The sequence below is a fragment of the Zootoca vivipara genome, chromosome 9 (genome assembly GCF_965207765.1).
Source record: "Zootoca vivipara chromosome 9, rZooViv2.hap1.1, whole genome shotgun sequence".
Classification (NCBI taxonomy): Eukaryota; Metazoa; Chordata; class Lepidosauria; order Squamata; family Lacertidae; genus Zootoca; species Zootoca vivipara.
The window spans coordinates 57,488,374-57,632,552 of NC_142592.1; the positions used below are offsets into that span (position 1 = coordinate 57,488,374).

At 45.4% G+C, this 144,179-nt stretch overlaps 2 protein-coding genes and 1 non-coding gene across 4 annotated transcripts; 2 read left to right on the forward strand and 1 right to left on the reverse strand.

Annotated features, from left to right (window-relative positions):
* Window positions 1–27,687: 27,687 nt before the first annotated feature.
* SLC15A5 (solute carrier family 15 member 5) lies at window positions 27,688–71,077 on the reverse strand. The gene is made up of 9 exons (XM_035127308.3): window positions 70,470–71,077; window positions 68,835–69,057; window positions 56,787–56,956; window positions 52,427–52,647; window positions 51,120–51,306; window positions 46,249–46,437; window positions 44,278–44,409; window positions 29,927–30,035; window positions 27,688–28,199 (listed from the first exon to the last, which is right to left on the reverse strand). The coding sequence occupies exons 1-9, from the start codon at window positions 70,840–70,842 to the stop codon at window positions 28,052–28,054; spliced, it is 1,752 nt and encodes a 583-aa protein (XP_034983199.1). The 5' UTR covers window positions 70,843–71,077; the 3' UTR covers window positions 27,688–28,051.
* Window positions 34,822–34,897, forward strand: TRNAK-CUU (transfer RNA lysine (anticodon CUU)). The gene has a single exon. It is a non-coding gene; the product is annotated as a tRNA-Lys (tRNA).
* On the forward strand, window positions 44,254–114,944 carry MGST1 (microsomal glutathione S-transferase 1). 2 transcript variants are annotated; one of them, XM_035127312.3, is made up of 4 exons: window positions 44,254–44,435; window positions 112,354–112,502; window positions 113,174–113,268; window positions 113,975–114,944. In XM_035127312.3, the coding sequence occupies exons 2-4, from the start codon at window positions 112,377–112,379 to the stop codon at window positions 114,222–114,224; spliced, it is 471 nt and encodes a 156-aa protein (XP_034983203.2). In that variant the 5' UTR covers window positions 44,254–44,435; window positions 112,354–112,376; the 3' UTR covers window positions 114,225–114,944. The 2 variants fall into 2 exon arrangements, with proteins under 2 accessions (XP_034983203.2, XP_034983202.2); XM_035127311.3 differs by lacking the exon at window positions 44,254–44,435 and adding an exon at window positions 107,372–107,581.
* The last annotated feature ends 29,235 nt before the right edge of the window (window positions 114,945–144,179 follow it).

Consider the following 144,179-nt stretch of genomic DNA (forward strand, 5'->3'; position numbering starts at 1 on the left):
CACTTTAACAGCGATGGAGAATCCTGGGAACTGTAGTTTGTCGAGGGTGCTAACCTCACAGATCTACACCTCCCAGCACCCTTAGCAAACTACAGTTCCCAGGATTCCCCTCGACTGCATATCAGTGCTTTTTGATGTATTGTGTGGCTCAATGTGACTTGAGTCTCTAATACAGGCTTCCTCAAACTCAGCCCTCCACACACAGCACAAACCAGCATTTGGGTGGAGGAGATGAGAGCTAACAAGCTGGTTTGTGCTGTGTGCGTTGCTCCCGCCTCCCCAATAGCCAGTGGCTAAGCAGGAGAAATGAGCACAGAGTTCACCCAATAGAATGGACCGGGATGTGCATGTGCAGCCCCTAGACCAAAGCACAGAAGAAGGGAATATTCTCAGATCCTTCCTCCCCATGAGTAAGCTGTGATAAATATTGCATTCCTTTACACAGGAGAAAGAGCAGGGCTGTTTGATCCTTTCTACCCAGCGTAGGTGCCTGTCCGGTCTGCCTATTTATTTATCTAGATTTCTATCTACACTGGAAGGAGAGAGAGAGAGAGAGAGAGAGAGAGAGAGAGAGAGAGAGAGAGAGAGAGAGAGAGAGATGCTTATCAAAGGACAGCAAGACCACCCAGAAGAGAGAAATCAGCTCACTTAAAACACCATATTTCACTCATTTCAGCAGGGTGGAGTGGGGGAGTTCTCAAATAAAAGTGAAAATAAAACAGCATACAACAACAAACCTAAAAGATGCTGGGAGGGAAAGATGAAAAGAAGAAAGAGAAGGAGAGAAACAGATGAAAACACATCTAGAAATTGGAGGTGATTATCTGCTATTGTGGGAATGGCAAGTCTTATGATTATCCTTTGTAAAGTGTTTATTGCTTTTGAGGTGGAGTCTTCCAGGGGGTTAAAGGAGAGAGAGAGAGAGAGAGAGAGAGAGAGAGAGAGAGAGAGAGAGAGAGAAGGAGAGAAGGAGCTTCTGAAGGAATTTAGTAGCATGTGGTTCAGGCCACCGTGGAAATTTGAAAAAGTGGGTCTTTTGGTTGAATTAGGAGGGTTTTCAGCCTACTTGAGCAAATAATAATAATAATAATAATAATAATAATAATAATAATAATAATATATTTATACCTCGCCCATCTGGCCGGGTCCCCCCCAACACTCTGGGCGGCTTCCAATACACATTAAAATACATTAAAATATCACAGATTAAACGCTTCCCTAAACAGGGCTGCCTTTAGATATTTTCTAAATGTCAGGTAGTTGTTTATCTCTCTGACCTCTGATGGGAGGGCGTTCCACAGGGCGGGTGCCACTACCGAGAAGGCCCTCTGCTTGGTTCCCTGTAGCTTTGCTTCTCGCAGTGAGGGAACCGCCAGAAGGCCCTCGGCGCTGGATCTCAGGCTGGCTATCTAAAGAACTTTTGACTGAGTTAAGATTTAAAAGGGATATGTACAAAAAATGGAAAAGGGGGGAAATCTCCAGAGAGGAATTCAAACATATAGCCAGCACGTGTAGAGACAAAGTCAGAAAAGCTAAAGCACAGAATGAACTCAGGCTCGCCAGAGAGGTTAAAAGCAACAAAAAGGGCTTTTATGGGTATGTCCGTAGCAAAAGGAAAAACAAGGAAACAGTGGGGTCACTCAGAGGAGAAGATGGTGAAATGCAAACAGGGGACAGAGAAAGGGCAGAACTCCTCAATGCCTTCTTTGCCTCTGTCTTCTCCAAGAAAGAAAACAACGCCCGACCTGAAGAATATGGAGCAGATGATTCAGCAGGGGAAACACAGCCCAGAATAAGTAAGGAGGTAGTACAAGAATACTTGGCTAGTTTAGATGTATTCAAGTCTCCAGGGCCAGATGAACTACATCCAAGAGTATTAAAAGAACTGGCAGAGGTGATTTCAGAACCACTGGCAATAATCTTTGAAAATTCCTGGAGAACAGGCGAAGTTCCAGCAGACTGGAGGAGGGCAAATGTTGTCCCTATTTTCAAAAAGGGGAAAAGAGAGGACCCAAACAATTACCGCCCAGTCAGCCTGACATCAATACCAGGAAAGATTCTAGAGCAGATCATTAAGCAAACAGTCTGTGAGCACCTAGAAAGAAACTCTGTGATCACTAAAAGTCAGCATGGGTTCCTGAAAAATAAGTCATGTCAGACTAATCTGATCTCATTTTTTGACAGAATTACAAGCCTGGTAGATGAAGGGAACGCTGTGGATGTAGCCTATCTTGATTTCAGCAAGGCCTTTGACAAGGTGCCCCATGATATTCTTGTAAAGAAGCTGGTAAAATGTGGGCTAGACAATGCTACCATTCAGTGGATTTGTAGCTGGATTACTGACCGAACCCAAAGGGTGCTCATCAATGGCTCCTCCTCATCCTGGAGAGTAGTGACTAGTGGGGTGCCACAGGGTTCTGTCTTGGGCCCAGTCTTGTTCAACATCTTTATCAATGACTTGGATGATGGGCTTGAGGGAATCCTGAGCAAGTTTGCAGATGACACCAAGTTGGGAGGGGTGGCTAACACCCCAGAGGACAGGATCACACTTCAGAATGACCTTAACAGATTAGACAACTGGGCCAAAGCAAACAAGATGAATTTTAACAAGGAGAAATGTAAAGTACTACATTTGGGCAAAAAAAATGAAAGGCACAAATACAGGATGGGAGACACCTGGCTTGAGAGCAGTACATGTGAAAAGGATCTAGGAGTTTTGGTTGACCACAAACTTGACATGAGTCAGCAGTGTGATGCAGCAGCTAAAAAAGCCAATGCAATTCTGGGCTGCATCAATAGGAGTATAGCATCTAGATCAAGGGAAGTAATAGTACCACTGTATTCTGCTCTGGTCAGACCTCACCTGGAGTATTGTGTCCAGTTCTGGGCACCACAGTTCAAGAAGGATACTGATAAGCTGGAACGTGTCCAGAAGAGGGCAACCAAAATGGTCAAAGGCCTGGAAACGATGCCTTATGAGGAACGGCTTAGGGAGCTGGGTATGTTTAGCCTGGAGAAGAGAAGGTTAAGGGGTGATATGATAACCATGTTCAAATATATAAAAGGATGTCATATAAAGGAGGGAGAAAGGTTGTTTTCTGCTGCTCCAGAGAAGCGGACACGGAGCAACGGATTCAAACTACAAGAAAGAAGATTCCACCTAAACATTAGGAAGAACTTCCTGACAGTAAGAGCTGTTCGGCAGTGGAATTTGCTGCCAAGGAGTGTGGTGGAGTCTCCTTCTTTGGAGGTCTTTAAGCAGAAGCTTGACAGCCATCTGTCAGGAATGCTTTGATGGTGTTTCCTGCTTGGCAGGGGGTTGGACTGGATGGCCCTTGTGGTCTCTTCCAACTCTATGATTCTATGATTCTATGATTCTATGATTCTATGATGGGGGTGGAGACGCTCCTTCAGGTATACAGGACCGAGGCCGTAAAGTAATAAAATTACTTCATTGACTCATCCCAGTTTATAGCTCTCTGTCCTTCAGAGGAGTTTGGAGTCATTTACATCTTTAAATTTACATCAGTTTATCATCTTTGCATCCCACAGTCTCTCCAAGGGGATTAATAAAGCGCACATGGTCCTTTACTCTCATTTAACCCTCACACCAACCCTGTGAGGTAGATTAGGCTGAGAGTGAGTGGTCCGAGGTCACTCACTACATGGATTTGAATCCAGCTGTTACTGGGCTTAGCTCCAGCCCTCTAACCACTATACCATACTGCTTCTCTCTCTTGTTTATGGCACCTAGGCAGTCTCTTAACCAGGCTGTTACCAGGGATCAGCTGGAGAACAGCCTCTTTTGCCTTCAGATCACTGTCTGGACAAAAAGATCCCATCGGTAGAACTGGCTCCTACTGTCTGTAGGATCAATGTCCATGGTTATTATGATGCTTTAAACCCCCCAGCCTTCCTGGCTGTGCACAGAGAACTTTGGGCACATAGGGAAACATATGCGTCATAATTTCCCTTAGGACAGTTTAAATAAAGTATTTCTTTATGCAGCATATTGTTGAACTATGGAACTCACTCCCACAGGAGGCAGTGATGCCCACCAGCCTAGATGGCATTAGAAGAGGTCTAACAAGTTCATGGAAGGAGCGTCTCCACCCCCATCGTTCTGCCCGGACACTGAGGTCCAGCGTCGAGGGCCTTCTGGCAGTTCCCTCGTTGCGAGAAGCCAAGTTACAGGGAACTAGGCAGAGGGCCTTCTCGGTAGTGGCGCCCACCCTGTGGAATGCCCTCCCACCAGATGTCAAAGAGAAAAACAACTACCAGACATTAGAAGACATCTGAAGGCAGCCCTGTTTAGGGAAACTTTTAATGTTTAATAGATTATTGTATTTTAATATTCTGTGGAAGCTGCCCAGAGTGGCTGGGGTATAAATAATAATAACAAATTATTATTATTATTATTATTATTGAGGAAAGGGCTATTATTGGCAACTCGTGTCAGGCGGCAGAGGAACCAACCCCATGGCAGGTTCCAGGAATGGACAAGACAAGGAAAAGACCTTACCATCCGCTTTTATTCAATATTCACAGAGACAGGCTTGGGAATGTGGCCTCTCAGAATAATGGCGTTGCTCCGAGTGAATCTCCACCAGCTCGGTCTCTCCCACTTCCACATGTGTCATCAATATGGGTGCTGGAAAGTGTCTTCTGCCTTTGAGCTCTTTGCTCTCCTACTTTCAAGGCCCGCCGTGTTCTGGGAGAGAGGGGTGGGTCTTGAATGCTTTCTAAAAACATTGGTGCTTATTCTTCCTCCCCCCCTCCCATTATTTCCCAGCTTTCCCCCTCATCTGCCTCTGAGCTGTGACCTCCCTCAAACCCCTGTCGTAATTCTGAACTGTCTCCTTCTCTGGAAGGGTCAGGCTGGGGAGGCGGTCTCCACCATTCATCCTCTGCCCGGCCCCTGCAATTAGCCAATGTGGCTCTGTTTTGCCTCCACAGTCGGAGGCAGCAATGCTTCTGAATACCACTTGTTGGAAACCTCAGGAAGGGAGAGTTGCTCTTGTGCTCAGATTCTGTTTGTGGGTTTCCCACATGCATCTGGTTGGCTACTGCGATGCTGGGCTAAGTGGGCCATTGGTCTGATCCAGCAGCTTTCTTCTTGTGTCCTTATGTTTTAAAACAACAAGTCCTAGTTTAACAGTACAAGCGCTGTGTTCTAGAAAGGGCCTGTTTGGAACATTTCATGTAGTACTGTACTCTGATGCAGCTATTGATCGGCTCCAGCAAATCTCACAAGTTGTGGACAGCTAGGTACAGTCCCTGATCCAGGGACACTGTAGCAGGACTTTCCTGAGGCCACATGCCTTTGTGGCTCCATCCACTGTTGCTTCTAACCCTACTCACCACTGATCATGTGATGCGTCTGGAAAGGTGCTGGGAGGGAGGCCAACAGTAGGTGGCATCAGAGCCAGTGAAAAACAGTTCCCCCCTCCTTCTCCTTGCTGAGGTCTACAAGGTAATACTGAGACAAAGGAGGAGGAAACAGACAAGTAGGGCTGCTCCTTGGACTGGGTGGAAGTAAGAAGTGGGGCTAGTTGAGGGGCAGGCAGAGGTTGGGGGGCACTGAGCCATTCGTCCTAGAAGACCCACATCCACTGACTGCTCTACCTGTATAACAACAGCTGGAAAAGTCTTGTAGGTAAGGTCAAAGAATGGGAATGAATTTCCCTCTCAGCTCAAGGGCAACAGAGTACTTCTTTAAGGCCCTGCTTTTGTTTGCTGGCATGAAGGGAACTATTTCCCTTTCTTCTTCTTCTTCTTCTTCTTCTTCTTCTTCTTCTTCTTCTTCTTCTTCTTCTTCTTCTTCTTCTTCTTCTTCTTCTTCTTCCCCCTTTTCATTTTTTTTCTCAAGCTTTTTAAAAAAAGAACTCTGGCAAAATTCTTAAAATAAAATATGATAGGTGCCCAAAATGTGTGCATTAGTCAAAGCAATGCTGCAAAATTGATCAACCTTCTTCTTCAAAAGTATCTCTTTTCTCTCTCTTCCTTTTGGCTTTTCTCACCCCCTTCTTCTGTTGAGTAAGGAAGGATCCTTTAGGAATCTTGATCTCAGCATGAAACTGAGTAACGCGATTTATGTTGACACCACCAACTCTTCCCTTTTCCCTTTTCTGACCGAAAAATATATATATAAAATGGCTTCATCTCATCAGGTAACACTGTCACGAAATGCTACAGTGGAAATGCCATCTCTCCAATGGGCTTGTGGAGACAGTTAGCTATATATTTATATAATCCTACAGCCTGTTTCAAAGATTATGCCGTCCGTAGAGCAAGGGAAATTAAAATAACAAAGCAACTCTAAGCATAGAATTGTGGGTTGGGAGAGAAGTGTCTCTCTGTGTGTCTGTGCATCTCCATATGTTTGTGAAGGCTGGAGCAACTCTCCTATGAGGAAAAGTTACAATGTTTGGTGGGCTTTTTTTTTAAAAAAATTATTATTTAGAAAACAGACTGTCTCACCAGAGTGGTGCATGCCCTGGTTATCTCCCGCTTGGACTACTGCAATGCGCTCTACGTGGGGCTACCTTTGAAGGTGACCCGGAAACTGCAATTAATCCAGAATGTGGCAGCCAGACTGGTGACTGGGAGTGGCCGCCGGGACCACATAACACCGGTCCTGAGAGATCTACACTGGCTCCCAGTACGTTTCCGAACACAATTCAAAGTGTTGGTACTGACCTTTAAAGCCCTAAACGGCCTCGGTCCTATGTACCTGAAGTAGCGTCTCCACCCCCACCATTTAGCCCGGACACTGAGATCCAGCACCTGGGACCTGCTAGCGGTTCCCTCATTGCGAGAAGTGAGGTTACAGGGAACCAGACAGAGGGCCTTCTCGGTAGTGGCACCCACCCTGTGGAACGCCCTCCCAGCAGATGTCAAGGCAAGAAGCAACTATTTTACTTTTAGAAGACAACTGAAGGCGGCCCTGTTTAGGGAAGTTTTTAATGTTTGATGCTGTACTGTTTTTAATATTCGGTTGGAAGCTGCCCAGAGTGGCTGGGGAAACCCAGCCAGATGGGCAGGGTATAAATAATAAATTATTATTATTATTATTATTATTATTATTATTATTATTATTATTATTATTTAAGTGGAAGACATGGGGTGGTATTCAATTAAATCTGACTCGGAGTAGACCCATTGAAATTTTTTAGGCCCAACTTCATTCATTTCAGTGAGTAGACCCACTGAAATGAAAGAATATGGCTAAGTTGGGCCTGTAAACTTCAATGGGTCTGCTCTGGATCAAGCTTAGTTGGATACAGATCCATGCAAAAACAAGGTGCAAGGGACTTCTGCCCTTCTCTGCACTACAGGGGCGGTACGTCCCATTTTGCCACTCGAGGCGAAACGAGAAATGCCACCCTGCCCTGCCGCTGCTGCCTGTGTTCTTCACCCACCGTGTCTGCTGCCAGCGGTGCAGTGGCACTGGAATTGGCACTGATTTCTAGCCAGCCCCCTCATGATCTTGCATGATCTTGCAAGATGTCAGTGTTGCTTCTCTGCCAGTGATGGGAGACAGTGAGTGGGTGGGTGGGGAGTCAGCCCATGGGGACCATAGCTGCCAAGTCTCCCGTTTTCCCCGGGAAACCCCCGTTTTTCCAGCTGTCCCCAGCCGAAAAAATGGATTTTTTTTGTTTTTCCCCGGTTTATTCTGGCGCGGCGGCCATTTTGGAACTGGGCGGAGCATGCTCAGAAGCGACTTTTGATGCTGCTCTGCCCAGTTCCAACATGGCTGCAGCGCGACTTCTGGTGCGGCGGCCATTTTGGAACTGGGTACAGCAGCATCAAAAGTCACTTCTGAGCATGCTCCGCCCAGTTCCAAAATGGCTGACACGCTACTTCCGGTATGCTACTTCCGGTCCGGTCCCTTATTTTTCAGAGAGGAACTTGGCAGGTATGATGGGGACACCGCCAAAGGGGTGTGTGCCACCTGAGGTAGCGTCTCCTCCCACACACACTTAATGACCGACACGCCCGGCTGTACTACAGGCTACCCCCACCCCCATTTACTCGGGGGTTACGTTCTGAGGCACCACAGATATAAATGAAATTGTGTGCATTCGAAACACCATTGAAAAAAGCAGGCCACCCCCACCCCATTCTGCCCCTTTTTGCGACATTTTTGGGTCACCTCTGGGTTTGGCATGAGGTGTGCATGCGCAGACATGCGCATAGCCGACGCGCCCAAAATGGTTGCTACCTGTATACATTTAAAGGAGTGTCATGCCGATTTAGACAGTCATGGCTTCTTCTGCAGAATTCACAGAGACGGTGAGGCAGGCCTGGTGAGGGCGCATGTTCTAGAGTAGAGTCCCAAAAGCCAGATAGAGAAGTTTGGAGGCACACATTTGATCCCCAGACTTGAGGTTCCCTCTACCCGTGAAATAAACAGTAGCAGAGAAGCTCAAAGGCGATTTAAGATGCTTGTAAACCCTCTGACCCTGTAAAAGTAAGGGATTGAAAACCCTGTAGCTCCAACTCTGTGATTCTGGTAGGTCTGTTGCTTACACACAGGAGGGCCAGGCCCTACATCACCAGCCAGCACTTACCTGCCGAATGCCCCGGAAAATAGTCACATTCCATTTTTTCCGCATGAGATCTCAGCAGCCATTTTGGGTGCCGCCATCTTGTGTGCTGTTGCCCTGCACTCTCGCCCTGAAAAAAGCACTCTTTCTGGGCCGCAATCTCACGTGGCACCCCAAAATGCATGGTTTTTTGGGGACACCATGCAAGATATTGCCCCAATAAAGCACTTTTCCAGGGCTAGAGCGAGGCGCAGGTCACATGACTCGCAGTGGAGCACATCCAGGAAGATAAGTGCCCTGGCTTTGGGTCTGGGGAAAATGATGATATGCAGGCCTCCTCAGGCAGTTGCCAGCACCCCCTGAAAATATCATCCTGCCATGGTCCCTCTCATCCTTGGGATCAGCTGTGAGGACTATCCCAATCTTTTATCAATAAGATACGCAAAATCGTTCACTGCTTGCCTTTCATCTCCTTCCGGAGACACTCTCTCTCTCTCTGCCCCAGTTTGAGAAACACGCTTCTTGCCTCACAAAAATACAAGTGCATTTTTCAATGAATATAAGCAATGCTGGCATCTCCGGTTCTTTTATACAGTTGTTTGTTGCTGTTCTTTCCTTTGTATTTCAACATTCATGAATACATCTAATCATCCTAAGCCACATGAACACATAAATTCATGAAGCAGTCCACCCGACTCCTTTTATTTTTAGGAGAGAACGTGTGAAATATTTATCACCTTCTATGCCCTTCTGATCCATGTCTCTTCTTCTTCTTTTCTGATCCAAAACATAGATGAGAAGTGATGAAAAATTTACCGTGCTACAAAACAATACAGTTAACTTATACATCACCACCTACCCCCTTTGTGTAGCGTGTTCCTCATGACATCAGTTACACAAGTTGTAACTCCCAGGAGTTCAATGCGGTTTTACTCTTGCCACCTGGGCCAAAATGGTATTATGATATATTAGGAGAGCTAGTGGACTTTTTGCCCTTTTAAAAACCTACATGAAGCATGGGGTGAGGGATAAGTTGACTGGGGAAGCAGCACAGCATCGGAGAAACCTTCCCTAAATTGCTCCCTTCAAGATGCTATTTGCTGTAGGTTGTTTGGCACCACTGACCCATGACAGGGCCTTTCCAGTGGTGGCTCCTCATTTCTGGAATGTCTCCTCTAGTTTTAACGTAGGTTGTAAAATGCTTTGAATCCCCCTCAAAAACACACATAAAGTGGTATGGAAATGAAATAAATATTGTTGGCATCCGTCCATTTTGAAAGGCAATTATTATTACAATGGAGTGTGCCTCCGGGGGTGAACTCAAACTGCTGAAGAAATACACTTGCTGTGAAATCAAACTGCTGAAGAAATACACTTGCTGTGGCTGCAGAAACTGATATACTGCTGCCTGTTGCCTCCTGTAGCACCAAAGCGACTTCCCTGGGTCACAGGCCTAGGCATTGTGTGCCGTGTTTCTCCGAAAATAAGACACCGTCTTATATTTATTTTTCCTCAAAAAACAAACAAACACTATGGCTTATTTTCAGGGGGTGTCTTATTTTTTTTATTAAGTATGGTAGAGTTATCACTATGGTTTATTTTTGGGGCATGGCTTATATTCCTGGAATGCTAAAAAATCCTGCTATGGCTTATTTTATGGCTACGTCTTATTTTTGGAGAAACAGGGTATGGAAGTCCTGGGCTGCCCAGATGACAAGAACTCCTTCTTAGCTTCGCTGATGTGGTCCAAAGGAAAGCAGAGCAAGATGTTTGACACCAGCTTGACGCCACTCCTTATTTGTGTCAGGTTCACTTCTTAGCTGTTTCGTCTCCCAAAGATGTCCTGCAAGCCAGCAGGAGTAATTAAAAATTGTTCCTGTTTGCCCCTGGCATATGATGGCTGAAATATACTGTGTTTGGCATCCTTGAAATTATTAGCTGCAAGGAAATGTGCCTGTTCTTTAATGTTTCCTGAAATGATAGATAGATGATAGATAGATAGATAGATAGATAGATAGATAGATAGATGATAGATAATATAGGATAAGATAGATAGATGATAGATAGATAGATAGATAGATAGATAGTGTTGTGTAATAAAGTAATAGCACAGCCAAGTATGTATTGTAATATAGAGTTTATTGTATTGTATTACAGAGTTTATTTGAATGTACAAGTTCCAGCGGGAACGTCTATCATTTGCTGGTTCAGGGTGCAGAATTTGGATCCTCTCCCGGATTGGTTTCTGTGGGAGGGAATCTGTGCCATTGGTTCCCGCCAAAATGTATCTTTTCCCTGCTAGGTAAAGGTAAAGGGACCCCTGACCATTTTAGGTCCAGTCGTGACCGACTCTGGGGTTGCGCGCTCATCTCACATTATTGGCCGAGGGAGCCGGCGTACAGCTTCCAGGTCATGTGGCCAGCATGACAAAGCCGCTTCTGGCAAACCAAAGCAGCACATGGAAACGCCGTTTACCTTCCCGCTATAGCGGTTCCTATTTATCTACTTGCATTTTGATGTGCTTTCGAACTGCTAGGTTGGCAGGAGCTGGGACCGAACAATGGGAGCTCACCCCGTCACAGGGATTCGAACCGCCGACCTTCTGATCAGCAAGCCCTAGGCTCTGTGGTTTAGCCCACAGCGCCACCTGGGTCCCATGCTAGTCCTCTGTTATTATATAAGCCCCAGTTTTCCCCATTCCTGTGTTCTGGCTCTTACCTGTTCTTTGAAGTAAAGAGATGTTGTACCAGATCCTCGCCTCCAGCATCTTATCTGCACCGGGCTGAAATCACTGAATAGATAGATAGATAGATTATGCATACATATGTACATACATACATACATACATACATACATACATACATACATACAAACATACAGTAGATAGAGAGATAGATTTTATATGTGCTTAATGTTTTATTGAAATTTGCCCAGTCAAACCTCGGTTTTCGGACGCCTCGGCTGCTGAACGTTTTGGAAGCCAAAAACCCGGAAGTGAATGCTTCCCTTTTCGAACGCGCCTCAGAAATCGAACGGCTTCTGTGGCGCGTTTCTCAATTTCCCCCGTTGAATTTGCTGACGTCTCTTTGATCCTCAGTTTTCGAATGTTTCGGAAGTCAAACGGACTTCCAGAACGGATTACGTTTGAAATCCGAGGTTCCGCTGTATTTATTTTGTTGTTTGCTGTCCTGGACTCCTTTTGGGGGAAGGGAGGATAGAAAAAAACCCACAATTCTTAACATGCATGTGATGAGATCTTTTTGTTTAAGGTTCAACACTGCAGATGGTGCTATCCAGCATGTATGATATGGATAGGTATCATAGCTGTGTGATAAGCCTGCAAAAGGTCCCAACATCTCCACATAGGGCTGGGAGAAACCCATGTCTGAAACGCTGGAGAACTGCTACCAGCCAGTGTAGAACATATTGGGCTAGATGGGCCAGTGGATTAGCTCTATATAAGGCAGATTCTTATATTCTGTATTGGGTGAGGAGCCAGGAATGGCTGGACATGCTTCCAATGGAGCCCACTTTTCCTTGAGTAATATGCAAAGGGTTTAGTGGCTCTTGAATCCATGCATTAATTTTGATCCTGTTTCCATTGTCACACACCCGCCTGCTGTGCATTCTCAGAAGGAGGTAATTGAGGGCCTGAATTTGAAAAATGACGAGGGTCCTCACAAACTAAATCAGGGCTTGTAGGAACAGAATAGCGCTTTTGCAGGGACTGTTTGAACTAATGACTGCTTTCAAACAAACAATTTAACATCAGCACTTGAAATGATTCCACCAATATTTCCCCTCCAACCCATTTACAATTAAAATTCAAATAGGTTCAGGAATCATTAGCTGCTTACGGAAAAGAAATAATCTTAAATTAAATATTTTTTTGCTTTGTCAACAAGCCAGGTAACCAAAGAGACCCTCAATTTCTTTTAATTGCAGGGAGGGGGGGGGAGAGAATAAAAAAGTTTTAATACTCCAGGTGGATAAAATAATGAAACAACCACTATGCATTTGGGTGCCATTATTACACACAAAAACAAGGTGCTCTCTCCATTCCCCAAGATATTTCTTTCTAATCCCATAAAAGCATCTGTCTTTGATTTCAAGTGGAATACCTGCTGTGGAGGTTGCAATGCAAATCCAATTTGTGTGTAACAAAACCAAATGGGTTGAAATGAACTCTGCATTCTAAAGATGTTTTTGTTTAATCATTCCCTTCCCTTGTCTTTATAATGAATGCATAATCAAGTTATACTTCAAGGGAGGAAAATAAGGGAAGCGAAAGGGAGGAAATGGAATAATGAGGTGGGGATGAAAACAATACCTTAGTGAGTATCTGCTACTGGTGATTGTTGTTACTCTCTTGGAAGGAAGGAAGGAAGGAAGGAAGGAAGGAAGGAAGGAAGGAAGGAAGGAAGGAAGGAAGGAAATGGAACACCAGAGCACAGAGTTATGTGTCATTTGGAAAGATCTATGGTGCTGGAGGAGACTCTCGAGAGTCCCATGGACTGCAAGAAGATCAAACATATCCATTCTTAAGGAAATCAGCCCCGAGTGCTCACTGGAAGAACAGATCGTGAAGCTGAGGCTCCAATACTTTGGCCACCTCATGAGAAGAGAAGACTCCCTGGAAAAGACCCTGATGTTGGGAAAGATTGAGGGCACTAGGAGAAGGGGACGGCAGAAGACGAGATGGTTGGACAGTGTTCTCGAAGCCACCAACATGAGTCTGACCAAACTGCGGGAGGCAGTGGAAGACAGGAGTGCCTGGCGTGCTCTGGTCCATGGGGTCATGAAGAGTCGGACACGACTAAATGACTAACAACAATAAGAACAGCAGCTTCTTTGAAACATGGTACAATTTTGGGGAGAGGAGGAGTAAGGTGCAAGAATAAGTAGCCATATCACTGATGGTGTTATTGAAGGATGCTTGCCTGGACCTCAGGGCTTTGTTCATCAGCTCTTCAGCATCCCATAGCTTGAGACTCAAGAGATGGGCGGTGTCATGTGGCAGCAGGGAGGCCAGAAAACAGAAGCATGCAGGGTTCCTGTGTCTCTTGGCTCCCACCCTCAGACAAAGCACAAGGACTCTCAGCTCAAGGAAACCCAATAGCTGTGTTCAGGAAATCAGTGCTTGGTCTTGGAATATTCACAATCTCGACAAGGACAAAAATTGATAGGGTTGTCCATCCCTAGAACTTTCTCAAATAAGAGATGGGACCCAGGAAGCTGTCTTATCTGGAACAAGATTCGCACAATTTCATTTCATTTCACTTTTAATTTGTATACCTCTGTTCTCAATTACTATACGCAAGGCAGTTTACAGCAACAAAATATACAACACAGAACACACATCTTATAATAATCGGACCCAATACATAAAGTCATAATAAAACATAACTTTAACATGGAACGACTTAAATAAAGTAATATTCAATAATACAATAGTACACAATAAAATTAACTCTCAAAGCACCAGCAAATAATAATTAAACAGAAATTCACTCTTAACAGTTAGAATAAATAACTACTAAACTAGGATCGATAAAAATAACTGCAAGTCACAATGCATGAAACACCACAATGCATGCAAAACCACATAAAAGGATCAAATTGAGAAACAAAGATTCACAACTTATAAATGGTTGTGGGTCATGGCCCAACACTATTAATCTCTGGGACCCTGTTTGGGCAGTGAATTCTTGTTCCCTGTCTAGGCTGGTTGACTTATTTCTGCTGTTTCTGGACCCAGAAAGGCAGAGAAGATTCTCACCAAATATGTCTTGCCTTGTGCTTCAGTCATCGAGACTTACATGGCACTAATTCTCTTTTGCCCCCCACCTTGGGGTGCAAAGAACCTCAACAGAGTCAACCAAACGGGTTAGCTTCCAAAGATTGTCATTTGATCAGACAGATGACAGCATGTGCCAATTTGGAAGATGATTTTTAGCACCACAAACTCATTCTAAACAAGCTGCCACATAGCCAGCAGGCAGAAACTTGTACCTACCAAATGTCCCTATTTTTTTTTTTTAAAAAAAGCATATCTCACACACCGGCGGAGGGTGGAGGGGTGGGGGCAGGGGTAGAAGGCTATTGTTTTCTCCACAGTCTGTCTCTCTGTCTGTCTGTCTCTCCCAGTTCCCAGCATTTACATCGAAAATACAAATTGAGAGGAAATACAAAGTTTCATTTAGTGGTTGCAAGTATGTCTAGGCAAACAGACACACCGAAAAGCCCAGCAACGCTTCACGGCACGGAGTGACTGGATAAAAGAGACACCCCTTGGGAAACAATGTATTGTGACACTGAGGAACTCCGCTGTAATTAATTAAACCATGTGACCACTGGATGTCCCCACGGTTCCTCCAATGCAGTTTAGCGCTCCTTGTAGTCTTGGCAGATGGAAACCGAACGGGTTCTTTCAAAATCTGGGGAGAGGCAGATGACTGAATATCCCTGGATTTTCAGTAATCTGTAGATGCCGGTGCTGATATCATAGAATCATAGAGTTGGAAGAGACCACAAGGGCCATCCAGTCCAACCCCCTGCCAAGCAGGAAACACCACCAAAGCATTCTTGACATATGGCTGTCAAGCCTCTGCTTAAAGACCGCCAAAGAAGGAGACTCCACCACACTCCTTGGCAGCAAATTCCACTGTCGAACAGCTCTTACTGTCAGGAAGTTCTTCCTAATGTTTAGGTGGAATCTTCTTTCTTGTAGTTTGAATCCATTGCTCCGTGTCCGCTTCTCTGGAGCAGCAGAAAACAATATTTCACCCTCCTCTATATGACATCCTTTTATATATTTGAACATGGCTATCATATCACCCCTTAACCTTCTCCTCTCCAGGCTAAACATACCCAGCTCCCTAAGCCATTTCTCATAAGGCATTGTTTCCAGGCCTTTGACCATTTTGCTTGCCCTCCTCTGGACACGTTCCAGCTTGTCAGTATCCTTCTTGAACTGTGGTGCCCAGAACTGGGCACAGTACTCCAGGTGAGGTCTGACCAGAGCGGAATACAGTGGTACTATTACTTCCCTTGGTCTAGACACTATACTCCTATTGATGCAGCCCAGAATTGCATTGGCTTTTTTGCTTTAGCTTTAGGAAGCTCCATCCTTCCTTCCATCCTTCCTTCCCCCCCTCTTCCTTCCTTCCTTTTTTTCTCTCCCTCTCTCCCCCCTCCCTCCCTCCCTCCCTCCCTTCCTTCCTCCCTCCCATGATCCCTAGCTAACAGGACCAGTAGTTGAAGAAGATGGGAATTGTAGTCCAAAACATCTGGAGGGCCAAAGTTTGGGGATGCCTGATCTAAACTCTCTTCCCCACCTCTAGGTTAAAGGTAAAGGACCCCTGGATGGTTAAGTTCATTCAAAGGCGACTACGGGATGCAGCGCCCATCTCGCTTTCAAGCCAAGGGAGCTGGCGTCTGTCCACAGACAGTGTCAGGAGTATGGGCAGGAGTCAGGCTCTGGGGCCTGTAGTGCCTTGCAGGACTGGGGCCTGCCTCAGCTTGTGCTGGGGAAGCAAGGCGTGGCCACACAGGTGAAGACATCAGCTTGTGCTGGAGAGGCAAGGAGTAGTCACCCAGGTGAGGCCACTTGAGATCTCACTGCACCTGGTGGCAGGAGCTGGGAGGGATAAGAGCCCAGCATTTCCCTTCAGCTCTTGGCCACAGCAACGCTATCCGTGCCTGGTTGCCTCTGGCCTCTTGCTCCTTGGACCCATGCCTTGCCAACGCCTTGATTCTTGCTCCTTGGACCCATGCCTTGCCAACGCCTTGATTCTTGCTCCGTGGACCCTTGCCGACGTCTTGATCCTTGCTCCATGGACCCTTGCCTTGCCGACGTCTTGATCCTTGCTCCGTGGACCCTTGCCTTGCCAACGTCTTGCTCCTTGCTCCTTGGACCCTTGCCTTGCTTCTTGTTCCTTGAACCTTCGTCTTGCTTCTTGTTCCTTGGACCTTCGCCTTGCCGACACCTTGCTCCTTGACTCCCAGACCTTCGCCTCTGCCTTGCTCCTTGACCCTGTGACTGCCTGCTGCACCTGTTCCTGCTTCTATACCACCATCTTGCCTCTGGTCCTGACGCCCGCTGACCGGACCGTGACAGACAGCTTTCCGGGTCATGTGGCCAGCATGACTAAACCGCTTCTGGCGCAACAGGACACCGTGATGGAAACCAGAGCACACGGAAATGCTGTTTGCCTTCCCGCCACAGCGGTACCTATTGATCTACTTGCACTCGTGTGCTTTTGAACTGCAAGGTTGGCAGAAGCTGTGACAGAGCAATGGGAGTTCACCCCGTTGTGTGGATTCAAACTGCCAAGTTTCCTATTGGCAAGTCCAAGAGGTTCGGTGGTGTACACCACAGCGCCACCCTCTAATGACTAACCGAGGGAAGGCTGATTCTAGCTGCCTACCCCTTATAATGTGCCATTCTCCTTCGTGGTTGTTCTACTGCCCAGTTAGGTCTTTCAGGATCTGCCCAGCCTATGACATTCGGCACCATCTTGGACCAGGAAGTTCCACTACTGGTGTCAGAGAGAAGAAAGAGGTTCCAGGGAATGGGCTGAGGACTGGTAGCAGCAAAGTATGGCTTCATCTGTGTCATCATTGCATCTATTTGCACTGTCAAAAATCTTTTAAGTGTAGCTCACTTTGGGAATTCAATAGGGTTGAAAAGTAGGCTAAAATTAACCTGAATTGATAAGTGCATTTTTGTTAATTTCATTATATTTATAGCTTACCTTTCTTCTACCATGTACCGCAAGGGACATATATATTTATATGGCTGTCAGGCAGTCACTGGTGTGATCCAGACCTGCAGAGTTTCAGCAGGGTGGTGGCCCAGAGATAGGAACTTATGGCCCTCCAGGTATTACTGGACTAAAAAACCCATCAGTCTCCGCCTGCATGGCCAGTGGTCAAGGATGTTGAGAGTTATAGTCCGGCAACATCTGGAGCGCCGCAGGTTTCTAATTCCTGCTTCAGATAATGGTCTCGTGCCAACTGAAACTAGAGATGGGGGAGAAATTTGAATTTCATTTCACATCTAAAAGTGAACCTACTCAATATATATACATTCCAAAACAGTATGTGGACTGAGACACAGCTGTTCTTTGAAGTGTGCCCTGCCCTGAATTTTGCAACACAGTTCTGAAGCTGTGTAATGTGTACAAAAATGAATATACTAAGGTAATGGGTGCATAAACATGCATATATTAGTGAAATCAACATACAGGAATGAATTATATTAGAGGAAACCAGTTTACAAAAAAAATGTATATCTTGGCAACATATTTAAAAAAGTGTGCATTAGAAGGAACTTGCACTAAAATGCTGACACATTTTTATGAGAATTCTGACGATCTTTCAAAAGCAAAGCTTTTGAGTTCAATGGCTTGGCATCTAGAATAATATTTGGAACCAAGTCCTTCTGCTGTCCCACATCAGCTGCTTTGATTTACCCATCTGATAGCTATTAAATTCAACCAAGTTAAGTCAACAGGGAATTTGGTGCTAAAAATTTACGGAAGATTAGATTAGCGATCTACAGGAAATAGATTGCCTGCTTTGTGGAAGAAAAAAAAGAAGAAGAGAGCTCTCTGTACCTGAAATGTATCGATAGAGCCATTTTTACCTAATAAACTCAATCGGGCAGTGGAAAACATTTGGTTGCAAATTCAGCCCAGCCTCGGCATAAACAGATTGCATGTTGGGTTGTGTTATTATTAGTGCAGGCTGGACAGCTTGAATGTGAGGATAATTTATTCCCTGTACACTTCTAATTACAGCAAAGGAGGTTCGATCAGTGACACACTTGTCCATCTCGTTCTTTCTCGTCTTTCAGGCATGGCTGGGTGCAGTTAAGGAGACAGACCAGCGCAAAGCATACGAGAAACACAACTCTGTCAGGAAAGGACTGAAGTGTTACCGTTAATTATTCTGGACCATGTGCTCGTTTACAACCCATCTAACATGAGAAATTGTCTCTGAGGTGTCAAACAGCATCACTTACGTAAGTGCAGGGGAAGCGATCACAAAATGTTTGAGTGACTGGATTTGGGTGACCTGCCAGAGACCCTCACCAGAAGCTTTGAGATTTAGCTCCCAATTTGTGTGTCTTCAAGTTCGACGCAGAATTTAAATTGGGACTCACTCTTGAAGTGTCTCTTTAAAAACACGCATGCACACACACATGCCCAATTCACTGTTGGGAGAGAAGGGAAAGGGGAGAGATTTGATTCCATTACGATTTAAAGGCAAACCTACCTAATTTCCAAAATAACGCATGGGCCGATTTCTTTTTATGCAGCCATCCTTCAAAATCGGCAGCACAGTTCTCCAGTCAAGTAGCTTGCACATAAATGCATATACTAGGTTAAAGGGTGTATAAAAATGTAGATATTAGTGTAAATAACAAAAAATATATAGGGGGAAATTGCTTTGCAAAATGTACATATGAGGCAAAATTGCATACAAGCACATGTACATGAGGAGAAATCCACTAACGAATTTTCCTGAGGATTTTAAAATATCATAAACTGTGGAAACACAACCTGGCTGCTTGTCTCCAGGCATGGCAGTCGTCCACAAGGGATTCTCATGTGGTGGGGTTGATGTTGCCAGCCTTCAAGTCATGTTTGCAGACATCTTTGTAAGGCAGAGTTGACCTGTCCATGGGTCTGGTACCTGAAGCTAGCTCCCCATAGAACCCATCCTTGGGGATCCTGCTACCTTTGATTCTGTGAACATGGCCAAACCAGCATGGGTGTCACTGAGACAGGAGTGCTGGCAACAGGGGCTTGGGAGAGCACATCATCATCATCATCATCATCATCATCATCATCATCATCATCATTTTATTTGTATGCCGCCTTTCCATCGTTAAAACAATGCTCAAGGCAGCTTACAACATGACAAGATTTACATAATCACCAACATCACAAAATAAATACCGGTAATACACATCAAAAAGTGCACAACCAAATGGAAAACAATTTCCACATAAATCATAAAATCTAAAAACTAAGAATATAGCATTAATATCAATCACAATATAAAATGACATAGATAAAAAAATAAAAGCAATTAAAAAAACAAAAACAAAAACGGAGCTCTCTCTGCACAGCAGCAGCAGCAGTCCTTTATGGAGCCTGCCAGGCCCTGCCCCAGGCCAGGTGGAGAGAAGAAGGGCAGGGCCCTTCAGGCTCCCAGCAGGTCAGTCCTGGGCCCATCTTTGATTGGAAATCTATCCTGCCATGTGACAGACTATTGGCCCATCCAATTGTCAGCATGGTCAAGCAGTGGCTCTCCTGGATTCCAGGCAGGGACGTAATGTGGAGATGCCGGGGTTTGAACCAGGAACCTTCTGCATGCAAAGCAACTGCTCTGCCAATGAGCAACAACCCTGCTCTGAACTACCCAGGTATTCTAGGTATGAGCTTTTGTGTGCATGCACGCTTCTTCAGATGCTCTGAAACAGAATTCACCAGATCCTTATATATAGTGGGAAGGTGGGGTGGGGTTTTTTCTCAGAAGGGTAGTAGGAGATGGGTGATTAATTCAGTGAGTATGGTAAACCTGTTGATGACTGTTAACAACTGCAATTAGTCCTACAGGAAAAAGCAAGGGATAGTATGCAATGACCAAAAATAGCTTTAGCATGGGTAATGAGACAAGAATCCAACATCTCTATTCAGACCAGGTCAATCAATCTTGCATGCAAACCAAAGCTCATACCTAGAACAAACTTAGTTGGTCTCTAAGGTGCTACTAGACTTTTTTTTTTAAAATTATTTCGCCTGAGCTACCCAGTCATTGCCCTTCCATTGTTAGCTACAAAAGGACTTGTAATTTACCACCCATGCTATCAGGAGCTTTGCCATTTCTTCCTGTGTACATTCTGCAATGTTCTGTTCACACCAATGGGCACGACATAACTTCCAACTATTATCCTTGTGATGACTGATCATATTATGACCCCTTTATTTTATATAATATAAGGAATGAACTTTTTAATTATTTCTAAAACAGTTTTCCATCTTTTTTAAAAAAATTAAAGAGATGCACTGCTACGCTGTAACACTATGCTGCAGTGCTTTAATGTCTCTGCATTATGGCACCACATTGCTACGACACCACCCTGCAATAATGCTGTGGCGCTATGTTGTTATAATGCTGAACCTCTCTTTCATTAAAGAAAATTATAACTGGGGAATTAAAGGATTGATAATTAATTCAATGCCAGATTAAAAACAATTAATTAAAAGATAATGAGCAGATTGGTTAAGGAACAGTAATGGGGTCATAAAATGGTGCTAACCCCAAATTATAATGAACGTGTGCTCGGTTGCTGTAGATTCGTCACTGCCGACACGACAGGCGCATAGAAATTTGCCTTATATCGTCTCAATATTGTCTGCAGTGGCAATGGCTCTCCAGGATTTCAGGAAGAGATCTCTCCCAGTTCTACTTACAGATGCTCTCTCGCTGAGCTATGGCCCTCAGCTATGGAACTATGGGGCTCTGAGCTCTGAATGATAGGGCTACCAGTGGCTACCAGCCATGACAGCTATGTTCTTCCTCCACCGTTGGAGGCCGTTACCCTCAGGTCTTGACTTTGGGCTTCCTGGAGACATTTGATTGGACACTGTGAGAACAGGATGTTGGGCTAGATGGGCCTTTGGTCTAATCCAGCAGGGCTCTTCATACGTCCCTCATATCAAGACCTTGCCATTTTACGAAGATGGATAATAATAATAATAATAATAATAATATATTATTTATACCCCACCCATCTGGCCAGGCCCCCAAGCCACTCTGGCCGGCTTCCAACAGAAAAATTGTTGTTTAGTCGTTTACTCGTGTCCGACTCTTCGTCACCCCATGGACCAGAGCACACCAGGCACTCCTGTCTTCCACTGCCTCCCGCAGTTTGGTCAGACTCATGTTGGTAGCTTCGAGAACACTGTCCAACCATCTCGTCCTCTGTCGTCCCCTTCTCCTAGTGCCCTCAATCTTTCCCAACATCAGGGTCTTTCCCAAGGATTCTTCTCTTCTCATGAGGTGGCCAAAGTATTGGAGCCTCAGCTTCACGATCTGTCCTTCCGGTGAGCACCCAGGGCTGATTTCCTTAAGAATGGATAGGTTTGATCTTCTTGCAGTCCATGGGACTCTCAAGAGTCTCCTCCAACACCATAATTCAAAAGCATCAATTATTTGGCAAAAATAAAACACAGTAATCTATTAAACATTAAAAGCCTCCCTGAACAGGGCTGCCTTCAGATGTCTTCTAAAAGTCTGGTAGTTGTTTTCCTCTTTGACATCTGTTGGGAGGGCGTTCCACAGGGCAGGTGCCACCACCGAGAGCTTTGGAGGCATACACAGCTATGGAGATTGCGCTGCTCTTACATTCTCCTGAAAAGCTTTTTGGTCTAAGAAAAGGCCAAAATACTTAGTCTCCAAAGCACCCTAGGTACAGAATAGAAGCCACATCAGGTAATACTACACAACAACATTGTTCTCAGTGGTATCATGCTACTGTCATTCTCCAGAGCCAGTGTGGCGTAGTGGTTAAGAGCAGTAGACTCGTAATCTGGGGAACCGGGTTCGTGTCTCCGCTCCTCCGCATGCAGTGTGACCTTGGGCTAGTCACACTTCTCTGAAGTCTCTCAGCCCCACTTACCTCACAGAGTGTGTCACAGATGGGGTGTTGGCTACTCCCGAGTAAGCACTCCACACATCCTCTGGATTTTCATATTTTTATTGTGCATGCTATATACAGTGGTGAGATGTCTCAAATCATGTCTGCTCTGCATGGGGCAGAAGCCCACAATGGCGTCTCGTGGGCTCTGACCCCCCTTTTAAGACTCCAAACGCCCCTCCTCCTTGCTCTATGGGTCCTCCGTGGTCCCAAACCAGGCTCCTGAGGTGCCGTTCCCTCTCCTCCCTCCTTTCCAGCCCCTGCTGAAGCTAGCTCCTCCCCTGCTTCCCTGCTACCAACCTGGAGCTGAGCCACCAGGACTCTGCAGAGCCCTGGACCCGTCTTAACCCTTCCTGTTCCTGATTTGAACTCCCAGACTTGCTGCTGCTCTCCCATCTGATGGAAGTAAGCAGAGTGGGCTGCTCTCTGCAAGCCCTCTCTCTTACATCCACCCCCCCTCCAGGCTCCCCCCCCTTTCTGAGGCCTGGTTTGCCTGGTCTGATGTCTGTAAAGAGGGCTGGAAGCCTGACAGGTCTTCCTCCTCTGTAGTGTGTGTAAAATCCTGTTCCCAGTCGGTGCTGGGTGGCTGGTCCGTGTAGTTCCTTCCGTTGTCATCCTCCTCCTCCCTCTGGAAAATTGCTTCCGATTCCCGGAGGGCTCCTTGGGTCTGCGTCTCCCCTGCTCCCCACCTGGGATCGCCCTCCCCCTCTGTGTTCCCTGTGCTACTGACGTGTGGTGGTTTGGGTCTGTGGGAGAAAGGAGCGTGCAGTTCCAGTGTGCGGTCCTCCCCTTGCATGGTGTGCGTGGTTGCCTCCGCGTTTTGGGAAGCAGGAGTGCCCTGCCTGGCCATCAGACATTTTAACCCCCCCCTCCCCCCACCGGGAGCCCGGGCTCGCTGTGGCACTGTAGACCTCCTCCTCTTCCTTTCTTTCTGGAACCTCTTGGCTGCCTTCTCCCTCCACCCTTCTGTCTAGTGTCTTTTGTGTGATTTCCTCCCCCTCCCTCCTGTCAGCGTCTTGTGTTGGATGTGTGTCACGTCCTCTGAACCTTGGGCTTTCCCTAAAGTGTGAGAGCAAAGACCTGTGACCCACGGGATGGACCTTTCTCGCTGTAGGTACTTCCCCCCTGAAGGTGACAGGGTTGATCTGTGTCAGAACCTTGAAGGGCCCCAGCCTTCTGGGTGCCAGCTTCTTCCCCCTTCCCCCCATGGGAAGGCCTTCTGACCACAGCCAGACCCTGTCCCCTCCGTGGAAGACCTTCTCCAGTCCCCCGTGATGGTCTGCCCCCTCCTTGTAAGCCTCATTGCTCCTTGCCACGTCTCCATCCAGTTGTTGGTGTACTGTCTCCCTCCTCTCACCCCATGCCTCAATAGGTGGTCCCCCAATCTCCCCCTCCCCCTGCTCTGGGAAGGCTCTGGGGTTTCGCCCAAGACTGGCCTTACTGGGTGTGAGCCTCGTGAAGACATGTACTGCATGCCCCTCCGTGGGGTTGTCATGATATTGCCTGAGAATCTTCCCTCTGAGGGAGTCCTGGGGCATATACCGGGCATCATTGCTAAAGAGTAACCCCTCTTTCTCTGCAAGCCCTTCCCCTGCCCCTTCTCCCTCCCTCAAGTCCCTCCGTATGTTCTGGGTAAAAGTGTCCTCTTTGGTGAGTTGGCTCAGTTTCTCTTCCTGCATCCCCGCCTCGGCGTCGTTCCATCCGCCTGGGGAGCTGATGTGGTGCGATCCTGAGGATTCTCCTTCTTTCCTGCAGTGCTCCTTGCCGTCTGCATCTCCAAAGGTGAGATCTCCCCGGCGCTGGCTGCCCACAGGGTCATTGTCCATTAAGTCCAAAGCTAGCACTTCTGCGTGCTTGTTCACTGTCATCTTTCGAGAGGGGGTCTGTTGCGTGACCTCACCCTCCTGCAATTCCCTGCCGTCTATGGCCGAGACGCTCATGGGAAGCTTCCTTGGGAAAAGGGGAATCTGATTCTGCCTACCTAGCAAAGTCCACCGATAGGAAATCATTGCTGCTGCCCCTGCAGAGAAGCCCGACTGTCTCCTGGGTCTGGCCTCTTGGCAGCTGCAGACTTACTTCCATCTCTTTGTCGTGCTGTGGGGTGTTACAGGAGGGCTCAGTTGTTGGTGCTCTGCCTGGCCCCTCCCCTCCTGATCTGGCATCCAGGCTTGTGTCTGTGCCTGCCTGCTCTCGCCATTCCTTCCTCTGGGGGCAGTGTTCCACCCAGTGGCTGGGTGCATTGTAAAGGCATCTCCCGCCTTTCTCTTCCCTCTGTTTTCCCGCGTCAGCGTTTGAAAGTACCCGCGCGCGGGCTTTGTCCCTCTGCATCACATCTGGCTGGAGGGGTCTGTGCTGAGCTGTAGCTGCCTTCCAGGGACTGTATGGGAGCTTGTGGCCGCTGCCTTTCCCCTCCGTCTGTCCCCTCTGCCCGGACTCGCCTCTCAGCCTCCTGCACTTCCATGCCACCATGCCTCTCAGCCTTAGAGCCAGCTTGTGCTGAGGGTCGCCCTACAAAGTGCTGGCCCGTCCCGAGTGTCCTCTCTGCTTGTCCAGCCTCCACTCCTCCGGCTTGGCTGTGTTCAGAGCTGCTCGGTTCACTAAGCCTGGCTTCCCCTGTGCCCGGGTGCCTACCTGGTGCTTGAGCCGTTCCATAGTTGCAGGGTGCTGGCTGCAGCTTGCTCTCTGCTACACCCCTCACGCATGCCAATCCTCCCTTGGCATCTCTCTCTTCTGCTTTAGATGCTGCCAACTTCATGCCGGCTGCTACATTTGCAGCCCTCTTCCCTCGGGGTAGCCATCAAAAGATTGTGGGCTTGCTGTCACAGATGGGGTGTTGGCTACTCCCGAGTAAGCACTCCACACATCCTCTGGATTTTCATAGTTTTATTGTGCATGCTATATACAGTGGTGAGATGTCTCAAATCATGTCTGCTCTGCATGGGGCAGAAGCCCACAATGGCGTCTCGTGGGCTCTGACCCCCCTTTTAAGACTCCAAACGCCCCTCCTCCTTGCTCTATGGGTCCTCCGTGGTCCCAAACCAGGCTCCTGAGGTGCCGTTCCCTCTCCTCCCTCCTTTCCAGCCCCTGCTGAAGCTAGCTCCTCCCCTGCTTCCCTGCTACCAACCTGGAGCTGAGCCACCAGGACTCTGCAGAGCCCTGGACCCGTCTTAACCCTTCCTGTTCCTGATTTGAACTCCCAGACTTGCTGCTGCTCTCCCATCTGATGGAAGTAAGCAGAGTGGGCTGCTCTCTGCAAGCCCTCTCTCTTACAGAGTGTTTGTTGTGGGGGAGGAAGGGAAAGGAGAATGTTAGCAGCTTTGAGACTCCTTCGGGTAGTGATAAAGCAGGATATCAAATCCAAACTCCTCCTCCTCCTCCAGTTGCCATCCAGTGGTGAAGCATGGGATGCCAATGCTCTGGGCCGAGCTGAGGGTGGTGGGTGGGTGGGAGGGAAATAGACAAGATTATGCATGGACATTCAACTGCCTAACAGCATCTGTGTCACCCAGCAGAACACAGTCACAGAGATCAGAGAAGTCGCTCTAACATTTGAAACTGGCATTGCATAACCTCTGCAGAAATTTTGTGCGAATGAATTGGGACGAACGCTCATGAAGCAGAGAGACTTTGCTGAATGGAGCCATAGCGTTGGTGGAGGGAGACAAAGGATCCTCTCCTTTTTGGCCTAAGGTCATTCAGGAAGCCTCAGGTCACCCCTCCGAGCTTCCTTGGCAAACTTTCAGCAACACTAGGCGCTGCCCGCGAGCAATCCTTTCAATAAAGAGACTCATCTACCCTCTCCAAAAACAGCAGGCATCAAGAAAGCATTCCTTTCTGCTAATTGGTATGACGACGAGACTACCCTGTTCTTATTTACAAAACTACAGATTTATGTCAAGCAAAGCCAATTATGCTTAATGCTTAAACTATTGCAGGTGCTGAATGACTTTGTTGCTAGGCAGTGGAAATGAAAAATGCTCTTTTAACGCATCTCATTGCAATGGAGAGCATGTGCTCCATCATCAGTGCAAACTCAACAGATGGATAGCTTAATCCCTGCCACTGATCTCTCTGCATCTCTCCCCCCCCCCCATTCTACCTGAAACAATGTCCCACATGCTTTGTCTTGCCCGTAGTACCTGGGAAATGGTTCGAATTCTTTTTTTGAAGAGCACTTCTTAATGTTATCCAGCAGATACATTTAACTCATTCAGAGTAGGCTTGGTAATTTACAGGTTGGGTTTTTTTTTTAATGAAGTTTGCTTTGATGTGCAGGCTGAAGGGGTTTAGCATCTGGTTTGTGGGTTTGGGTTGTGGTCGCTGAATAATGGCTATAACTACACTGGATTAGGGTGGGGCCCTAGCTCAGCAGTACAGCACCTGCCTGTGGATGTAGAAGCTCCCAGGTTCATTCCCCGGCATCCTCAGGTAGGGCTGGAAGAGGCACCTGGAACCTTGCTATCCTCTTGGTGCAGTCCAGTACAGAGCCTATTCCCTACTTCTGTTTCCATTGCTTTCAATGTTCTAAATCTCTCTGAGTGGCTCTGGGCATTACATAATGCCTTGAAATGACAGGGGAGAGGAAGCATGAGACCCTCGGTGTCAGGCTTCAGGGTATCGGCTTCCTCCCCCATGGCAGTAGATAAGCAGAACAAAGGAAAAGGAGTTTTATTACCAGTTAGAAACTTTAATAATCACAGCGAGAGAACAAAGAACCCATCTCCTAGAAATGGCAGTGCTCCCAATTAAGGCTCACTCCCCCCTCTGTCCCAATTGATATATGTCACTTCTTCTTGTAATCTGAGCTTGGAGCTGCTGTGTTTCCTGTTCTGCCACTTTCTGAGCTCTCCAGGACTTTGGGGGAGGGGGTGGTGGTGGATACTATCCAGAGACTGTGAATCTGTTAACTCTCCCTCTTCTAGTGTTTCTTCTGCTAGCTGTTCCCCATCCAGTATTTCCCAGCTTCTGCCTTCTGAAATATGCCCCTCTGCAAACCACCGTTCCAAATCTATACTGTCCTCCTGCTCCTGGGAAGATTCAGGATCAGGAGGAAGGGGTGGCTCCCACCATTTCCCCTCAGTCCAACCCTCCTCAGCACAGTCCCTGACACTTGGCTACAGCCTTCTCTAACCTAGTGTTCTCCAGGTATTTTCAACCCCATCTCCCATCAGCCCCAGCTATGTTTCTGCTGCTTCTCATGTGCAAGTGGACATCTTCCTCTTGCTGCTTTGCATACCATCAGCAAACACAGGTTGGAGTGGTTGCTGAGAAACATATCAGCCACTCTAATGCTTTATTAGTATTATTACCACTACTTCGTGCTTCCTACCCCTTACTGCTGACTGCACTGCCTCAATCGCCTGAACTTTTTGCTCAACAGACACAGATTCCCAACCTTCTGGAACAGGAAACTTACACAGCATTGAGTCGCAAGAGACTTTATTATATGCAAATGTCATTTTCAGAGTGAACTCTTGCACACTCGCACACACATGGAACACGAAGTTGTAAGTATTCCTCTTGCCCACTTACAAGGCACCTGTTGGGGTGTCTCAGTAAAGGGAGCTAGGCCGATGGAAAGCTAAGGATTGGAGCCAAAGTCTGAATGCTCTCGCTGAGATTTCAAACGTTATCTATCTTGTAAGGACATGAAAAGGAGAAACAACAATCCATTTATTGTTAAGTCAGTTCATAAACACAGACAGGAATGTATCATTAAAATCTGACAGACAATACTCTGGTGACTGACTGCGCCGTGTGACCAACCAGTCATTTTCAGAGCAAGATTTCACAGGAGAGTCTCCACGGGAGACAAAGGAGAGGGGCAATCCAGGATGCTGTCATAAAATATAAGCGATTTCTCATGCTGTAAAAGTTGCTCTTGAAGAAGACTCCCTCTGAATCCTTTGTCATAGTCCTGCTGCAGATTAGTGTACCTGCAAAGCAAAAATAAATTAAATCTCCTTTGATGATGATTGATTATTTGTACCCTGCCCATCTGACTGGGTTGCCCCAGCCGCTCTGGGCGGCTTCTAGAGTATAAAGACATTTGAAGCGCAATGCCAGTTTGGATATGCCAGCCATGTTTAATGCCTTCAAGAGCCCAAAAGGGAAAGAACGATGACTATGACTATGACTATTATTAAATTTGTATACCACCCTTCATCCGAAGATATCAGAGTAGTTCATAGCATAAAAAGACAAGATAAAAATACCAAATACACATTAAAAACAAGAATAAGAACAAAGCAATATTCCTCCCTCCCACAACACATTTAAAAGGGCATTGGATGTCAATTAGCGCGAGGCCTAGAATAATAGAATCGGAAGAGACCACAAGGGCCATCCAGTCCAACCCCCTGCCAAACAGGAAACACCATCAAAGCATTCCTGACATATGTCTGTCGAGCCTCTGCTTAAAGACCTCCAAAGAAGGAGACTCCACCACACTTCTTGGCAGCAAATTCCACTGTCGAACAGCTCTTACTGTCAGGAAGTTCTTCCTAATGTTTAGGTGGAATCTTCTTTCTTGTAGTTTGAATCTATTGCATTGGCCCAGAATTGCATTGGCCTGGTTGAAGAGGAACATTTTCATCTGGCACCTAAAGGTGTACAGTGGTACCTCGGTTTCAGTACACAATTGGTTCCGGTAGTCTGTACTTAACCTGAAGCGAACTTTCCCACTGAAAGTAATGGGAAGTGGATTAATCTGTTCCAGACGGTCCGTGGAGTACTCAACCTGACACATACTTAACCCGAAGTATGAGTGTAATTGGTTCTGGAAGTCCGTACTTAACCTGAAGCATACTTAACCTGAAGTGAGCTTTCCCACTGAAAGTAATGGAAAGTGGATTAATCCGTTCCAGACAGGTCCGCGGAGTACTTAAACTGAAAGTACTCAAACTGAAGCTTACTTAAACCGAGGTATGACTGTACAGTATAATGAAGGCGGCAGGTGAGCCTCCCTGGGGAGAGCATTCCACAAACAAGGAGCCACTGCAGAAAAGGCCCGTTCTCATTTTGCCATCCTCCGGACCTCTTGTGGAAAAGGGCCTCTAATTTGTTGAACTGCCTCATGCAGAGTCAAGCCAAAGGTGTAAGCATCCCAGAATTGTGACTGACAGCTGCTCACCTTTTACCTAAGATCAGGGACCTTATGCAAAGAAAGTCCCTATTTCTGTTTGTGTTAAGCCTATTTTGAAAGGTGTTGTTTAAGCCCATCTGACACAGCTATGGTATTCAGGGTCATTCGGCTCTGTTTCCCATCCCTGTTCACTGTAGCACAAGAATGTGAAAGCCCCAAATCAACATAGAACACAGCAGCTAAAACCAGCATCCTTTGCAGCAAAGGCAATGTTTGGTGTATGAAGCACTCAATAGATTGTAACTGAAATTACCTAAAAGCATCTAAAAGACTGGGATTGTATGCCCCAGGCCAGCATCTCTGCAGAGGGCATTCCATCAGGAAGGGCCACCACTGAAAGGGCCCTCTTTCTAGTGGCTTCTCACTTGGGAACTTGGAGAAGGCCCTGTCTGAAAATGCAGCATCATATGTGAATATTCATTCCGTTCAGGCTGGTCAGACAATGCGTCAAGATTTAATATGCTTAATATGCAAGGACAATGCGTCAAGATTTAATATGCTTAATATGCAAGGATTTACCTGTGTGAGATGGCCCAGAAGCCTAAAGTGTTAATCATCATTAGTGAGGCCAAAAAGAAGTAAAACCGCTCCAGTTTACCCTCATTTAGAATATTTGGAAACCAGTCACCTGTTGGGGGAAAGAAAAAGAAAAAACTGTATTTAGATGAGCTCCAAGAAACCCATCAGAAAAATAGAGTGTAGAGTGCCACACCCCTTATAAAATCTTTGAGTTGGAAGGGACCCGAGGGTCATCTAGTCCAACCCCCTGCAATGCAGGAATCTCAGCTAAAGCATCCATGACAGATGACCAACCAACCTCTTCCCTCTTCCATGTGATAGCCCTTAAGATATTTGAAGATGGCTATCATATCTCCTCTCAGTCTCCTCTTTTCCAGGCTAAACATATCCAGCTCCTTCAAGCACTCCTCATAAGGCTCATTTTCCAGACCCTTGGTCCAGACATCTGAAGGCAGCCCTGTTTAGGGAGGCTTTTTAAATGTTTAATAGATTATTTTATTTCATTTTTCTGTTTAATAGATTATTTTATTTCATTTTTCTGTTTAATAGATTATTTTATTTCATTTTTCTGTTGGAAGACGCCCAGAGTGGCTGGGGAAACCCAGCCAGATGGGCGGAGTATAAATAAATTATCATCATCATCATCATCATCATCATCATCTTGGTTGTCCTCCTCAGCACACATTCCAGCTTGTCAACATCCTTCTTAAATTGTGGTGCCCAGAATTGGACACATTAATCCAGGTGTGGTTTGGCCAAGGCAGAATAGAGCGATAGAGCGATACCCTCAAACCTCAGAAGGGTCCCTTGACACAAAGCATGAGATTGTCAAATGACTTGCGTGTTTAATCACAAGTAGGGATGAGGCTGGAATCTGTGTGGTCTGCTTCTTACAGTAGATTAACCTGACCCACTGCTTCCCAACTTTCTTGCATGTAAGAAGGTAACTCCCAGTAAGATTATGGATTCACCGGGGGGGGGGGCGCTTCGGACCAGATGCTCCTTAAGGTCCCTTCCAACTCTATGATTCTATGACCTCATCAGATACAGCGATGCATTTTTGGTGCCCCAAATGTGTGCACAGATTTACATACGTTCCTCACACACAAAATATTTCCCATTAAAAAAATCATATTGTATTGGAGAATGTGTTGGAAAGTGTGTTAAAAGTGCATATACATAAATGGTGCGCACAAAATTTGCACAGTGGGACACAAAGGAACAGCATGAAATGGGACAGGAATAGGAGGGAGGCAGGTAAACAAATCCATGTCTAACTGGAAGCAAGACCTAAATGGGGCAGAGCAACCCGTTCAACCCCAGCCCTAGTCACAAAGCCCCCAGGGCTAACCTATGATATTTTGTTACCAGAGTTGGAGCCGTAAAAGTTGCCCCCAGGTCTGCATATGCAGTACCTAAGTCCAGTATGTGGAGCAGAAAATTCCACAAGCGCCTCTCCTCTGGCAGTAAAAATACACTGATAAAAAATAGCTATTTGCTTCCTGTGAAGTGCTTTTATGCACATACCAAAGAGGACACAAAAAGATCCTCTCTCACCCAGAGATGGAAAGAAGACACGGCCAGAGAGGAATGGCAAACCAAGCAGATGGACTACACCGAAATGGCAAAGCTGACTGGAAAACTCAGGAACCAAGAGGATAAAAACTTTACAAAAAGATGGGAAACATTTATAAGTTATCTAAGAGACCACTGTAAACAGATGGAAACACTGGCAGGATTTTCATTTCACTTGTAGCGTAACAAATATAATGGACTATATGGAGTGATTTAAAAGTTAAGAGTATGGAAGAATATGTAAAATAAAAAAATTCCTTCAGTAGCACCTTAAAGACCAACTAAGTTTTTATTTTGGTATGAGCTTTCGTGTGCATGCACACTTCTTCAAGTGTGCATGCACACGAAAGCTCATACCAAAATAAAAACTTAGTTGGTCTTTAAGGTGCTACTGAAGGAATTTTTTTATTTTACTTCGATCCAGACCAACACGGCTACCTACCTGTAACCAGAAGAATATGTAGTTTTAAATGTTTAAAATGGGACCCCATGGAAGGTGGGGTGGGGTGGGGAAGTCGTGAGATTTGGAGGAGTCTCTGTATATGGACTTATATTTGGATTTTTATAACCTTGTATTTGTAAAATCAAATAAAAATTATTTCAAAAAGATCCTCTCTCTGGCACCGCTAAGCATGCATGGGGGTCTTAGCAGGTGCCAAGGGACATGTCCCAAGGGCAGCATGGTGCTCACGGGCACCATGTTGGAGAATCAAATGACATCTTCGATATACAGGAACATTTGCTGTGCTAAGCACAGTAAAGGTAGGAAGGATGACCGAGTTTCCACTCCACGACTTGTGGTAGACACAGTGCATCATTGTAGGTTTGGAGGGGCATGCCTCTGCTTCCTCTTTTATAACGTGTACAATCTTTGTATACATACAACCCCACTTGTCACGCGAGGCGTGGAGTGACTTCAGAGCCGGGAGAGACTCTGGAGGGTCCCCTCTTGCTGGAAAACACGTGCAAACCAGTTTTGTATACCAGTTCGTGTTGAAGGCCAAACTGGGAGTTATGCTGCAAGAGCAGCTGGGCCTGTGGAGTGAGGGGTGAGATCTTTCTGCCCTTCTCTTGGACGACTGCAAACACAACTTTGTTAAGCAATTTCCTCCACTGGATCAACAAGAATAAGCTGTCAGTTGCCAGTCGGGTGCCAGCCGAGTTTGCTCCCGCTCAGTTCCTCAGACAAAAACTGCCTTCATTTGTCAGGGTGCAGAGCGGCAGCCCCTCCTCCTCCACTCCCCTTGTCTCACTCCTCAAAGATGCAACAGACTGAGCCGAACTCCCCGAGCTAGGTTTAAAACATATCATTTAACACTGCCAGCTGACTGAGCACCTAGGAACTATATACTTCCCCCTTTAGTAGCTTATAAACTTTTAGAGTCATCATTCATAATCAAGCAGCTTTTCATTTTACACATCCCAGAGGCTGCAAGGACTCGAGGAGAGAATAAGTGTGTCTGACGGGATGGCAGGATTTTATACGGGTCCCTGTGCTTACAGCTTATGGGTGGGAGGGAAATCTATTTTTGTTTGCATATTAATGAGAAACGACTTAAGTTGCACTTCTCAAACCGATATGCAAAGCGAAGCACAGCTAGCCTTTGAAATCCGCACACTTCTGAATTTTGCGACGCAGTTCTACAGCAACAGCAAAAGGCATATATTCAGGAAACAAGAAACAAAAAACACATTGTGTTGGGGGAAGATGCTTGCAGAAAAATACATGCGTTAGGCAATACTGCATACAAAAATGTGATCGTTAGGAGGAATTTGCACTGATGAATGTTCAAAAGGTTTTTCTTTTTTAAAAAAGATTGCTGCAGAAATGCGGAGAGCTGAATTTAAGACTGCGAAAAAGAGAAGCAGAGAGGAATTGAAATGGACAGATTTGCCCATCCTTAGACACAGTTCATTTTGTTGAGTTCAACAGAAAATGGCTAGAATTAGGGAACAGGGAGGAAACAGTTTGATCCACTCTTTGCTGTGGACTGACTGGATCTGACATTCTCAAAACTACTACCGTAGTGGATCAGAAGGCAATTTCCAGTCAGATCACACGTTCCTCCAGATTTTGCAATGCATTTTTCATGCGTCAAAGTCATGCTCAAAAATACATATTTTATGTTAATGTACATGGAAGTATGATTTTTTTTGAAAAGTGTGTATATTTTATGTTAAACATGGATATCTTATGTAAAAAGTGCACACAAAATAAGATCCAACGAACAGATCCAATGCACTGGAAGAAATAAGACCCAACAAATTAAGCTCCAATAAGATGAAAATAGGATGGAATTAGATGCCCAGTCCATCCCAAGCTCCCAAGTTTAGGAATGGGAACTAGAAGCTTGGCATGCCAGGGCTTGGCATGTGTGGAGCAAAGTGGTAGAATCTTCACACCAAGTTGTGAAGCCTGTTTGTTACAGACTCACTTTGAGCTCAAAAAAGTATTTGAAGTATTCTCGAAATGCTTACAGGAATAGGCAGTTCTAGGAGCGGAAGTGACATGCATATGCTTGGAAGTGTGTATCAGAAACAGACCCCAGGCTCAAGTTTTGAAGGGTTCCTAAAGTCAACTAGAGGCCAAAAATTATTTTTCATATTGACAGAATCCTCGATATTTGAGGATGTTCACATACTCCTAAATCATAGCCCTGCGATGTGGGGACTAAGAGACGGACAACGAAATTGGATCCTCTTTGCCCTCATGGTGGCAAAGAAACATATACTGCGAAGCTGGAATGACAAATAACCACCCATACACTACTCAGTTGTCCGAAGACCAAACTGCCCTTTCTACATTTGAATACAAGGCTTATAATTGCCAATCTGATTTAGACATGTTTGGACATATTGACTTCCTATATTAATCTATGCATTTAAGTTAGGATTGATGGAATATTCCTCCCGTTAATGTCAGATGGCAATGTTTTAAATCTGGCTTTCTCCCCTATTTCCTTATGTTATATTTTCAAAATAACAACAACAACAACAACAACAACAACAACAATCTTTTAAAATATTGATTTCATTTTTAATCAATCTGGCTTTTCAGCAACCGTGTAATTACACTTTAGGAAAATGCTGGTAGCAAGGATCAATCGGAGGCTGAATGAGAGGATCACCATCACACATAGGTATATTTTTATTTCAGAATTTACCTGTCATTGTAAATCCTATCAATTGTAGCTCACACCCAAATGGAACATAAAAACAATGTTCATATTCCCATTTTTAAAAACCCTCCACACATTATAAAGATTTTGAATAGTAGCAGCTAACACAATACACAGCACTACACCTATTATTTAGGTGTAGCCCAGAGGATGGCTCAGTTGGTAGAGCATGAGACTCTTAATCTCAGGGTTGTGGGTTCGAGCCCCACGTTGGGTGAAGGAGTCCTGCATCGCAGCGGGTTGGACTAGATGACCCTTGTGGTCCCTTCCAACTCTATGACTCTATGAAAAGCAATGGGGAGCTGCTTTAAACCCAGTAAAATAGAGACCACATATACCTCCTTAGGGAAGGAATTCTACCGATATGGGGCCATCACTGAAAGGGCATTGTCTATAATTTGATGGTTCTTTTTTGGTACACCCATGCAAAGTGCTTCTGAGATTGATCTTAATGCCTGGGCAGGTACATATGGGTGTAGCTGACCCTTCAAATAACCGGGTCCCAAACTGTCTAGGGCAGGGGTTCCCAACAAAAAATTTTCAGGGACCCCTCATCGAGCCACTCTTGTGACAAGGACCCCCATTAATTCCTAATCCTAAAATTAAAAAGTGAGAGCCAAATTAAGAGTCTTTTTATATTTATATGTTTTTTACAGTTGCTTGAACATCAAATGTATTATCTTCCTCTTCATCTGTAGGCCTTTGTCGTTTTAACGAACCACTTTTTAACCAACGGTCCATTTTTAACTACGCGAACTGTAGCTTCCACGAAAAACGACACTTTGTTTACAAACACTACTGTTTTGCAAAGAGGCAGCGTGCGCCAGGGAGGAGGGAGGGGAATGGAGAAGACAGGGTACCTGCGTAGTAGTGCACAAATGAAGCCGACGCGCGCAAAGCATCTTGGGGAGGTGAGCGTTAGTAGAATGCGTGCGCTGCCTCTTTGCAAAACAGTAGTGTTTGTAAAGCGCCACCTAATGGCACACAGCAGAACTACTGCCTCTATCTAATTCTAGTTTTGCGCTAGACTCTGCTCATGCAGGAAACGGCCAAAGCAAAAAATCTGTTTTCATACGAAATATATTTAATATATTCTAATAGCATCTTGCGGACCCCTCTGGCATAGCTCGCGGACCCCTGGGGGTCCGCAGACCACCTGTTGGGAACCACTGGTCTAGGGCATTAAAGGTTACCAGCAGCACCGGAACATAGTAAGCTGCCTTATACTGACTCAGACCATTGGTCCATCTAGCTCAGTGGCTCTGCAGGTTTCAGAGGGCACATTCCCAGTCCTACCTGGAGAAGCTAGGGATTGAAGCTGGGACCTTCTGTTTGCAAGGCAGATTCCCTACCATGGAGTTGCACCCTTTCCCTGAAATTTAAACTGGACCCAGAAACAAGCAGGGGCCAATGTATGTCCAGGGGCTGCCATACGTCCAGATTTCCCCGGACATTACTGAGATTTCAAAGGCGGAATTGATGCCTGGAGGGAAATTCCGAAAGGCGGTGCTTTGTCCTGGATCTTAGGGAAGTCAAACAAAAAAAAATGGGTTTGGGGTCTTCCTAAAAAATCTTAACAACTTTCGTAAATATGGCAACCCTAAACGTACCTGGTAGTTTCACAGCAGTCTTTAAAGGCTGCCCCATGTACAGTGCATCCCAACAGCCTAACATGGATGTAATGGGGCTCTTATAACCGAGGCGAGATGGAGTCAAAAGGAACCGGTTCTGGGCAGTCTCCTCCACTCTTAACCTCCAACCCAACCCGAGTGTACATATTTGCACTGCAACTTTTTAGAAAAAACTTCTCTCCATAACAAGTAGCACAGGGGGATAGGTTTTGTCATGTGTCTCATTAAAATGTCAAGGGAGGTAGAAAGAGCCTCAAGAAATCCACTTCCCCAGCTTGTACTGAAAATATCACTGTCACCCGTCATCTGTTTGCACTCATCAAATTCCCAAGAAGTCTTATTTTATCATATTCACACCACCCTTCATAGATACATTTTAAAAAATGATTAACGCCACTTAAAGCGCCGGGTGACTATCTCACCCACTTTGCCAGCAAAAATGCAACTCTAGACTAACAAGATGCTACGGGATGCAAATGAGGCTCAAATATCCTCGTCTGAAAGTTCCTCGAAATTCTGCGCCATTGCGGATCTGGGAAATTTGGGTTCCAATCCCCAGGCTAGAGTGCCAGACCTGTCGGATGGACTTGGAGACTTGGCAATATGATAGCATCCCTTCTGTAGCAGAACAACCAACATAGAGTTAACTGGAAGTCTTACTGTAATGCATGGATGCCCAAATTAATCTTTGATATTGGCGGCTTGTGACCATTTGTACTGGCAGGGTGGAAGGTAGGGAGGTGAACAGTAGGTGGAGCCAGAGCCAATGACATTGTAATTCTAGTTTCCCCCTCATCGTTTCCCCTGCTGAATTCTACAAGATCAAAAGTGAGACTAAGGAAGAGGAAGCTTATAGGCAGTGCTACCCTCTGGACTGGTTGCAAGAAGGCAGGCAGGTGGGGGTGGTTGGAGGTTGGTGGTGCTCCAAAAGATCAGTCTCAATTGGCCTTCGGTTTATCACTCAGCCCTGTCCTCTCCCACCAACAACAAGAGTAATGTATTTATGTTCACAGATGTAATATATAATATATAATATATAACCTGATTGGCTGTGTAGTTTTGTGAGAGTTTTCCCTGTGAAGGTCCGTATAGTTAAAGCTATAGTTTTCCCAGTAGTGATGTATGGAAGTGAGAGCTGGACCATAAAGAAGGCTGATCGCCGAAGAATTGATGCTTTTTAATTCTAGTGCTGGAGGAGACTCTTGAGAGTCCCATGGACTGCAAGAAGATCAAACCTATCCATTCTGAAGGAAATCAGCCCTGAGTGCTCACTGGAAGGACAGATCGTGAAGCTGAGGCTCCAATACTTTGGCCACCTCATGAGAAGAGAAGACTCCCTGGAAAAGACCCCGATGTTGGGAAAGATGGAGGGCATAAGGAGAAGGGGACGACAGAGGACGAGATGATGAGTTTGACCAAGCTGTGGGAGGCAGTGGAAGACAGGAGTGCCTGGCGTGCTCTGGTCCATGAGGTCATGAAGAGTTGGACACGACTAAATGACTAAACAACAACAACAACAACAACAACAACAACAACAACAACAACAACGGTTCAGGTATAAACAAAGTTAGCTGCACTGAAGATCCACTTAAATTAATGGGACTTTGCTCTAGGCAGGAAAACCAAATGTTAGAGTATTCCCCAACAGATGGGTCTCCAGCCTCTGCCTGAAGACCTCCAATGTGAGAGAACCTACAGTTCCACAAGATACAGTCATACCTTGGTTTAAGTAGGCCTTGGTTTGAGTACTTTCAGTTTAAGTACCCTGCGGATCCGTCTGGAACAGATTAATCCACTTTCCACTACTTTCAATGGGAAAGTTCACTTCACATTAAGTACACTTCACGTTAAGTACGGACTTCCAGAACCAATTACACTCATACTTTCGGTTAAGTACGCTCCAGGTTGAGTACTCCGTGGACCCGTCTGGAACGGATTAATCCACTTTCCATTACTTTCAATGGGAAAATTCGCTTCAGGTTAAGTACACTTCAGGTTAAGTACAGACTTCTGGAACCAATTGTGTACTTAAACCGAAGTACCACTGTAATTGGTCTCAGAAGTGCAACAGCAGAGATATTACATGTGCAGCTCAAGGGTTAATTCTTTTAGTGTTAAAGTCAACAAGGTAGGAGGCTGGAAGATGGAGGTGTTGGTTAGAAACCAGCAGTGAAATAATATTGACAGATGTAACATATAACCTGATTGGCTGTGTAGTTTTGTGAGAGTTTTCCCTCTGTATGTTTGGTTGAATGTCTCCTTGACATGTACAAGGTGTGAAGTAAGAAAGTGGGCTGCATTCCTTTCTGGGCAACCTTCCAGGTTCCGCATGCCAGTGGTGGGTGAGGACAGAGGCAAAAGTGGGCAGAGCAATGTATGTAAATTTTGTACACAGGCGTTCAGCACACTCCTGTCTTTCCTCCACCCAGGCAAGCAAAAGGCATGATCAGAGTTCAAGGACTCATTCAAGCTGGAAGAAAAACACTCTAGGAAGGTTGCAATGTTATCCTTCCAATAACAAAGCGAAGTAGGTTAAGCTAAGAGATGGTGACTGGCCCCAGAACGCTTCATGAGCTTCATGGCCGAGCGAGAATTTGAACCCAGTTCTTCTGGGTCCATGCCCAACATTTGAACAATTACACTGTAACGGCATAGGTGCACATACTGCAATACCGGAAAGCACAAATGGCTCCTCTGTCTCAAATTTATTTTCTCTCTGAAGTGATTATAGGTGTTAAGAATCCTTAATTGCATCAAAGAAAGAAAGAAAGAATGAATGAGAAAGATCTTGTGACTCGACACATTTGCAGAGCAGCAAAATGGCACCACATTAACATTACTTAACATGTAACATTTGCAACACACACCCGCTCCCGCTACGCCCACCTCAGCTGGCAGAGGATGCATTACAATTTCTTGGCACCTTGGGGAGATTTTTGACCTTAACATTTAGCAAAGAGGAGAGCAGTAAAAATGATAAATTAATTTAAAGGTAGAGGGGGAGAAGAGGGGTGAAAACAGTTGGGAGTGATCAGGTATCGGAAAGAAAAGAAGGTGAAAAGTGAGTGGGGAGTTGGACATAAATTCTCAGATATTTAAAAAGCCTGCCATAAAGTAGATTCAAAGACAACACTTCCCCACAGTTACTGATCCTTCTTGCCCCAAATCAAAATAAATAATAATTTCCTCTGTTTGGGGAGGGCCATAGCTCAGTGGTAGAGCATCTGCTCTGCATGCAGAAGTTCCCAGGTTCAATCCCTGGCTTCCCGGCAACTCTAGAATTGTAGCTCTTGAAGGAGAATAGGGGCCTCTCAGCACACTTAACAAACTACAGTTCCCATAATTCCTTGGGGGAAGCCATGACTGTTTAACAGAGTGATGGCCAAACTTGGCCCTCCAGCTGTTTTGGGACTACAATTCCCATCATCCCTGACCACTGGTCCTGTTATCTAGGGATGATGGGAGTTGTAGTCCCAAAACAGCTGGAGGGCCAAGTTTGGCCACCACTGCTTTAACGTATCACAGTGCTTTAAATGGACGGTGCAGAAGCAGCTCTTAGGACAACTAGCTGCTAGCCATGTACATAGGCCTGGTCTGATTTGGGACACTTCCCTGGCACAACTCTTACACCAGAGACAGTGCTGTTCAGTGGTCGGTCACACTGTCACACCAGCATACCCTCCAACATCCTGCTGATGAAAATCGGAGCACGGCTGGGCCACTCAACACTCTTTAAATGACCCCCCCCTCTGCCAACGCCTCTCTGCTTCCTCCTAAATTTCATCCAGTCCCCACACTGACCCTACCTTCCCACTGGACAGCTCAACAGAGGCCCACCCCTTCTCACTTGGGTCCCCTGTCACTCAGCTCCCTCCTCCCTTGGGGCTCACTACTCCCCCAGCCTGCCCCATCCTGCACCTGTGCTCGCTGTCACCACTCAGGTTGTTTTGTCCTAACAACTGCTCGCTGGCCCTCTCTCCCACTCCACCCACATGAAGGCTGCAGGGTTTGTTTTGCTTCCAGGTGACGTTTCACCGGGGGGGGGGGGAGGGGGGACTTCCGGAAGTGGGCGCCACTCGGGCCACGTGGCACAGAGGAGGAGAAAGAGAAGGGGGCAATGCACAGACCCAAGGAGAGAGCATGGCACCCAAAACGCATGTCTTGTGGTCCCACGCTCTGGCCAGGAGCCAACAGACTTGTGTCAGAGTGCAGGAGCCAAAATGGGACACCCCGGGAAAGAATCAGAAGCTGGAGTGTACAAATATCTGTTGGAAATATAAAGAAAAGGAAGGCACTTTCTATCATATGTGGTGGAAGTGCAAGGTAATAAAAGCATTCTAGGAAACCAGAGGCATATCCACTGGGCACAATAGGGAGTGATATCCCACAGAATAAGAAAAGATTTTTTTTTAATATGCCACAGCAGCAGCGAGAATAGTTTTAGCCAGCCAATGGAAAAGCGAGGCAATACCCTCTAAAGAAGAATGGATTTATAAGCTAAGTGAATACACCGAGTTGGCAAAACAAAACTAACAGCAGCCATGAGACCCCAAACATATCAAAATTTAAAACTTTCCATGTTATCTTTTGAAGAATACATGGAAAAATACTGTTCTTAAAAATATGTTAATATGCATAGATTAAATATGTAAAGTAGATGTGAGAATATGGATATATGCCCAGTAAGTATAGATTAAGTAGGTAAAGCAAAGATGAAAATGAAATCAGGAATGGTTGTAAGAGATGAAGATCCTTAGAAATGCAATGAAATAATCAAATTAAAATTTAAGGAAGTTGAGCTGTGGTGGAGGGAGGTCACCGGGCAAGGTCTCTTGTTTGAGTTTGTAGGGACTATATGTATTACGTATATGTATATTTGTGTTATTTGTATGCATTATTTTTTCCCTCAATAAGATTATTAATTCTAGGGGGAGGAAGCATTCTGGGAAATGATATATAATTATCTGAAACAAACAAACAAACAAACCAGAAGCTTTTTTATTAGGAATTTAGGTGCCAAAATCCAAGGGAACAGAAAAGACTGTCTATGTATGCAACGACAGCTGTGGATGCTGCTAGCCCAGAGGTGGAAAGAAGACAAAGTTCCTACCAGAGAAGAATGGCAGATAAAGTTGCTGGACTATGCTGAATTGGCAAAAATGACCAGAAAAATCAGGAAGACCAAAATTTTAATAAGGAATGTATATATTGCAGCAGCCTTTGGCTATAAGCAATAAACTTGATACCATAATAAGGAATGGGGAAAATTTATAATTTACCTTGGAGACCACTGTAAACAGTTAAAGTCGTTAGCGGGATTGCAATAACACTTGTAATGTAACGAGAACTATGGATACAATGGAGATTTATATATATATATATATATATATATATTGGATTATTATCAAAGATTTGACAATGGGACCCACAGAGGGGGAGGAGGGAATTCCAGAGATTCGTGGGAATCTTGTACTTATGGAAGATGTTGTGGCATGGTTGTAAATTTTAACATGTAAAATCAAATAAACAAATGGGGGGGGAATCAGAAGCTGGAATTAATTCTGGGGTGCCCTGTTTAAATTAGGACAGTTGAGTGGTATGCACTACAATTAGGAAGACCCAGGTTCAAATCCTTACTCAGAGACACAAAGCTCACTGGGTGACTGTGCCAGACTCCCTCTCCTCCCCCCTTTCTCTCTCAGCCTAACCTACCCTAGTCTGAGAAAAGGCCATAGCTCAGGAGTAGCGAATACACTTTGCAAACTCAAGGTCCCAGGTTCAATCCCTGGTGTCTCCTGGTAGGGCCTGGAAATCTCGAAGAGTCCCTGCCAGTGTAGACAGTTCTGTCCTAGATTGGCCCATGGTGTGGATTCAGTATAAGGCAGATCCCTCTGTTGCTACCTCACAGGGGGTTGGTAAGATACAAGAGAACCATAAGTGTGTTGCCCGGGGGGGGGGGGGAGTTTAACAGTTTTCCTCCTAAATTTGTGGATGGCCAGTTTGTGGGGCTTGTTAGAGAAGCAGGTCAAATGGGTGATTCAAGAGGCAAATGCTGGCAGCGGTTTCACAAAATTGCTTCACATTTCAAAAATAATAGTGTACAACAGATATTTGATACAAACAGTACCTGGTACTCTCAGAGCATCACCTCCTCTAACATTCCACCATGTGAATAATATGTAAACTCTGGGTTGCCTCCTTTGTTAGTGCAACCCAACTCCCTGGAACCACTCCAGCATCTCAAGATGATGTCGAAGTGCAGCATCCAGAGAGTTTAAGAGACAGTGCTCCTCTGAAAGCTATGCAACTTTAAAAAGCTGTTAGTGCGCACTACGTAGCGGTTTGCCAGCGACGCTGCTCCAGCGTCATACGGATGGTGCCAGGATCCCGGCACCATCCGTACGGCTCTGGAGCGCCGCCACCGCCAAACTGCTGCTTGTGCCGCCGCGGTGGGGTGCCGCCTTGTCACCCCTAGAGATGTGGCACAGGGAGCGCACCGCCCCTACGTTGCAATGCCACTGGCTCCGCCCCCTCCCCCCTCGGTCTTTCCCTGCATCTAGTGCAGGCTTCCTCAACCTTGGCCCTCCATATGTTTTTGGCCTACAACTCCCACGATCCCTAGCTAGCAGGACCAGTGGTCAGGGATGATGGGAATTGTAGTCTCAAAACATCTGGAGGGCCGAGGTTGAGGAAGCCTGGTCTAGTGTGAGTTCCTTTGTTGTCTGCTGTAGCGCTGCGTACGTCTGTTAGCAGCTGTGTTCTTGGTGACCCCCCAAAAAAACCTCAACAACTTTGACCTGCTCCCCTAAAAAAAGCTCAACCCCCCCCCAAAATGGTTAGATCACTGGCACTCCCCCCCCCCCGGGAGTAGATCGCTGTCTCTTGGCAGTTGGACGTCCCTGCTATAAACCAAGAGTGAATATGAAAGAGATGTGCAAGGATATGCTCAAGTTGCTAAACCGCAATGCGATGGACACTTTCAAAGTTGGCAGGTGATGGGTGGAAATCTCCTATGGCAGTGATATGGCTACTTTAAATGTAATTACATTTCTTGAAATGTATGAACCCTCCAGGCCTCTCTATCTAGCTGCCAGGACTCCCATCAGAGATGATACTCTCAGGGTATCATTCAAACTGACCCCACCCCTTGCCAACTTCATAATATTACTGACTTTAACATAAGCCAAGTTGAAACAGTGATCCAGCGAGCTCTTCTTAAGTTCTTAACACCACCCATCCTCCTATACCATGGCGAGGCTTAATCAATGCTCATCTTTTTTAGTAAAGATCTCCACTCCACTTTTAGAGCTTGTGTTTCTACATTAAGCTGCATTTTCTTGTTGTTAAAAAAAACCCACCTCTCAAAATACATACATACATGCTGGAAAAGTTTGCTGACTCCTGGTCTACAATAAATGAATCTAAAAAAATGTAAGAGTGGTAAAATTAATGCACCCCTCCAGACTGACTAAACGTTCGGGGTAGTTTTAGGTTTCCTAAGAAGCAGCGAGAAAAGAACGTGATTTCTGCTATTTTGCTCATCCTTAGCTCAACCCCCGTTTAAACAATTCTTTGGCAAATAAATATCCTTTGTATACATATGTGAGGGGGGAAACCTGCTCTGGTGTTCTAGTGTAACCTGAGAATCCCTAGCTCATTTTCCAAGTGGAAGAGAAGGAAGCCCTGTGTAATATATAAATAAATGCCACCCACACTAATTATACTACCTATCAAAATAGGAATGATTCATTACATTTTGATGAATCCGGCTGCAACTTAGTGACCTACCTTAATCACGAAAAAGAGATCAATACACTGCTGGCAGCTAGATTTTGTCATGTGCGTCTAATGGAAGTCAATAGCCAATAGGGAGAGGGCAAAAATCCCTACTGAGAGAGCAGTGCTGGGTGGGGTGGGAGAGAGGGAGAGAGGCACCCATCTTCACTCGGCGTAAAGGCTGTTTTACCTTGTGAGGCAGTGTAAGCTGCTTGAACAAGTAAAGCCTCCATGATGCAGCCAGCTCCATTGAAGAAAGTCAAGGCTTGAAAGGCAACTCCACGAATTCGGCCCGGCACAAACTTGTACGAAATGAAGGAACCTTTCAAGAAGCATGAAAAGAAAGAGGTAGGAAGTGAATCTCTGGTTGGGGTGCAATGGCGCATTATCACAACTGCCTGCTGGGAGTGATATTTTATGTTTTGGATTTAGATCCCGCCCGTCCTCCGGAAGGGGCCCAGGGCAGCAGAGAAACCCCCCATTTGAGAACAAATGCCCAATGCACAAATATTGCTTAAGGTAAATTAAGCTCCATGTACTCGGGAGGGGACAGAGGCAAAATTGCAATGCAGGGACCGTTCTGGGTGGGGCCCTTTGTTTGCTCTTGACAGGGCTGGAGTCAGAAGCAGGTCAGCCGAAAAAGCAGAGCTAGCGAAGTTAACTTTTTATTTAAGGCAACAACCATGCACTCAGCAACAGTCTCAATGGGTCTTGCCCTGTGGAGCAGTTGCCAGGACTGACAGTTCCTGCCTTCTACCCCCTCTAAGTCTCCTCCTCTGCCAGATGTTTTCAAAGCAGTCTCAAACTGTGTCTGGGCTCCATCCTACGCATCACTCTGCAAATCCTTGGAGACAAGGGGGGAGGGGAGCTTGCTCCCCATACTCTTCAGCAGCCTTGTGTCTCCTCCTCTGCTTCAGCCTCTGAGTCAGAACTGCTTTCTGTCACAGACTCTCCCTGCTCTCTAAATCCTGTTGCCCCTTCAGTATCCAACAACCACTCCCACTCTTCTCCCCTCTGACTTCTCCCTAGTGTCCCATCACCAATCCCCAGGCTCTGAGCCTTTCTTAGGGTTGCCATACATCCAGAATTTCCTGGACATACCTGGGATTCGGGCATTGGGAACTGCGTCCGGGTGAAAATCCCTGAAATGTCTGGGGAAACCTGGTTGTATGGCAACCCAGATTGGAAGTAGTTTTTTGAAAGAAAGAAAGAAAGAAAGAAAGAAAGAAAGAAAGAAAGAAAGAAAGAAAGAAAGAAAGAAAGAAAGAAAGCTCTAAAAACCAACAGCTTTTCTGTCCGGATTTTCACTTTCTGAAATATGGCAACCCTACCTTTGTCCCCATGGCTTTCCCTTGGGGGTTCCCTGGCTGGTGCCTCCCACCACTTCTCGTCATCCAGCCAGTCTCTGACAGCTCTTAACTTGGAACCTGTCCCACCATTGGCCCTTAGAAAGATCAGGAATGAGGAGCCTGAAGCCCTTTGCATGCTATCGGACTCCAACTCCCATCAACCTCATTCAGCATGGCCAGTTGTCAGGGATACAGAAGCTGTAGTCTAGCTTTGAGGGCCTTCTGGCAGTTCCTTCACTGTGAGAAGTGAAGTTACAGGGAACCAGGCAGAGGACCTTCTTGGTAGTGGCACCCACCCTGTGGAGCGCCTTCCCATCCGATGTCAAGGAAATAAACATCTGACTTTTAGAAAGCGTCTGAAGGCAGCCCTGTATAGGGAAGCTTTCTAATGTGTGATGTCTTACTGTGTTTTAATTTGTTGGAAGCTGCCCAGAGAGGCTACTACTACAGGGAAGGACATCTTCTTGGTCACTGAGCCCCGTGGGGTGGCATCTCTGAACTTGCTTTACACTCTAGCATGGGAGGTCCTGCCTTTCTCTAAATGGATGGAAAGTCCCACTGGGGGTAGTAAATGAAGAATTTTCTCATGGCCGCAAAGAACTCTTGTTCGGCGATCAGCAACCACAAGAATGACAAATTAAACTCTTTCCATGCCAGTGATGAATGAGACTGCTCAGAGAGGCTGTGGAACAGTGCCAGGGGTGAATATTGTGACGGAAGGTGCTTTGGCTGTTCCTGTTCAAGCAGATGCCATTCTGTGCTGAAGCCGGTTGCTTTTTAGGCTAGGAAACGAAACAAAAGAGTCCCCTTACAGGTGGGAGTCGCCAGAGCTTCTGCCAAGCCGAGGAAGATGTATTGTGGGGCCAGATGGATGCACGGCATGGAGGAGACGAGGAGGACTTTGCCTGAAAGAGTCTGTTCCACCAAAGGGAAATGCTTCCTGTGTACCTCTAAAAACCCAGCAACCATCACAGAGAAGGTGGCAGATGCGTAACCTACAACTGGGTACAAAAAGGCACAAAGGAGGCACAGAATCATTTATAAAACTATACCTTGCTTTTGGAATTGCAACTGATATACTGGAAGACAATGAAGACACTCCATTTTGTACTCTGATAAATATTAGAAACTCAGAACTGAATTTCTGCAATCCTTGATTTTCAGCCTGCAAAAGGAGGTCATTTCTCACCAAACAGGGCAACTCTAGTCACATGTCTACTTGCATGTCGGCCACCCATGGCTAGCAGGAGTGGGGCCTCACTTCTGGCTTTGTTCCCAAACATCACATCTCCACGGCTAAACACCCTCTGACCTTCACCTGCCTATCTAGCTACCTATCTATGACTTTTTTTCATCCAGAACTCACAGGAACTGAGTTCCGGCACCGCTTTGATGCATTGCGGAACGGTGGCATGGCACTTGGGGCTGTGCAACAGAGGCTGCGGGTGGCACGATTGGTGTGGCTCAGTGGAGGCATAAGGAGAGAAGGTTTTTTAGGGTTCCCCCCGTAAACAAAGGTCAACTAGTTCTGGCACCTTTTTTCTAGAAAGAAAGCCCTGTATCTATCTGTCTAACAATTGATAACAAATACAAAACAATACAGCTTGTAGGTAATAATAATAATAATAATAATAATAATAATAATAATAATAATAATAATAATACAGTAGTACCTTGGGTTACGAACACGATCTGTTCCGGATCGCGGTTCGTAACCCGGAAAAGTCGCAAACCGAGCGCCATTTCTGCACATGCGCAAAGCGCGCGCGCCGCTTCTGTGCACGCGCGGGCCGAAAACACTTCCGGGTTTGCGGAGTTCGTAACCCGAACTGTTCGCAACCCGAGCGGGTCGTAAACCGAGGTACGACTGTACTCATCTGCATACCCAGGCACTATGGGCAGCCACAAACATATATAAGGTAAAGGTAAAGAGACCCCTGACCTTTAGGTCCAGTCGTGACCGACTCTGGGGTTGCGGCGCTCATCTCGCTCTATAGGCTGTGGGAGCCAGCGTTTGTCCGCAGACATGTGGCCAGCATGACAAAGCTGCTTCTGGTGAACCAGAGCTGTTTAATGTTTTATTATGTTTTATATATGTTTGTATGAAAAATATAAAAACATAATTAAACATTAAACATCTCATATAGGGCTGCCTTTAGATGTCTTCTAAAGGTTGTAAAGTTACATATTTCCTTGGCTCAGGGGTCAATTCCATACCCTCCAACATAAGGAAAAGTGGGACATTCTAGACTCAAATCAGAAACCAGGACGGCGTCTGGGACTGTCCCTGGAAAATAGGGACACTTGGAGTGTCTGGAAGCTTAAGTTTCATTAGTTTCATAGTAGATCTACCCCCGACCCTCTGTGGGGGCTTTTGCCTGACTGGAAGGTAGAGACAGAGGTGTGTGCAAGTATGTGTACACACATACTTGCCTATTGTACACATCCATTGCCCCACCCACATTCTCCTCTGGCTCCATCCACCACATGTATGGGGTTCCCCAATAAGGACTGTGGCCCTTGAAGGGAAAAAGGTTCCTCACTCCTGCAGTAACCTAACCCAGATAGGGTGGTAGGACCAGATTCCTGAGCCATGACAACTTGACATAGCATCACATCTTTTCTTGAAGGTCCACAACTTGCTCCAGATTCTTCCACTTACACACCAAAGGAAGCATTCCAGGGATAGCTTCTCTTCTTATGCCCATTAACTATAACCTCCCAGACATTCTTTTATAAAAAGCTTTCGCAGTGCCACGCCAGATACCTTTTGAAATGTTTAACCTTTCAAACTTGTGCAGCAGCATTAGACTTCAGAACTTCCAAGCCACAACTTGGAGAACCACCATCATTGCTATCTGAACGTTCTTTCCTACGATTCAGTGGAGGAACTGTTTTATTTTAAAATCCCAAGTAATTGCCACCTTCTGTTTCATGCGCTTCTACTCTGCAGCTTTACAACAAACTTAATTAGGCTAATTCTAGTCAGATTAATACTTCCTGTCTTTTGGCACTGGCTGCACCACATGCAATTTGGGTCCTGAATTAAATACTAGGAGAACAGGAAACATCAATTCCTAAGTGTGCACGTCTGTTTTCAACTGCGAGGCAGGATGGGAAGAGTTTCAAATTGGACGAGCAGCTCAGTTGTTAAATCCAGGCAGAAATGAGGAAATTCGCATCTATTCCCTTTGTTCACTGAATCTTAGCACTGAAGTCGGAAGGGGCCAAAAGGAATCCCTGTGTTGGAAACCTCAATCCATTATAGAGATAGGTCAGACAATGCAAGGATGCGAGTTCACGGTCAAAACCAGTGCTTGGAAGGCTCATCTTATTTGATAGGTATGGTTTTATTTCTTAAATTTCTGTCTCACGCTTCCTTCCAAAGGAGACCAGGGGGGCAAACACACAAATGATGAGGCATCTTAAAAACAATTGCAGCACAGGTGCAGACTGGTGAAGATCTCTAGTTAAAAGCTTGTTGGAAGAGGAAGGTCTTCACAGTAGGTGGTCGAAAACTCAACAGAGATGGTGCCTATCTAATATTCAAGGGGAGGGAATTCCACTGTGAGCCCAATTCCTACATTGTGCACAGTGGACCCTCCGGCATTGCAGGAGGGTCTCACCTGCAGAATGCAGTGATCAGCTGGGTATATAAGGGGTGAGATGATCTTTCAGGTATGCAGGCTCCAGGTTGTATAGGGATTTATACACCAGAATCAGCACCTTGATTCTAGCCTAAGGGCTCATCTACACCTCTGCAAGTCGCACACATAGGAAGCATGGGTCCTTGAGGTTTACCGCTTGTCCAGTGCTCTCCATGCATAGTCCAAGCGTTTTCCTGTTTGCCCTGCCACTTCCCTTACTCTTTACCACTGGATCGGAGCAAATGTCAACCCATGTAAAAAATGATTGATGTCCGCTCATCAGGGTTGCTCAGAGTGGCTGGGGCAACACAGTCAGATGAGTAGGGTACAATTAATAAATTGTTGCTGTTGCTGGGCAATGTTTTCAGAAGTCAGAGTTAGCTAAGTTCCTATTAAAACTCAAAGTGAATTTATCTCCCATCCCTACCTGTAAGTCAGGTCACGGTTATCCTCAAATTGCAGACAGAGCTGGTGGAAGCTGAAACAGTCTTTGTCCCAAGTCCCAAAGCAGGATCAGGATTTGAACCAGGGACTTTGGTGCCTTTGCCACTACCCTATACTATGCATAGGTGTTTGATTGCATCTGTATTGGAGGCATTCTCCCCACCTCCAGTTCACCAGACCATTGCTTGGATTGAAGTTTGCTGGATTATCACTTTCCCCTCCATACTTCTCCTTCATAACTCAACAGAATGGGATGAGGATTCTTTCGTGTAACAACCTTGGTCAACAGCGCAGTTGAAGACTAGGAAGCAGGCCACAAATAGAATCCTATTCTCACTCCCAAAACACACAGCTGCGCCTAAATATTCAGAAGGTTCCAAATTGGAGCAAATATATTCGGTGCTTTAGGCAAGGTCTAAATGTGAAAATTACATGCAAGGGACTGTCATGCCCTTTGGAGTAGGATCAATTGTCTTTCAGTAGATGACATGGTAGTGCTCGGAAGACAGTACAAGCATATTTTTTTGAGAACATTTCCCCACTCCCATCCATTGTTTCCAATCCAAAAAAACACATTTGCTCCCTGGTGGAACAGCTGGCTGTGAGAAGAAGAGCTCAACAAATGGTTTGGTGAATCATCAGATTCAAAGAATCACAGAGTTGGAAGGGACCCCAAAGTCATCTAGTCCAACCCTCTGCAATGCAGGAATCAATCCCAGACAGATGGCGACCTTCCATGAAGGAGAGTCCACCATCTTCAAAGGGAGCCCATTTCACTATTGGGCAGCTCTTATCAGAAATGATGGAGAGGTATGGAGTGGCAATCACCTCCTCCCCCATTTTGTCTACACGACGCTTGAATGGCATTGTTGACTGGTGGGCCCATTGGGACTGATAGGATGGAAGATAGGGTTGCCAACATATTTTATGAAGGTCTGACCTCTGACACCAATTCTGCTTTCCTGAAATGTGTTAATAGTTCCCTTTTCAGATGATGTGTGTCTCCCCCCTCCGTACTTCTTAACTCAGTGCAAGGTGGTGTTTAATGAAGCTGGTGCGAAATGGTTGGCAAAACATTGGGCTAAGTTGCAGAAAGACCGGGTTTAGTTTTATTTATTTACAGTACTGATATTGGCGACCCAGCAACAAAATTCCCCATGTAGCTCGCAGAAAATGCCAGATCTCTGCACAGCCATGAGTTTGCTGGATGGCTTGGGGCATACCATTATCTCTCAGCCTAGCCTACCTTACAAGGATGTTGTGAAGGTACAAGGTGTTTATGATCTCCTTAGAGGAAAGGAAAGCTGCAAAATGCAAGGAACAAAATAATTGTACTGTTTTCCCAGCGTAAAACCACACATTGCTCAGGTACTGAAGACGTGCTTAATAATGAAGGTGCCCCTTTACAGATATACTGTCAAGGAAAGGTAAGAATCAATGAAGCCACAATCAATTATACCCAAGCGTTTTAGTTAACAGATCCTCCGCATCACCTCAAAACAATTCATTAAATTTACAAATACTGTTTGGCTGCCAAGAAACACAAAACCAATAGCTCTTGCACATGAAAATTAGTGTATATTAGTACTCACCAATACAGACTGCCGGGAATCGTCCCCTTGTTTCAGGACTAAAGAGACAAGTGTTGAGACACTCCAGCACAGGAGCCAGAATTAAGAATGGCAGGATGCTTATCACATTCATGGCTGCTACTGGCAAGAGAAACCCATTCAGATTCAAATTTGAATTCATTGCCTGCAGATAATATCCTGATGGTATCTACATCAAAAGGGGGAAAGACCATAACATTTGCTTGTTGGCATAATCGGCTTCTGTTTATAGGGGGAACAATTCTCCCACTTTTGTCCATGCCCATTTTAAAGGTGAATGCTTTATTCTAGGTTGATATATAGGAGAAATGAGAAGGCTGTGGTTGAAGCAGGCACAATTTGTTTAATTTTTTGTAAGGATCGCCAAAGCAAGGGGCTGTTTCCTCCTTCCATGAAAGTGAATTCTATAAATTCAGGTTATGCATTGTGTGAAGAACATCCTTTTCTCAGTTCTGAAGTCATTGCCAGGCTGCCTCAGTGTAGGACCCCAAATTCTAGAATTATGGTAGGAATAGAGGACCCTTTCTCTATCGCCGGCCATAAACAAAAAAGCATCTCAGTATTTGCTTTTGTTTTTCTGTACTAAAAACTTGCAAACATTTTTGCCTTTCCTCACCGGGAAGATGCGCTCCAACCTCTTGATTATTTCATTCCCTCTTTTTTTCTATAACCATATTGCCCGGCAGAGGGCACTTAACAATTCAGTTCCAAGCTACTTCCAAGTACTTCAGAATCTGCTGCTGCAAAGCCCCAGCCGCATCTCCAAAGAGCTTGCAAGGATAGTTCCTGGTTTCAAAATTACAAGGCTGTGAGTGGTCACCTTTCAAATTTATGAGCTCATGAGTGAAACAGTATTTTTAGATTGAACCAGATGCAGCGTTGAAGTACGACAGGATCCTGTAGTACAATGACCTATAGTGGCCGTTACGCCCTTCAACTGCCCTGGAAAAACAGAGAAATCTAGTTTTTTCCCCACAAGAGCATGGTGGTCATTTGGGGTATCACAATTCCATGCCATGATCTCACCCCAGAAAAAAATGCGTTTTCCGGGCCGCAATCTCGTGGCACCTCAAAACCCATGTTTTTGGGTGCCATGCCGAAAAAAATGTTTTTCCGGGGTTGCGATCTCATGTGGGTCATGTGACTCACACAGAAGTGAGGCCCTAGAAGATGGCATTCCCATTTTTCACTGCGACGTGTTGGAGGGTATGCATTTTATTATAAATCTGCTTGCTCTTGGATTGTATTTTAAAAAATGGATTTAGAACTACGAGGAGTCACACCCTTACCTGTACAACACATATCCTATAGAGGATTTGGAAGGCAATGAAAGGGAAGAGACGGACAAGCAATTTTGTGCTTTCCACTTGAGTTTCACTGTACTGGCCACCGTAGTTCTCCTTGGCATGGTCTAGCCAGTTTGTGACATCCCCACCAAAGTAGCGGCATTTTACACAGCATACTCTCAGTGCATTAGCAACGACGCCACAGACTGTCAACAGGCCATTACCTATGGAAAAGTGAGAGGAGGCAAAGAACCACAACAGAGTCATTGAATCATCAAATTGTAGAGTTGGAAGGGACCCTGAGGGTCATCTAGCCCAACCCCCTGGGGAAATTATCATGGCATTTTCTGAGATTACAGCTCTGGGAAGGAACTGAGGTCTCCTAATAACACCAAGAACCCTTAACAAACCATTGCATAGAGCTGTACGAATAGTGGCACTGTGGTCTAAGCCATACCCTCCAACTCCCGGATTGAAAAATCCAGGATCAGCGGCGGCGTGGCACCGGAAATCGTTTCTACGCATGTCCAGACATGCGTAGAAGTGACTTCTGGTGCTGGCGCAGCCTGATTTCCGGTGCCCAGACATGGGCAGAGCGGCACCTGAAGTCGTTTCTATGCATGTCCAGACATGCGTAGAAGCGACTTCCGGTGCCAGGCTGCCCGTGTCTGCAGACATGTGCAGACAGCCGGGAGCCGGGACATGGCTGCCGGCAGGAGCTTTATGGGATATAATCAATTCAGGATAACAGCGGGAAACGGTAACAAAATACGGGGGGTTTCCCGTGAAAAACGTGAGACTTGGCAGCTATGGTCTAAGCCACTGAGCCTCTTGGGCTTGCCGATTGGAAGGTTGGTGGTTTGAATCTGTGCAGCGGGTTGGGCTCCCATTGCTCTGTCTCAGCTCCCGCCAACCTAGCAGTTTGAAAGCATGCCAGTGCAAGTAGATAAATAGGTACCACTGTGGTGGGAAGGTAAACAGTGTTTCCGTGTGCACTCTGATTTCCGTCATGGTGTCCCGTTGTGCCAGAAGCGGTTTAGTCATGCTGACCACATGACCCGGAAAGCTGTCTGTGGACAAATGCCAGCTCCCTCGGCCTGAAAGCGAGATGAGCACCGCTACCCCATAGTGGCCTTTGACTGGACTTAACCGTCCAGGGGTCATTTACCTTTACCTTTAAAGCTCCATATAGAAATTGGAGTTGGCTCTGCAGTAGCAAGTATATATGTGTAATACATACCCACCCAAATATACACACAGTTGTTGGACTTTGGTGGCTACACTAGAGGAGCAGATTAAAATGTTTTGCAAGAGATAGTCCTCTCTTCTCACTCTTTCTCCTGGAAAATCTTGGCTCCAGTATTCTATTCTTCTGACCTTGAACTAATCTATATTACTTAATTACGGTTCTTAAAAAGTCTACATGGCTCTCTAGATGATTCCCCTCCCCTTCTCCCAATCTTTGGTCAACTGCCAATTGTCAAAATTATAGCTAGGCGAAGAAATGCAAATGAAATCCCTGCTTGACATATGCATGGCCCACATTTGGAAAGGGAGAGAAAAGCTACCTTAAAATAAAATGCAATCATTTCTTTAAGGTCACCTATGGACTTGAATTATTGACTTGGGGGAAGAATTCCAGACGACTCATCTGATTGGAAGAAGCCAAAATAAGGTTATAAACTCAGCTATTAAGAAGGGGGGGGGGGAGCTAGCCATGCAACACTCAAGCTGCCTCCTAAAAGGGAAACAGTGAAGCAGGAGAACAATGCCAGCAACAACAAAAAGTGAAAGCCAAACTGCAGCAAAAATGAAAACTTGTGCAATCTAGAGGAAGTAGCGTTGAATGCAAACCTAGGAAACTTAAACCCCAGTGCCACTACATATCTGCAGGCTGATCTTAAATAACTCATTTTTAAAGATGAACTACACTATTACCATTTGCGTATGGAGGCCCCGTAACTACCCTGTAGACAACACACGGCATATTGGTTTGGGATCAAATAAGGCCACAACTTTATTGGCTACAGATGTGAGGTTTGGCCATAGGCATTGTGGTCAGCAACTGCACATGTCCCTCCCCACCCATCCACTGGGAGTGTTTCTAAGGGTGAAGGCAGCCATACTTGCCTATGAAAGTTGCACAGAAATTTGTCCCCCTCTTTCATAATTTTTCCAATGCCATTTCTGTTCTCATAAGTTTATGAAGGATGGTTGAAATAAAACGTGCAAGATTTATTTTCATTTTCTTTCTTTTTTTGGCACAGCGCTGTTTGTTTGCTACAATAAACCCCCAGTATCTCTTTCCTATATGCCCCATTCTGGCTGGAAGGAACACAGGCGCCTTTGTTAGCAGCAGAATTGAAACTGCTCATTTCATCTGCTATGTATAACAAAATACCAGATTGAAGGTAACCAAGGGGTGGGGGTGGGTGGGAAGAAAGAGTTTTCTCAAGAAATTCTTGTCCTGTGCTTAGTGGCCAAGATATACCCTACTTGCTGTCTTGAGAAATTAGCAGAAATTAACAAGATTTATTTTTAAGCAAATATGGGGAAGAACGCCAAGACATTAGCATACTTGCCGACAGTCAAAACAACACAATACACAGACTTAAGGGCCTGTTCTGCTGTAGAAGTTCTTACTGCCTTCTCTGTCGTCCCAGAATGCAAACAGCAAAGGCAGCCAAAAGGTAAAGGCAGATATAATGATATTAAATGGATTGGAAGCAGTCTGGTAACAAACTCGGTCAGTCCAGCACCACTTCCACTCAAGGCCGGCCCTACAATGAGGCAGACTGAGGCTGCCTCAGGTGGCAGATGCAGAGGTGCAGGGAAGGGACAGAACAGTGAGTGCCTGATACCCCTACCCTAGCCTACTGCCCAGAAGGACAGTGGAAGATACGCTCCTTTCACCAGTATCAGAGTAAGGTTCAACTGGCTTCTGTACATGCCTTATGGGAGGGTGCCATCTTGTCCTTTGCCTCAGGCAGCAAAATGTCTTGAACCAGCCCTGCTTCCACTGATGACACCACCAGAGTGGCTGGTTGGAAGCCCAGCATGCATTGTCACACTGTGACCCTACTTAGTCAATTGTCCATGTCCTCCCTCCATTGTTAAGTTTCTTTATCTTTGAACTGGACTTGGGCCAGACTGTGTTATGAAATTCTACTCAATATTTAGCCAGAGCAGAACTCCAATGTATAGTTAGCAGAGTAAAAACTTAAAACACATTGCAGGATCCGCTCAAAATAGACCAGAGGCAATTAATATTTCATCCAGCAAAGCTTTACTGGATTTTAATATTTTGTTGGAAGCCGCCCAGAGTGGCTGGGGGAACCCGGGCAGGGTATAAATAAATAAATTATTATTATTATTATTATTATTATTATTACTGCTTTTAATGTTTGATGGATTTCTGTATTTTAATGTTTTGTTGGAAGCCGCCCAGAGTGGCTGGGGGAACCCGGCCAGATGGGCAGGGTATAAATAATAAATTATTTATTATTATTATTATTATTATTATTATTATTATTATTATTATTATTATTGCTACTGAAGGCAAATGAGCATAATGGTCACAAATCCAATACATTCAGGATTGGCACTCTCCATAAGAAATCCAGTTGCAGCACTCAATTTAAACTTACAATAATTTAGAATAAGTCTAAACATTAACACTATGCATACTGTGTACAGAACACCACACCCGAAGGAAAAGAGATAGAAAGAGAAAGTGAAACAGAGGCTACTTCTGGCCTTACTTTTATAGTCAGCAAGACCTTGACCGAAGAGATAGCAGAACCATAGCTGCCAAGTTTTCCCTTTTCTCGCGAGGAAGCCTATTCAGCATAAGGGAAAATCCCTTAAAATAAGGGATAACTTGGCAGCTATGAGCAGAACCAGTTTAAGCCAGCTGTACTCAGCTTCTCTGAAGGAATAACCCAAACATCATGAACCTTCTGCTTCTTCCTTTCACACAGAGAAGCTTCCAGAACCCTCTTGAATTAATAAGAAAAGGAAAGATCTCTATACATCAGATCAATGCTTTCTGCACCAAAAAAATGCAAACTGACAGACTGCCCTTCAAACACAGGACTGTAGTAATGTAGATACATGGCCATCTTAAGCTACTGGCAATACTCAGGGCCTCCAGGACTTTCCCAAGTGCCCTTGATATGCCAGACTGCAATACACACCCCGGCAATAATATATCATGCTGGAATATATGCTTTTGGACACCCCTGAGTACAAATTAAATAGATTCAAACCTGCATTTTTTAGAACTTCAAAGATTTTCTTTCTCTCCCACAACCCAAATTTAACCACCACCACAAAGGATTCTTCACGTAATTTAATGGGTTACCTTTTGGGGGTTGGTAAATCATTTCACTGCGCGCCATATGGATGGTGATCAGAGCCATCAGGACAGACACAAAGGGGATAAGAAAGCCAAGGTTTTTGGCTACCGACTGCTGGATGTATGAAATGATGACCAAGACAATGGCAGAACTTAAATTTTCCAGCCAATAAAACCTACAGGAGAAAAGAAGAGAAATGCCCACAAGAGTCATGTTTGGAGGGATGTGAAGAAGAACCACTATTCATTAGAAGATATCAGTTTGTTTTAAAATTACATTCATTCTGGACTATAGTTTTGGGGGAAATCAGGTCCATTTTTGGCAATGCCCTGTGCCTTCCTTTCCATATTTAAAGGCAGCAACTCCCAAGCTACACCAAAATACTCCCGTTAATCAACAAAGTCCATTGTAGAAGCTCAGATGGAATTTTGTTATTTCAAGATCTTATAAGTGTACTCCATTTTTGTGTGTGCATTAAGAAGTGCCTCTGTGTTCCCTTCCCTGGTTGGCTGTTTTCATGTATCCTCTCTGTTTATAACCAGGAAACTGAATGGTTTGGCCAAAGAGTCACAGAAGTGTTGAAGAAAATAATTCCATGTGCATTGAAGTCAAATATTTATTGGCATCACCAAATCACACAATAAAAAACCCCGAACAGCGCTGGCGGTAGACCGGAAGTCAATCTATTGCAGCTTCTAATCTGTTGCTGCTTCCAATTTATCTTACAGTAATGATATGATAACACTAACTGCAACACCCGCTACCTATAAGATGATCCTATTAATTTAGAATTCATCTCAACACTTTAAAAACAGAGCCAACCGTCCCCTACTCTCTGAAATTCTTCATCCGCCTTCATTGTTCGAAATCATGCAGGCGATATGGGATGCATATGCAATGAAAAAGGGAGAACCTACAAAAGAAATTTTTTTTTAATATTTACAGATAGATAGATAGATTTGTTTCTATGTATCTCGTGAATCTCTCAAGTATGTAGAAACTCCTACCATTTTGTGGAGGATGTTTCCCCATCCAAACAGTCAGACACCCAACCACCAGAGTTTGCCATAGCTGCCAAGTCTCCCGTTTCCCCCGGGAAACCCCCATTTTTCCGGCTGTCCCCAGCCAAAAAAATGGATTTTTTTGTTTTCCCCCGGTTTATTCTGGCGCAGCGGCCATTTTGGAACTGGGCGGAGCATGCTCAGAAGCGACTTTTGATGCTGCTCTGCCCAGTTCCAAAATAGCTGCAGTGTGACTTCTGGCATGCTACTTTCGGTCCGGTCCCTTATTTTTCAGAGAGGAACTTGGCAGGTATGGAGTTTGCTATTAGAGGAAAATATGCTGATCTGCTGCAATGTTCAGTCAATCAACCAGTTAAAAAGGTTGCCCCAGTTTAAAAAAACCAGGCAGTGGTGCTTTTTTAAAATAAAAAAGTATTTAAATACAAGAAGTGACAGTTGCCATCTAAAGAAGAGGCATTCCCCTTTTCCCCACACAGAAGAGAATGCCTCTTAGCATCTCTGACACAGACGTCAAGCTACAGAGAAAGTAAGCTTCCCTTCCTCCAGAACTATCTTTTTGTTCATGCTGCTTTCATCCAATAATCAGTCAATTAAAATTCATACAATTAATCAACTAAGATTTCTTTAATCATACTGACAGCCATAATTCTGAAGCTTCCCCCCCCCCCACATCTAGTAATTTGAGATCAAGAGTTATTTAAGGACTCCAAAGGTCAGGGCAGAACCTTTACAAGTTGGAAGCCCAGAGAGACCATAAGAATCCCCAGGTTGGCTTTAACTTTGAGCAAAATCATCTTTCATCTTGTTAGAGCAAAGAATGACAGCGGATGAGTCAGAGCAGAGCAGAACATCCGCGCAGAGAGCCTGGCGGAATACAGACAGCAAGCAGCCAAAGGGGGAGAAAACAATGACAGATCCAATTTGAGTAAATTTAACACTACCGAGAACCCTTTGGCGGCTGTCAGGGGTGGTAGCAAAATGTCGGGAGCACCAGGAAATGGAGTTTTCCCAAGGTCACCGTCGAAAGCTCTGAAAATTTCAACGCTGTTTATTTACTTAGGACCATTTCGGCTCCCATTAAACACACGTATACGCAGAGGCACACATTTGTATTGAAAATAAGCCATGCGAGCTTATCTCGTTTTGCTTGAAGATGGCTCAATTTTGCCACAAGGAACAAGGAGGAGTAACAGTTCTGACTTTGCTCACAGAAACGGAGAGTCTTGCATACTCAATTTAGAGCCATTGTGGTGCCGCGGTTAGAGCGCTGGACTAGGACGTGGGGGACAGAATAAGACATTACACCCACCCAAACATACTGTCAGAAAAGAGGCACTGTCTTTTCTGCGCATCCTCCCCTCCCCACATACATAGCTGCCAAGTTTTCCCTTTTCTCACGAGGAAGCCTATTCAGCATAAGGGAATTTCCCTTAAAAAAGGGATAACTTGGCAGCTATGCACCTATGTGAAATAATAGAATGCATGTTCTGGTTATGCCTCCCACTTGGCCAGTTTACGCAGAATAGACCGACTGAAATTAATGAACATGACTCAGGGGTGCGTTCCCCCTCAGAGTGCGGCGAGGTTGTTTTTCCGGTGCATTTCGCAGCTCTTCCCACACCTTGCTGTTCACACCAGCCTGGCTTCATTTGTTTCCCTTTGCCCCAGGGGGCACACCACACCTTGACTAGAGATGAACTAGAAATGGCTTACGGACTCCAACTGAACTGTCAGGAAACTGGTTTGAGGAACAACGCAGCAAACAACAGTATTCTGCAACAAAGCGCAGGATACATATGCATTTTGGAAACGTGATGAGTGCACAGTAGACAGGGGTGTGAACACAGTCTAAGTCATGTCCATTCATTTCAGCGGACTATTCTGAGAGGATATGCAGATATGCAGATATGCAGATGACACAACCTTGATGGCAGAAAGCGAGGAGGAATTAAAGAACCTTTTAATGAGGGTGAAAGAGGAGAGCGCAAAATATGGTCTGAAGCTCAACATCAAAAAAACCAAGATCATGGCCACTGGTCCCATCACCTCCTGGCAAATAGAAGGGGAAGAAATGGAGGCAGTGAGAGATTTTACTTTCTTGGGCTCCTTGATCACTGCAGATGGTGACAGCAGTCACGAAATTAAAAGACGCCTGCTTCTTGGGAGAAAAGCAATGACAAACCTAGACAGCATCTTAAAAAGCAGAGACATCACCTTGCCGACAAAGGTCCGTATAGTTAAAGCTATGGTTTTCCCAGTAGTGATGTATGGAAGTGAGAGCTGGACCATAAAGAAGGCTGATCGCCGAAGAATTGATGCTTTTGAATTGTGGTGCTGGAGGAGACTCTTGAGAGTCCCATGGACTGCAAGAAGATCAAACCTATCAATTCTGAAGGAAATCAGCCCTGAGTGCTCACTGGAAGGACAGATCGTGAAGCTGAGGCTCCAATACTTTGGCCACCTCATGAGAAGAGAAGAATCCTTGGAAAAGACCCTGATGTTGGGAAAGATTGAGGGCACTAGGAGAAGGGGATGACAGAGGATGAGATGGTTGAACAGTGTTCTCCAAGCTACGAACATGAGTTTGACCAAACTGCGGGAGGCAGTGCAAGACAGGAGTGCCTGGCGTGCTCTGGTCCATGGGGTCACGAAGAGTCGGACACGACTAAACGACTAAACAACAACAACAACATTCTGAGAGGAAAAAATGTAGTTTAACATCACCCTGCGAGTGTAGAAACCTATTAATTTTGATTGGATGAAATGTAACCAACTGTGCAAAAACTGATTCACATCCCTGTCCACTCTTGCCTCTGGCTCTGCCCATCACTGGAACACGGCCCCCAGAAAGTTCTCTATGAGAGAATGTGGCCCTTGAGATGAAAAAAATTTCTTCTTGCACCTCCTAGTTCAAAGCAAACTATGCTGGTGGCCATCACCAGAACTTGGGACTATTAAATACATACATAAAAATTATGGAAAAATGGAAAACCTTACAGGACTTGCGACTCTCATTGTGGTATAAAATATATGGAGTTCAGCGCTAGCTGAAAAAGCAACTCATATATTACATGTTAAGATGAGATATCTTTATTGTCATTGTCCCCTTGCGGGAACAACGAAATTACTCGGTTGCTACATCCACTCAGATAAAGCATTCCGCATAATCCAAAATTACAAAACCTAATTTAAAACAGTAAATATAATACAAAATAACAAGTAAAATAAGATGACTTCAAAGTCCAGACTTTCCATTTAAGGCCAAAATCATTCTAGAGAAGAAACTCTTCTCCAGGCTTGAAGGATCCTGAAAAATTCCATTCTGTTTGGTGAGATTTTACCATAGATGCAACCAATACATAGGATTCCCTCTCCACTGCACAACATGAAATTTGGTTTTCCTAATGGTCTAAAGTACTTTAGTTACCTGATTCAAATTTGCATTTGTACTTCTATGCTTCAATGAAAAAAGCAAATGGTTCTGAGGATTCTTCTTTCTTTCTTTCTTTCTTCCATCCAATTTGTCGTGATGGGTGGTATTCAACTTTAGTCCTCAGAGCAAACCCACTGAAGTTGATGGGCATGACTAACTTAGATTCAGTAATTCCAAGGGGCCTACTCTAAGTGGGACTTACTTGAATGCCACCCTATGGGTGAGATTGACCTAACCAGTTCTATCAGCAGAAGCCCTGCAGAAGGACTTCTGCTTGTGTAAGAGGACTCATGTGTCTACTGCACCCCCCAAAATTGGGTAAAGGGATCAGGGGAATCCCCAGGATAGCATGCAGGGGGAGCAAAGGGGCTATTGTTCTGTCTAGAATGCTTGCACAGAAATAATGACTGGAACAGAAAGAATGAGTTCCACCCTATATATTTATCAATACCTCATGTTACAGGTGAGAGAAGGCAGCACTGGGCAGAGGACTACTGCCTTCAATTACAGCCCTGTGTTTTTCAGAATCTCTAGTTTCACCTCTACTGTTTTGTTTTTTAAATACTCTCTATTAATTTCCCCCATAGTTTAGAAAACAATAAAACATAATCGGATGAATCACATTTCAATGGAAAGTAAATATAAATAATAGGGATGCGGGTAGCACTGTGGTCTAAATCACAGAGCCTAGGGCTTGCCGATCAGAAGGTCGGTGGTTCAAATCCCCACGACGGGGTGAGCTCCCGTTCCTCGGTCCCAGCTCCTGCCCACCTAGCAGTTCGAAAACACGTCAAAGTGCAAGTAGATAAATAGGTACTGCTCTCCGGTGGGAAGGTAAATGGCGTTTCTGTGCGCTGCTCTGGTTTCACCAGAAGTGGCTTAGTCATGTTGGCCATGACCCGGAAAAACTGTCTGCGGACAAACGTCGGCTCCCTCGGCCAGTAAAGCAAGATGAGCACAACAACCCCAGAGTCGTCCACGACTGGACTTAACTGTCAGGGGTCCTTTAGCTTTACCTTTTTAAATATAAATAATATACTGTAGATAACTAATGTATCATAGTTCACAGAAGGACACAAGCTAAAAAGAAGGGGAAATGGGGAGGCATTAAAAAAAAATCAACAGAACTATTCCAAAACCACACCATTTTCACGCATTCCCTATATCTGCCGAGATTGCTGTCAAGGAGTGTGGCAGCTGTGTAGTTTCTTACTACTGAACAGGGAGAAGAACAAGGAGTGCTGTATTGGACCAATTGCTTATAATGCTGCTTTTTTCTTTTATTGTGACTTTAAGATTGCTAGCCTGAGAGCAGTGACTGACTTGTTTTTATTGGCCATTCATAAGCCAGACCAGGAGACTTCTCAGTTGAAGGGTGGGTGAAAAACTTTTTCAACAATATATAAGTATGGCATTGCTAAGCAAGACTTCCAACAGCTAAAAATTAACCTGAAGGGAATGATATGGTATTCAAAGCCCAAGGTTTGCTCGGAGTGGTTGGAATCCTTGATCCAGCAACAATGACACATCTCTTTTCTTTTGTTTTATAAAAAAGGGGGAGGCACAGTCAGAAGCATGCTTTCTTTTTCAGAGAGAGAGAAGGGAGGATCCCCCTTTAAGATGATGCTTAGCACCTTCAGTTTTCACAAGCATTGATTTAGATTCCAAAGACTGATTTTTTTATTTCACTATTACAATTTTCGCCTTTCAGCTAAACCGAAGTGTGTCATTTGAGACAGCCATGACACATGCTCAGACAACAACAACTTCATGAACAGGTGTTTGAAGGGGGTTGCAGGTGCGGGGAAACAAAGCAGGTACTGCACTTCAGGTGAAGACATCCCTGGCTCCTCCCCGCAAATGCAATGTGAAAGGTGGCAGACAAATGCAATCTCACTGCGTTTTAAGCTTCTAAAGTGCACATAGCCTAGGGGTGCATTCAGATGTGGAGAATATTGCATAGTTTTTCCCCTGATTATAATGCTAGTGCTTCTATCCTGTTTTGTAACATTGCTTTCACATTGCAGCACATTTTGTGCTATGGAACTGTGGGGTTTTGACTGATATACAGGCAATGACAAATTGATGTGTGCCCAATTGACACGTGACCGTGCACTTGTGGATCGCACCAAACCCAGAAGTGGCTTTAAAAATGGCAAAAACAGCCCCAAAAGAGCCCAGAAAGGGCAAAAAAGAATGAAAACAGCACCTAGTAATTGCACGAGCCTTTGCAAGTGCAATCTCAGGATCCCTTGCACTGACCATTGTGGCTTGTGGAGAGTTGGAGTTTGAGCAAGGAGGTTTGGAGGGAGCGATTATGATGGAGTTTGGTGTCTGGTAAGTGCTGCTGGTTTTTAAATGGGTTTTCCAAGGCTTGCAAAGGTTTAGAGAGTGTTTCAGGCTTTTCCAATGGTGTTTCAAATATACGCGATTTCACGTAAACACACAGTGCCTCGGAATGTAACCCCTGCATAAATGGGGAGTTTCCTATCATACCTGCCAAGTCCTGGACTGCAAAATCCAGGATCGGCAGCCGTGTGACACCAGATGTTGCGTAGACGCAACTTCTGGTGTTGCTTTGCCAAACTATGGGCACCAAAAATGGCCGGCGCTGGCAGTCGCGTCTACGCACTTCCGGACATGCATAGACATGGCTTTCGGTGCCGGCCATTTTCGGTGCCCATAGATGGGCAAAGCAGCAGCAGCAAAAAAGGCCACCAGCAGGAGAAGAATAATGGAGAATAACGGGAGAGGAACCGATACGGGGGACTGCCAGGAAACGGTACGAAAAAATGGGGGTTTCCCGGGGAAAACGGGTACTTGGAGCTATGTTTCCTATACCAGCATGTTGTGCCCAATTTCATTCGCATCAGTGAGCACGGTCTGGCACAGCAGCAAATATCATTGGATAATGTCACCCCATGAAAACAGAAAGGAAAGAACTGCATGGCAATCTACCACCCGAAATTTCATCACTTTACTGCTGCAATTTTCTGGGTTAAGAGAGCAGCCAATGGATTTTTCTGGAATCAGATAACTCAGAAATGAGCTTGGAACGTGCACGTATACCCCCATAGTTTTCTGAAAGTGGCTTTTGGCTCAAATACAATGCAGAAATTAACAGTTAGAGAGGCGTTGGAAAAATGGAACAAACTGCGGTGTGGATGCAGCCTATGTCTGGGCTGCAGACCTGCACGTGAGGGGACCAGCCAATACCTCATTGCCTCCTTTCTCCTTGACTTGGCGATCGTAAAGGCAGACAACACTCTGGATGCAGAATTGATGGTCAACGTAAAGGCCTGCATTGCCAGTGAATTATCTTCTCAAAGCATATAGCTGAATTAGACAGATCCTTATGACCGGCTATCAAGTAAAAAGAAGGCCTGAGCTATAATTACGCGTACTTACAATGAAGAGGCCAAAGACTAAACTTCATTATGCTAGATTTAAGATCGGAGCCATGTGTCCTTTCTTCAAACCACACACTGCTGGAGAAATTAGCTTTTTATTACCTGCCTTCCTTTGCCCAGCAAAAGCCCCAAGCGCCGCCCCGCTCGGTTTACCCCAAGGGTACATTTTACATGCATTAATCTTTCCCTTTGTAATCAACATGAGAAAGTGTCACTTTGATTAAACAAAAAGAAAAAAGGAGGTAAAAAGGAGCCTCCTTTGAATTACTAGGACTGCAGTACAATAAATTCTCTTGAGCTATCGCTCAGATTGGTCTTCAGACTTAATTCTCCAGAGTCTTATTTAATCAAAATGATGTTGCTAATTAAGGATTAAAACCTGGAATTTTATTTATTTATTTATTTCAAAGGGGAAGAATTTTTTTTTGCTTCCTTATTCTCTCCTTCAGGTAGGTCAAGGAGGAGGAATTTGCTTGGAGGAACCAAACCGATCTTGCTTCCTTCTGCAAAGCTGCAATATTTAAGAATGTTTGGATTTAATCCAAAGATGGAGATATGTACCAATATAATCGGGGAGGAGGGGGTGGTTATGGAAGCACTGAAAATATGCTTTTAGAAAACTGTACCACAATGGAAGAAAGCCAATATATTTCTACTGATAATTTAATTATCAATATTAAAAAGTTCAGTGCTATTCGTGAACAGAGATAAGCAAGCAATTTTAATTACACTATAGATACCAATTGATTTGCCGATGCCACCTGTGTGACCAACAGCTGTTTTGTGAATGGCAATTGTTCAATCATGCAATTGTCACTATATGGACTTTTCTGAATTTTATTTCGCTCTGACTCCAATGCTTACAATTCCCCCCCCCCAGCCGTGTGTGTATGTGTTGATGAACTCAGCTGTAGCCCATGAAACTTATGCCACGATAAATTTGTTACAAGAAAACAGAAGAGGGGGGTCCCCAAATGAAGATAACAGAAAGCCCAAGTCTCGGGGACCCAGTTACAAAAATAATATGCTTTGTAATTGGGTTCCTGTGACTTGGTCTCTTTGTTATAATAAATTTGTGAGCCTTCGTGGTGCCACAAGGCTCTCTGCTGTTGTTTTTAAAAAATGATATGCAGACGGTAACGCCTTTGGGAAAGTATTTTAATCAGAGGTAACTAAAATGTATGTGTTTCATATCAATGCAGATGAGAGCCACGCAGAGGAATAGGCATTTATTATGACCTCTGCAGGAAATCTATATGGAGCTATTCAGAGTTTGTAAGTCATTGCAGCTAGGCTCCCTGTGCTATTTATTATTAACCCAGAAAGAGGTTGGCTAGTGTTCGACAATGCAATCATTCATATCTATAAAATTATTCCTTACATTTATGTCCCAGCTTTTCTCTAAGGAGCTAAAGATGATGTACATGGTTTTTCCAACTCCCATCTCACTTTACCCTCACAAGAGCCCTGCGAGGTAGGTTAGATGGGAAGATGTGACCAAGCTTAATGGCTGAGAGGAAGATTTGAAACTACTCTTAGTCCAGCACTCTAACCACTAGTAAAAAAAAAAAAGTAAAGGTAAAGGACACCTCGACAGTTAAGTCCAGTCAAAGGCGACTATGGGGTTGTGGCACTCATCTCGCTTTCAGGCCAAGGGAGCCGCCGTTTGTCCACAGACAGCTTTCCGGTTCATGTGGCCAGCATGACTAAACCGCTTCTGGCGCAACGGGACACCGTGACGGAAACCAGAGCACACAGAAACGCCATTTACCTTCCCGCCACAGCGGTACCTATTTATCTACTTGCACTGGTGTGCTTTTGAACTGCGAGGTTGGCAGGAGCTGGGACAGAGCAACAGGAGCTCACCCCATTGCAGGGATTTGAACCACCAACCTTCTGATCAGCAAGCCCAAGAGACTCAGTGATTTAGACCACAGTGCCATCCGCATCCCTATCCTCACTTAACACAACAATGGTAGCCTTGCCTCATGCGCACCTTCCCAGAGCTGCACCAGAACAAAGGTGATTCTTCCTTCCCTTGGGGAAGGTCTATAGCTCAGTGGAAGAGCATCTGCCTTGCAAGCAGAAGGTCCCAAGTTCAATCCCCGGCATCTCCAGGTAGCCACTCCCGTCCTCACTCTAACCACTACAACCGCGCCATCTCATCCACATCCTTCTATGCCAACGCATCTGCTACGATCCCTTTTCCGTAACATCTTTTTGTTTAAATGATAATTATTAGGGGCTGTGGGCCTGCAACAAGTGTGGAATTATTAGCTCTTATGTTGCCATGTTCTCTGATGTTGCACTGGTAGAAAGCAGCTCTGTGAAAGCAGAGCGAGTTGCTTGTGGGGAAACTGTGGCATTTCAGCTGTTTCTGGACTCCTCACACTACCCTAGGATCTTTTTGGTGAGCACTCGTAGCCAAGTAAGATTGTCTTCCATAAACATGGTATTAACAATGACTCTGTAAGTGACTGTGGAGGCCAATTCTGGATCCACATGTCCTTCCACAGTGGGGACATTGGTTTCTGGGTGGGAGTTGATCATGGTGTGGATTTGCCAAGCATGCCTTCCTCTTAGCACGTTTCTCCCTTGCGTCCTGAGTTTGAGTGTCTTCAAAGCCCATGACACCTTTGGTAAAGGCTGTTCTCCAACTGGAGTGCTCTCAGGCCAGTATTTCCCAGTTGTTGGTGTTAATGGGATCTTGAAGGGTTTGAGTGTTCATTTTGAAGCCTGCATTGAGGTATAATCTTGATAGCCATCGTGGAGCGTATTAGTCAGTGATCTGTCCAGCAGTTGTCAGCGCTTGTCATAGCTCTGGTAAGGAGCACATCACAGCAATCTTTAGCACAGACAATAACATAGTCTAAGAGGTGCCAGTGGTTTGACCGAGGGTGCCTCCATGTTTTAAATTTATTTTTCTGTCGAAAGAGTGTGTTGGTAATAAGAAGGTTGTTTGCTGAAGGGAATGTGCTAGGAATGCAAGAATGCACCTGGTGCTTGCTGGGTACACAGTATGCGCCTCTGGGAACTTACAAGAAGGATATGAAAAGGATGGTCATCCCCAGTCATTTGCCATTAGCACCTGGCAACTGAGAAGTATGGACCCTCTGAGCAAGCATGTTGCATTTAAGGGCCAACCTTGATGCAGAGCTAAACACACTAAAAAAAACCCAGTGCTCAACAGCCAACCCAATATCCCTGTCAACAATTGTTCGGTGGAGATTTTAAAACTGGTGACCTTCCAGTGGGGCAGTCTCACAGAGGAGTACCTCAAGCACAATGGAGGGAACAAGGATTTAAAACACATGGGGCTGTGTCCCTGCAGAAGTGGTTGGACTACAACTCCCATCATCTCTGGTCCCTGATCATGCTGACTGAGGCTGATGGGAGTTAGAGTCCGACAACATTGAAGTCAGGATGTACCATTTGGTACGCAGGCTGGGACCCTACCTGCCCGCGGACTGTCTCACCAGAGTAGTGCATGCTCTGGTTATCTCCCGCTTGGACTACTGCAATGCGCTCTATGTGGGGCTACCTTTGAAGGTGATCCGGAAACTACAACTAATCCAGAATGCGGCAGCCAGACTGGTGTCTGGGAGCAGCCGCCGGAACCACATAACACCGGTCCTGAGAGATCTACATTGGCTCCCAGTACGTTTCCGAGCACAATTCAAAGTGCTGGTGCTGACCTTTAAAGCCCTAAACGGCCTCGGTCCAGTATACCTGAAGGAGCGTCTCCACCCTCCATCGATCCAGCGCCGAGGGCCTTCTGGCAGTTCCCTCACTGTGAGAAGCAAAGCTACAGGGAACCAGGCAGAGGGCCTTCTTGGTAGTGGCACCCGCCCTGTGAAACGCCCTCTCATCAGAGGTCAGAGAGATAAACAACTACCTGACATTTAGAAAATACATAAAGGCAGCCCTCTTTAGGGAAGTTTTTAGTCTGTGATATTTTAATGTATTTTGATGTGCGTTGGAAGCCGCCCAGAGTGGCGGTTGGAAGCCCGGCCAGATGGGCAGGGTATAAATAATAAATTATTATTATTATTATTATTATTATTATTATTATTATTATTATTATTATTATTCAGATTAAAAGGTGATGTTCTCAGCTACCAAGATCTTTCAAAGCGACACCCCTTCCCCACCCCTATTCTCCCAATTGCAACAGCGGCAAGCACTGACCAGTTGAAAAACGACAGAAGCTCCTTTTCTCTGTATGCATCAAGGTCGTAAACGCTCAAGGGGCACACAATGGCTCTTATTCCACCTGAGCCAAGGCAGGTGGCCGACAGCCCCACGTAAAAGAGGACCTGCTGCTCTCTTCTAGCCAAGGTGTGGAGGACGTAGTGCTTATCTATGAAAAAATCTTCAAAGGGGAAGGCGACGACAGGTAACAGGGCTGTACCTGCAACATGAAAGGCAGCGTGAGAGAGAAGGGCAGGATGAAAGGGTAACTAAGAAATGAAAGTATTCCTTATGACATTTTTTAAATTAAAAAAAAATTGGGGGACAGTTGTGTAAGCAGACTGTGTTAAACACCCCAAAGGATTTGCCAATTCTCTGTCTGCCCCCACCAGCATCATCAAAAGGACTATCAGGCTGCGTACACACTATTATACCTTTAAAGCATATGTGCTCTTCCAAGCCCACATTTCCAGCAAGTTCACACTCCTGTCTCAGTGACATCTACGCTGGCTTGGTTGGTCTTGTCCACAGAATGGAAGATTCAGGGATCCCCAAGGAGCTGGCTTCAGTCACCAGCCTATTGGCAGATCGACTCTGTGTTACAAATATGACAGGAAGGCTGGCGATGTCAACCGTGCCGTGGGGGAATCCCTTGCAGACGACTGCAGTGCCTGGAGACCGGCAGTCAGGTCCTGTATCCACAGCAGTGACCAGAGGAGGGATGACCGCTGGGTGCAGTGCAGAGAGAAGAAATGCCACGGTGCATCTGCAGTAGCAGAACCGGATGCCTTCATCTGCCTCTGCTGCAACAAAACATGTCTCTCCCATATCTCTACAGTCAAAGGCACACTCCTTCATTGCCTCCCAAGACAGAAGGATGTCAACAATAAGATGCACATGCTTTCTCTCAAAGGATTCTGGGCATTGTAGTTCACACACACACACACACACCACACAGAGTTACAATTCCCAGAATTCTTTGAGGAAGAAAATGTGCTTCAGGTGTGCTTTAAATGTATACTGGATACACAACCACAGTTGCAGGGCATGCTACATCCATGGCAGAAGGTGCTCTATTGCTGCACTGCCGTTTTTGTCCAGAACCACCAAAAATAGTTTGGGAATCCATCATCTACATAAATGACAATCAAAGAAAACAAATAAAGTACCCCAATCAAGTCGCAGGGATTGGATAATATTTTCCATTCTTAAGTCCACATTTCTACAATAGTGGAAATCACAATAGTGATTTTCTTTTCTTTTCTCTTTTAAGTCCTCATGAAAATTCACCAGCATTTCAGTTGAAGTCTTCTAATACACACGACTGTATGCAATTCCCCCTAATATACATACCTTTGCAAAGCAATGCTCCCTATACAACACATTCTTGCATGTTATTTCCACTTACAACTTTTAAACACAATATATCCAAGCACATGCATTTAGCAGACATTAGCTGCAGAACTGCCTTGCGAAATTGCAAAATTCAGAGATGTGCAAATTTAGAGAAATGGCCTTGTTTCAGTTTGCATATAGTTTGCAGAAAGCCCAAATTGGGTAGGTTCGCCTTAGAATGCTAACTGTGTCTGATTTCATCCCCATCCCTGGGAAGAGGCGCTACCAGATACCTACCTACGAAATGCAGAAACGCACAGATATACGCCAGTTTGCTCCGCCCCACCAGGCCTTGGGCAAGCCAGCCCATCAGAAGCGGAGTCACCATGCAGGCGCCTACAAAGCAGAGATTGATCGTGGCCGCCTGGTGGTTGGGATAGCCAAGCTTGATGGTGCAGAAGAGAATCATGTTGCAGACGATGCCAAAGAAGGTGAACTTTTCGCACAGCTCCACGAGCAGCAACCAAATTGTCCCATGGATTTCCTTCCGAGGCTTAGCGCTGGAGACGCCATCGCTGTCTTGCCTGGCTGTGGGCTTTCTGCCCTCCTTCGTGGATACAGGTCTTAGAAGTTGCCCATCTGGCATCAGTTTCATATCAACAAGAGGCATCACTGCTGTTGCTGGAGGATAGTAGCTCAGGGCAAGGCAATCTTTTTTGTGTGAGTGCACTTCGGTCACCCGCTTCTGTAACCGGCACACAAGTGAGACCGTTGCGTTAAATTCCACATATCGCCACAACAATTCTCAGATCATCTTCTTTTACAGATCCAAGCCGTCTATATTAACTTATTTGAGCATGCAGGTTTTTCAGAAACCAATCAGTTTAATTAGCTCGTTATGTGGCAAAAACGACCTCCTCCCTCCCCCCACTCCAACCGCAAAGCAACAATTGCCTATTAAAATTATGTGAATCCAATATAGGAAGCGCAGCAAACTTTATCTGCCCGCTACAGATAAAGGTTTAAATACCGAGGAAGGCTAAAGTACCTCAGCAAAATTCAAGTATTGGGATCAAGGAAAAAAATAATGCAGGGCTAATATTCCAATGCTTTTAATTAAGCAACCGTGGATGAAACTGGGAGCAAAGCGATAAAGACAGGAAGGATGCACATAAGCAAATGAACAATAGCTTATCGTTATAACATTTCTTGTTATTATGCGAGTTAAATTGAGATAAGAAAGTTAATTAGGAGGGGGGAAGTATACACCACTACATTTAAGTGCAGTAAGTCCTATCTCCATCAGCACCCCTCCTGCCAAATAATTGCAATGGGCTAATGAAAACAGGGTAGGGGTGGGAATCGCAAGGGAAATCTCCGTGCAAAATTTATCTGTTTTGACTGTGTTCTGGTCGCAACTGCTTGCTGCGATTCAGAAGGGAGAAAGTGCCTTTTTTTGGAGGGAAGCAATGGTTAGTGGCAAGCAGACAAAAAAGTAAAACTAAAATTAAGAAGTGAATTTCATGCAGAAGGGCAGCAGCCATCGTGGGCTGACTGGGGCAGGCTGTTACAGAGAGGCTCTGAACCAAACTGACTGCTGTTCTGAATCCGAGGTTCAGGGCAATGATGCCTGTTAATCCTATGTTGGGATAGGCTGCAGCTGCACTTGTTGCAAAAAGCTGGCTCCTCCTGGACTGCGAATGCTGTCTACCCCTCCATCCTACACTCGGTGTTGTGCAGATGTGCAAATAAAAGTATATATATCATAAAGATACCATAGTCACACACAGCACACAAATGAAGCACTACGATACAAGCTTAATAGCCATGGAGAATCCTAGGAACTGTAATCTGTTATGAGTGTAGTAGTAGTAGTAGTAGTAGTAGCAGTAGCAGCAGCAGTAGTAATAATAATAATAATAATAATAATAATAATAATAATAATAATAATGTATTACTTATACCCTGCCCATCTGGCCAGGCCTTCCCTTCTGGGCGGCTCCCAACAGACTATTAAAAACATGATAAAACACCAAACATTAAAAACTTCCCTAAACAGGGATGCCTTCAGATGTCTTCTAAAAGTCAGATACAGTGATGCCTCGCAAGACGAATTTACAGTAATTCGTTTTGCGAAAAATTCATCTTGCGAATCGCAGTTTCCCATAGGAATGCATTGAAATGTCTTTTTTTGCCCATAAAAAGGTAAAGGGACCCCTATCCATTAGGTCCAGTTGTGACCGACTCTGGGGTTGTGGCGCTCATCTCGCATTATTGTAGCCAGCATGACAAAGCTGCTTCTGGCGAACCAGAGCAGTGCACGGAAACGCCGTTTACCTTCCCGCTGTAGTGGTGCCTATTTATCTACTTGCACTTTGACGTGCTTTGGAACTGCTAGGTTGGCAGCAGCAGGGACCGAGCAATGGGAGCTCACCCCATCATGGGGATTCGAACCGCCGACCTTCTGATTGGCAAGCCCTAGGCTCTGTGGTTTAACCCACAGCGCAGCCTTTTTCAGCCGTGGGCCGGTCCACCCTCCCTCAGACCATGTGGTGGGGTGGACTATATTTTTTTGGGGGAAATAATGAATAGATTCCTCTGCTTCACAAATAACCCTGAGATGGGGATTCGAACCGCCAACCTTCTGATCAGCAAGCCCTAGGCTCTGTGGTTTAATTTAATTTAATTAAATTTAAATTTCTGTGCGTTTAATTTAATTAAATTAAATTTCAATACATTCCTATGGGAAACCACGATTCGCAAGATGAATTTTTCGCAAAATGAATTCGTCTTGTGAGTCACCATTCATCTTGCAGGGCATTCGTCTTGCGAGGTACCACTGTAGTTGTTTATTTCCTTGACATCTGATGGGATGGCATTCTACAGGGCAGGCACCACTACCAAGAAGGCCCTCTGCCTGGTTCCCTGTAACCTCACTTCTCGCAGTGAGGGAACTGCCAGAAGGCCCTCGGAGCTGGACCTCCGTGTTGGGGCTGATTGATGGGGGTGGAGACACTCCTTCAGGTATAAGGAGTGCTGACCTTATAGAGCAGGGGTAGGCAACCTAAGGCATGGGGTCCGGATCCAGCCCAATCGCCTTCTAAATCTGGCCCACGGACGGTCTGGGAATCAGCGTGTTTTTACATGAGTAGAATGTGTCCTTTTATTTTAAATGCATCTCTGGGTTATTTGTGGGGCATCTATTCATTATTTTTCCCCCAAAATATAGTCCACCCCACCACATGGCCTGAGGGAGGGTGGACCAGCCCACAGCTGAAAAAGGTTGCTGACCCCGTTATAGAGCTACGTCAAAGTGCAAGTAGATAAATAGGTACCGCTCCAGCGGGAAGCTAAATGGCGTTTCCGTGTGCTGCTCTGGTTCACCAGAAGCGGCTTTGTCATGCTGGCCACATGACCTGGAAGCTGTACGCCAGCTCCCTCGGCCAATAACGCGAGATGAGCGCCGCAAGCCCAGAGTCAGTCCCTTTACCTTTAAGAGTGGTCTAAATGCATGGTGTGAATGTGATGTTAGGCTCATTGGTCTCCAAGAGTCAATGAATTGCTGGGAAGGTACAAGGAGAGCAACATGGGAGGCAAGGGCTTTGTGGAGCCAAGAAATGAAGGCGCAGCATCTTTGCACAGTGAAAAAAACCCATGCAGGCTCTCCTACACATTCAAAGACATTCAAGACACAGCCCCATCACTCACCACTGAGCAAGCATGTAATTTTTGTAGACGTGCGTTTCAAACATGCAATTTTATTGCACGTACTTGTTTTAAAACCACCGCTTTTGTTTATATTTTTGACAACGTTTTGCGTCAATTTATCTTCAGTGTTTGATTTACATGCGTTTTAAATAAATGCTGCCTATCCTTTTTTGGAGCAAACTGCTTAGAGGCTTTTTCTGAGGAAGCGGTCTAAAAACCTTGGCAACCAAAAAACAAAATTAATTTGCCTTTTTGCAGGGGTCGGGAAGTAGAAGGCTGATCATAAATTCCATATATATATATATATGCTAAAGGGACTTGTCACAAAATCTAAGGGGGTCCCCTGCTGCCCCCACAATTTAGGCACCTTTATTCAACTCTTAATCTCAGACATATACTTCTACACATTTAAAAATAGATACAATTCTCCCTGAAGAACCACCAGTCCTAACAAACAATCATGTCAGGCCAGGACTAATTAACGAAAGAAAGAAGACAATAATAATCCCTGAGTATTATTATTATTATTTTGGAAAACTGGGTCAGGGAGAGATCTTTGGTGGGACAAACAGGGGGGGTCTAATCCTGTACCTGATACAAGCAGCAGTTGGGGTCTGGCCTCTCTTCTTGCTGCCAGTTTCAGCTTCTGACAGTCGGAGCCTTCCGTTCCAAGACACTTTCCCCCCGAAAGGCCTAATCCTGCACTGCTTTAAGCCTCAATAGGGGAAGATTTAAGATTGACTTGGGGAGTGAACCCCAGTGGGACTTCCTTTGAGTAAACATGCAAAGGTCAGAGCACTCTTACCAAACCTGCTGCATAAGACCCGGGAGAGTCAGCAAGCCGGGTCAAACCACCCTCAGGATTTGCATTCCACATTTATAGCCCCTGATACCACATAGCAGGCTTACTCCAAAGCAAATCTCATGGAACTGAATGAGACTTGCTCCCAAGTAGGGAAGGTGAACTAAATATTTCAATTTTGGTTTATCTCAGTTTCTTTCCTTTTCCACTCTCACATTCCCACATTAGTTTGCAAATTAATTCATTAGCATTTGACTTCAGATTTCATGTAATATATTCATTTTTTGTATGCCGTTTTGTCCAACATATACATTTTCCCTAATATATGATGCATTTATCTCTGCAATTTTTTTTTAGTAATATATTAATTTCTATACGACATTTACTCGAGTATATGCACATTTTCGATTGCAAAATTTGATGATGTATGGATTTTGAGAGGCAGCATTGTTCTGGTTCATGTATTGTTTCAGAAAGTGTGAATTAGGTGGGTTTGACTTTAAATTCAAATTGAAACAAAAATCTCCTCCATCCAGACTCGCAACTAGTGTGCATGGGATTGCAGCAAAGGGCTATAATACATCCACATTTGCTCAGAAGCAACCTATCAAATTTAAACATTTTAAATCATTGATTTTAACTTCATTGTTGCGTTCTCTTTGTAAACTGCTTTGAGGCCCCCCTCCCCTACATTCTAGTGGTGCAGCATAATTCCAAATCTGAAAAGAAAACATCGGTGGGCAACTCTGTATATATTTGCAAGAGGAAAGATTTAAGCTTTTTCGCAATATTCTTGGAAGTCTGTTTGAGTCAAACAGGGAGGGGGGGAATTAGGTAAAGAGGGATGGGCGATAACTGCAATAGACAAGAGATATGTGCTAAATCCTTCCTCTTTGATTTCTGGGAGCACTGTTCTCTTTGGTTACTGAGATTTCATTGAGGAGACAGCCTGTGTGTGTGTGTGTGTGTCTTGAGTTTTTATTTGGCGCCATAAGGTCTAGAAACACTTAGAGAAAAAGACTGGCTCTAATGATGCCCGATTAACACCAGACACATACCCTCCAACATTTCTCTGATTAAAATAGGGACATTCTATTCCAATAACAATAACAACCACTCATAACAATAACAATAATGAACCACGCCCATCTGACTGGGTTGTCCCAGCCATTCTGGGCTGCTTCCAACATATATAAAAACATAGGTAAAGGTACCCCTGACCGTTAGGTCCAGTCATGGACGACTCTGGGGTTGCGCGCTCATCTCGCTCTATAGGCGTTTGTCCGGAGAAAGCTTCCGGGTCATGTGGCCAGCATGACTAAGCCGCTTCTGGCGAACCAGAGCAGCGCATGGAAACGCCGTTTACCTTCCCACCGGAGCGGTATCTATTTATCTACTTGCACTTTGATGTGCTTTCGAACTGCTAGGCGGGCAGGAGCTTGGACCGAGCAACGGGAGCTCACCCCATCACGGGGATTCGAACTGCCGACCTTCCGATCGGCAAGCCCTAGGCTCTGTGGTTTAGACCACAGCGCCACCCCCGTCCCCTATATAAAAACATAATACAACATTAAACAATTTCCCTAGACAGGGCTGCCTTCAGATGTCTTCTGAAAGTTGTATAGTTACTTGGCTCAGGGATAGCATAACTCCATACCCTCCAACATTTCTCCAATGAAAATAGGGACGTCCCAAGGAAAAGTGGGATATTCCAGGATCAAATCAGAAATCAGGATGGCTTCTGTAAATCCAGGACAGTCCATGGAAAATAGGGACACTTGGAGGGTCTGTAGATGTGGTGATGGGTAAACTCCCATTCGCTTCCACTGATTTTTTTTGGTCCTCTAGCCTTTCCTGAGCCTTCTCAAATGAGAGAATCACCAAAAAACAAGAGGGTTAGGAGGAGCCTTGGCTGTAGGATGAAGCTGGGAGAAGGAGGTTGGAAGGCTGGCTAGCAGTGGTGATGATGGTCAAATCCAGATAGGAGCCCAGACTCTGCTTTGGAAATGTCTGGGTTTGCCTCGCTGGACATGAGGAACCAGGGATTTCCCCAGTCCAGACTTTGCCCCCAGTGCTAACAAGGAGAAAAGTCCCTTTCCAACACACACACACAATGCTTATAGACGGATCTTTGCTCATAGTTACTGAGAAACAAATGCCATTAAGTTTGAAGATACTTACTTCCTAGTCCGTGGACTGCATTGCCTCAGAGAACAATTTGCCCAGCTTATCTTCACACATTGCAGCTCTGGAGGCAGAAAACTCAGGCTCCCCCAACCCTGGTCTTTGCACAAGCTGTTGTGGCAAAAAGAGCAGGCAGACACAAGCAGGAGAAATACTTTTATTCAGATTGGCTAGAAACATGCTTACAAACTGAGTCCAGTGGGGCTTACTCCCAATTAAGTGTCTGAAGTATACCACTAGGCAAGCAACTTGTGTTTTCCATCTGCAGACTCTCCGCAGCAAAGCTTGTCTAGCAGCCAGAATCATACAGGTAGGATATCCCTTCTGTCAACCGGTTGTCGACACAGAGATGCCAAGTATTTTGTTCTGATAAGGCTCCTGTGCTTTTAACACATATCTGGCATGCAGCTGGTGGAAGATTTCTCCATGTCAGGTAACTGTTAAAGGGACACGCACAAATTGTAAGGGGCTGTATGGGTCCACAGGAGCTAATCTAATCTAATCTATGGTAGGAAAATAGTGGGCAAACTTTTAGATCATTCAGAACTTTTCATCAGGTTCGTTGGAAACTTTCAATGAACTCAAATGCTTGCTCACATTTTGGTTGTGTATTTTGGGAAGAATTCATAAAACTTGGCAGAAGTGAGATATGGGGAAACTGGAAGGTTTTTGGAGTATCTGGAAAGTTTGTCTATTAGGTGGAATCAAGGCTCATAAAAATAATGAGCAAGGCTTTTTAGAAAATGCGATGCAGGCTAGCTCTTTCTTTACCTAGAATCCTAGAATTGCAGAGTTGGAAGGGACCATGAGGGTCACGTAGTCCAACCCCTGCAATGCAGAGATCCTGCCCACAGCTTTCCCTGGGTGGGCGCGAACCACCAACCTTCTGGCTAACAGAAGGTGGCACTGACCTATTGCGCCACTTATTTGAATATGGGGAATTCACAATTACCCTGCCCAGCCATGAGGTTATTGGTCACATTCACACCATGCATTTGAAGTGCATGAGTTCTCCCAAAGAACCCTGGGATTTGTAGTTGATGCCTTCACAGAGCTACGATTCCCAGCACCCTCAAAAACTACAGTTCCCAATATATATATTTTTGGCAGAAGCCATATAATTTAAATGTCTGTTGTGGATGGGACTTTTGGTCCAGCCATCTACGTAGCTGGACTGCTATGGCAGAAAGAACAAAGGCTATGGTCCCAGGCAGACTTAATAGAAATGGATATAAATCCTATTGAAATGAGAAGTACTTCCTAACATAAGAGGGCACTCTGAGCAGGTTGCAGGGAGAGATGAGATGTTAATAGTGTATAAGACACAAAGAAATAAAAACTTGGAGGTTCTCTTTATTTATGCCAAAGGAGGTTCTCTTTATTTATGGCTATAGAGACAACACAAAATAATTAAGCTTTTTTTAATGATGTAATTTAGTCAGAAATGATATTTGGTCACAGATCATAAATCCACAGTCACTGAAGGATTCTCAGGAAGCAAAATACCACCTCCAGAAGAGTGATTTTCCTGAGGACTGCAGCAGGGAAAGAAGGGGTTAAGCCCTCCCTCCACATGCCTGCTCTAATACCATTGTTGGTATTAGAATTGATGCTTTTGAATTATGGTGTTGGAGGAGACTCTTGAGAGTCCCATGGACTGCAAGAAGATCAAACCTATCCATTCTTAAGGAAATAAGCCCTGAGTGCTCCCTGGAAGGACAGATCGTGAAGCTCAGGCTCCAATACTTTGGCCACCTCATGAGAAGAGAAGAATCCTTGGGAAAGACCCTGATGTTGGGAAAGATTGAGGGCACTAGGAGAAGGGGACGACAGAGGACAAGATGGTTGGACAGTGTTCTCGAAGCTACGAACATGAGTTTGACCAAATTGCGGGAGGCAGTGCAAGACAGGAGTGCCTGGCGTGCTATGGTCCATGGGGTCACGAAGAGTCGGACACGACTAAACGACTAAACAACAACAATACCATTGTTGATTATTATCCCTCCCCCACAGCTGATGCAATTTGCATTTTTTAAAACATGCATGTTAAATGCAAAGATGCACTGGACTTCCTGTCTACTTTTCAAATACTCAACTGTACCTCAGGCCAAGCAAATGCCAGGCACACCTGACAGCATTGTAATTTCAGTGAAATTCTCATGGGTGGGGTGTAGGTTCCCCACCCATGCTTACCTTAGGCCAGTTTCACAGTACATAGTTATGGCTTCCCACAAGGAATCTTGGGAACTGCAGTTTGTTAAGCAATTGCTGGGAATGGCAGCTCCCTGAGGTGGAAACTGCAGTGACAGTAACTCAAAGAAGTGACAAGGTTTTAAGGCCAACTGCAAAAGAAGAGCCTTCCAATGGCAGTGGGATGGAAGTTAAGAGGAAGAGGAATTAAATCAGGCATGGGGAATCTTCAGCCCTCCAGATGTCGTCACACCACACCTCTCATCAACCCTGGTGTTGCTGACGGAGGGCGGGTGATGGTTTTTTTTAAAGTCCAGCAACATCTAGAAGGACACAGGTTTCCCCAGCCGCTCATGAGGCAGGGAGTTCCACGTACAAGACACTGCTGTAGGAAAAGGTCTCTCATCTCTTGCCACTAAGGCAGTCCTCAAAATACTGTATGCACAGGCGGTTCTCTCTTAAAGGACAAACAGATACACAAAGGTGGAAAAAGTCACTCAGGCAACTTGATCTTGAGCCATTAAAGGCTCTAGAGCAGGGTTTCCCAAACTTGGGTCTCCAGCTCTTTGTGGACTACAATTCCCATCATCCCTGACCACTGGTCCTGCTACCTAGGGATGATGGGAGTTGTAGTCCAAAAGCAACTGGAGGGCCGAGTTTGGGAAAACCTGCTCTAGATGTCCTGGACACCGCTTTCCATTGTACCAACCGTCAATGCAATAAGGGGGGTCACATGATTCCAAACAGCTGGCTTCGGTCAAGTTTTTGGCAGCATCATTCTGAGCCAATGGAAGTTTCTGAGTAGTGTTCAAGGGCAGCCCCCCCCCAAGGAGTGCGGTGCAGTAGTCCAAAAACGTAACTGAAGCATGCAAAACCACATCTGACCTCACCACGAATGGGTGCATCTGGGGCACCACTCTAAGCTGGCTGAAAGCACTTTCTGGGGCTATAAAGACAGGCACTTATGTTTTGGCACATATCCATATTCAGCAAAGGTTGAAGTCCATTCCAGCGTTCCATGATTTTTGGCACCATTGTGCTTTCCTCTCAACTGGCACCTGCTTTATTATTTCGCGTCTTTGCTCCCTTTCTCTTTCAGCCTCAACCCAAACATATATAATTATATCTGTGCTAGGCAGTTTTTCATATGTTCACAGGCTCTTGTCTTATTGCACCTATTTGACGGTTTTATAATTCAGAGGTAATTGCATTGCAATTATTTTTCATGATGCATGGTGAAGTTTTATATCGTGGAGTTGGCAGATATTCTTTACGATGTTGTTTTCTCTAATGGGTAAATTAGACCTAGTTCTATCATATAGAAAGATGGCTTTTTAAAAATCCTATGACAAACTATAGATTGGAGAAAGCACTCAAGATCCCCCTCCACTTGCATCTGCCAAAAGGGGGGGGGGGAGGGATATGTAATTATGTGATCAAGTATTGCCTACAAGTAAAATAATACGATATGTGCATCTGGTTCCCCTTGTCATCTGATAATGATGGATAGTGTCCATTCACAGGTTGGTCTCATGTATAGAACTGGGAAGGAAAATCTCCTTCCATTGCCAGCTATGTTACGGTACTTTAATTAGGTTTACATCAAGTAGGCACCGATTCCTGGGAATTGTAATTGGTCAAGGACTGTTGTGCTCCTCTCTTGTTTGTGGGCTTCTCATAGGCATCTGATTGGCCACAAGATGCTGGTCTGGTCCAGTTCTTATGAGAGGCAGTGTGGTGTAGTGGTTAGAGTGTCAGACAAGACATTGGATGACCAGGGTTCAAAACCTCACTTGGCTGTGTAGCTCAGTTGCGAGTTGTTTTGGTGCAGACTTGGACTGTAAGCCTAAGAAAGCGTACCAGGGAATCTATAAATCCAGCTGCTACCTTGCTGAAACTGACCACTAGCTGCACCCCCCCCAGCCTTTCACTCTGAACACCTCCCACTGAGACTCTTGGGCTTGCCAATCAGAAGGTCGGCGGTTCGAATCCCCATGACGGGGTGAGCTCCTGTTGCTTGGTCCCAGCTCCTGCCAACCTAGCAGTTCGAAAGCACGTCAAAGGGCAAGTAAATAAATAGGCACCACTCTGGCGGGTAGGTAAACGGCGTTTCTGTGCGCTGCTCTGGTTTTGCCAGAAGCAGCTTAGTCATGCTGGCCACATGACCTGGAAAAACTGTTTGCGGACAAACGTCGGCTCCTTCGGCCAGTAAAGCGAGATGAGCACCGCAACTCCAAAGTCGTTCGCGACTTGACTTAACTGTGTCAAGAGGCGTCTGTCTTCCAAAACCTGGAGGTGGCATCTAGCCATCATGACTAGAAGGCACTGGTCCCCTTATTATCAAAGAACTGGCCTCCTCCCCTTTTGAACCCACCTAAATCTCTGTGGCTTAATGCAACTTAATGTAACTGTCAGTTTCTGAAAATCAAGCCATGTTTCCCAAAGCTTCCTTTTTTTTATTTTGATGCATATGATTTCCAAAATAAAATAAAAATAAATTGTTTGTTTTTGTCGGAGATGTGCATGTTTGATCTCCCTCTCTCAGCAATAGGTAATTTAAGCTGGGATAAAACACAAGAGCAATTTATTGCTTTTAGTACGAAATGGATTATAATTAGTTCTGCGCTTGGCAGCTCTGCGATGGATTGAAATACATAGATCTCTATTTACCAAGTCTCCCACAACATTCTGCAGCCAGGTAAATGCATGTTTACTCAGAAGTAAACCCTATTGCTTTGATTAGGACTTCCTCTCAACCCACACATAGGTCTGTCACCTTAGGAAGCCCATGCCCTTGCTGGCAGACGCAGGACTCAAACTCGGGTGTCTGTTTTTGCCAAATTCTTTAATGAATGAGACATAGGCACTGCAAGGTTTAAAGGCACAGCAGGTGAATTGCATGGCTAGGCATGAACGGAGACATTGGCCTAACACACTACATGCCCCCTGCTTCTTCCTTTGGATGAGGAGGGCAGTCATAAACCTTAGTGTAGCAAACTATGGGCCTCTCTGCTCTTAGCTACAAGCGGTCTAGTCCTGTGAGGCTTGTTTTGTTCTGGCGTTGGCATCTCAATGTCCTTGGTGATGGAGGTTCCAGCTCAACATCCAACTTACTTTCAGGCTCCTCCTCTGGAAGAAGCTCCTTACTGATAGGAGTGACAGAGGGAGCTCCCAGGAGGCGTCTGATATCAGGGTGCAGGACACTTTTGTGATGACCAGCTTGAACCTTTCCAGCTAAGATTATGCATATGTTGACTGTAGAGAGTGTGTGTGCCCTTATGGAAATGCTCTTGCAGATTCTTCGAATATAATGCATTACTGAACAACACCTGACTTGAAATTTGGTCTGATTAGGAATTTGGTGTGAGCCTCCATACTTGAACCACCATGGGAAATATGCCCCACCTGTGTTGAAAGGAATGCAGAGTTCAACAGGAAGAAATGTTCCCCACTCCTACCCTGCCCTGCCTTATCCCTTCGTGTCCTTCAAGTTTCTCTCAAGGTTTAGTGTGGTGCTGCAGTTAGTGTCAAAATAGGGCTAAAGGAAGCCAGGTTCAAATCTCCAGTTAGCCATGAAGCTCCCTGAGCGACCTTTATCTACACGTTATCTCTCAGCTTAACGTAACTCGCAGGGTTGTTGTGAAGTGGGGGGGAGGAGTTCTAATTGGCTATTGTGTAATTTAAGTGTGAATATCTCCACACCTGAAGGAGCGTCTCTACCCCCATCGTTCAGCCCAGACACTGAGGGCCTTCTGGCAGTTCCCTCATTGCGAGAAGTGAGGTTACAGGGAACGAGGCAGAGGGCCTTCTCGGTAGTGGCACCCACCCTGTGGAACGCCCTCCCATCAGATGTCAAGGGATTAAGCAGCTATTTGACTTTTAGAAGATATCTGAAGGCAGCCCTGTTTAGGGAAGCTTTTAATGTTTAATGCTGTATTGTGTTATTAATACTTGGTTGGGAGCCACCCAGAGTAGCTGGGGAAACCCAGCCAGATGGGCAGGGTACAAATAATAAATTATTATTATTATTCCAAAGGAAACATGAACGCTGTGTGCCTGAAACTCACTGGACTCTTCACCATGGGTTGGGGTGTAACAGTACAGAAGTTACAAGCAGAATAGCAAATGTGTCTTCCATTGAAAGTAGCTCAAAGCTCAGAGTAGGAGCTCCTTTCTTAAATTGCCTCTACAATGAGGACCATTTCCCCATCTATCTGAAATTCAGTGGATCTCGTTCCCCAGAGGAGTAGCAGAATGCCTGAAAATTCAATGCCATTTGGATGGAAAACACTGAAGCTACAAGCAACAGAGGACTGGCCAGTTCCCCTTTGGAGTCAATCAGCAAAGACTATTGGAAATTATAGAAAAGAATTAACTTTTTCCGAATCAATGGCAAAGCCAATTGAATTGAGGAAGGAAATAGCAATGAAGAGTCTATTAATAATGAAAATGAATTGAGAAACAAAAGACCCCCTCTTACACCTCTGCAAATGACAATCAGAGACCCTAAGGGTCAGAACAACTCAGCAAATAGTAACTCGTTGCCCTTTATGAAAAGAGAGAGAGGGAGAATGATAGGAGAAGGGGAGGCTCAACCATCTCAGCAGACCTTCCCAAGTCTTTGGGTGCTACTTAAGAAGGCGTTATCAGCCTTTTGGGGCCAGTGGACGCATTCGAATTTTGAGAAAGTGCTGCAGGAACCCGTCACAAAATGTTCTGCTGCAAGGGCTGTGGCATAACACAAAATGGTTATTACCACAGGGAAAGGAGCAGAAAAAGAGTCAGGAAGGAATAATGGCATGCCCCCCAATCGTTTTTATTTTTTGTGGGGGGAAGGCAAGTACATTACCCCCCCCCCCACACACACATTGACAGAGAATCTCTTTGCATCTCTCTGCTGTTCACAACAGACGGGAGTGTGGGTCTCCATTTGGAAAAAAAAGTCCTATTGAGTTCAAGAGGGCTTGCTTACTGGTAAGCCTGCGTAGGGTTACAGCCCAGATTTTTCTGCTTCTCTTTTTAAATACAGACAATGAATGCACCACACAGTCACCTCTCTATTTTAAAGGTTGGTGGTTGTGTGTGTGTGTGTGTGTGTGCTTTTACTTAGAAAGCATTATTTTTAAGCATCAGTACCTAAGGCTTGATCTTTCCATTTGACAGCAGGATGTACATTTCAATAAAAATCATTTGCCATTTCCACTCCAAAGTTTCTAATTTTCTCCCCAGGATGGTATCTTGAATTTCTTTTCATCTGTCATGTCAGCGGAAGAGCTGACAGCCCCTTGCTGTTCTTTTCAACCTCCCTGTAAACTTTTGCTGCTGCTGTTGCTGTTGTTTGAAAGAGTTTGGTGGCATCTGCCTTAGCCAAGGTTCCCTTGCTCATCTCTTTAACTTCATGGTGACCCTCAGAAGCACAAGGGGCTGCTCATCGGCCCAACTAGCTCAGCATAGTCTACCCCAGGGATTGCCGACTTCTCTGAGTTTGTGGGCACACTTGTGAACTGGAGAAGCTCTGGGAAAACTGGAGAAAAACAGCTTGCAAAAATATGCTAGAAGTGCATACAAAAAGTTGATATTAGGGAGAAATCTGCACTAAAATGCCGATGAATTTTCATGAAGGTTTTTTTAACAACCCCCCCCCCCCTGCAGAGCTGTGGAATAAGGAATCTAAGATTGGAAAAGTGAGATATCTCACCTCACCTCAAAAAGGATATTATTGAGTTGGTAAAGATTTGGAAAAAAGCCACCCAAATGATTGATGGGATTGATGGGAAAATCCCAGGACAAGGCCCTGTTTCGACAATTCTTCACCAGCAATGTTTTAATGGTCAGAGTGTACCAAGTATGTTTGCAAACATACTTGGGATTTTTTCACTGGAATTTATTTTTATTTGCCTCACTATCATACTGGAATTGATTCCTATTTCAATTCATTACATCAATAAAACCTTTTGAAGACTTACTTGAAATTCATCTTCCTCCCGGCCCGAGTTCTTGCAATTTACTGTTTATTTCTGGACATCTTCACCAGGAGCTGGGACAGAGCAACGGGAGCTCACTCCATCGTGGGGATTCGAACTGCCGACCTTCCGATCCGCAAGCCCAAGAGGCTCAGTGGTTTAGTCCACAATCCCACATATGTCAGTGGATCAATGGGTACTAGCCATGATTGCTATTGACTGCCTCGACAGTTGGAGGCAGCAGTGCTTGTGAATACCAGTTGCTGGAGACCACAGAGTCCTCCTACATGCATCCTACATGCATCTTACTGGCCACAGGATGCTGGATTAGATGGGCCTTTGGCCTGATTCAGCAAGCTGTTCTTATGTTAACCAAGAGAACTGAAATGGACAGATCCACCTCGGAGAAAGCATCATTACTTCTGAGTAGGATTGTGTTGCATGATGCTTCCCCCTGCTGTCGAGTCTCCCTGCTATTCCTAAACACAGAGAAATAAGAGGGATGCTCATCAGGCTCTCTGCTGACAACCCAGAGATAGGTAATGATAGCAATCTTGCTGATAATGATCTGACATCCATTTAATGTCTCTTGTTCTCAGGTCGCTGCAAATGTTGCACAACTTCATCCCTGGGAAAAAAACTCAGCTTCTTTACATAATGTTAGGCAAGATCTATAGAATTTCACAAGCAGAGGGCTTTGGACTAGGCTTGATTAAAGAAAGATTTTTTTATTTTAAAGATTTCTAGGCAAAAAGCCCCCACCCCCAAGAAGGGTGAGTTTTTTTAAAAATAAAACAGAACTACAATCCACTTTTCAATAAAATACCATAATTTATTACAGTAGTTAGAAAGATCTCAAGAGTCTAGCCAAGTGATCCATAAAATTGAATAAGGCTGCAATCCTATTAATGCTTCCATGGGAGAAAGCTCCTATTGTACACAGTGCAACTTACTAGTGAGTAGGCATGCACTGTAAACCATAAAAAAACCCCAACACTTAAAACCAGCATGAAGATAGCAGATAATAATTCCAAACCAGGATGTATTACCAATTCCTACGGTCATGGACTGGTTCGATGCAGAGGAATGGTGGGAGGAACCAGCTGGGGAACCACCATGGGAAGTTCAGAGCCAGGGGGTTGGTGGTGGGACAAGGAGGAGTGGTCAGAGGGAGAAGACTGGGAAGAGGAGGTGTCGGAAGCTGAAGAGGTAACGGGGCTTAGTGAGAGTCTGTGAGTCTTGCAGAGAGAGGTCCAGAAGCAGAAGCTGAAGCAAGAGAGTGGGAAAAGGGAGGCCAATAGGCAGAGATGACTCCAACTGCAAAAGAGGCATGGGCGTCTCCCCCTCCTGCTGTAAAAAGCTCCCCTCATCCATGGTCTCCCAGAACCAGAAGAGGGATGAGAAGGACAGAGGAGAGATTGGCGACATGTAGACATAGCGATCATTTTTTATTTTGAGGTTTGTATTTTATATTCTTTTCGGAAACTGACCTGGAAGCTGTGCTAAAGGGTGGCATATAATTTTTTGAAATAATCACTGTACACGCAATGGAGTACAGCTGTACCTTGGTTCTCGAATGTCTTGGTACGCGTATGTTTCGGCTTCCGAATGCCACAAACCCAGAAGTGTTCCGGTTTGCGAACGTTCTTTGGAAGCTGAACACCTGACACTTCTGAGGCTTCCGATTGAGTGCAGGAAGCTCCTGCAGCCGATCAGAAGCCACCCCTTGGTTTTCGAACATTTTCAGAAGTCGAACGGACTTCCAGAATGGATTCCGTTCGAGAACCAAGGTACGACTGTACTCCAGAAGAGCACATGGCTGGCTGGTGGCCACACTGAACAGGAACACTCAGGGCCATCTTAAGCGCCCCTGGCGCCGTGGTGCACCAGATCTCTCCGGCACCCCCCACCCCATTTCCCAGCGCGGCTGCCACAGGCGCTGCTGCGCGGCGGGTGGGTGGGCGGGCAGGCACAGCGCAGTTGCCGTGGGCGCAGCTGCGCCGCGGACCGGCCGGCCAGCGGGCAGGCGGGCGCAACTCGCGGCGCCCTCCTGGCAGGCCGGCGCCGTGGTGCAGCTGCGCCACCCAGCCTGGCCGTAGGGCCAGCCCTGGGAACACTCCATGGTGTATCATTTTGTTACAGGGCCTAATTAAATGCAGCAGTGTGGATGCTCCTGTTCAGTGTGGCAGCCACCCCCTCTTTCGGAACACTCCATTCCACGCCTCCTGATAATCCACTTTTGCCGCCTGATGGTCAGCATTCCATGCCCACATTTGCATATTTTACAGGGGTGGGGCATTCTTCTGGGAAACACAGCTAGATAGGTGGGGTATAAATAATAACCTTCTTCTTCTTCTTTTTCTTCTTCTTCTTCTCTTCTTCTTCTTCTTCTTCTTCTTCTTCCTCCTCCTCCTCCTCCTCCTCCTCCTCCTCCTCCTCCTCCTCCTCCTCCTCCTCCTCCTCCTCCTCCTCTCCCCTTCAGATTATTTTCGCCTTCATATTTTTTTGTACTTCTGCAATCTTGAGGGGATCCCTTCTTGTACTTCCCTGTAGTGCTGTTTTGGCTATGTAAGGATTCACACTTGGAGAACGAGTTCACTGTTCTTATATGCAATACGGCCAGGGCCGGATTGAGGTTTGATGAGGCCATAAGCTACTGAAGGTAATGGGGCCCTTTATATATATACAGCTGTCTTTTGTCAACAACAAATTGTCACTGTTGTTTTGTGTTGAATATATGTTATATAGTAATTTATGGACCTAATAGGTATCTAAAGCCATTTGCACATAACAAAATATGTATTTTATCAAAGTAATTGTTGAACTGAAAGACAATTAAGAAGAAGTATTATTGTGAGGGACAGGGGATATCGCGAAGTCCCTCCCCTCCTGAGTTCAAGCCCATCCCCGAGCACAGGGGAAAGCAGAGGGAGCTCCGATTCCAGTGAGGAAGCAGGAAGTCGTGTCCGAGGCTCAGGCAAGGTAGCGGAGCCAGGGTCCCAGGTGGGACAGGAAGGGGCAAATAAGGGGGGGAGACCCATCCCCCCAACTCCGGAATTACGGAGAAAGAGGAGGGGAAAGAGGATGGGTCTGCCAAGGCTTTTGTGTTGGGGAAAGACGCGCCAAAAGCCATTCGGAGGTTCTGCAACGTAATGACCCCATCGTTCCGTGTAAATAGCAATGACTTCAGCACTGTAAATACGCAGCACCAATAAAAGAATAAAATGCAGAGCTGCATAGCGTCGTTACTCTGAAGTAGCCTGCTCCGGCCACTGTGACAGCAACCTCCGAATCATTTTTTTGGGCTACTTTGGAGTTGCCGGGATGAGTGTGTCAGAGGCGGAGAAATGGCGGCAGATCGCGGAGAAAGCCCAGCAAGACCTGCAGCAGCTGGCGCAGCAGGCGCAGGGGGAATTAAAGGCAGCTAAAGAAGAAACCAAGAAGGTCCAGGACGACCGGCTACAACTTGCAGAACAGGTGAGAGCGCTCCAGGAAAGAGAGCAGCAATTAAGGGCGGTGGCGGTAGACCTCCAAAACAAGCTGGATGCAGAGAAAAACAAGGCGGGAGGGGCACCCCAAGTCCAAGTGCTGCCAGGAAGGAGAGCCGGGACCCTAGTAAGCAAGTTCAATGGAGACCCGAGGGAATATCATGGCTTTGAGACTGAGATTGTGTATGCTCTTGAGCTGCACCATGATGACTTCCCTGATGATGAGCACAGGGTAGCGTTTATTGTGGAGCACCTTACCGGGGCAGCCAGGGAGTGGCTAAGACCGTTAATCGCAACAAAGAATCCTTGCATGAAGAATGTCAAACTATTTCTAGAAGGTTTGAAAACGATGTATTCGTCCGATAGTCATATGGACCAGACTAAGGAGGAACTTCATAATTTACGCCAAGGAAATATGACAGTTCACGCATATTGGGCGAAATTCACCATGCTGGTGCACAGACTGGGGTGGGAACTAGAGTCAGCCCCAATGCAAGCGGCGTTCTACTTGGGTTTGCATGAGGAGGTGAAGGATGAGCTCTCGAGAGGTCCAAAGCCCAGTAGTATGGATCAGCTGAGCAAAGCGGCTCTGGCGGTGGGGGTGAGACAGGAATCCCGATGGAGCGACAAGCAAGCAACGCGCGCAAAGCGGGCTTGGTTCCCACGGTCGCAGGAGAAGCCACTCCCCCAACAACCCTTTCAAGCCACGCCTGGGGCCAGCCAGGACCAGGAACCCATGCAGATTGATAGCGCGCGCGCGCGCGGGCTTTTCAAACCCCAGCGGCGCCAAGACGCAAGGAGGGAAGGGGCGGGAATTGCTTTCTCTGCAACTCCCCCCAGCATCTCGTCAGAGACTGCCCACATCGCAGGGAGTGGCAAGGAAAGGCGGGAACGGTTGTGCCCTCCCCCACTGACGCAGCACCACAGCAGGGAAACGGGAAAGCCTGGCTGCAGGAGACAAGGGGCAGCAGCCAGGCACAGTCAGCAGACAACAGCCCCAGCCCGCCCACCCGCACAGAGAGGAGCAGAGCCAGCCCACCCCTCCCAGAGCAGGAGTGGTTCTAGAAGTCACGCTAACGCTCCCAAATGGCTATCCATTGACGGTCCTCGCCCTAATTGACAGTGGTGCCTCAGCCAACTTCTTCTCGAGAACCTTTGCAGAAGAGCACCAGATCCAGCTTCTGCAGCTGGATTTTCCTCTGCACGTGGCAACCATTGACGGCAGAGAGTTGCTGGGAGGGGCCATCACTCATCAAACCCCCCCCCATGAGAATGACGGTGGGAAGGCACTCAGAGACACTGGCATTCAACGTCACCACCATCTCAGACCCCCCCATCGTCTTGGGCATGAGCTGGCTGGCGCGCCACGACCCCTCCATCAGTTGGCACCAGAGATGCATCACTTTTGGATCGGACTTTTGCCTGGAACATTGCATGCAGCACCAACCAGGGGAGGGGCCTCCGATAGCCACGGTGGCCACCATGCACGTCAAAGGGGGTGAGGCGATACCCAAGCCGTACTGGGACCTGCAGGAGGTCTTCAGCGAAGCGGAGTCCGACCACCTACCCCCGCACAGGCCTTTTGACTGCCAGATCAACCTGGTGCCAGGGGCCACTATACCCCCAGCCAAGCTGTACGCCATGTCAGACCAGGAACTGGAGGATCTGCGTGCTTTCATCGACAAGAACCTCAAGCGGGGGTTCATCAGAGAAAGCAAGGCAGCAGGGGGCAGCCCGGTCTTCTGGGTGGACAAGAAAGACACGCAACAGCGCCGTCTTGTGGTGGATTTTAGACGGCTGAATTCAGTGACAGAGCCAGTGGCTTTCCCCATGCCCAGAGTGGATGATCTCCTGACAGCGGCACGCAGGGGTAAGATTTTCACCAAGCTAGACCTGAGGGGGGCGTACAACTTGATCAGGATCCGGGAAGGCGATGAATGGAAAACCACGATGTTCACGCCTCTGGGCTCTTTTGAATATCTGGTGATGCCCTTCGGGTTGCAAGGGGGCTCAGCATGCTTCCAGGCCTTCATGCACCACGTCCTGGGGTCCCTCCTTTTCAAGAACTGCTTGGTCTTCCTAGATGACATCCCTATCTAATCCGCTGACCCAGTGCAGCATGTGAAAGACGTCAGGGAGGTGCTGCAGCGCCTGAAGGAGAACCACCTGTATGTGAAGCTGGAGAAGTGCAAGTTTCACACCAAAGAGGTGGACTTCCTGGGCTACAAGCTGTCAGACAAGGGGTTAGCGATGGACAAGGACAAGGTGCAGGCCATCCTGGACTGGCACAGCCCCAGGACGCGCAAGGATGCCCAACGCCTACTAGGCTTCGCCAACTTCTACAGGAAGTTCATCAAGAACTTCTCTCGCGTTACGGCTCCCATCACTGACTGCCTGAGAGGCAAGCAGAAGTTCAGGTGGACACCAGAGGCGCAAGCAGCGTTCGAAAGCCTCAAGAGGGTGTTCGCCTCGGACCAGAACCTGTTCCACGTGGTTCAGGACGCGCCCCTACGCGTTGAGACAGATGCTTCTGATAAAGCTGTGGACGCCATTTTGTTGCAACTGGACGCCAACAGAGAGTGGAGACCCTGTGCCTTCTTCTCCAGGAAGTTGACCCAGCCAGAGCGAAACTACACGGTGTTTGATAGGGAACTTCTTGCGATCCACGCTGCGTTCCAGCACTGGAGACACTTCCTGGTGGGCGCAAAGCACCCCATCCAGGTGTGCACAGACCACAAGAACCTGGAGTTCTGGAGAAATGCCAGGGTGCTCAACCAGCGGCAGATACGGTGGGCAGAGTTCTTCTCGAACTTCAACTTCTCCATCCACTACATCCCGGGGGAGCAGAATGTCAGGGCGGATGCCCTCTCCCGCAAACCGGAGTACATGGAGGAGGAGGCGCCACCAGCACCCAGGCACATTTTCCCCCCGTCAGCATGGTCCTGCGGAGCAGCAGTGGTGAGCGAGGCAGAACTCACAGCACTGACGGCAGCGGATGAGTTTGCCAACCACATCTTCAGAGAACTGAGAGGGGGGAGGGAGCAGGCAAAAGACTTTGCAGAACGCAGGGGGCTGCTCTTCTACAAGGGTGCACTGTACCTGCCCACCACCCAGCTTAGACGTAAGGTCCTCAAGCAGATGCACGACAACCCAACTGCGGGGCATTTTGGAAGGGACAAGACCGCTCACCTAGTCATGAGACACTTCTGGTGGCCAGGGGTGCGGGAGGATGTCAGAGACTATGTAAGGGGCTGTGACACCTGCCAGCGGGCAAAGGTGGTCAGAGCAGCGCCAGCAGGATTGCTGGAGCCCTTAGCCACACCACACAGGCCATGGGAAGTGGTGTCCATGGACTTCATCACAGACCTGCCTTCTTCCAGGGGCAAGACCGCAGTGTTGGTGGTGGTGGACCTCATGTCCAAAATGTGCCACTTTATACCGTGTGCCAGAGCGGTCTCTGCTGAAGAGACAGCCAAACTGTTTGTTGACCACGTATTCAGACTGCATGGCTTACCTTTAAGAGTTATTTCGGATAGAGGCCGCCAATTTGTGTCCAGGTTCTGGCGGCGGCTCATGAACCTCCTGCAGGTGGAGGTCAGCTTGTCGACGGCTAGACACCCGCAGACCAATGGACAGGCGGAGAGGGTCAACGCCATTCTGCAGCAGTACCTGAGATGCTACGTCAGCCAGAGGCAAACGGACTGGGTGGATCGCCTGCCACTGGCAGAATTTGCCTACAACAATGCAGTGCACGTCTCCACAGGGGTGTCGCCCTTTAAGGCCAACTACGGGCGCGACCTCAGATCTTTCCCGGAGAGGGAGGGGGAGGAGGAGGAGGAGGGCCCGCAAGCTGAGGATTGGGCAGAGGAACTGGAGACGGTGCACCAGCAGCTCAGAGAACACTTGGAGAGAGCCAAGGAAGCATACAAGAAGGGTGCAGATCGCCACAGGCGACAGGGGGAGGTCATCAGGGTGGGGGACAAGGTTTGGCTGTCCTCGGAGGGCCTTCCCACCAGAGGGAGGTGCAAGAAACTGGCACCCAGAAGGTTGGGCCCCTTCACGGTCACGCAACAGGTCAACCCGGTGGCCTTCAGACTGGCACTGCCAGAGGACATGAGGGTGCACCCAGTGTTTCATAGATCGCTGCTGTCGCCGTACAGGGAAAGCAGCAGGCTCCGAGACAGCGAACAAACCCCCGAGGGAGGGGGGGGAGAGGGAAGGCAGGGAGCAACTCAATGAGGCCACGGCCATCCTGGATTCACAGAGAGGGGTGGGGGGCCTGGAGTACCTCATGGCATGGGAGGATGCTCCGCAGTCCCAGAATGAATGGGTCCCGGCCACTCAGATACAGGAGGAATTCTTGGTGGAAGAATTTCACGCCCTCTATCCCCACAGACCCAAGCCCTGGCACATGGAAAGGGAGGGGGAGGAGGAGGAGGCACGGGAGAGCAGCTCACCATGGCGCTGGGAAGCGGAGTTTGAGGAACCGGGAGACGAGGTATGGGTGTCACCGAGATCCACCCAGTCAGAGGCAGAAGCAGATTGGCAGCACATTTTTACCCCCACCAGCTCGGACGCCACGGACTTTTTGGGATTCCAGTCCTCCCAGGCGGAAGGGGGGGGCTCGCAGGACTGGGGGGAGGTGTTCACACCGACGGGCTCGGAAGGTACTGAGTTCTTAGGCTTCGAGTCGTCCCCGACACCTGGGGGGGACTTGGGGAAGGGAGAAGGAGAGCTTGGGAGGGGGGTGGATGTGAGGGACAGGGGATATCGCGAAGTCCCTCCCCTCCTGAGTTCAAGCCCATCCCCGAGCACAGGGGAAAGCAGAGGGAGCTCCGATTCCAGTGAGGAAGCAGGAAGTCGTGTCCGAGGCTCAGGCAAGGTAGCGGAGCCAGGGTCCCAGGTGGGACAGGAAGGGGCAAATAAGGGGGGGAGACCCATCCCCCCAACTCCGGAATTACGGAGAAAGAGGAGGGGAAAGAGGATGGGTCTGCCAAGGCTTTTGTGTTGGGGAAAGACGCGCCAAAAGCCATTCGGAGGTTCTGCAACGTAATGACCCCATCGTTCCGTGTAAATAGCAATGACTTCAGCACTGTAAATACGCAGCACCAATAAAAGAATAAAATGCAGAGCTGCGTAGCGTCGTTACTCTGAAGTAGCCTGCTCCGGCCACTGTGACAATTATTAATAGTGAAATTTTGGGGAGGGCCCCCCCCAAGAGAGTGGGGCCCTAAGCCATAGCTTGTTTAGCTTATACGTAAATCCGGCACTGGATACGGCGAATGAAAACTAGTTTTAAAAATGCTGCCATTTTTGTACAGTTTTGATTTGATGTACAGTTTGATGTACAGTTTTCCCATTTAATCATGACTTATTTGACTGTTCATCCTGTCCTCTCCCCCACCCCCATTATCTCAGCCCCAGTTGAACCACCCAAATAGCCATTTGGTCCCAACGAAGATGGAATTGCATCACTTTTCAGGGGTGGACAGTCCAACAGCGTTTCCATCTCGCACAAGCCCACACTCCGTGAACTGTGTGTCATGTCTGTTGTAAAAGATGCGGCACTTGGAACTGTCAGTCAACTCACTTGTTAGAAACACAAGTGAGCTATGGAAGAATTAATCGGCTGCCTCCTCCCCTCCCCCTCCCCCTCCCCTCCCCCTCCCACCTAAATATAGTAATAAGTAGAACATTGACCCAGCAAGGCAGTGAGCATGGAAGAAGGTCTAATTCGAAGTAATTAGCAATCCATCATCCCCCACCGCTGCCCCTGAAATGTTTATATTGACCTTGGGCCAAATGCATCCCAAGTAGAGGAGCTGTTAATCCTGAGTAATGCTCAGGCCATCTCCACCAAGGCTGGTCCCGGGAGAGGCAGGGAACGCTAAGATGAATTGGGAAGGGTTCAGAAGAAAGCAAGAGGGTTTCTATGTGCAGGGCAATGCACTAAAACACGCCCATGCAGGGATCAAAGTGGCACAAGATGAGAATTCAGTACCAAGAAAGCTGGATTCTGCAACCTGGATAAATTGCGCAAATGAAGTTTCCAAAGATCAGCTTCATTTTAATGCTGGAAATGGACGATTGCTGCTTGCAGACCTGGAGAGGAAAACAGAGCTGTGCATAACATTGAAACCTTGATTCCAAGCTGGCTTGTCTGATTTTATTCCTCAGAGGTTTTCAAGTCAGTCCTTGTAGGTCTATAGCAGGCATAGGCAAACTCGGCCCTCCACATGTTTTTGGGACTACAACTCCCATGATCCCTAGCTAACAGGACCAGTGGTCAGCGATGATGGGAACTGTAGTCCCCAAACATCTGGAGGGCCGAATTTGCCTATGCCTGGTCTATAGAAATATATTTTCCCCCTTTCATTTAAAAATGTGCCAAAGAGACCGTGCTTGTGGAAAGCCAGTGTTTCAGAGGGAAGGTCTCTGAGCAACCTTTCTCCATGGCAGGGTAGTTTTCTTTGTGCAATAATCTTTAAAAAATAATTAAAAATGTCGGAAATTCAAACGTACAACAGGCCACCTGTATTGCAAGTGGTACATTCCTAGAGGAGAGAACCACATTGTTTGCTCTTAGTCCTTGATGTGAGAGTTGTTATTTATGGTTCTGTGCTCCCAAAAGTAAAAACAAATAAAACCCAACAGCCCACTCTGCACATAGAAATCTAGCATCTATTATCATACCCGGAGAGTGAGACACACTAATACTAGTTATAAAATATGAAAGATAACCAGAGCAGGCCAAGGAACACATGATGATTAAATGGGTTCAATACAGAAATAATATCCCATTCCGTGCCTGGGAAAACCTTTAGAACAGAGAACATAAATTTTCATTAAATGTAGCAATTAGAGGGAAATGTCATAAGATCATGGCAGGGGGCTATACTCCTGTGGTTGTAATAAATAAAATACATACAAATTATTCAGAGCTTTGTTGGAAATGCAAAAGGGCAAGTAGGTGATTGTATGTATGTATGTATGTATGTATGTATGTATGTATGTATGTATATATGTATCAAAAGGCAAAGGCCAAAAGGGGAGAAATTATTGGAAAATGATTAGTAAGATGAAAGAGAGGATTATGGGGTACACTTTATTCCTTTCAACCCTCTTATTTACTAAGTTATGTAGATTGGTTTGTTAGATGCAAGCTTAAGTGCACAAGTTGCCTTCAACAGGGGTAAAATCTGTGCTCCTGTGTACACAAATAGTTGAGCTGCACACTCGTAAAGTTATTCACATGCAATGTTCAACGCGTGTACAGTCTGTGTACATGTGTACACAGCAGTTGAGCTGTACAAAACAATGTGTGCAGCCTTGCACACAGATAGCTGTGCGTGTACAGAGAGCGTTCAGTGTAACAAGACAATAGAGAGTAATGCTACTAGTATGATCAGGGCAGCATGAACTATTTGTATTAAAAAACTGAAGGTCAAATACGCTGCCTTTGATAAAGGACTGGTTTGACAAATTAAAAAATTATGCTTTGATGGCAAAATTAACATGTTAAAGGAAGGCAGAGTCAGAACAGATCATTGGGAATGTTTTACTGAGCGCTACTGATGTACACCAGTGCATCTAAATACACATTTTGTTTCTCTTTAATTTAGATGGGTTATTAATAGATTGCATCACCACAAAGCAATGCATTCCTCTGATCCGAAGAGCCAATATGCTTTTGTATATGAAAAATAAAGAAAATATTTGCGCTATTAAAAAAAAAAGAAACATAGCCTGTTAGGCTAAGCAACTGAAGTGGGGCTAGGGTAAACTCTTGAGTGAGCGTGTCTGTAATCGAACTGCACAAGCCAAATTCAGAGGGGGAATTTGCACTAAAATACTGGTAGATTTTCATGGGGACTTTTTTTTTAAAAAAGGGGGGGTATGGGGGAGAAGTGAAAAAGTGGAGATTGTGAGGGGATTGGCAGAGGGTAGAACATTTATGACATTATAGGTATGAAAATCTCTCTGTGTTTTTTTTTTTGTCACCTTGAACATTCAGCTTGAGGATGACTTTTGTGCAACTTGCAACCTGCACTATGAACATCAAATGGGTCCTAATAAGGCTTTTACGTTCCTGACCATGTAAATTTTTTTCTAAGGAACCGACACAGCTGCCTGATTTTCATAAACTCATTGCACGCTGTTATCATAGTATACGTCAAGAACTTTGCAGCCATTCAACCTGCTGTTACAATCAACCAGCCTCAAGACCACATTACAGCATGGAAGCGTTGGTGTTGAAGACCCTCTTCCCTGAAATTTACTGTCCCTGTTGAAAATAGGGATGGGTGAATTGATCAATCTCAATTTCTAATAATAATCTAGTTTATTACATTAATCTAATCTAGTTTATTACATTATAAATTAAATAATTATAGAAGGAGTATTGTGTGTGGTCAATATAGGGTTAGGTACAGATAAGTCCAGTTCAGGCTGAGAAGTAATAAAGGTGGGTTATGGGAGGGAACAAGGGGGTGGGGGAGGGGGGAAGAAGGCATGTATAGTATAGTATAGTATAGTATAGTATAGTATAGTATAGTATATTAAAATTGTAATGCAATGTAACTTTTTGTAATTTCTCTTTTTGTTTTTATGTATGAAGGAAATAATTAATAAATAAAATCTCAATTTCTCATTTTTCCTGTCTTAAATTCAGTCAATGACAGGTATTTTGCAGATCTTTCTTCCATTTGCAGCAACATTTCAATTTCTGCAGACTTAGCATCAACTGGAAGCAGGAATTTTTGTTTCTCAGTTTGCCTCATTTCCATACCAGCCTGTGGTTTATTTATTTTTTAAGTCCTCATGGAAATTCATCGGAGAATTTATCCTAACACCTGTATGCATTTTGTACTGATATACGTATACACATTTTGTCAAGCAATTATCCCTAACACGATGTATTTTTGTATGTTATTTTTTACTAATTAAGACATATGTTTTAATGCACATGGAACCCTAGTTTATGCATTTGTGCCCACATGGCTTGTCTGGAGAACTGCATTGCTAAAATTCAGAAAAGTGAGAATTCTGAAGGATCGCTGTGATCCGGTATACATTTTGCTTTGGGAAATATGAATTTGGCAAGTTCACCTTGAAATGCAAACTGAATAGAATTCCTGCCCCCCCCCCAGTTGCAAGACAGCAAGAACTTTCACACCAAGGTCCAGCACCTAAAAATAAACTTCTGCTGAGAAAGCGACTTAGCTCTATTTCCCTTGTTTGAGTTTCCCAACAAAAAACTTTGACCCCTTGCTATTTATCCTGATAACTCACCTCCACCCCATCTAGGGCAAAGATATCTCCACAGTGAGATTAGAGGGCTGCAGGAATCATTATTATCCTGTAGTTATAACATTTTGAACATGATCTACTTGAGGTTATATCTTGGCGTATTTTGATGACATGCAGTTCTTAGTTGTTTTACTTATGCCCCTTTTTAAGAGATACAGTTGTACCTCAGAAGTCGAACGGAATCCGTTCTGGAAGTCAGTTCCACTTCCAAAACGTTCAGAAATCAAAGCGTGGCTTCCAATTGGCTGCAGGAAGCTCCTGCAGCCAATCGGAAGCCCCAACAGACACTCGGCTTCCAAAAATAGTTCACAAAATGGAACACTCACTTCCGGGTTTGCCAAAACGTTCGAGAACTAAGCGGTTCGAAAACCATGGTGCGAATGTATTGTTGTTCAAATGTGTTACTTAAAATGTGGAATAATAACAATCATTGATAAAATGACCTGGTGGAGAATTGTGTGTACTATGTGGAAGGATATTTTCAGGGGGATAAAAAGCTGGCTCATTCCAGTGAGCCAGAGCTTTCTACTTTGTTCCAAAAATGTTAATAGCTTAGGAATGACCAACTGGTTGGCACCAATGTTCTGCCCTATTTATGTTGGTAACAGTCTGTACCAAAAGCTAAACAGATTCATTTATACTTTTTCACAAATTCTCTCTTTCTTTGTCAGTTTCCCTGCCTCCTTGCATCATATAAGGCCTCCCCCCATCCATTCGCAACGATGCACATTTTCCTGCTATACAAATGAGGGAGGAAATGTGAACTGCTTTCATTCATCTTTCCTCAGTTTCATGTAGCCTGGGGCCTCTCTGCCAAGGATTCTTGTTATCACTCAGTCAAAAGTTTGCTATAGAGAGCTTTCTGTTCCAGATTTGGAGACAGGAGCAAACTGTCCCTGGAAACCAGTGTCCGGGGCTGAAGATTCGTCACCACCACTTGTTCTGTGCCACCGGCTCTCCTCTTGGTGATTACTGACCATTCAGAACAACCCTATGAAGTTTTGCAGGGTGGCATAAGCAAAAATCAAAGGTCCCTGATCTCAAGAGGCCCTGCACGGCATTTGAACCCACAACCTATGGATGCAATTTTTTTAAGGAAAGTGCTCTGACAATGTCTCCTCAGCCACCCTGGGTTTGATTGATGAAGGATGGAATACAGATGTACATAAGTCCTACAACTGTTGTACATGGTGTGTGTGTGTGTGTGTGTGTGTGTGTGTGTGTGAGAGAGAGAGAGAGAGAGAGAGAGAGAGAGAGAGAGAGATATTCTGGCTCAGCATTCAGGCAGTTCTTCAGAATACAGCCTCTCCCTACACAATGCTTCTTTTGAAATAATTGTCCCAGGCGGCTCTTAATGTCTAGCAGAGTCCCGTAAAATCATTAGGAACAATCGTGCACCACAGCAGAAAATCCTTGCCTAAAGAGTCGACCCTGTAGAACGTTATTGCCTTCGGTAGAGGACGGCTGCTCCTGCAAGCCAGCAGAAAAGTTCAGGGTGACAAGGAACTTGCCGCAAGAAGGGGGGGGGCAATGGGGAGGAGAGGAGGTAGGATCTCTCACTTTTTAAGCTGCCTCTGCCTTTGCTGGCTAAGCAGATTCTGATTATTATGACGACTTTAAATTGGTTAAGCAGATCCCTAGCCCTTTGAGGAGGAGGAGGATAAAGCTCCACAAGGGATGAATGAATTCCACGTTAATAGCTGTCTGGGATAAATCTTCCGCCTTTTCTTCCTATTCAGTTTCTCCTGCTCTTTAAAGCGACATTCGCACATTTTGTAGAGGAGCCATTTTAAGGCACGTGAAAGAAATGCAGCAAGGAGGTGAGGAATATTTCTTAATTTCCCTATGGCTTTATATATAACACACACCATCTTTGCACCATCATGGAGCCCAAATGGGAGAGAGCCAGTGTGGAGCAACGGTCAGAATACTGGGCTTGCATGTGGGAAACTGAGGCTCAAGTCTCTCCTCTGTGTATCTGTGTCACTTTGGACAAGTCGCTATCAACTGGCCCCATCTAACAAGGTTTATTTGAGGCCACTCTGGTGCTCTGGCACCACTGCAGGAAGCATTTCTCCCAGCAAACATTTCAGGAGAAGGTACACTAAGTTGCCAGCAGTGGGTTAGGGAACTCCAGGACTGGGACTGACTTAGGAAGACCCCTAGCTAACAACAACAACAACAACAACAACAACAACAACAACAACAACAACATTATTTATTATAATAATATTATAATTATAATTATTGTATTATTATTTATTTATTATAATAAATAATAATAAATTTATACCCCTCCCATCTGGTCGGGCCTCCCCAGCAACTCTAGGCAGCTCCCAACAGAATATTAAAAACATGATAAAACATCAAACATTAAAAACTTCCCTAAACAGGGCTGCCTTCAGATGTCTTCTAAAAGCCAGATAGTTGTTTATTTCCTTGACATCTGATGGGAGGGTGTTCCACAGGGCGGGCCTTCTGGCCCTCTGCCTGGTTCTTCTAAAGCAATTTTCTAAATTTCTTCTAAAGCAATTTTCTACTAGTCCTCAAGGTTTTAGGAGAATTTACCCCCCGGTAAATTCGCTGGACACATGGAATGTGTAGAACTAAACATGTATTGCGGCCATCTCACCTCTTTGGAGAATGCGCCCAGTGCAAATTGGGAACATTTCTTGACTCAGAGGAAAGAATGGGATTTCCGTAAGCAAAAAGATGTGGGGTTGTCAAACAACCTTCTTCACCCCAACACATGAGCATTAGAGCTGTTGCTTCTGTCTCAGTAAGTCTCTGCTAGAGCAGGGTTCTTGAACCCTGAGTCTCCAATTGTTGTTGGATATCACACATGCCTGGAAGATAGGGCTGTCGGTGACTACTAGCCACAATGGCCATGTTCTACCTCCATTGTCAGAGCCTGTCTACCACTAATAGTAACTGGGATTCACAAGCGATGAGGTGCTATTGCACTCATGTCCTGCTAGTGGGCTTCCCATAAGCACCTAGCTGGCCATTTTGAGACCAGGCTGCTGGACCAGATGCGTCTTGGGGTGCCCAAACTTTTTTCAAAGAGGGCCAGATTTGCTGAAGTGAACATGTGTGAGGGCCAGCCAAAGTTGTTGAGCTTTTTTAGGATTGAAGTTGCTGAGCTTTTTAAAAGGATTTTACCCCATGACTGCCATGGGGGCCAGATTTAATCGACCAGGGGGCTGGATTAGGCCCCTGAAATGGACTTTGGACATGCCTGCTTCAACCTGATCCAGCTGGGCTCTTTTTATGTTCTCATGGACTCCAGCTCCCATCATCCACAGCCTGCTTGTGCAATGATCAAGGATGATGGGAGTTGTAGTCTAGCTACATCTGGCTTGAAGAACACCGTGCCACAATTTGATGAAACAAGTCTGAAGATGGTAAAAAAAAATTGTTAGGATTTTGAGGGAAAAGATTTCTGATGGGATTTTTGATAGAGTTGAGCACTTATATGCTGCTTTACTGCGTTGCCAATGCTCCTAATTCATATAACAGTTTAAGAACCACTAAACTATACAATCCAACATCCAGTCAAGAAAGAAAGGAGGAAACGCTGACTATTCATTGAAAAAGTTGAGAGAAAGTTGAGAGAAAGAAGGGGGAGGGGGAGGGGGAGAAGGTGGAGTTGCAGAGCAGATGTGCCACCACTAACAAGGTCCTGTCCGGCATCCCGACCAATTTAGGCTCAGACAGAGGCGAGACCTGGCGCAGATTAGTGAGGCCTCTCCTTTTATTAAAACTCAACTACAATAGTATCACTATTCTTGCGAATGGAATTAGTTTTAAACTGTTTTTAATATTGTGTTTTTAAATTGTTACAGTATAACCTTGCAGTGAAGGATGGGTGCAAAGGAACAATAGCAGCAAGAATGGTATGTTCAAGGGAGTTTTTAAAGAGTTGGTTTGGCAACTCTAGCAGTATGTGTAATAATGTATTCCTTTACAAGTGTACAAGCTTAGCAGGTGCAAATTGGGTCCTCCCTGCAAGAGAGGGCACGTGTTGAGGTGGTACCTGGCAATCAGGCCTAGGTGTTGGGGTGGGGACAATTGGAGCAGCCACAACACCCTATTGGTGGTCCCTCTAACGGGGAGCAATTAGGCTATGGGCATGCCAGTCAAAGAGTTAGAGGGACCGCTATTTAACCACTGCATGTTACCTTAGAGATCCTCTTTTCGGGTCTCAGTACACCGGAACGCCCGCCCACCTCTCCCTAATTTTAGGGCTTGCACTTGATCTTGCTATGCCGTTTTGTGTCTCCTGTTTTTGGGGCAGGGGCACAGCAAGAATTTGGCTGATTGGCTGGTGCCATTTGGGTTTTGCCTGTTGTGTAGCAAATAATCACAACTTGTAAGGTTGGCGGATAGGCACTGGTTCTTGTCGATAGGGGTGGCAGGATTCCTAGCCAACCCTATGCATGGGTATTCCTGTAAAAGGAATCCAAGGTTAGTCTTCCCTGAGTGGGGTTGTGCCCTGAGCCTAAGTTCAGGGCTCATCTGGGGGAGGCATGGCAGACACCCCTGCCTGCCTCTGTCTCAGGTGTTCACCCAAGTCTGACTGATGGTTGCTAACACCGGTCTTGAAATATCTACATAGGCTCCCAGTATGTTTCCGAGCACAATTCAAAGTGTTGGTGCTGACCTTTAAAGCCCTAAATGGCCTAGGTCCAGTATCCCTGAAGGAGCGTCTCCACCTCCATCATTCTGCCCGGACACTGAGGTCCAGCACCGAGGGCCTTCTGGTGGTTCCCTCGTTGTGAGAAGCCAAGTTGCAGGGAACTAGGCAGAGGGCCTTCTCGGTGGTGGCGCCTGCCCTGTGGAACACCCTCCCAACAGATGTCAAAGAGGAAAACAACTACCAGACTTTTAGAAGACATCTGAAGGCAGCCCTGTTCAGGGAGGTTTTTAATGTTTAATAGATTACTGTGTTTTATTTTTCTTTTGGAAGCCGCCCAGAGTGGCTGGGGAAACCCAGCCAGATGGGCGGGTTATAAAAAATAAATTATTATTATTATTATTATTATTATTATTATTATTATTATTATTTATTATTTATTATTATTAGCGTAGTCAGTGCATCCTGCAATGCTGCAGGAGCTAGCCGAACCAGAGCCTATGCAACCACTCACTTGATTTGTAATCAATAAAGTCATGGCCTAAATTCTGCTAAACACCAAACCAAAATTCGAGTCCTGTCTGAATTTATTTCTAGGCCAGGTTAAAGGGTCTCCACACACAACAACAGGCACACAGGACATGGTAGCAACGGTAGGATCTATTTCTCCTTGCCTGATGCAATTAGAGGAGGGAAAAGTTTTTTGGAACCCATTTATTACAGGTGCATTTCAGGTGCAGATCCCAGATCATATGGAAGGGGGGGGGAAAACAAAACTCTCATTGCTGACATCCATCAGAGGGTGACACCTTAGTTTCATGAAAAAAAACCCAGAACAAAGAGCTGGGAGTGTTACAATAGAAGTGACAGTTGGCTTTCTGAGGACTTCTAATTAAGACTGCACTTCTTCATGGCCGCATAGCACAGAAGCTACTTAATCACTGGTACATCATCTCAAACCCGTTGCTACTGTAAGCAGATGTACGCAGATCTCGATAGTGCTATCAGCACCGAACACCCTTTCGCAAGGGACAGTGCCTATTAAAATCCAATTAGAAAGCCCCCGTCATAATCTTTGATAAATGATTTTGATTAGTCATGCTGATTACTTAATTAATGGGCCTAGCAAGGGATTGTGGAGTGGGGAGGAGAGGGATCGTTGTGATGGTCGGGGAGAAGAAGACCCCTCAACCTGGTTATTTTCTCAACTAGACCGGCACTGTGAGACAGGTGGCAGCAACAGAAAGGGGGAGTTTACCAGCTTTTGGGAGGCCTGTGAGCACATTTGCAAAGAGGAGAAATTTCCGTGGGAACCACATGCCACTGGTTGTAACCTATTCTGTTGAACACAGTAGAACGCTTATTTCTTTTGAGTATTTTTTTTTAATTAAAAAGATTTATACAGAGGGCCTTCTCGGTAGTGGCACCCGCCCTGTGGAATGCCCTCCCAGAAGATGTCAAGGCAATAAGCAACTATTTTACTTTTAGAAGACAACTGAAGGTGGCCCTGTTTAGGGAAGTTTTTAATGTCTGATGCTGTACTGTTTTTAATATTCGGTTGGAAGCCGCCCAGAGTGGCTGGGGAAACCCAGCCAGATTTGGGGGGGGGGTATAAATAATAATATAGTATTATTATTATTATTATTATTATTATTATTATTATTATTATTATTATTATTGCAGGCTAAAGGCCTGTAAGTCGCAGCTGCCCAGTCCCACCAGCATCCGTTCTGTCTCATATTCACACATCACGAGCATAGCAAACTGCTTGATAGAAAAAAAAAACCAAAGAGAAAAAACCCTTTTCATGGAGGAAAACGCTACCAGTGGCTGCTAGCCATGATGGTTATGTTCTTCCTCCACTATCAGATTCATTTGTGCCTCTGAATACCAGTTGCTGGAAATCTCAGGGGTTCAAAGTTCCTTGCTCTGCTGTGTGTACCTTGCCTGGACACTCCCTGATACAAAATCTAGTAGGCTATTAGCATTTACATAAGCACTAGGGACAATAACACTATACCAATTTATACAAGAATGTATGGGAATCTCGTATATTGCTCTTGGTGTGTGTGTGTGTGCATATTTTTACTTTTATTTGTATATTTGTTGTTCTTTTTCTCCCTCTCACTTTTCCTTCTTTTTTTCTGTATAGAAATCACTTTAATATAAATATTTTTAAAAAAATGTATGGTTATGCATGGCGCTAATGCTCCTCCTCTCATGTTTTGATAGGGCGGGAGGTGGGGATGTTTTACGTTGACTTTATACTTTCTGTTTGTTTCCCTTTACAGTTTGAAATCTAATACAAATATTATTATTATTATTATTATTATTATTATTATTATTATTAATGTTTATATTGGTTACATAAAATTCTTTCATAGTCCCAGTTCTGTGTTAATATCCCAGTTTATTCATATCATTACTAAACAGTTGTTTGGAAAGCACAGATTTAACTTTACATGTTTGTTCGCAGTCCTACCCAAGGACCATGGAGAATCTTCATAAGTAGAGTTTGGGGTCTGTAATCCTTGGAGATCTCCTTCCCCTAACTGGGTGGTGCTGAGGCTGCAATCTGGATTTCCCATTAAAGCCAGGAGGCCTATTCACTGCAGTCGAGGCTTCAAGAATGAGCCCTTTGAGAGCAACTATTGTCCCCCAATTGCTTGTCTTAATTTTCATTCATGCCAGAAGAGTTTCTAACCACTGGCTAAGCAGCGTGCATTGCTGCTTAACTTCTAAAAGAAAGCGTAAGGTGGAAATTCTTCAATCGCCCATTGGAAAAGTCTGGGCATTTGAATGTAAATTTCATGTATGCACTTTGAGCTCAGAAAGTACAGAATCCAGCATTTGGAGCAGAAACAGACATACGAGAACCTTTTCTATCTGTCACATTTGCGTGGTGTGGCGGTTAGAGTGTCAGACGTGTGAGACTAAGGTTTAAATCCTCACTCGGCCTTGAAGCTCACTGGGTCTGTCAGTGCCTCTCAGCCGAGCCAGTGTGGTGTAGTGGTTAAGAACAGTGGACTTGTAATCTGGTGAACCGGGTTCGCTTCCCCGCTCCTCCACATGCAGCTGCTGGGTGACCTTGGGCTAGTCACACTTCTCTGAAGTCTCTCAGCCTCACTCACCTCACAGAATAAAAAAATTCCTTCAGTAGCACCTTAAAGACCAACTAAGTTTATATTTTGGTATGAGCTTTCGTGTGCATGCACACTTCTTCAGATACACAGTGTATCTGAAGAAGTGTGCATGCACACGAAAGCTCATACCAAAATATAAACTTAGTTGGTCTTTAAGGTGCTACTGAAGGAATTTTTTTATTTTGCTTCGACTCAGACCAACACGGCTACCTACCTGTCACCTCACAGAGTGTTTGTTTTGGGGGAGGAAGGGAAAGGAGAATGTTAGCCACTTTGAGACTCCTTCAGGTAGTGATAAAGTGGGGTATCAAATCCAAATCCAAACCAGCTTCACAGGGTTGTTGTGGAGATTAAATGAGCAGGGGGAGAACTAGGTACAGCACTTTGAGCTCATTGGAGGAAGAGGTGGGGTTTAAATTCAATAAAGAAAGAAAGAAAGAAAGAAAGAAAAAGAAAGAAAGAAAGAAAGAAAGAAAGAAAGAAAGAAAGAAAGAAAGAAAGAAATGTAATATACTGCCCTGCTTAACCCACTCTCCTAACTTGCTGGCTGTTTGTGTGAGTTAGCCCTGTGTGGGGTTCCCCCCTTCAGCTAGGCAGGAAATTTGCTAGCCAAACATTTGTCCTCTACTACAAAACAGCCAGAGAAACCAAATGCCCAAAAAACCGCAATGACTGTTTTTCTCTCCCCACCCCGCCGTAACATTCTGTTATGCGATAAGAAACTAATCTAAATAAAAACAAAAAATGGAGAAAGGGAAAAGAAACACAACGACCTCTCTCAAATGTAGTTCCTAACACCTGTCACACACAGAAAGTGATGGATCCTCCCAGCGCTCACCAGGGAGAGCTTTCCTTTCTTTCCCCAACATCTCACCTGGGAGATCCTCATTTCCCTGCCTAGAAGAGAAGAGACTTCAAATTTTCTGCCCATCAATTGGATGCTCCTAAAACAGGGGTCAGCAAACTTTTTCAGCAGAGGGCTGGTTCACTGCCCCTCATATCTTTGGGGAGGGGGCGGACTATATTTTTGGGGGGGAAATGAACGAATTCCTGTGCCACACAAATAACCCAGAGATGCATTTTAAATAAAAGCACACATTCTTCTCATGTAAAAACACCAGGCAGGCCCCACAAATAACCCAGAGATGCATTTTAAATAAAAGGGCACATTCTACTCATATAAAAACACCAGGCAGGCCCCACAAATAACCCAGAGATGCATTTTAAATAAAAGGGCACATTCTACTCATGTAAAAACATGCTGATTCCCGGACCGTCCACGGACTGGATTTAGAAGGCAATTGGACCAGATCTGGCCCCCGGGCCTTAGTTTGCCTACCCATGACCTAAAATGATTGCTGCCTGTGTTATTTCCCCCTTTCCTCTAAGATGCCTTGTTTAAGCAGGAATGTGACGCACAAAGCACATGGCTTCTCCAAAAGAATCCCGGGAACCGTAGTTTACCCTATGGGGAGGTACTCTTCCCAGCACCCTTGACAAACTCCACATTCTCGGATTCTTCAGCTTGTGCTTTAAATGTATGGTGTGTAGGCAGGCCCTCTGCACACGTTCAAAGGCACCCAATGAGCATTTCTGCATTCTGGTTAGTTTCACTATATTCTGGTTAAAGGATTGCGGTGTGTGGGGGTGTGTGCAATAGAAGCATGAGGCCTTGGGCAATAGGGAGGGAAAAGCAGGGCAAAGGCTAACAAGCACATTGCAATGGGCTGTGCATGTGAGTTACCAAAAGCTGTACGACAGCCAAGTGGGAGGGCCAGGGAAGGAGCCCGTTGGGGCTGGAGGGTTTGTGTGAGGCAGAGCAGGAGAAGCTGGGAGGCTCCATTAGGGGAGGGTTGAGGGAGGAGAGTGAAGTGGGCAGAAAAGGGAGGGAGCTGTGTCTGTTGCAGAGAGATTAAAACAGCAGCAGGAGAGTCTTGCTTCCCCAAAAACAGTGGTGTTGTTGTGTGGATCCGGAAAAAGACAAAGGTGTGTTGGCTTTAACGCTTCGCAGAGCGCTTTCCCTTGCAGCAAAAGCTTTTTGCAGGAACGGCAACAATGAAAGAGCACGGTGTGCATGGCTGGACTTTTGCTTTCTGTGTTTTGCTTATGCAACTTCTGACAAAAGGCTTTCTGGTTCATCGACCAGCGTGGGAAGTTGGGGGTGAGGAGACTGAAGTTGCAACCGGATAGATAGACGGGTAGGGAGACAGACAAACAAACGCTTGCCTGGGAGTAAGTCCCACAGAACTCACTGTGGCCTTCTGAGTTGATGTCTGTAGCATTTCACAGGACAGGTGCAATGCATATTGGAAATGTGCAGGCCCTTTAGGGGTCTTGGAATGAAATCTAACATTGTCTCATTGGCCTCACCTCCTACATTTTCTACATTGCCAAACTTAGCATACTTCACTCTTTCGAGGAAAATAGCACCTTATGGTTTGCTAGAGCAAGAAGCAGGGGAGAGGTTGGTGTGTGAGAGAACATGTGAATAGGTGCTAGTGGCACCACTAAATCATTTCTAGGTCTCTAATTGCACGATTTATTTCTGGGCTTTCCTGATTTATTTAGTTAATGCAGTTACCCATCTTAACCTCCCAGTTTTTGAAGAGGAGTAGTAGTAGTAGTAGTAGTAGTAGTAGTAGTAGTAGTTGTTGTTGTTATTGATTTATTATTTTAAGTATGGGATTTACTTGAAGCTAGAGGAACACAGGCCCTGGTTTTACTGAGGAGGCAAACCACTATGTGAGATGGAAAATGCCAGACTGCAAGTCACACGACTGAATGCTGCACCATACAAATATATATCAAAAAATCCCTGCACATAGAAAATCAGCAGGGAGAATGTGGTTTGCTAGTGCAGGCGAGTTTTTAATTCTTGGGTGGAGGAGCCTTTGGTCATGTGAACTTCCCCTTGCATTACTGACATAGGTTTTCCACCAATGAAAATTAGCCATCTTGATCTAGAAAGCCCCCCTGTTCAAATGTCGCCGTGTTTCCCTGTGGGGTTCTAGAAAGCAAAGATTCAAGCAGGTAATTTCTTCAGCATCTGCAGCCATTTATTTATTTATTTGCTCTGCTTTTCTCTCTGCAAGGGGGAACTGCAACATAATGTTGCAGCGTGGTGTACACCTCCTCACTGTTCCAGGAAGACAGACGTGCACTCCTCCAGGATACTGTGCCCTGCTCTCGCCCTGCTTTTCATTCTCCTCACCCCTGCCCAAAATCTCAGCATCCTGTGGTTACTGTGCATGTTCCTTCCTGGGGCTGTTTTTACCTTCCATTCCATGTGAGGGTTTCCCCCTTCCATCACATGTTTTGTAAACCTTGGTTTTCCCCAAGGCTGCGGATATGTCCCTCGTCTGCCTGCCTGTTACCATGTTGGCTACACACAGTGTAGGCTGATCTATCAGAGCAAGCAGACCATTGCCTCCCCGGCTCCCACCTGCCTGCCTTCTTACTTACAACCAGCCTAGCGGCTGTCGGATTCCTGTTCCTTAATGGCTGTAGAACTTGGCATAGAGTTCTAGAATCAGATGGTTCTGCCTGTCATTGGCTCTGGCTCCCCCTACTGTCAGCCTCCCTGCCTTTCGCCCTACCAGCCTCTATGGCCCCCAGCCACCCCATGCTACATAAGTGATGGCACTCACATATGTTCATTGGAAACAGAGGGGCTGATTTTATGAACTGCCAAACGTTTCTGGTTCTTCAAGGTCCTTTACTAAACTTTCCCTCTTGGCACTGATAAAATAAGACAGGTTCTCCCGCTTGAAATGTCCGTAGACCAGGTAGTGGGTGGTTTTGTTTTTTTTGGTGTGTGTTTTTTTTAAAAAAATAAAAATGGATATATTCAAGATGCCTGCCATTGGTTATTAAAATATAATAATCCACATCTCTGCATAGTAGCAAATGATTGACTTATGAAGTGCTTAAGGACTCATTACTTTCTTTCAAAACGAATTGCTTTGAACAGCAAATGCAGTTAATCTTTTTTTTGTGTCTATTTCAGATATATTTGCAGGAGGGGGGAGGGGGGGGAGAAGGAGAAATCTCTCCACTTTTCGATGTGAGTAGGATTGAGTGAATTGCACTTATTTTCATAAGCACACTTCAATCAAGCCCAACGAAATGCAAATTATTTGGCCTATCCTCCCCCGGGCCTCACTCCTTCTGGAACTGCTGCCAGTTCCACTCCCCTGCAGTTGCTTGGAGAAACTGGCAGATAAAAAAGTTTTTTGCTAGTCTGAAAGGCTGCCTCCGCCACTGTGGCCATTAGTGAACGAACAGGTGCATTTTCAAGGTTGTGCTATGCAAGTAACTCACAGAAGCCCATTCCTGGGCAGGCAAACACAGCATGTGGGAACGCAGTGGGAAGCTGCCCTGGTTTCTCACTGCTTTGCAATGCACACTAGCATACACCTTTAGTCATTGCAATCTTGGGCACAGGCTTTGATCTCTCACCTTGTTGCTGCTGCAACATTATCCCAGGGATCTCTCCAAAGCATTCCTGCCCAAACCTGCAACACAAAGGTTACTCCCCGCCCACACCAATGGCTCAGCTGTTCATCTCAAAGTTCATTCTTCTTCTGCTTTGCCTTTGCAATGTGGTAAAACCTGTTGCTTTTAAGTTCTCTCTCAAGGATCAATCTAAGCTGGGTTTTGATTACCAGAGCTCCAGGCAGTTTATTCCTGCCTGCACTCTTTCCTCCCTTCCAAACATCCATATCCCACCTTACAGAAAGGGGAGGGGAGGAGCAGCAGCAGGGAACTCTAAACTTGAGAATATATTGTGTATTGGAATGTTTATTTCAGGGATGGGAAATATCAGACCCAGCCAGGGACTGAACATTCAAGCAGTAGTGCAGTGGCAAATCCAGAAATGCAGGGTCCCTTTATAAGAGTCACTGCTGCGCTGCTTTTAAGATTACATTCTTGGCATCCACCTGTCGCTGGAGACAGTGGAAGAGTGTGTCTTTTGGGGTGAAGACAAACTGAGGTCAAACTTTTGGGAGGTTGTAGCGCCTGCAGTTCTTCATATTGCCCATCACGTCATCTGCTTGTTGCTGTCTGTGATGATCTCTCCAGAAAAGGTTTTCAGCTGCACAGTTTTCCTGACTGTTGTTTCCAAAGGCTTTTGCAACCATTCTGCGAGTATTGCCACTGTCAGCAATGAGTTGGATGCTATAGACACAGCTTTAGGCAGTAGTCATTGGCACATCGTCTTGCAATCCGCCGGGCATTGCTCCTCGCCTTTCTCAGTGTAGCAAGTGTCTTTTCGCAGGGTGCACACTTGTAGTTCACAAGAGCCTTGTGCTTTTCTGTGATAGCAGGCTCTGTGTCCTTTATGCTGGCCTCAAACCAGTCAAGAATCTGCTGCCGAAGGAGGACATAGCTGTGCTGTAGGTTGCCTCTTTGGTGTGGTTCCACCTTGCTTTGACACTAGCTCTGGGGCAGTTCAGTAGCGCTTGTTCAATGGAATGAGAGATGTACCCACACAGTTGAGGTTAGAGACTCTTGGTTAGAGTGTGGTGCTGATGGTGCTAAGGTTGCAGGTTTGATCCCCAGTATGAGGCAGCTGCATATTCCTGCACTGCAGAGGGTTGGACAAGATGATCTTCAGGGTCCCTTCCAACAGTACATTTCTATGATTCTACGACTCTTCTGGCAGTGTTGATTTTAGAGCTGGGCAATATATTGATAAATTGTCTGGGGTTCAGATTGCTATATGAGTTTCAGACAATTTGAGCTGGCAATACATTGTGCCAGCTCGTATTGCCTTCAGACAGCAACGGTGCAGGCAGGCAGGTAGACAGAACCTAAGAAGGTTCTGGGCAAACACTTTCTTGGGCCCCGTCTGCCTGCCTGCCTGCCTGCCTGCGCCTTTGAGGAAGCTCCCTGCTCCTCCAGCTCGCTTGAAATGGAGCAGTACGGGGCTTGCTCAAGTGAGGGGCTGGAGGCTTCCCATCCCCCAGCTGAGCAGTCCCACTAAGCCTCAGTGCCCCTTCCGGCTTGCAGAGGTACAGGGCTTACTCATTGTAGCACTGAGCAAAGCATCTGGGCTGCTTCTTCCTCCCCTAAGGTGAGGAAGCAGCAGCAGCTGAGTTACATTCCAGACATTGTGCTACATCAGCATATGACAGTATTTAGCTGCTGATATATCACAATGCTGAAAACCAGATATCACCCAGCTGTAGCTGATTGGAGGCCACACTTTCTGCTTTGGGCTATGGACCCTCTTTGCCTGGAGATGGATCATGCTCACCACCAGGGAGTGATTGGTGTCACAGTCAGCTCCACACACTTCAGTGCCGGTTGCCTGATAAATTGTGGTATATAAATTATTTTAACAAGATAAAATGACTTCACTTGCTGCAAACTGCAGTCCTGCTTAGTTTGGACACTCTCCTTACTCGGTAAAAGTAAAAGGGCTATAGCTCAGTAGTAGAGAATCTCCTCTGCATGTAGAAGGTCCCAGGTACCATCTGTCTCTAGGTAGGGCTGGAAAAGGACTGCCACCTGAAGCCCTGGAGATTTGCTGCCAGTGTGGAGAGTACTGAGCTAGCTGGACCCATGAGGTGATGGCTTCCTGCTTGTTCCTATTCTGCTGAGTGAGGCCCTGGATTTCTGCTTGCAAGTCCTACCTTGTTGACACACCTATCCCATACTCGTACCCTCGCAGTTTGTTTCACGCGTCGGGAATGCTGATATCACACAGTGAATGTAATGTTAAATAACGTTCTCGCTCTCAATTTCCATCCCAGGTCTCCAGAGGATACGGGCCAAAATGACTAAACTTAATGAAATAGTAGACATGGACGTGATGACGGCCTACACTTTCCATGCAGTCATTCTCATCGTAAAAATGATGCTGATGAGCCCTCTAACAGGATACTTAAGAATGAAGAACAAGGTGAGAGAAAATATATGTGTTTGGAAATGGAAAGCCCAATGGCGTTTTTCAAAAGGTGGAAACCCACTAATGTGATAGGAGAGGAAGAGGGTCTGTGGCTCTCTGCAGAGGGACAGGATCCAGAACTGGCTCTTGGAAACCGACTGATACACACAGAGCTCTCAAAATCTTTATTTACGGCTCATTCACACCATACATTTAAAGCAATGGTTTTTCAACCCTGGGGTGCCTTGAATGCAGGTCAGGTGTGCCCTGGGCAACACTGGCCTCTGTCCCTCTTTCCTTCCTTCCCTCTTCTGATGCCCTCGTGCGTCTCTGCCTCCCAAAGACTTGCACAGCTGTTTGTTATAGCAGCAGCCCTGGCTACAAGCTCCCCAGGCAAATGGTGCCTCTGGGGCTGGCCAGGGGGTGCTTCTCAGACCCCTCTTTTTGGGACAGGGGGGCGCAGCTCAGAGACCAGCTGCAGCTGCCCAGAGGACTGTGAGGAGACAGAGCTGACAGGGTTAAAAGCTCTGGTGCGAACTGGATGCTGGGAAGTGGGTGTAACACATATGGGACATTTCTCTCTGTGTTACACTGTTAGTTTCGTTTACGAGCCGGGAAGACGCAATGGCACAGCGTATTGTTGTGGTTGTAAGTTGTTTTCAATGTTGTGTCATTCCCTTGAACAGGCATTCGCCAACCCTGAAGATGCGGCAACATTTGTTAAAGGAGAGGCTGCAAAAAAGTATCTCAGGACTGATCCAGATGTGGAGCGCGTGCGAAGGTAAGCTGAGGGGACTTTTATGAAAACAAGATTATTTTATTGGTTTTGCTTGAAAGCTTTCTACCCCGCTCTTCAGAAGAAGAAGAAAGTTGCATGAAGTAACAATTTGCACACGTTGAAGATGTAGCGTGCATTGTATCTGTTGTGGGTATTCTGTATCCATCAGTGCAGGGATTTATACTTGCTCCACGGGACCGCCCCCTGTGTACCCCTTAAATCTATTCTGGGGCTTTCCCAAAGCAGATTTTGGGAAGATGCAGAGAGGGGAGTGGCAAAGTTCTACTGCAAAACTGCAAATCCTTGCACTCAAAAAATGGGTGCATTTGGTGATTGGTTTATGTTGAGGTACTCAATATGCTGCCTTCCAGATGTTGTTGGGCTACAGCAGGCATCCCCAAACTTCAGCCCTCCAGATGTTTTGGACTACAATTCCCATGTTCCCCGACCACTGGTCCTGTTAGCTAGGGATCATGGGAGTTGTAGGCCAAAACATCTGGAGGGCCGCAGTTTGGGGATGCCTGGGCTACAGCTTCCATCAGCTCAAGGGAGCCTGACCAGTGATCAGGGATGATGACTGTTGTGGATCAGAAACACCTGGACGGCTCTATGTTGGCTACACATCATCTACTACAGAGTTGCTTTGATTGGCAGCAAACAGCCAGAAGAGCTCCTTTGACACTGACTCACACTTTCCTTCTTTCCCCAGACTCCATCGCAACGACCTTGAGAACATCATTCCGTTCCTCTTCATTGCATTCTTCTATTCTTTCACGGGCATTTCTGAAACCACAGCCTTGATTCACTTCAGAATTTTTACTGCGGCTCGACTCCTCCACACCATTGCCTACCTGGTGCCCCTTCCGCAGCCCTGCAGGGGTCTGGGTTTTGGGGTCGGTCTCCTTGTGACCTTTTCCATGATATTCCAGCTTCTGTGGAATGGCCTGAACCTGTTATAAAAAGGAAGCCTGCCCACGTTACCACCATAATTGCCATTCTATGGTGGTTTTCATATTTTTGCCTTTGGGGCATATTTTTCACACCTTCTGCCTCGGGACACCCCCACCCCCGTCACCACAACCTGCCTGCTACAGAACTCCCAAATGCATGGCAGAGCATCCCAGGGCATATTCTAGGGCAGGGTTGCAGAACTTGTACCACAACTCCCATCATCCCATTAGGAGCTGGGACCGAGCAACGGGAGCTCACCTCGTCGCGGGGATTCGAACTGCCAGCCTTCTGATCGGCAAGCCCTGGGCTCTGTGGTTTAACCCACAGCGCCACCCCCATCCTAGAGGTTATAAATTGGTAAAAAGAATTTGACCATTAAGCTGCCCATTTTGAGAGGTTGTTACTCCAGTCATCATTCCTTGAACACCAGTCAGCATTTTGGGCAATGCTGTCAACATAATATAAGCTGCAAGGTTGCTGCATTTTATAGGGTGGTTTTGTTGTTGTTACAGTATATGGTAGCTGATTCTGGGTATTGTGAACAACTTTTTATATGCCTGCAGATAATCTTTCTCCTCCTTTCTCTTTCACACACTGCCTCAACCTCAGAATGATTGGAATGACTTGTACAACACTCTATTGACGGCATGTAGGTATGGTAATTTTCTACAGATGCTATTTTGGGATGTATCTTTTTGAAGCGTGAATAATAAAGACAGTAGCAAAAAGGGGGGAAAGTGTTTGAATTTGGGGGGCTATTTTCGTTCCCTTGACTTCTCTAACTGCAGTCAGCAAATAGGATGTCACAAAGAATCAGAGATTCAAATCAGGGAGTTCTTTGAAGATTATTTACCCTAATAATAAGATATTGCAAAGCAACGCCAAGCCTTGTTGTAAAGGAGACTTTGATGCAAATAGGTGTTTGTAACCAAGCGCTGAAATAAACACAGAGGGCAGAATTTTCTTAGCCCACTGTAAGAGAAAAGAATGTTTTGAGTGTCTTCTACCAGAGCTTCAGCCATAAAGTCTTTGAAGCAATTTCTTTGCCTATAAAAATAGAGCCAGCATTATGAGACCCTTCATTATGCAAATCCAATTGCTGACCAGACGTGATTTGTGTCAAACAGCTATTCCAGACACTATTGCACATAAATGTTACACCGTATACTTCCACTTGCGCAGGTTGCTGCTCATTGACGAAGCATACATGGGCAAGCCTACTGAACTTCAGAATTATTACTAATAGCATATTTTTCCATCTATAAGACGCCCCCTATTTTTGGAGACTCTGATTTAAGAAAATGGGGGAGATGGCCTCCATATATAAGATGCCTCCACATTTTTGACATTATTTCAGAGGGAAAAAACCTAGTCATACATAGAAAAATACGGTAAATTTATTAACCCACCTTCACCGGTAGGTCCCAGGGCATGTTGCAACAATTTAAAATTTGGAATTAAAAACAGTTAAAACCGAGTACAGTCACAGGAATAGGGTGGGCCCTGAAAGTACACATCGAAGCTTAGGGTGAAGAGGCACGTCTTCAGCATTTGCTGAAGCCAGATGTACCTCTGTGGAAGGGAGTTTCACAACTTGGGGGTTGCCACTGAGAATGCCCTCTCATTACCCTGAACTTCTGAGGGAGGTGGTTGACCTTAACGCTTGGGGAGGTCTGTAGGGAAGAACAGGATCTTTCCAGAACAGGGTCATTTGTTTTCAGGCTGTTCTTGGGACAGGGACACTAGTCTGCAGATTGCAAGATCAGAAGGGTGAACTTACTTAAGTTACACAACCCTCCCGTGGAACCATCTCAGACCTGGGGAAGCCAAGAAACAAGAAACAGCAGGCCATCTATCCCCTTGGACAGATACAGTGATTCAGTAGGCTTCAACTTTTTTCACACCACCTTTCCCCCTTTTAATTAGTGTTGTGTCAATAATTTCTCCTGCTCCACCCCCCCTGCTTCACTATTTCCCACCAATTAATGAGAAATTTGGGGGTGTGTGAAAACTCTCAAAGGTCTGCACGGTGCAAGGTTTTCGTTCACTATGGAGGGAGCTACTGGCTGCTGCCTGTGGCATCTCCAATACATTGCTGCCTCCAATGTAGTAGCTTTGAAAAAGTGCATAAATGTTTGGTAAGATTGACATGCATAGAAATAAATGTGCAAGTGCTGCTTAAAAGTGTGTGTGTGTGTGTGTGTGTGTGTGTGTGTGTAGCCAGACAGAGTGGGACCTGAGAAGAAGAAGAAGAAGAAGAAGAAGAAGAAGAAGAAGAAGAAGAAGAAGAAGAAGAGGAGTTTGGATTTGATATCCCGCTTTATCACTACCCGAAGGAGTCTCAAAGCGGCTAACATTCTCCTTTCCCTTTCTCCCCCACAACAAACACTCTGTGAGGTAAGTGGGGCTGAGAGACTTCAAAGAAGTGTGACTAGCCCAAGGTCACCCAGCAGCTGCATGTGGAGGAGCAGAGACGCGAACCCGGTTCCCCAGATTACGAGTCTACCGCTCTTAACCACTACACCACACTGGCTCTCACCACACTGAGAGACACAGATCAAATCTTCATTAGCCCTGAAGCTCTTTGGGTGACCTCAGGCGTCTCAGTCTAACCTTCCTCAAAGTGCTGTTGTTGTCAGGATAAAATAAAGAGAGCCATGTACATTGCCTTGAGCTCCTTGGAGGTAATACTAAACAAATAAATGGGGAATACTGAGTTTGTTGGACCTCCTGTCTGGTTTTCATACAGTACCTCAAATCGTGCTTAATCTGTTCTAAATCACTTGTCTACTAAGCACGGCTACATAAATAGCCACAACAAAATGAGTCCAAATAGCAGCTACAAATCCTCCCCACCACCCCCGCTCCACATGTGGTGTTAAGTTGACTCATTAATTTGTCATTGTTAGCTTTCATTATCACCCTGTTCAAATATTGCATGTTATTGTATTTTATTATTCCTAGACGTGGAAGGAAGCGAGGCACCCCCCACCCAGGCCAGCTATAAATGCTGCTTTTTGTTCAAACAAATGATTTGGAACCACCACTAGATGTCCCTCTTTGGCTTTTCATTTCCTTTGGGGAGGGGAGGCATCCCTTCCAAACTTGTTTTGTGCACAGCAAAACAGGAGTTGGTTTTTCCTGCCTGGCATCAACTTGCGGTGCGGAGAAAGCGGATCGAGAGAAGTTCTTCTCCTCCTTTCACAGTACAAGAAGCTAGGGCACTCCGTGAAGCCGAATGTGTGACGAATGAGGACAAGGAAGTACTTCTTCATACAGGGCAAGGTTAAACTATGGATTTCTCTGGGACAAGCGGCTTTAGCTGCAAGTGGGCAATGTCAGCAAGCAGCTGACCGAGAGCCAGGAGGTCAGAAGTCTAAACTCAGGAGACACAAGGCTGGGATGTGAATCTGGGAATCGGACGTGTCACCCAGGCAAAGTCCCAGCAGGGATGGAGAACCGGTGGTTCTGCAGATGGTCTCAGACACCAACCTCCATCGTGCCCAGCTGGCATGAGCAATGGTGGGGGGTGATGGGAGTTGTGGTCCAACATCATTGGATTGGGTTGGATTAGCTGACCCCTGGGGGCTCCTTCCAACCGTGCAGTTCTATGATTTTATGAACATGTGGTGAACCACAAGGCTCTCATCTCTTCTCTTTCCACATCAGGGGACGTTGCTAGTGACTGTCTTGGGAATGCAGAGTTGCTAAGAAACCCGGGGAACTCTCTAACCTCCCATAATAGTGATATATGGTTATAGTGTGTCTCTTTCTGCTCTTCTTACTTACAACTAGTTCAGTGGAGAGCACGGCCTGTCAGCTCTGGCTTCCCCTACTGTTTGGGCTCCCTGACTTCTGCCCTATCGGTCCAAATAGACACCAGCTCCCACTGCCCTGGGCCTTAGTTTAAGGACCACTGGAGTAAACAACCGAGACTCCATTGCACAGTCCGGTGATGGAATCGCTAATGATGCAGCCCCTTTTAAAGTCATGTTTCTCATTTGGACACCGCACGGCATCCCTATTTGTATTTCATCTCCTTTCCTTGCTACTTTATCTATGTCCTCTCTGGCTGAGATGCAGCCCAGGGGACATTGTTTTAATCATTTGCTGTTCCTACCTGAACTTCCCTGTATGTATTTAGCATCGCTTTGCTTTGAGACAGGAACATATAGAAAAGGTATTTTTAATTCTCACGGCGAGGCTTGATTACTTAAAAGGCATTTTGTTCCCTTCTGCTTGAAAGAAAAGAATCAAAGTCTCCTATATTTTCTCTGCAGAAGAGAAACCGTGCAACTATTTGTTTGGGCTTTCTAAAACTTTTCTTATCTGAATAGATTTCCACCCAACGAAGCCAGAAAAAAGAGTGACATATCTAAATGAGCAATAGTCTTTATTTATGTTACATTTTGATCCCACCCTTTCTCCAAAGAGCTCAGGATAACTTATATTTAACTTCACAACAGTCAACAGTATAAGTTGCTGAATTGCAACTTATCACCAAGCTCAAAACCATGGAGGGACCTGGTTTGAACAGAGATATCGGATTCTTATCTCATTATACATGATAAGCGATCTTCAGCCATCTCAACCCTTGCTTTTTCATGCAAAACCATTTGCAGTCGTTTGCGGTCATCAACAGCTATCAGTCAGTCAATCACCCATTTCCACCACCCTTCTGAGTGATCCCCCCTCCCCATCCCCACCCCTCCCCACCCCTTCTCTACATAAGTGCCTGGAAACTTCCATTTCACTGTATCTGAAGAAGTGTGCATGCACACGAAAGCTCATACCAAAATAAAAACTTAGTTGGTCTTTAAGGTGCTACTGAAGGAATTTTTTTTATAATAATAATATAAATCAATCTGTTATTTTTGTTTGATGATTAACCTCTATTTCAGTTATTTGATTTCGGACTTATTGTTTTGCTAGTTTGAAATATTTGTTTTGTTTGTCTTGTTTTAAATATCAATTATATATATATATATATATATATATATATATATATATATATATTCACAACAACCCTGTAAAGCAGGTGAGCCTGAGAAATGGTGATTGGCATAGCATCTCCCAGTACTCTTCAGGGGGATTTTAACCCAAATACGTCCAGTCTGAACCCAACACTGGGTAGTTACCCAGTAATGTGTTTCTTGCACCAACAAGGGGATAGGCTGGGTGACCTCTGAGGTCTTTCACAGTTCTTTGATTCTCTACTACATCACAGTGTCTCTACCAAGGTTGCAACAGTAATAAGTTTTGGATTGTGTTACTGTATACTTTTGCCATACTCCTGTTTGCAAAACATTTGAAAGAACTGGGGAAACATTTACGGTAGCTGAAAAACACGACTGGTCACCATGTGACACAGCTCTCTTCAATGTGGACTAGCTGGATGAAAAAATACTTTTTGCAAAGGACTATAGGAAAAAGGCTATGGCCCAGTGGTAAAGGTTCCTGTGCATTCAATTCCAGGCAGGGCTGGGAGTGAGCAATGCATGAAACCCGGGAAAGCAAGTGCCGATCACTGTATACCATACTGAGCAAGACAGACTAATGGTCTGACTCTGTATAAAGCAGTTCCCCATGACTGTATGACCTCAGGTTGCACCCCACAATGGTGGGCCAAGAAAGCAACATTCGCCCCCTGCTTCGTAATATAGCAGCCAGCGGATATTCAATTGCTGCTGCTGCTGCTGGTATTATGTTCCTGCTTATATAACGACATGCATGGAATAACGTATTTGATTTCCTCCCCTCCCAGTAAAAAATCCATTTTGAACATATTCTATATATGTATAGCAATAAATGTACAGCAATAAACAACATCCTCGAGACTTAAACATTTTGATATTTACCAGACAAGGGAAAATTTGCTTTTAACACAAAATCAGTACATAGTTTAAAGCAGCGCTGATTGTTTTGTTTATCACTTTAAAAATGCACCGTTTGGGAGGTGGAGGGGTGAGGAGGAGGGGAGAAGATCCATTTTAAACACTGAATAAATTGCTCTGAGTGGCAGGTCTGGTGGATTATTACCTTCGCTTGCATGCCAAAGTCATTTTCATTTATTAATTGTTGGGATTATTCTATGCTCTTTTTCATTCTCCATCCTACTCCACACATTTACTGGTATTTACTGTCTCCAGGTCTGAGGAAGTGCTGTTAAATGATTCGATGGCTTGTTTAATCCCTAGACTATTTCAACACACACACACACACACACACACACAGAGAGAGAGAGAGAGAGAGAGAGAGAGAGAGAGAGAGAGAGAGCTTAATTTAACTACAGTATTCTTTCACTTTCTCCTTCACTTCCTCCTCCTCCTCCTTTGTTCTTAATTGTTTTCAGAGTGCTCGACTTCCTTTGGGGACTCACTCAGCAAGCCAGACTTCAAAGAACTGTTACAGTAGAACAATTTGGCAAGATGCTAATTGGGGTTTCTCTCTCACAAAAAAGAAAACAACTTTTCCAATGTTGTTTTACAAGGGCCATGTCGGACGCAAGGCAGAGAAAGTGGCCTTCTGGTCTTCAACTACATCCGCACCATACATTTAAAGCAGTATCATACCGCTTTAAACAGTCACGGCTTCCCCTCCCCGCAAAGAATCCTGGAAACTGTAGTTTGCTGAGAGTTGTTAGGAGACCCCTATTCCTCTCAGAGAGACAATTCCCAGAGTGGTTTAATAACCCCTCTTCCCAGGGGACGCTGGGAATGAGGGGCTGCATAACAAGTCTTAACAAATTACTTTCCATGATTCTGTGGAGGGCGGGGGGAGCCATGCCTGTTAAAGTGGCATAATAGCGATTTAAATGCATGGTGCTGGAAGGTGGGTGGGACAGCCTGGGGCAGACTGGATACCTGACTCCCCCCCCCAGCCCTTTGGCCAGGGTTGGTGGTGCAAGTGAATACTACTGAATTGACGAATGATGGCGCTGGTCAATCTACAGTGACCTAAGAGCTATTCAAGTGGGCTGCTGGCATGTAAACACTGCACAAGAGTAGGGATGGGCTGTGCCCTTGGACTGGTTCATGGGACCTGGGATCCCTGCTGATGCCGCTTGTTGAAGAAATGCTGGACCTGGGCAGGGGAACTGCCTCTCCTGCACGTAGGTTAAGAGGAACTGTTTGGGTAGGCCACAGCTTTTGCTGAGATGAAGGCCGGAATTGGGGTTGAGGTAGCTTGAAGAGAAGGGAGTAGGGTGTTGCCAAGGGAGGGTCAAATCTGCCAATTTTGGTTTCTCTCGGTTACTCATTTTCCCTTTCGTAAGCCCCGTTCTCCGCAACAGTTTGCTTAAAAAGAAAAAAAGCTATCATGAAAGTTCATCAGTATTTTTGCATGAGTTTGTCCTTAGATACAAGTTCCTTTGCAATTTTGCCCAATATACACATTTCTGCAAAGCAAATTTCTCCAATATAATACATTTTTGTATGGGATTTTCACCAACGTAGGCTTTTCTTTTCTTTTTTAAAATAATTTTTTGTTCAATTTTCAAATTAAACAAAACATAAAACACACATACACACGAACATACACAAAAATAAAACTTATTAATTGCATCATATATTCCTCATTTAATCTCCTTTCGCTCTGCCGAGCTGTAACTTCCCTCCCTCCCTTCATACGGCTTTATTATTTCACTCTTATCTCGCAGTTTTGTTTTTTTTTTTTTTGCAAACTCAGTCCAATTTCGTAGGATTTATTTCAGTCCTGCAAGTGTCTTTAAACTTGTACAGTTTTTCTCCATATAGTCAATGAATTTACTCCATTCTCTCTGGAACTTTGTCTCTCCCTCAATGGTCGGTACATCCTGCATTTTCCACTTTTGGGCTAATAAAGTTCTCGCCGCGGTTGTGGCATACATAAATAGTCTCTGATCCCCCTTAGCAATCTCATCGTCCATTAGTCCCAATAAGAACGCTTCGGGGGTTTTGGTGAAAAAAAACCCTTTTTCAACTAATTATATAATTTTCCCCAAAATCTTTTTACTGTCTCGCATGTCCACCACATATGATAAAATTGTCCATCTTTCTCTTTACATTTCCAGCATACTTTACTACTTGTCCTATACATCTTAGCTAATTTTACTGGTGTTAAATACCATCTATACATCATTTTCATAACATTTTCTTTCAAGGCGGTACATGCAGTAAATTTCATCGTTTCATTCCAAAGTTCCAACCACGCATCATATTCAACATTATGCCCAAAGTCTTTTGCCCATTTTATCATCACCTCCTTAGTCATTTCACCTTTAGCATACCATTCTAACAAAAAATTATACATTTTTGACAACCGTTTCACTCTGCCTTCCAACGTTTCTATCTGAAATTTAGACCTTTTTTCCCTTCAAAACCTACTTCTTTATCTTTTGAAAACACATCATTTACTTGGTGGTACTGCAACCATCCTCACCAACGTAGGCTTTTCAATGCACATGTCCCCCTAGTGTATGCATTTCGATCCACATTATTCAGCTGGAGAACAGCACTGCAAAATTCGTAGAAGCGCGACTCTCAGAGGATTGCTGAGTTTTGACTGGCATATTGTTTCGGAAAGCATGAATTGGGTAAGTGTCTGCCTTCAGATGCAAACTGTACTGAATCTCTCCCTTCAATCCCTAGTGTTCCTTGAGAAAAGAAACTCCATTCCCATGCAAAGGGTGGCTTCCTCCTAGGGCAGGAGGGGCATGTTTGCTTCAGAAATGGTGAGCCTTAAACTCCTGTGCAGTCTTCTGCCTCCTCACTCCCCGGGTCTGCCATCTTGGCAGTTACCGCTGTTGCCAGATATCTGAGATGTGCTTAAACACTTTGATGAATGGCCCCAGCTTCCTCTTTTATTACTCGCTTTGAGTATTGGTGACACATATGCTCCTTTACAAGCCCACCCTTGTGGTAATTTCCTTAATGAGAACGGCAATTGGAAGGAACATCTTCTACAAGAAAGGAAATGACACACAAGCTCACTTCTCCCCACCACCACCTCTCCTCTCTCCTTCTCCAGTTATTCATTATTCACAATCAAAAGGAAGAATTAGCTTTCAGAATGATCTCTCCAAAAAGGGGGTTATCAGTTTGAAGGAGGCACTTCTGGTACTAGGGGAAAGAGAGAGAGAGAGAGGGAGAAAACTTCAGAAATGAATTGAGTGGCTTACAGGGTAGTTGTCGGAGGCTTATGAGCAGCGGACAGGAATTACATTATGAAGAATTATTAACAGACAAGTCTTGTGGATAACGTATAATTTTATCAGAACAGACATGGAGAATTTGTTCTCAGTGCAAAAATCTCTGCTTTGTTTAAGGCTTTGAGTTGGGGCACTGCTAGGAGGTGAGAGCGGCTGGGGCAACCAAGTCAGATGGGTGGGGTATAAGGAATTAATTAATATACTTGTTAGGGAATTTTATAAGGGGGGCACCCAAATGAGGCTTCATTTGGGAATCAAGATTGGCACAAATGCCCTCAAGGGGAGCCCGTCTGATCCTACAGCACCACTCTGGTATCGCACCAACACGAACCCCTCAAGATCAAGCCCTGTGTAATAAAGGCTCCCTTTCCTACCCTTTCTCTGTTGACTGAGACTCTATGTAACCATATTTCTTTATGAATGAATACCGTGTATCTGTATTTCTAAATGAAACCCCCTTTTGCAACTCTGGCCAAGGGCTCTCAGGGATGCAGGGAACAGCCATAATCCTTTAAGCGAGAGATCACGTAGCCAGGGTGGTGCTCCTCTGCATATCCATAATCCATTCAGGTACCATCTCCTGCCATTCCCAACCCTCCGAAGCCAGAGGCAATACACACACCTGGACCCATTGTTTTCCCCACCAGGTACTCAAGGATCCCCTCCCAGATACTTACTGGTACTTGCTTATCAATGTCCTGGGACATCGTGCATTGTTACCTTATGTTAATCCTGTTTACCTCCTGTTTACCTGTATGCTAATGCCCCTTGCACCTTCCCCTTTTCTGACGTTTTACCCTGTCACAAGTGATATGATGCTTTTGATGTGCATTATGGGATGGTGGTGGGAACTTTTAAAAGTTCTTGCAGCCCTGTTTACGGTGTTCAGTCTGGCATTGAACCTGCTGCGCAGTAATAAACCTTGCTGTTTGCTCCGGATCATGGCTGGACTCCTTCCTTTTATACTCCGCAACGACCACAGGCCCTTGCCTGATGAGCTGGGTGGCTGAGCATTCTCGCACCCAGAATTTTGCCCTAACAATACTATTACCAGGATGTGTGTGCCCCCATTCCTCAGAGAATAATGTCACCAGAATATGATTGCAGTGCACAGGAAATGGCCATTGCCTTGGCTCCGACCCAGCACATTTTGGGAGAAATCCAGGACTCCTTAGAGAGAAAAACAACTAACAGGTAAGATGTAAGTAGACATCTGCGCACAGCAAAAAAAAAAAAAACTTGAGTTGAATAAGTGTTTTCAAGGATTATGGTTGGATGAGGAGATGGTGAGGTGCTGGGGTGGGAGAAGGTGGGAGGAAGTGGTTGGCTAGAGAAGAAACAGCCGAGGAGACCTGCCTTTTGCTGAATAGTGGGTGTGTTAATGGATATTTATTTTATTTTATTTATTGAATTTACATACCACCCTATACCCACAGGATACGCTCTCACAGACTCTTTTGGACTCTCTTCAGTGATGTAATGCATCACTGAAGAGAGTCCAAAAGAGTCTGTGAGAGCGTATCCTGTGGGTATAGGGTATAGGTATAGGTACATCTGAATAATTGGGAATCTTGCTTGAGCCTCTGTATTGAACCTCCAAAGGGAATTTTCTCCCCCAAAGAACACAGTCAGAGGCACTTACCTGGAAGTAAGAAAGGGATCTTTATTCAGGCAAATAGCAGACTCGACAGCAGGAGTCAAAATTCAGGAGTTCAGGAGCAGGGCAAGCACTGGATAGAAGCGATGAAGGTGTCCCAACATGTCTCCCTGCCCCTTCTGCCAAGCTTTTAAAGACAAGGCATGGTGTGCTCATTCATGAGACTGACTCACCTTGTTGGGATATCTGGATTGCAAGCACACACTTGGTCTGGGAGGGTGGGTCTGCTCAGATGGCATTTGGTTCTAGGAGGCACAACTGAGCCCTCCTGTTCAGTTTACTGTTCAGTCACTGTGACTTCCTGTTCAGCCTCCTACCATGGCTGATCAAAGCCCTCCCCAACCTGCCTGCCATCTTACTTGAGGACCATCTACTGTTGGCCTCCCTGCCTTTCACCCTACCAATCCCAACGAACATTATTATTATTATTTGCAGGCCTAACTGGGGATCTGTCTAATGTGGACATGGTTCAGGCATGTGAACTAAGTAAAAATGATGCTGCTGATATTAGTTCAAGCCCTCTGACATCCATTAACTCAGAGTTCCGGCTTCTATACAAAGGATGCTGGTGTCTGACCCAGCGGCAAAAACATTGGCCAGGCTGTTGTTTTTTCCTCAAATTGGCGCGCAACCCAGCTTCATGGTGCATGTGGGAAATTGGACAGTCTGCAGTTGAGCTACTGGTGCGAACTGAACAGCCACACTGAATCTCGGCTTCTGTTCTGAAGCGCGGCAGTAAGTTAAATCCAAAGTGGCTACACCGCAAATAGTCTTAACTTTCTTTAGCATTGTTGAGATTCGAAGCTGCCTCCTAGTATCAGCGTTTCAATCTCAGCCGAGGAGACTGATAACTTATGCACAGTTCTTTAAGAGCAGTCAGGTAATGTTTTCATTTTATGGATAAATGGATTAGGGATTTGTCAGGCCAATTTTGCAGGTTTCTTTCAAGAATATCACAAATCTATAAATTGTCATATTGCTTTTAAACTCAAAAATGCCATAAATATTTATCTCGGGGAGAGGAGGCATGTTATTTGCAGCTTTGCCTAATCGTTTAAGTATTTCAAATATTCAAAACCACTTGTTATTCAAAAAGAGACAGCTGTAGTGAGAGCATAGCTGCCAAGTTTTCCCTTTTCTCGCGAGGAAGCCCATTCAGCATAAGGGAAAATCCCTTAAAAAAAGGGATAACTTGGCAGCTATGAGAGAGAGAGAGAGAGAGAGAGAGAGAGAGAGAGAGAGAGAGAGAGAGAGAGAGAGAGAGAGAGAGAGAGAGAGAGATGGAGGGTCGGGCTAGGTTTCATTTGGTCCTGAGCATTTCCAGGCAACCCAATACTGCCTGCCAGAATTTGCATGATGGTCTTGTTAAGGGGGCAATGGCATGGAAAATACTTCAGTTTCTACAATTTTGCCTGGAACAAAATTCCCAGGTGAATCTGGAGGTTCCAACTAGGGCAAATTGTTTGAGGAAAGTGAAATGAGTCTTGATAAAACTAGAAAAATGTATTGGAGGAGGAAGAAATACCAACAACCTCTGATATGCTGATGACACAACCTTGATGGCAGAAAGTGAGGAGGAATTAAAGAACCTTTTAATGAGGGTGAAAGAGGAGAGCGCAAAATATGGTCTGAAGCTCAACATAAAAAAACCCCCAAGATCATGGCCACTGGTCCCGTCACCTCCTGGCAAATAGAAGGGGAAGAAATGGAGGCAGTGAGAGATTTTACTTTCTTGGGCTCCTTGATCACTGCAGATGGTGACATCAGTCACAAAATTAAAAGACGCCTGCTTCTTGGGAGAAAAACAATGACAAACCTAGACAGCATCTTAAAAAGCAGAGACATCACCTTGCCGACAAAGGTCCGTATAGTTAAAGCTATGGTTTTCCCAGTAGTGATGTATGGAAGTGAGAGCTGGACCATAAAGAAGGCTGATCGCCGAAGAAATGATGCTTTTGAATTATGGTGCTGGAGGAGACTTTTGAGAGTCCCATGGACTGCAAGAAGATCAAACCTATCCATTCTGAAGGAAATCAGCCCTGAGTGCTCACTGGAAGGACAGATCGTGAAGCTGAGGCTCCAATACTTTGGCCACCTCATGAGAAGAGAAGACTCCCTGGAAAAGACCCCGATGTTGGGAAAGATGGAGGGCACAAGGAGAAGGGGACAACAGAGGACGATATGGTTGGACAGTGTTTTTGAAGCTACGAACATGCATTTTACCAAACTGCGGGAGGCAGTGGAAGACAGGAGTGCCTGGCGTGCTCTGGTACATGGGGTCACGAAGAGTCGGACATGACTAAACGACTATACAACAACAACAAACAACATCCTTGGGGATGGGAGAACTTCCCTTGGTGACTCTTGCCACATTGTCCTGAATTCTCATCTTCCTGCTATCTCAAAACAGGAACTGCAACAGGCCATTTTATGAGCCTTCGATGTGATTGGTTGCTTACAAGCAGGGCAGGCATGCCCGCTGCATTTGTGGTATTCATATTCAGCAAAGAGGCCGGCTCCCCAGTGCAGCACCTCCAGTAGAAACTGCTGCTCCAGCACCCTGACACAAAGTCCTAATTTCTGCCCTCCTGCTAGTTATGGTAGTCATGCAACGTATTCCCCCATAAAAGAACATGACCTCACCTTGGTTTAAAAGTTTGTGTGCTAAAACAACCTGCACAATCTTGGGTTGAGAGAGAGAGAGAAAAGAGAGTCACATGTAATTTATAATGCTATTGCTAATCTGCAAATTTGAGCTGCATCTGGGATCGTTTGTGAACAGAGATCCATTGGGCTCTCCAAGTTAACTGCTCACCGGAGTCCAAACACACCATGCATAAACTCTTAGGTGGCCGCACATTAGTTACTGTATGTTTCCAGAGAAAACAAGATGTTTTATTGCTTCATTATTTGTTATTTATAAAGCTGGGCAGGTCCCTTCCCATGATTCATGCAAGATTATTGTCCGTCTGGCTCTGGCAGCTCCCCCATTACACTATGTTAACATATTTCAATAAGTAATCAATTTGGCTTTCCGTATGCTATCGGAACGCAAGTCCCATTACTTGCACCATATTTATTTTGGGTGATAGGTTGTCCATCTTAGTCTCAGGCTACCCTTTTTGCATTTGCCATTTTAGGATAAAATACTTAAAAAGATTTGCATTTAAAAAATGAACTCAAGGATTGGACCGCCTCCAGACAAAAACAAGTAATTATGTCATTTGTATTGCAAAGCAAGAGCGGCTGTAAAACATCAGCATACTTGGAGGGAAGAGAGAGAGAGAGAGAGAGAAAAGATTGATACTCTCAAGCTCTCTTACATTACATGTGAAATAAGAGGCACAGCAGGGGGAATAAACTTGCTAGGTAGGTTGGCATATGAGTTCCTTGCAATCAGGAGTACAGAGGAGGGCAGTTTTGTGGTTGTCCATAGCATAATCAAGAACACATGATGGAATTCACTGTTGTGCTATGGAGATCTCTCCATCAGAGCAAGCATTTCTGCTCATCAGATGGAACAATTGCCCCTCCCCTCGTCTCACACAGTGCCCGGGCGGAAATCACTGAAACGAATCTGGACGTGGCAGTGTCAACAACTTTGCTCAACAAAGGACTTGTGCCAGAGCGCCAGACCAAAAGACCCTCACTCTGGTGCCCGTCCTGGATCAGGAGCTCAAAAATTTGGACAGTGTGCCCTGGCAGCTAGTAGTGAACACCTCCTAGCATGGAATTGATTGGTGCCCAGTAACAGGCGCCAGTCGCAAACCTGGTCATGGCATTCTGCAGCAGCTGTAACCTCCAGACCAGACACAAGGGAAGCGCCACATTCTAGGTTCCTGGTGGTGGCAGCTCTGGGCACTAGTGAATTCTAGCAGGGACAGTAGTTTGTGATATAGTGCCTCTGCTGCTGTTCAAAATATTCTTAGAAGTCCACACCAGTGAACACATACAGATCTCCTTGTTGTGCTTTTAAAAATCATACCCACCCACCCAATAATCAGGACCATTGTGTTAATTTGGTTTGCTTCTTCTCCTGGTAAATTGTGGTCTCATCACATGATAATGCCAACCAATCAGGGTTAGTATTCTGGTGCCTTTCAGCTCGGCATCTGGTTCTTTTGTTTTGGTGTTTGCCAAGGGTGGGGGTGGGGGTGGGAGCTGTTCAGTTTGCTCAGCCTGGTGAACTTCTCTCAGTGCAGCTGAAGAATCAGAAAGAGGTTCCTATCTGGGCGGAGATACATCTGATTGCTACTTGCCAGAGTCATTTTAAAACGGGAGCCAAATGAATCAGACAGACAAGGCACACTGTGGAAAATGAAAAGTTGCATTTATATTATAATTCAAATTGGGGTTTTTTTCTTGTGTGTGAGAATCTCCGACGTTTTCACGACGCACCCATAAGGAATCAAAATGCACAGGAATACCCAGTTACAGAAACTAAGGGGAAACTAACTTGGCACTTTTATTAATGAAAATATTCAGAAAATCAATTTTTCAACAATTCACAGCCAAGTCTAATCTTGAATAAGGAGGACTTTAGGATTTAGCCAACAGTTTTAAATTGCAGAAGGCCCTGCTCTGTTTGCCAAAGGTCTTGCGTGAATATGAATAACTGTGATTCAATCCCATTCCTGTCTAACGATTTTATTGATATTTGTCTTGCCTCCATCTCCTTTAAATTAAGGTTTGGGGCCCTTTCTCCTGGCCACAAAGTTTGCATTTGGGAGGGGCAAGCTGTTCTCCTATTGGCATAAGGAGATTTCCATTGATCATTTCCTTTAATGCATTCAGTCTTCCCTCTCCCTTTCCCACACCTCCCACATTAAACCTTGTGCAACATCACCAAAGATTTATTGTCAATGATTTATTAAAATGTAATCTGCAGGTTAGTCTGTATCATAAAATGAAATCTGTGGGCTATCTTGGTATAAACGTGCAACCTACTTTGTCAGAGAAAACAAATGATTAAATCTTCATTAGTATGGGCAGAATTTGATAATGAATTTTTTAAAAAAAGTCTATTATGACCCCCCCAAAAAAACCCTCCAAAGGATTAGGATACTTATAGAGTAAAGCAATACACTGCTTAATTATCATTTGGGGGGCACAATTCTCCTTAATGGTTACTTCTCTTCATCCCACCCCCCCTCTCCAATCCTATACTTTAATTTGAATTAGCCAATCTTGTTTAATTTTTCCCTAGGAAAGGTTTCCGCTTGCCCTAGCAATATTATAGTTGCTAATTCAATTACACTGAAATAGTTTAATAGAAAATATAATTGCTTATTCATACAGAATACCCATTAAGGAAGTGCAAAGGCTTTTACCTCCGGGTAACTGCATATTAGTACTTTGGGGACTCAGGCAGGAACGCTGGAGAGGAGAAGGTGCCGGCTGATCTCTAATTGTTCATCACCTGCCTCCCAAATAATATGAATGGACCCAAACTAAATGACCACTCATTACAAGTTTCAATTTAGGAGCTTGGCTGGGGTCAGCAGATTGCTTATGCTGATCGCAATGATTTGAAGTTGTGATTACCATAAGCAATTTAAATTTTATCGATCCAACCTTCTGAAAGTTGTAATTGAGCATAGATGTTGGGCCTGTGGCTCTCCAAACTAAATTGTACTCTGAAGCCCTTGCTGGATTACTGGAAGAATCAATAAGCAGTCAGTCACGTTAACAATGAAATAGCTCCATTAACATACAGCACTATTGGTGAAACTTTATTTAGGGAGGGTGTTGCACTCACTTCATTGTTTTATCAATGAATCTCCGTTGTCGGGGGCTAAAGTATTGCTTTTGTTTGTCTAATGAATTTGTGTTCTCCTCCTCCTACTCACTAACTATCATCCGCAAATCCAACTTTATATTGCAAAGATTTTCCCCCCTTTTTTGGGGGGTGCGTAACAAATAGCCCCCCATTGCTTGGAATTGTGGTTCGCCCCTCGTATTGCCTTGGAAATAATTCAGGACTTTCAATGTAAACTATACTATTAAAGTTTGCTCTAATTCAGCTTTCTCCTCTGCAGGACCATTGATTGCGCCTGGGCTGCAATTTATGTGATTTTCGGCAAGCCAATAGTGGACTGGTCGCTCGTAGATCATTTCGCCAGCCTGCTGCCTCTGCACATCCATGACTTCACCAAAGATGCTGTCCTGACCATAAGATGAGACTCCCAGTCCTGTACCATTATGGGGTCCTTTAACTTGAGGTTGGAGCAGGGGATAGAAAGGGGAGAACTGGAAGTTTCCAGTTTGTTGAATGAAGTACAGTGGTACCTTGGTTCTCAAACTTAATCCGTTCTGGAAGTCCATTCCAAAACTAAAGTGTTCCGAAACGAAGGCGTGCTTTCCCATAGAAAGTAATGCAAAATGGATTAATCTGTTCCAGGCTTTTAAAAAACAACCCCTAAAACAGCAATTTAACATGAATTTTACTATTTAACAAGACCATTGATCCATAAAATGAAAGCAATCAACAATGTACTGCAGTCACACAATCAATCAATAGCTGAATTGGGTTCCATACGGTCACAAAAACGAAGCATAAAAGCCGCAAAAACAAAAACGCAAAATAAATAGCAAAAACAGACAGACCTCAGTGTAGCGCTCAGAAACGGAAGTGTAACACTCAAATTGGAAGCGTACCACTCAAAATGGAACATGTTTGGCTTCTGAAAAAAGTTCGCAAACCAGAACACTTACTTCTGGGTTTGCAGTGTTTGGGTTCCAAGTTGTTTGAGAACCAAGGCACCACTGTACAATAGTGCTTTAAATTTATAGTGTGGATGGGGCCACAATTAGAATTAAAGGCCATGGTGTGTCTTGGTACGTCTGAATGTAGAGATTTGTTTCAATACCAGAACTGAACTGAGTTAACAGACCTTTCAACTCCTGCACAGAGTCAGGTCTACATTCCTGTCTACCTTTCCTGTACTGTGCAACAGGAACATTGGAAGTTGCCTAATACTCAGCCACACTGTTGATTCATCAAGGGGCTGTGTGTTCTACAGTATACTGACAGACATTAGCCCAGCCTCAGGCATGATATATCATATTCACTCACCTAATCTCCCCAGGTTCCTTAGATTTCAGTGTACATGGCTGACATAGTTTCAAGAATGTTGCCACACTCATAAGGACTAGAAACTCATTTTTTAAAAAAATAATAATTACAGGCTCAGATTTCTCTGGAAGTGTATGTGTGCACCCCTACTTTCTGTGCCTTTTCTGCACTGTGGAATTACGACACGCCGAAAGCTCTCAGCAGATTGAATTACCCCAGGAAAGCATTTCCTTGTGAACTCTTGAGTCTTCCACACCCAGAGTTCTGAAGTTTTTAGGTCATTTCTAAAAGGAATTGTAATCAAATAGAGTGGGGGAGGTGGAAATGAACCAAAAAGAAAGAAAGAAAAGAAAAGCTTTTATTGGGAGCCCTTTTACACTAAAAACAATTAAGTTTTGAGATCCATTTAATTTTTACTTGTTTTAAGCACCGTCATAAACATCTGCCATCTGGTGCAAAAATTGCTTCATATGGCAGGTGGAGATTTATTTTAAAGTCCTTTGTCTTTCATACTTTTCCCGGCTGCATTTTCCATCAGGATAATTTCAACTTGCAGGTATTTAAATAGCCATTATTCGCTATAATGGAAGAGGCACAGTTAAAAGGATACACTCTGGATAACTGCTTTCATTTCAACATCATAACACGTTGCTTTCAGTAATGGTGTGAAGCAGGTATCTGTGGTTTCCTGGCCTTCTGCGTCCAACTACGGCCGGGGTTCTGATCTTTAAAAGGCACAGAGAAACTGCAGTGACAAGTGGTGTCATGGAAACCTTTTGTTGCACCCCACCGTCGTCCAGATTATAGCACATCACGAAAAGAAAACAGGAGCAAAACTAAGTGATCTGCAGATCAATGGGGAAGTCGTAAGACGATAATATTTTTGATTGCCCATTTTGGTAGAAATGCTTAATGGGCTTCTCCCTCCGATCAACAGGGAGGGAGTCTTCAGATACGAAGCAGTGTGCATGCACACGAAAGCTCATACCAATGACAAACTTAGTTGGTCTCTAAGGGGCTACCAACTCATACCAATGACAAACTTAGTTGGTCTCTAAGGGGCTACTGGAAGGAATTTTTCTATTTTATTTTTATTTTATTTCGACGGCAGACCAACACGGCTACCTATCTGTAACTTACTCGATGAAAATCAGTTGCCAAGACTGAAAGTCCCCACTTCCTCACAGCCGCCTAAGTCCTCTACTCTCCAAGGCTTTTTCCAAGCAATCGGAGATTGGGCCTGCATGCAGCTAACCTCTCCTCTCCTCTTTTCATGCCTCTTCTGGTTCTGGGAGACCAGGGGGCAGGAAGCGTTTCTTGAGGTACTTCTAGCAGTATAACAGACACTCCCCTCCTGACTGAAATGAGACCCAACCCACAGCTCTACTTCTCACTCATACTCAGCCCTCCAGTTAACCTCTTCCTGAATACTCTCACAACACTAACTGTCTTCCTATCTAAGCTAGGAGACTCCTTTCCCTAGCTTTAGATATTTCCCTCAGAGTGGATGCTATACCTGAAGGAGCATCTCCACCCCCATCGTTCAGCCCGGACACTGAGATCCAGAGCCGAGGGCCTTCTGGCGGTTGCCTCACTGCGAGAAGCAAAGCTACAGGGAACCAGGCAGAGGGCCTTCTCGGTAGTGGCGCCTGCCCTGTGGAATGCCCTTCCATTGGAGGTCAGGGAGATAAACAACTACCTGACATTTAGAAAACACCTAAAGGCAGCCCTGTTTAGGGAAGTTTTTAATCTGTGATATTTTAATGTATTTTTGTATTTGTTGGAAGCCGCCCAGAGTGGCGGGGAAAACCCAGCCAGATGGGCGGGGTATAAATAAATTAATAATAATAATAATAATAATAATAATAATAATACACACAGAGCAGAACCAATGCTCTCTCTTTTCTCCAACCCTCCCTCCTCAAAGCTCTCTTAAACCATCTCTTCAACTATCTCCCCAAAACTATCTCCTAAACCAGTGCTCCCCAACCTTTTTATCACCGCGGACCAGTCAACGTTTGATAATTTTACTGTGTCCCGCTGAGGGGGGGGGCGTTTATTGTTTATATTTTATTTAGATTGTTTTGATTTAATAATTTTAATTTAATTGTATTTAATGATCCTTAGGTGGCCCGGTACCAATTGATCCACGGACCGCTACCGGTCCGTGGCCCGGGGGTTGAAGACCACTGTCCTAAACCATCTGAGTGCTCTATTAGAAACTGCTCCTTTTATCCCTCCCCCAAAGTGCTGTCTCCACCCCCTCTGGCTTGGTAGCCAATCAGAGAGCAGCTCTAGCACTCTGGTGGAATTCCGAGGTACTGCATCACCAGACTCTGGTCCATCACAGCATCACTCAGCAGGTACAGGTCAGAGGCAGTCGGCCGGGCAGAGGGATTTTCTCCACCCAAGTCAACCCCAGCCCAGCCCGACCTGGCACAGAGTGGGTTTAGATTGCACCCTTAGTCTGTCTCTTTCCTGCTTGCAGGTTTGGTATTGGAGATGCTGATTGGGGAAGTTGAAAGGAAGATTTTCCAGTCCCCTTTAATAACCTCATTCAGGAAATCAGCCAGAATTTCCCTTTCAATCAAGGCAATAGACTTGTCGGGATAATATATTGTGCACGTGAATTCCTTTGGCTGAGTAAAGCTGCATGAAGAAGCTGCTCTAATTTGCACTGTTTTTGTTGCCCTTTGATTTGGAGTGACCATGCTCTCCAAGGCGAGAGTCAAAGGAAGGGGATGATGGGGGGAAGAGAGAGAAGCTGATTAGTTTTCACTGCGCCTTTTATGCATCTGAATACCTTAATCAAGTCCCTTCTAACTTTTCTTGAGTTGGGTTTTGCTGTCTCTCAACATGCTTTATGTGACTTGAATAAAGCACAAATTGCAACACAATCTTGGCACTTATGCATTCTCTCTCCCCACCCCCACCCCCCGGAAAAAAAAATACAAATAAAATCATCCCCTTCGCCTTCACTTGCATTCCTTTTGTGTTTGTTTTCAGCACTGATTCCCGTGATTGTGTTTACTGGCATTGAATGTCGAAGCAAAAAAAAAGCGGAGAAATATTCTCAGAAAGCAAATGGGAATTTGTAAATGTAAGTATTCGTGAGGGGCAGGAGAGAACCCAACAGCAAGCCTGACTCTTGCAATTCCATCCACTCATCGAATCATGGACAAGGAACATTCGCATAACCTTGCAAATCAGAAAAAGCATCTTGAGGTTCTTCAATCAAACCTGTAAACGTTGCAGATATACAATACAGCTTCCTGGGGGAATTGTGCTAGGTACTTCTGCCTCTTGTGCTTAAGACCTGGCATGTGACACAGTTTATCTGATTTATTTCTTTAATATATACTGTGCCACCCCATCTGAATCCTGGCGAGATGGAGGCATAGTGGGTGGGTGAGTCTCAAGCCTGGATAACTAGTCAATTACCTGCTTTGGATATACTTCCTCTGAAAGGGCTGGTTCATAATCTGGGTTGTTCCTGAATCAATCTTTGGCACTAGAGGCCCAGATGACCTCAGCGGCTAGGAATGTCTTCAGTTTCCGGACAAAGATAGTCTGACCACTGTCAGGGCAGTCTCGAGCAGGTCGCGCGGCCTGGTGCGAGAGGGCCGGAGATCGCTCTGGCGCCCTGCCCTTGCAGGGTGCAGCATGGTTTCCGCGCGGCTTTGCCGCGCGGCGCCCTGCCTACCGGCCCGGCGCCCTCGTGCACCGCACCACTGAGGGTCTACCTAGAGCCGGCCCTGACCACTGTTGTCCATTCACTGGTAACAAACTTAATAATCCTCATCCATTTGACGTGACATTTTATTCTATCATGTAGTTTGCCACCCTTCGCAAAGCATCTTCCAGAAGCACCTTGAGGCTTTGTAACCTCTTGTGTCACATGATGCTGGAGAGAAGCAAAAAGAAAGAAAGAAAGAAAGAAAGAAAGAAAGAAAGAATTCTGCATTTATGCCATAATCTTGCGAGTGCATGGAATGCGCCCAGAGCGATGGCATTCTTAATGTGCGCTTATGCTAATCTGCCAAACCATCAGTATATGTTGTTTTATAAATAGTTACCTTTGAAATGGAGCATTGTTTAAAGCCAGATGGTTGGCTTGAAGATTCATTCTTCATTTTTTGCTTCTGTGGTGAATATGCAGATTTACAAGTTGCTTTCTATTTTCCCACAGCTCCGTCTAATATTTACATTCGGATAATGCTGATAAGGGGGCTGGAGAGGCCAGACGTTAAAGAGAAAAGAAAAGAATGCAATATAGGGCATAGTGTTTGCTTCAGAAGTGAGTGCGTGAGGCAATAAAGGTGTACTAATGGGGTGTTAATCTTGTGTTCCTCCCTCCCTCTACTTTTCCTGCTACATGAAAGCCACTGTGATTAGAATAGGGGTGAAATGAACATAAGTATGATAAATGATAACTTTCTCGTGGGAGTAAATATATGAGAGAGAGAGAAAGAGAAAGAGAAAGAGAGAGAGAGAGAGAGAGAGAGAGAGAGAGAGAGAGAGAGAGATTTGCTAATCAAGCCGGGCAAAGAGGGCGAACATACTCTGAGAACACCCGTCTGGAAACGAGTCTAGATTCAAAAACAGTTCACTGGAGTTGCTACTGTAAACGGAGAACAAAGAATACTATAATGTGAGCTGGTTAAATCGTAGGAGGGAAAGGAGCTTCAGAGACCATGGTTTGTTTTTATTATTTTTTAAAAATGATGGTACAAACGGATTTGAGTAGGAATGGTGGTCAAATCTTACACCCCACCATATTTCCAGAAATGCAACTCAAAGCAGTTAAGGAAACAGCAGTCATGCAACAATGGAAAACAGTGCATTGCACTTCGTTCCAAGCGACAACAGAAGCCACAAAACCCAAGTGTTAACATGTTAAACCAACGGCAGCAACAGTTAAAATGTACATGGAATGGGGTTTGAAGAGGCAAGTTTCTCCCAACTGTCTTAAATGATGGAGTGGGCACAGCGACAGCAAATGGTAGTCTTCTCGGGGTTGTGGGATCTGGAATAGTGCCTCATGAGGAGAAGGGGAGAAGAGCAGGGCCGTCTTACCCCATTAGGGTTAGTGGCGCCCTGTACCACGGCGCCCGCCCATCAGGGGCGCCCAGCAGCGGGAGTCCAGGACTGATCAGGAACAGCTGTGAGGGCATGCTGGGCGGCGGCGGCTCTTCCTACGGCCAGCTACGCTCTCTCACTTCCTGCCTGGGAGAGGTGGCAGCAGCGGCAGCAGCACACAAAGCTATGCAGCGCCCTTCTCCCTCCTGCCCGCCCCGCAGCAGTAGTGGGACTGCTGAGGAAGCCCGCACGGCAAGCGAGCCTCGAGCTGCCCAGCGCAGGGGGCGGGGAGGGGGAAGGGGCACTGAGAACGTCTCCCCCACCCCTTCTGCACCATGGCGTTAGATATGCTTAAGACGGCCCTGGAGAAGAGGCTGACTGGGGCAGGCCAAAGGCCCATCTAGTCCAGCATACTGTTCTCACAATAGCCAACCAGGTGCCTGTGGGAAGACCACAAGAGGAATCTGAGTACAACAGGAATGATACCCAGCAACTGGTACAGAGGCACACTGCCTTCAACATAGCTGGCTTGTAGCCACTGAGAGCTTTTCCTTCAGAAATTGGCCTGATCCTCTTTTAAAGGCATCCAATACGGTGGACACCAGAATGGACTTCATAGCTGAAGCACGCACCATGTGAGGAAGCTTTTCATTTTATTAGTCTCTCTGAACTCTCTCTAGATTCTCCTAACCTCGGTTTTAATTGGAGACCTAGAGATGTGACGATAGACTGCTCTGCCTCCTTTCTTTAGCAAATGTTTTGTGCCACTGGGGAAATGGTAATTCTGTGTTGATTTGTTTTGGATGTTTGTATGCGATGCCAATAGGGACGTGGGTGGTGCTGTGGGTTAAACCACAGAGCCTAAGTCTTGCTGATCAGAAGGTCCCAGCTCCTGCCAACCTAGCAGTTCGAAAGCACTTCAAAGTGCAAGAAGATAAATAGGTACCACTACAGTGGGAAGGTAAACGGCATTTCCGTGTGCTGCTCTGGTTCACCAGAAGCGGCTTTGTCATGCTGGCCACATGACCTGGAAGCTGTATGCCGGCTCCTTCGGCCAATAACGCGAGATGAGCGCTGCAACCCCAGAATCGGTCACGACTGGACCTAAAGGTCAGGGGTCCCTTTACCTTTACCTACGTGATGCCAATAAAAGGTTTGATGATGATGGTTTTGTTTGTCCCAAAGATCCCAACATTCAGCTTCACTTGATGGTCCCCAGGTTCTCGTACTATGAGATGTGGCCGTTTCCATTTCAAGAACAAGCTCTTGTTTTCAGAAAACAAGCATTTTAAGGTTTTTTTTTTAAAAAATAGTCACAGCGGGACCCTAATCCCTGGCTCTACCTGGCTTCCTTGGCTCTGCCCACCCAAGATCCCCTTTGCCATACAATGGAGTTTTGATGGTCAGCATCACACTTACTGTGAAACTATGATTCTAGGGAGAGAAAATGCCCTTTAGATACGATGACCATAACTGGCAGATGGAAAACTGGAAGTCCTTTTTATTTTTCTTTATTGTTCATTTTCCCCCCTTTTCTTTTTCTGTTCTCTCTTTCCTCCTTTTGCTTCCTGCTCTCCCCCCCCCTTTCCCCTTCTTTCTTCTTCAGCTTCCTCCACTTGGGCACAAGGATTGTACACTCATGTAGGTGGTAGATGGTTGATGGAGGGACCCTTGGGAGAATTCCTACTTCACCTTGCCATCCTACAGGGTGGAACTGCAGTCTAAACCACTGAGCCTCCTGGGCTTGCTGATCAGAAGGTTGGCGGTTCGAATCTGTGCGACGGGGAGAGCTCCTGTTGCACTGTCCCAGTTCCTGCCAACCTAGCAGTTTGAAAGCATGCCAGTGCAAATAGATAAATAGGTATCGCTGCAGCGGAAAGGTAAACAGCATTTCCATGTGCTCTGGCTTCCGGCACAGTGTCCCATTGCACCAGAAGTGGTTTAGTCATGCTGGCCACTTGACCTGGAAAGTTGTCTGTGGAGAAATGCCAGCTCCCTCAGTCTGAAAGTGAAATGAGCGCCACAACCCCATAGTTGCCTTTGACTGGACGTAACAGTCCAGGGGTCCTTTACCTTTACACTACAGAAGCTCACCTTGGGCCAATCATTCTATCATCTATCTATCTATCTATCTATCTATCTATCTATCTATCTATCTATCTATCTATCTATCATCTATCTATCATCTATCTATCTATCTATCTATCTATCTATCTATCTATCTATCTATCCATCCATCTCTCTCTCTCTCTCTCTCTCTCTCTCTCTCTCTCTCTCTCTCTCTCTCTCTCTCTCTCTCTCTCTCTCCTTCTGGACTGTTTATTTTGATGTGCTGACCCTGCCTTTCCACTTAAGAACAAAGTGCTCGAGGTAGCTAAAGGATACCCTTCACTGTTTCTAGTTAAACTCTGTTCCACGCTCGTGCCTATTTTTATTTATGTATTTATTTATTGTTAAATCTGATGGTTTTAATTTTCACTTGTAAATCACCCAGGGAACGTTTGTTGCTGGGCAGCATATAAATATTGTAAATGCAATGAAACTGGAATCGGAATGCCAGCGTTCACCATCCTAAGTCCTGTGGAATGTCCTTAAGAATAAGAATACAGATCACCATTACTGCGTACATGCTCCCCAGCATAGAGATCCATTACACCTAAATATTGCAAGACTGTCTTCGGGCTTTGTGTATTACAGCCAGGGAGAGCATCTGTCCTGTGCCTGATGATTACATCATGCCGTAAGATACTTAGTCAAAGGGAGTGCAATCTGGCAGCTCACAGCTCCACATTAGAGTAGTTTATATGATAGCAGTCAAAGTCAATTGGTGTATTGTTTGACCTCTCCTCGCCAAAGCAATATGGTGCCATCTGCACATCTTGTATTCACATCATATTATGCATTAATACGGCTTTTTCGATGCACAGTTTGCTTTGTGCTTTGGTGTATAAATATTTTAATATTTGCATTCGGTTGGATCGTATCCCCCAAAGTATACTCGGAAAAATAAAACCACTAGGATGCTCCATACCTCCATTCTGTAAAGCAGAGCAGCAGACTTAAGTCTTTATTTCTTCACTCTATTAAGAAACAACAACAGCCTCTGAGCAGGTGGATTTAGCTTCCTGGTAAGATTGCTGATGGCTCAGGTTTAGCAAAGTTTCATTTTACTTCTCTTGCAGCAGATGTCCTGCAAGGAGCTGGGCTTGTTCAGGTTTCCCAAAGCTCTTGTCAATGAGCACACACTAGAACTATCCTCTTGCAATGGGCTTCGCTTTAGATGCAGGAACAGCAGCTCTCAAACCAGGTTTGTTTCATTGTCAATAACATTATTTAGGTTCTAAAGTTTGAGAAGTCCCAGCGGTGGAATAGGGCTTTAGTACGGCAGCAGAACATGCTAAGGCAAAGCCTGGTTCCCAAAGATTGGACTAAATTTACAGACTATTTGAAAGACAATTGCACTCAAATGACTACGTTGGTAGGACTGCAAGAAGCTTTGTAAGATATAAAAATGGAGAGTCGTTGTAATATGGATTTTAGTTATGTTTTAGTAATAATTTAAGTCAGTGATTGATTAATGAAGTATAGATATTGGAGATGAAAGTTAGAAAATCGTAAGAAGGGTTTGATGGAAGTCAATGGCCTTAAAAAGCCAAAGAAGGATAAAATATGGAAAATAATGTGATGAATGTTATTATTGTATTGTTAAAAATTAATTAAAATATTATATGGCAAATATAATTTTTTTTGCCATTGGTCTTTAAATTGATCATCAGGGTTTAAGAAGGAGGGTACCAATACTGAGCAATGATGAAACCTGGTGGAAGACATCTTCCATATGCTCCAAATGTTTACCAGGCATATTTTTTGTGCCTATCTGTGTCCCTAGCTTGCTCCTGGGTTGACAGATAGAGGTACCTTTTAAAAAGCCTTTCAGCATGTGCACACCTGCACTCTCACCAAGGCTGATATTTGGCTCTGTTCTAGCTCAGACAGCTGCGGAACCTGGATGTAGCTAGCACATCGGCAGCGGCGGCAGGATCTGTCCGCTCTAGGAAAGGTTACAGCTGGCACGCCAGCCAAAGCTGTGCAAAAATTACTCTGGCCCAGAGGAAGCAGGTCCAACAGGGCAAGTGTAACAATCCCCCACCAGTCTCCATCTCTCTGAGTCAGGGAACGGCTCTGCCTGTGATTGGCTCTGGCTCCACCAATGTGTACCAGCCACCACTGATTGAGCCACAGCAGCCTATCCAGGAGCAATGCAGGGGCCAAGGTACACTGCCAAGCCAGGGAGGTCCCCATTAAGGAGGATTTTATCTCAATCTGGAGCAGACAGAATGACCGCTCCCCACATCAAATGGGAGGCGCCTTTTGCGTGGTTGCGCACAGCCCCCCCCCCCCGGATCCCAATGCGACTCCTGGTAGTTCAGGCTGGCCTCATCCTCCCCAGGCTGGATACCTGGAGGTATCTGTCTACCTCAGCCAATCGCCCAATCCTGCTTGGGGAGGCGTTGCCAGGGGATTGGGCAGTAAGGGGAGGGACTGTCCTGCCCACCGTCCTGAATCTTACCTGTGAAGCGGCAGTTGGCTCCAGAGCTTCTCCCATCCTCCCCTCCCTCAGTTAAGTCTTCTTTTGCAGGTTAACCTATTCTCCACAGGTATGCATGCACTGCTATGTAAGGGTCACTGTTGAAAGGACGGAAAGGAATTTTCCTGCATTGGCAGGTTTCGCCTTTCCTGTAGCAAAATGTCACAACTTTGGCGGTTTCAGGCCTTGGGCGGAATCCTTTATCTTCCTAAAGGGGGGGGGGCTGAAGTGGTAACCTCCCGCAGTTTGGTCAAACTCATGTTCGTAGCTTCGAGAACACTGTCCAACCATCTCGTCCTCTGTCGTCCCCTTCTCCTAGTGCCCTCAATCTTTCCCAACAATCTGTTCCAAGGATTCTTCTCTTCTCATGAGGTGGCCAAAGTATTGGAGCCTCAGCTTCACGATCTGTCCTTCCAGCGAGCACTCAGGGCTGATTTCCTTAAGAATGGATAGGTTTGATCTTCTTGCAGTCCATGGGACTCTCAAGAGTCTCCTCCAGCAGCATAATTCAAAAGCATCAATTCTTCGGCGACCCGCCTTCTTTATGGTCCAGCTCTCACTTCCATACATCACTACTGGGAAAACCATAGCTTTAACTATACGGACCTTAGTTGGTAAGGTGATGTCTCTGCTTTTTAAGATGCTGTCTAGGTTTGTCATTGCTTTTCTCCCAAGAAGCAGGCATCTTTTAATTTCGTGACTGCTGTCACCATCTGCAGTGATCAAGGAGCCCAAGAAACGGGGGGGGGGGGCTCTCTGCTTGAACATATGTTCTCCAGAGCCAGTCCAATCCCCACACATTCTGGATAACCCTGAAGTCTCCCCGGCTGGGGGCTGGGAAGGATAAACACCCAATGCCTGAGCCAAGGTCTTCCTACATCTGAAACTTAATAAAGTTGTGGCCAATTTTAATCCCATGGCACATTGTCTTGAGTCATTATTCCGCTTGGGGGTCACCTGGGGGGGGGGGGGGACTCGGCCTGTCCACGCAATACCTGCTTAGGACTGTAGCTCAGTGGTTAAAGTTTCTGCCTTGCATGCAGAAAGTCTGCACTTCAATCCCAGGGATCTCCAGGTAAGACTGAGAAACACTTCCTCCAGAGACCCTGGAAAGCGACTGCCAGGCAGTGTAGACAATACTAAGGTATACTGACCAGTGATCTGACTCAGTATAAGGTAGCTTCCTATGTTCCGTCCAAGTTTCTTCTACTTTTGTGTTTTAAAAAACTCCCTTGAGGCTCTGACATTCTCAAACCTACCTCCCCGCGCTGCCTTCTCCATCCATTCCCCGTCCCCTGTAGCTGCCATGAATGTAAGATTGTCCCTGCAAATCAGAAAATCAATCAGAAAAAAAGGATAGCTATCAACAAATCCGAGCTAACTGTACAGATGGTGGCATAACACCATGCAATGCCTACTCAAATAGTGGGTAAGTGAGCATTTTTAGATGCCCCACACGTGAAATAATTCAGCGCCTCTGCTTCACATCAGGGCCACGTTTTATTCCAGCGTCGCAGCATTCATTCGATTTGTCTTCCCACAGATCAAGTGGGAAAATGAAACTTCTTCGAGTCATGGCTGAGATAGGATTCAGCTAAATGAGGTTAGCAGAAAATGCTCTCCTGGAGGAGAGGAAGGAGAAAGGCGAACAGAAATGTCCACAAATCAAATTGTAACAGATAAAATAAATAAATAAGGAAAGTAACCCCAAACTCGCACCCACCCATTCGCTTTACACGGTTGTAAGTGTCTAACGGGTTTCGGTTTGTAAAAAAAGAAAAAATAGCATCTGAAACGAAAGGGGCTGTTTATGGAACCTTTAGATATTTTGTTGAAGTTTCGCTTCTTTACTTTTATGGCCAGTAGCAAAAAGATAAATAAAAAAGAGTCGTTGTGTCAGAAAAATAAATTTGATCTTCTCTCCTTTTTAGATACTCTACAACTTTGGCAATTTCCCCCTCCCCCCCCTCTCCCAGGTACTGCAGTTTGAACCTTTAAAAAAAAAGGGGGGGAGGGGGAGAGGGGAGAAAACCTTCAGAAACTGCGAGTCCTTTCATTTTTCTGTTTGAAAAGATCTATCTGAGTCATTGGTAAGAGGAAGGATTAGACAGACGACTCTTTCTAGCTTTTCATTTTAACTTTATCTAATAGATGCCTTTCCGCTATGCAGTGACTCGGGTCACTTTTTAAGAATGGCTTTAATTTTTGTAGCAAAGGGGAAGATAGCATCAGTTATCCCTGATAAAAGGAATTAATATATGAACCCTGCTGTATAGAAAATGAAAAAAATACGGGGAAAAAATCAAATCAAGGCATTTAAGAGAAGCTTTTTATTCCTGCAAGGAAAGCATTTGCTACACACCCCCACCCCCACCCT

Excerpts from the sequence above, each read along its gene's own strand:
- SLC15A5 (XM_035127308.3), bottom strand. The coding sequence starts at position 70,842 with ATGCCTCTTGTTGATATGAAACTGATGCCAGATGGGCAACTTCTAAGA. Across the intron at positions 52,648-56,786 it reads GATTTACCAACCCCCAAAAG|GTAATGGCCTGTTGACAGTC; the intron begins GTAACCCATTAA and ends ACTTTTCCATAG. Across the intron at positions 28,200-29,926 it reads TTCTGGGCCATCTCACACAG|GTACACTAATCTGCAGCAGG; the intron begins GTAAATCCTTGC and ends TTTGCTTTGCAG.
- MGST1 (XM_035127312.3), top strand. The coding sequence starts at position 112,377 with ATGACTAAACTTAATGAAATAGTAGACATGGACGTGATGACGGCCTAC. Across the intron at positions 112,503-113,173 it reads ACTTAAGAATGAAGAACAAG|GCATTCGCCAACCCTGAAGA; the intron begins GTGAGAGAAAAT and ends TCCCTTGAACAG. Across the intron at positions 113,269-113,974 it reads GATGTGGAGCGCGTGCGAAG|ACTCCATCGCAACGACCTTG; the intron begins GTAAGCTGAGGG and ends TTCTTTCCCCAG.